At 48.3% G+C, this 143,823-nt stretch overlaps 3 protein-coding genes across 3 annotated transcripts; 1 reads left to right on the forward strand and 2 right to left on the reverse strand.

Annotated features, from left to right (window-relative positions):
- Positions 1-9,753: 9,753 nt before the first annotated feature.
- Positions 9,754-86,984, reverse strand: LOC311512929 (excitatory amino acid transporter 5-like; the record flags this gene model as incomplete). The annotated part of the gene is made up of 11 exons (XM_084614386.1): positions 9,754-10,015; positions 10,130-10,229; positions 31,549-31,683; positions 34,614-34,808; positions 35,923-36,156; positions 41,500-41,599; positions 48,959-49,181; positions 51,698-51,740; positions 61,345-61,557; positions 76,405-76,484; positions 86,808-86,984. 11 exons carry the CDS (start codon positions 86,982-86,984, stop codon positions 9,878-9,880), a joined length of 1,638 nt encoding a protein of 545 aa, XP_084470512.1. The 3' UTR covers positions 9,754-9,877.
- A 6,475-nt stretch (positions 86,985-93,459) lies between these two features.
- PRAM1 (PML-RARA regulated adaptor molecule 1) lies at positions 93,460-114,757 on the reverse strand (the record flags this gene model as incomplete). Its single annotated transcript, XM_084614896.1, has 9 exons — positions 93,460-94,748; positions 95,579-95,613; positions 100,882-100,915; positions 102,541-102,703; positions 108,845-108,944; positions 110,839-110,887; positions 112,513-112,625; positions 113,380-113,482; positions 114,751-114,757. 8 exons carry the CDS (start codon positions 114,755-114,757, stop codon positions 95,580-95,582), a joined length of 603 nt encoding a protein of 200 aa, XP_084471022.1. The 3' UTR covers positions 93,460-94,748; position 95,579.
- A 19,932-nt stretch (positions 114,758-134,689) lies between these two features.
- POLE4 (DNA polymerase epsilon 4, accessory subunit) lies at positions 134,690-143,217 on the forward strand. The gene is made up of 4 exons (XM_084614635.1): positions 134,690-134,920; positions 142,040-142,124; positions 142,452-142,493; positions 142,861-143,217. The coding sequence occupies exons 1-4, from the start codon at positions 134,729-134,731 to the stop codon at positions 142,872-142,874; spliced, it is 333 nt and encodes a 110-aa protein (XP_084470761.1). The 5' UTR covers positions 134,690-134,728; the 3' UTR covers positions 142,875-143,217.
- The last annotated feature ends 606 nt before the right edge of the window (positions 143,218-143,823 follow it).

Here is a 143,823-nt window from a genome sequence, read left to right on the forward strand (position 1 = left end):
CCCTCTCATATTCCCCAAAAGAGATGGACTGGTCAAGAAGCTTCTGTTGCGAGAACAGTGAGGAAGGAATATACATTTCAGCAGGGTTACCAAAGTAGACCAGGAAGGAAACCGGTATTGTGACCTGCAAAGGATGTAGAATCATAGAAAATCAGGGTTGGAAGGGACCTCAGGAGGTCATCTAGTCCAACCCCCTGCTCAAAGCAGGACCAATCCCCCAACTAAATCATCCCAGCCAGCGCTTCGTCAAGTCTGACCTTAAAAATATCTAAGGAAAGAGATTCCACCACCTCCCTAGGTAACGCATTCCAGTGTTTCACAATCATCCTAGTGAAAATTTTTTTCTTAATATCCAACCTAAACCTCCCCCACTGCAACTTGAGACCATTACTCCTTGTTCTGTCATCTGCTACCACTGAGAACGGTCTAGATCCATCCTCTTTGGAACCCCCTTTCAGGTAGTTGAAAGCAGCTATCAAATCCCCCCTCATTCTTCTCTTCCGCAGACTAAACAATCTCAGTTCCCTCAGCCTCTCCTCGTAAGTCATGTGTTCCAGTCCCCTAATAATTTTTGTTGCCCTCCGCTGGACGTTTTCCAATTTTTCCACATCCGTCTTGTAGTGTGAGGCCCAAATCTGGACACAATACTCCAGATGAGGCCTCACTAATGTCGAATTGAGGGGAATGATCCCTACTTATACAGCCCAAAATGCCATTGGTCGCCTTGGCAACAACGGCACACTGTTGACTCATATCCAGCTTCTCGTCCACCGTAACGCCTAGGTCCTTTTCTGCAGAACTGCTGCCAAGCCATTCGGTCCCTAGTCTGTAGCGGTGCATGGGATTCTTCTGTCCTAAGTGCAGGACTCTGCACTTGTCCTTGTTGAACCTCATCAGATTTCTTTTGGCCAAATTCTCTAATTTGTCTAGGTCCCTCTGTATCCTATCCCTACATTCCAGCGTATTTACTTCTCTTCCCAGTTTAGTGTCACCTGCAAACTTGCTGAGGGTGCAATCCACACCATCCTCCAGATCATTAATGAAGGTATTAAAGAAAACCGGCCCGAGGACCGACCCTTGGGGCACTCCACTTCATACCGGCTGCCATCTAGACATGGAGCCATTGATCACTACCTTTTGAGCCCGACAATCTAGCCAGCTTTCTATCCACCTTATCGTCCATTCATCCAGCCCATACCTCTTTAACTTACTGACAAGTATACTGTGGGAGACCGTGTCAAAAGCCTTGCTAAAGTCAAGGAACAAGGCATCCACTGCTTTCCCCTCATCCACAGAGCCAGTTTTCTCCTCATAGAAGGCAATTAGAGTAGTCAGGCATGACTTTCCCTTGGTGAATCCATGCTGACTGTTTCTGATCACTTTCCTCTCCACTAAGTGCTTCAGAATTGATTCCTTGAGGACCTGCTCCATGATTTTTCCAGGGACTGAGGTGAGGCTGACTGGCTTGTAGTTCCCAGGATCCTCCTTCTTCCCTTTTTTAAAGATGGGCACTACATTAGCCTTTATCCAGTCATCCGGGACCTCCCCCAATCGCCATGAGTTTTCAGAGATAATGGCCAATGGCTCTGCAATCACATCCGCCATCTCCTTTAGCACTCTCGGATGCAACGCATCCGGCCCCATGGACTTGTGCTCATCCAGCTTTTCTAAATAGTCCCGAACTACTTCTTTCCCCACAGAGGGCTGGTCACCTCCTCCACATGCTGTGCTGCCCAGTGTAGTAGTCTGGGAGCTGACCTTGTTCGTGAAGACAGAGGCAAAAAAAGCCCTTTTTATTGGATTTTTCCACATCCTCTGTCACTAGGTTGCCTCCCTCATTCAGTAAGGGGCCCACACTTTCCTTGACTTTCTTCTTGTTGCTAACATACCTGAAGAAACCCTTCTTGTTACTCTTAACATCTCTTGCTAGCTGCAACTCCAGGTGTGATTTGGCCTTCCTGATTTCACTCCTGCATGCCCGAGGAATATTTTTATACTCTTCCCTGGTCATTTATTCAATCTTCCACTTCTTGTAAGCTTCTTTTTTGTGTTTTAAGATCAGCAAGATTTCACAGTTAAGCCAAGCTGGTCGCCTGCCATATTTACTATTCTTTCTACACATCGGGATGGTTTGTCCCTGTAACCTCAGTAAGGCGTCTTTAAAATACAGCCAGCTCTCCTGGACTCCTTTCCCCCTCATATTGTTCTCCTAGGGGATCCTGCCCATCAGCTCCCTGAGGGAGTCAAAGTCTGCTTTTCTGAAGTCCAGGGTCCGTATTCTGCTGCTCTCCTTTCTTCCCTGTGTCAGGATCCTGAACTCGACCATCTGATGGTCGCTGCCTTCCAGGTTCCCATCCACTTTAGCTTCCCCTACTAATTCTTCCCGGTTTGTGAGCAGCAGGTCAAGAAGAGCTCTGTCCCTAGTTGGTTCCTCCAGCACTCGCACCAGGAAGTTGTCCCCTACGCTTTCCAAAAACTTCCTGGATTGTCTGTGCACCACTGTATTGCTCTCCCAGTAGATATCAGGCTGATTGAAATCTCCCATAGAAACCAGAGCCTGCGATCGAGTAACTTCCGTGAGTTGCCGGAAGAAAGCCTCGTCCAGTTCATCTCCCTCGTCCGGTGGTCTATAGCAGACTCCCACCACGACATCACTCTTCTTGCTCACACTTCTAAACTTAATCCAGAGACACTCAGGTTTTTCTGCAGTTTCATACAAGAGTTCTGAACAGTCATACTGCTCTCTTACATACAGTGCAACTCTGCCACCTTTTTTGCCCTGCCTTGTCCTTCCTGAACAGTTTATATCCATCCATGACAGTACTCCAGTCATGTGAGTTATCCCCCCAGGTCTCTGTTATTCCAGTCACATCATAATTCCTTGACTTTGCTGCACCGTGTGTTCTTTCCTGCCTGAAGGCAAGAGACTTTCTGAGTAAGACATGCAAGCTGATGCTGTATGGGAAGAAAAGAACAACTCTTAACCCTACATCAGAGAAACTTCAGGCATCACCACTGTAGATTCAACCAGGGAGCAAAAATCAGCTAAGAATGAGCAGGAGAGAGTAGAAAATAGAGATGATGATTGGCAGTTTGACTATGGGGAAAGGCGAACTAGGAGGAATTCTACATGACTAAAGCTATCTGATCAACATCAAGTGCTTGGTGTGACAACTGTAGAGAACGTCTCTGTGAAATCCGCTAGAGGAAAGGAAGAGAGTTGCAGGGGACATAACTGCAGGCAGCCACTTATCTCAAATGTTTGGATTGGGTTATGTCCAAGAGAAGCCATCCATAGGAAACACACCTTATTGGGGAATCCATGTTAGGAAGAGTCAACAAAACATTCTGAAGGGGACAGACACACAGCAGGATGGTGTGCTGTGCTGCTTGAGCTAAGGCAAGGCTGCAAGATTGGACAAGATTCTTAAGACAGCAGGCACGATGTCTGTTAAATTTTGGCACCGATGACTTGGTTTCACAGATAATTGAAGACTTCAGGGATCTTGGAGGGGAACTGGTGACAAGGAAAGTCCAGATGATCATCACAGAGATCTTTGTGGTTCCACAAGCAAGGGAACACAGGCAGAAGATTCTTGGGGTGAACTGATGGCTAGGTAAGTGACTGGAACATCACAGCCCCTCTTCCCATATAAGATGGCCTACAGTTCAGTTCCCCTTCCATTGTGAAGGACGCTGTCTAATCTTGGTTATCGACGGGCTAGACAAGTCAGGTAGGTGTTAAGCTGCGACAGAGGAGGGCATTAAGGGAGTAACCACCATTCATATGCTCAAATATGTAACTTGGTCTCGAGGTGTCATGGATGTAAATCAAAGTATCAAAAGACATAAAAGGAATAAATGTATTTAATTTCTTCTATGTCATTCCCAGGAACCTGTGTATTAAACAGGAGGGATTGGAATTTCTTTCATGTGTAAAAGAAAATTTGACGTTGGTAATAAAAACATGATGGGAAGATTCACATGACTGGAATATTAAAATCACTGGCTATAACCAGGAAGGGTAGAGGGAGCTGGACACATAATCAGAGGCTTTATCTGCACACAGACTTGCACCAGTTCAACTTAGTTTGTTTATAAACTAATGTAGTTAAATCAGTGCTAGTTTGCATGTAGACAAGTCCAAAGATGCGATTACCTGCTTTAGAATTATTGACAACTTGGAAGCACAAGATCTTAAGGAATATTTGGGGATCAATTATAAGGCACAAAAGAAGACATTGAAAGGAGTCTGTTATGGACTACCAAATAAGATTAGAGAACAGGGTAAACAGCTCATTAAGCACCTGTCTGTAATGAATAGAAAGAAAAAGTGCATTATCCAGGGAGGATTCCAACCTGAGAGATTTGATGGCATGAGACGTGTAATAATAGAAAATTATAATTTTGAAAAAAGAAAAGGAGTACTTGTGGCACCTTAGAGACTAACCAATTTATTTGAGCATAAGCTTTCATGAGCTACAGCTCACTTCATCGGATGCATACTGTGGAAAATACAGAAGATGTTTGTTTTTATGCACACAAATCATGAAAAAATGGATGTTTATCATTACAAAAGGTTTTCTCTCCCTCCACCCCACTCTCCTGCTGGTAATAGCCTATGTAAAGTGATCACTCTCCTTACAATAAGAAAAGGAGTATTTGTGGCACCTTAGAGACTAACCAATTTATTAGAGCATAAGCTTTCGTGAGCTACAGCTCACTTCATCAGATGCATATCGTGGAAACTGCAGCAGACTTTATATATACACAGAGAATATGAAACAATACCTCCTCCCACCCCACTGTCCTGCTGGTAATAGCTTATCTAAAGTGATCATCAGGTGGGCCATTTCCAGCACAAATCCAGGTTTTCTCACCCTCCACCCCCCCACACAAATTCACTCTCCTGCTGGTGATAGCCCATCCAAAGTGACAACTCTTTACACAATGTGCATGACAATCAAGATGGGCCATTTCCACCACAAATCCAGGTTTTCTCCCCCACCTCACCCCACCCCCACAAACAAACCCACTCTCCTGTTGGTAATAGCTTATCTAAAGTGATCACTCTCCTTACAATGTGTATGATAATCAAGGTGGGCCACTTCCAGCACAAATCCAGGTTTTCTCCCCACCCCCAACACACACACACAAACTCGCTCTCCTGTTGGTAATATTTATTTGAGCATAAGCTTTCGTGAGCTACAGCTACAGGTAATTACAAATGGATAGTCAGATACAGACTATCAGTCCTCATTCTCAAAGGCACCTGCACAACACTTTCAAAAGATGAGCTTTGGAGCTTAAATTCATAACTTTGCTAGACACTAAAAATCATGGTCTTAATAAAGACTGGATTTATGGCATTCTGTTTATGGCAGTCTGTAACTCACTAACATCCCTTTACTACAGGGCCCCTTTAGAATGTGATAATTACTGATGCTAAACTATCTGTTTGACCTTGTATTTAGCTGTGACTCTCTGAATACCTTTCCCAGACCTGAGGGAGAGCTCTATCGTTTGAAAGCTTGTTTCTCTCAGCAACAGAAGTTGGTCCAATAAAAGATACTACCTCACCGTCCATGTCTGTCTGGTTAGCCCGATGCCAGGCATAATAATGGAACTGATAATATATGCTTCTATCAATAAAGAATTTAAGGATGGAAATGCCAGTCAGAAGGGCTAGACAGAATATAGTTCTTGTAGTAAAAATAAAATTTATACTCTTGTAAAATAATTATATCAAGAACAAAGATAATTATGCTGATGTAATTTACTTGTATTTCCTAAAGGCATTTGCCTTCTTAGAACTGTACAATTTTTGATTTAAAAATAAATAAATAAAGCACTGAACCATATTAATGTGTGGTCCCTATTAAATGGATCAAAAATATTATTTAAGTGGGGGTTTTTGAATGGGGCTGTTTCTAGTATGGCCCTGTAGTGAAGAATTAGAGAAAGGATGACCCAGTGGTTAGGGCCCTAGCCTGCAACAATGGAGACCTGGGTTCAGTTCCCAGCTCTGTGTGACCTGGGGCAACTTACATGAGGCCCAGATCCACAAAGGTGTTTAGGCACTTAAATCCCAGTTTTGGCTCCATGGTGATCCACAAAACTCCTGCCAAACCCTATAGGTGTCTAAACTAACTCAGTGCCTACATTTCTGCCTCTGAACGTGCACACTGCCACCTCCTGCTAAGCCTCCAAGTGCCTATCTCCTGCCTGAGCCTCAGGACAGTTCACAAATCAGGGGAAAATAGAAATTTGCTAAAGTTGTGGAGGGGTCTCACCCATTGGATTGGATCCCATTTGAAATGTGGTAAAAAGTGTGCCACCAAATAACTTCTAGCCCAGTGGTTAAAGCACCCTCTTGAGAGGTGGGAGACCCCCTGTTCAAATTCTTTCTCCCCCTCCAGCAGAGAGAGGAATTGAACGTGGGTCTCCCACATCTCAAATGAGTGCTGTAACCACTGTGCTAAAAGTTATAGGGTGGCTAGCTTGAAGACTAATGTAGTTTTGAATAAACTATTGGTAAAACCCATTTGATCTAGAGGCTACCACCTCATTAGTTTTTGTGTCTCAGTTGCCTTCCTTGTGGCCATTGCTTTGGCAGAGACTGTTAATTGGCAAGAAATTCAGTTTACAAAGATGCTTTTTCTATCACTTTTCCTGATGAAATAGAACTCTGGGCAGCACCCAAGTTCCCTCCTGAAGTTGTTTCTCCCCTTCAGTTAGGATATTATTCCCCTAAATTAGAGAAATAAATTTAATGGCATCACCTAGAAGTCTGAGCCATTACATTTTATTAGGGTAAATAATTTTTCAGGAAAACAAATGCTTTACTTTTTAGGCCTGTATTCTTCCCATCCACCAGATCCTACTGTCATGTTAACAGATGCAGCAATCACCAGTTGTGATGCCCTCTAAGAGAAGAGCTCTGGAATACAAAATAAGCTTACATGTTTGTGTGTTAAAATTGAGAGCAATTTGATCACCGCTGATGGCCTTTTCCCCCCTTAGGTACCCAGAAGAGTTGTGTAAATATTAAGACAGTACCATCATGCATTCTATCAGCATTTAGTATGAAACTGGATCTGTCTGAGAGAAAATAGCATCAGTTTATCTTAAGGTCTGATTCTAAACTAATTTTGTTATACTTGTACAAAAGGGCTAGGGATATCCTTATTATGGTTTTAAACAAATTTCAGTTGAAATGGTGCAGCTTTCTCTGGGTATGTCTACACAGCAAAGAAAAACCTGCCAGCTGATTTGGGCTCATGGGGCTTGGGCTGCAGGGCTGTTTCACTGCTGTATAGACTGCCCAATTTGGCTGGAGCCCAGGCTCTAGGACCCTGTAACATGAGAGGGGCCCCAGTCTTGGGCTCCAGCCTGAGTCTGGAAATCTACTTAGCAATGAAACAACCCAAGTCGGCTGGCACGGTGGCTAGTTACTGTGTAGACCTATCCTCCGAGACAAGGCTTAGGACCAATGGACTCTGTCCCTCAACTGCACTGAAAGGGTTTATAAGACTAGTATTTTTTTTTAATTTCAAAGATTTTCATTCCATTTTGGATTTGAGAAAGAAATTTCTTAACAAATTCAAATTTTGTGTAGGAATATTAGCGGTCTTTATTCCTCCCTGCAATCTTCAGGAGGGAGTGGAATTCTTGATCTGAAGAGCAATTAATAGTATGTAGTATGTAGGTTGTTTGGATTAAGGTGGCTCTCAAAGGTCCCGGTGAATTTAGCGGCAGCCTCCATGACCCAAAAAGCTTTTCAGTCTAACTTGAAATGAAGCAACAAGTGTTTACAAACAGTGGCTTTATCCTTACTCCCTTTTCCTTCAAGGGTATGTAGGTTTTAGTTGTCTTGATTCTGAAAATATAAAAAGGTTTTTTTAATTAATGAAATCTGCTGTCCCCAACTGTCACAAACTGTCCGTTCCTGGCTGGCTGATTTCTGCTAGGTGCTGTGCACCTACAATGGTCGCTGAGGCCCTGCTTACACTTTCTTATTGCAGCCTTGCAGGGCCAACCATCATAAGGCCCAAAGCTGTCATTGACATTTTGATTAAATAAACATTAAAGGAAAATATGGGTTTGGGCAGCACACACCTATTTGCATAATTTTAATAGCATTTGCTTTTGTACTTGCCACATAGAAGATGCAGTTTATATTTTTCTTACAAAAACAGAAAAAAAATTAAGAACACCCCAGAAAATTACATTGAATCATACATAGAAATTTTAGATCCAGCTTATAAAATTTTTGTTCTTGAAATAATAGCCTCTGCACGGCACACTGTAGAATGCCCCTGAGGTATTTCATACATAGCACTGTAGTAAATGAAACCATGAATTCACACCATTGTCTCTCTTTTGGGGTAATGTTGATTGCTAATTCAGTAGAACCACTGAGGTCTAAGTATGACTGTTTTAAATTGTTATTATGTACTGCAAGGAACAGGCGCTTGCATGCATCCAAAACCCCCATGCATGTTAATGGGAGCCTTTCCACAGACTTCAAAGAGAGTCAGATCAGGCCCTTGTGGAATTCACTCAGTGTTTCCTTCTAGGGAATGCAAAATAAATTAATGGGTGTTTGGGAAAGGCAGAGCTTTGTTATATTGGAGTGGTAGCAATACACTGGGATGGGGGAGAATGTTATCTCCTGAAGGATGTAAACTCACTCATGATTCCCCTGTCCGTCCGTCCCCCCCACCCCCCAAAAAAACAGTCTTGATCTATTAAGGCTGCATTTGGAACAACATTCAAAACAGGGCCAGGTCCTCAGCTGGGAAATCAGCATAATTTTATTGGGATCTGGTCAACTCACTGATGGGGAAAAATTATGTGGGGAGGGTTGGTTCATATGACATGTTTTATACTTGAGGAGGAAGATTGATTCATAAATAAAATATATTCAAAAGCACTGTTTTAGTGCTTGATCATATTTTTAAAAAAACATTTAAAGCCAGATAAAATTGTATTTTCCATTTCCTTTTCATGCCTACATGCAGTTTCCAGTTGCTTGCATTTAGTTCAAATTTATCATGAAGAAACCAAAGATTATTTTGATTCTTGTATTCCACTCTCACCATGCAAATTTTGCCATTCATTCCCAAATCTTGTGTTTAGTACCTGCATCTTCACCATACTAGCTGGAGCAGTCATTGACAGAGCCACGAATGGTTGTTGGGAGCCTTATCAAGTGAAAAAATTGGAACATTTCCAAACAACTCTGCTCCTAAATTCTGTGTCCAAAGATGTCCAAACAGCCTGTTCCTTGAAGACAAAATTACATTTGGAATGACAGCAGAAAGTCTGCTTGAAATGTCCATTTTTAGAGAATATAAAATCTCTCTCTAAAAAAAGTTTACCAACCACAATTTTAAAATAAGATGGTCAAAAAATTATCTGCATAATAAACATAATGCAAACTGACAGCAATTGCGAACAGAGAATGGGTGAAGACCATTGCTGGACGGTGACAAAGCTCTGCCTTGTCTCAGCCCCTTTTTAAAACAACCAGCTAAGGTTCTTCTCTAATAACTATCTATTCCTCTGTCCTCGAAAAAGAAAATTGTGTTGAGAAAATAGTGGCATGAAACCTTTAAAAATCTGTTGCTCTGGACTGTCAAGACAACGACTTCATAGATGAGGCCTCGCAGGTTAAAGCCTCAAGCAGTTGGCGCTACTGCTTCCTGTTTAACTTCTGGCCAGTGCAGTTGTGCTGCTGTAGCTCTTCGAAGCCTCCCAAAAATGGATTTTTCTGCCTTTTTTGTGCACAGTAAGGCCCACATGTACACACAGAGTAGAGTGGCTACGTGTTAGCACCAAAATCCTCTTCCTGGGAATGAAAATGCTATGGCCATTACACCTGGCAGATATTGTAATTAACTCCTGTTCGTTCAGACAACGTTTCTACAATCATTTCCATCACGTGGTCTTTGGGCTGGAGAAGGGAGTTCTCGGCAGAAGAAAGCTTCTCTGTGTTGCTCACTGGATCTTGCTGCAAAAACAAGAAAGATCTACTCTTAATTCTGCTCCCTGACCTGCCCACAGTTTTTGTATTTGATTTTAGCTCCGGCACCCCTCTTTTTTTCTCCCAAATGGATATACGTACTTTTTCTGGCTTTGGTGCAAAATCTTTCTGGCAGACATGTGCTATGATGCCCGCAGCCAGTGCATCACCTAGGACGTTGGTCATTGTTCTAAGTCGATCTCTAGAAGAAAAGAGAGCAGTGAGAGCCAGTAGTTTTGGTGAAAGTGCTGATGGTGATCAATATTGGGAAGATTAATCTGATTTCCCCTGCAAGAACACCAGCAAAATAAATAATCTCTTGCATTTCCATACTACCTTTTATCCCAAAGAGATCCCAAAGTGCTTTAAATATATGCACGCACAGTACACTGATTTGTCTCACCTAACATTGCCAGGCGACTGCCTCTGGAGTAACATGCAACAGCTATTCAAAAGGACACTGCCAGGTCATAGAGCCCTACATTTTTGATTTATCAAAATGTGAATTAAAAGTTACAAAAATCTAAAAATTTATAGATATTTTTAAATAAGAATTTTACTTATATTAGTAGAAGTAGATATTACCTTAGCATATGTATTGATGGGACTACTACTGGAATACTGTATTCAATTTTGGTGTTCCTGCTTTTAAAGAGGATGTTGAAAACAGGATTTAGAGAAGAGCTACAAGATTTGAGGTCTCGAAAACACTTTACAATGCAAGAGTTGGGTAAAATCAATAAAGCTCCTTAAAATGCCTCAGGGAGTTTTAGGATTGCAATTCCCATTGAAAGATTTCTGGTCCTAAATCCTTTAAACTAAGGCCTGGTCTACACTTCATGGTTAGGTTGACGCAAGACAGTTTTTATGTAGACCTCCCTATGGATGTATCTACACTTAAATTTCGCTTCTTCTGCCGAAACTGCCCCACTACACCAACTGAATAGCACCACCTCCCCAAGCAGCATAGATTCAGGGTGGATGTAGTTAGGTCGATGAAGTATCAGCATAGATGCTACGATACTTACATCAACTGTTCTTGGCCTCCAGGAGCTGTCCCGCAATGCCCCACATGGCTGTTCTGGTTGCCATTGTGAATTAGTTGCCCAAGGGTCATGTGGACAATATGCTGCTCCTCCCTTTTAAAACCGTGCACATTTTTGAAATTCTTTTCCCTGATTGCTTGGCTTGACGAGCACACCTAGCCTCTCTTCACGGTTGAATGTAACTGCCCAGCTGACCACGCCGGCTACACGCTGCAGATGTGCTCCTGCCTGGGGTATACAGGAGGTTTTGCATCTCCTGGGCCTGGTGGGAGAAGAGGCTGTGCAAGCCCAGCTCCACTCCAGTCACAGAAATGTGGACATTATGAGCAGATTACTCAGGGACAGCAGGAGAGGAGCTACAAGAGGACCAGTGGCAGTGCCTCCTGAAAGCCAAGGAGCTGGGGCAGGCATACCAGAAGGCAAGAGAGGCCAACAATTGATATGGTGCGGAGCTGCAGACCTGCCACTTTTACAAAGAGCTGCATGCTATCTTTGGTGGAGATCTCAGTATGACCCCCAAGAGCCCTGTGGATACTTTAAGTGAGCCCAAGTCACAGACCCCTGCCATGAACAGTGAGGAGGAGGTGGAGGAGGAATATGGGAGCCAGGCGACCGGGGAAATCTAGCTGCCTGGTGAGCCAGGACATGTTTTTGACTCCACCACTCAGCCCCAACAGTCCTGCTGAGGGAAGCCTGATGCAGGGGAAGGAACCTCTAGTAAATATGCCATTTTCTTTGAAATTCCAGGGATGGAACCCCCAAAGTAACAGGACACATCTGTTGATTTACCCTTTTTTACTTGTGCTAGAAGAGGTAGTGAAACAGCCAAGAGAGGGGCCACGTGGAGCAGTTTATGTGCCCAGAATCCTTCGTAGAGATCTCAGTGGAACTTGGATGGAGGTACTCTGCAATCCTCTACTAAAGGTTTCTGGGGAGGGCCTTTAAAACCTCTAAGGATGGAAATTCCACCACCTCCCTAGGTAACCCATTCCAGTGCTTCACCACCCTCCTAGTGAAATATATTTCCTAATATCCAACCTAGACCTTCCCCACTGCAACTTGAGACCGTTGCTCCTTGTTCTGTCATCTGCCCCCACTGAGAACAGCCTAGCTCCATCATTTTTGAAACCCCCCTTCAGGTAGTTGAAGGCTGCTATCAAATCCCCCCTCACTCTTCTCTTCTGCAGACTAAATAAGCCCAGTTCCCTCAGCCTCTCCTCGTAAGTCATGGGCCCCAGCCCCCTGATCATTTTCATTGCCCTCTGCTGGATTCTCTCCAATTTGTCCACATTCTTTCCGTAGTGGGGGGCCCAAAACTGGACACAGTACTCCAGATGTGACGTCACCAGTGCCGAATAGAGGGGAATAATCACTTCCCTCAATCTGCTGGCAATGCTCCTACTAATGCAGCCCAATATGCCATAAGCCTTCACAACAAAGGCACACTGCTGACTCATATCCAGCTTCTTGTCCACTGTAATCCCCAGGTCCTTGTCTGCAGAACTGCCGCTTAGCCAGTCTGTCCCCAGCCTGTAGCAGTGCATGGGATTCTTCCATCCTAAGTGCAGGACTCTGCACTTCTCCTTGTTGAACCTCATCAGATTTCTTGTGGCCCAGTCCTCCAATTTGTTTAGGTCACTCTGGACCCTATCCCTACCCTCCAGCGTATCTACCTCTCCCCCCAGCTTGGTGTCATCTGCGAACTTGCTGAGGGTGTAATTAATCCCATCATCCAGATCATTAATAAAGACGTTGAGTAAAACCAGCTCCAGGACTGACTCCTGGGTCACTCTGCTTGATACCGGCTGCCAACTAGACATCGAGCTGTTGATCACTACCTGTTGAGCCAGCTTTCTATCTACCTTATAGTCCATTCATCCAATCCATACTTTTTTGACTTGCTGGGAAGAATACTGTGGGAGACCGTATCTCAAGCTTTGCTAAAGTCAAGATATATCATGTCCACTGCTTTCCCCATGTTCATAGGGCCAGTTATCTCATCATAGAAGGCAATCAGATTGGTCAGGCATGACTTGCCCTTGGTGAATCCATGTTGATTGTTCCTGATCACCATGATTTTTCCAGGGACTGAGGTGTGGCTGACCGATCTGTAGTTCCCCAGGTTCTCCTTCACTTTTTTAAGAAGGGCCTGGGTGGCTTCAGGATGCAAATAGCAGCTGTGCTGTCTGCCTTTGTCACTCTCAGGAGTGAGATACCAGCTAAAATCACCCCTGCCTGTGGAAAACGGTGCTAGTATTCAGTCTCATTGCCCCATACACATATACTCAGGCTTGTGAGCTATTCCCCCCTCATTTCCCCTACCTCCTCCCCCCCTGAGGGCCACATTCACAATGGCAGGATGCTGTGACTGGTGCTGTGGTCTGTCAAGCCTAAGCAGATGTGACAATGTACTGCTTACAACTTTTGGGAAGCAAGGGGAGTTCAGTATCCTAAGTTTTGATTTCCATTGTGAATACACTGACAATGGTACCTCTCTGTGTTGTATCTGCAGCTGCTGCCATTGTGGCCTTCAGGGTCTCCTCCACACCCGCAGAAAGCCTGAGCCAGATAAGGAAGAGAAAGAAGAGGACTTTTGCTGGCATGTTCCAGGAGATCATGCAAGCCTGTGCTGCATCAGAGAATGAGACCAGGGTCTGGAGGATGACCATTTCAGACAGCATGGAGAAGGAAGAGTTGAGAGGAGAAAGGCCTGGGAGTCCAAGCAGGAAAAGGAGAGGGAGATGCACTAGGACTTAATGGGGTTTCTCATGCAGCAGAGATGCTGCACTGACTCTGGTAGACCTGCAGGTATAAAAATCCTGTGCTCGCCTCCCTCTGCAGCCCATAGAGAACTCAATGTCTCCTACCTTCACCCCCCTCAACATTCCTCATGCCAGTGTTCACTCTAATTTTTCCCACCCATGTGCAGATTGAATTTTGTTGTGTGCACCACTATGGAGGTGATGTGTGACACATCACCTTCATATTGGTGCACGCAACAAAATTCATGTGGTGGGGGTAGGGCCGAGGGGTTCCTGTGGGAGGGGGCTCAAGGCTGGGGTAGAGGGTTGGGGTGCAGGGGGTGAGGGCTCCGGCTGGGGGGGCAGGCTCTGGGGCAGGGCTGGGGATGAGGGGCTCAGGGCTGGGGGCAGAGGGTTGAGTGCAGGGGGTGCAGGCTCTGGGGTGGAGCTGGGGATGAAGGATTTGGGGTGCAGGAGGGTGCTCCGGGGCTATGGCAGGGAGAGAGAACTCTTTCCCCCTCCTCCTCCCCCTCCCCCCGCCCCAGTGCTCTCTCCTTGCAGCAGCAACTGGGCTGGAGTGGAAGAGGCACCTGTCCCTGTCGCTCTAGGGCTGGGGCTGCAGGATAGGTGCCCCTCCCCTGGCCCCAGCAGGTCCGGGCCAGGGGAGGGCCCTGGCTGGGTCCGGTCCACAGGGTGAGTTTGGACGGGGGGGACCTCGCATGGCAGGTTGGGGGCAGGTCCCCAGCCGGGTTCCCTAAGCGCCTGCGCGGTGCTAAGTAGGCTGCTGTGCGTCCGCGCAGCTTACAGGGAACTTGGGTCACTGCACACCCCTACCACTCCACCCCAAGGGACGTTACAGACCATCAGCTACACATAGACTGACCTGTGAAAGCCATACTTGGTGTATGTGTACCTGAAATGAAAATGTTTTTTTCTTGCCCCTTCATAAGTTCTGTTCCCTTAATTTATTAAGTTTCAAAGGGTTTTGTAATTGCCTGGTTCATATTACAGAATAAAAATCCATTTTTTGGAACAAAATTCATCTTTATTGGTTCACAACATGTGCTGTCTGGTGCTGAGTACGTCTGATAAGCACCAATTTCCTGTTACTTCATTTTGTCACAGAAACCATAACCTCATTCAAGACTATATAATAATAGGTGCATTGGCAATGTTCTATTTCTACACACACAGAATCACCACAAGAATCGTAGCAGGCTGCAAAAGAGCAAGGCCAGGTAGAGCACACTGTTCTGGTTCACTTTTAAATGTTCTTTCAAAGCCTTCCTGAGCTACATCGCTCTGCACTGAACCCTTCTAATAGCCCTTGTATCTGGCTGTTCAAATTCAGTATACAGCAGCTCCAGCTCCATCACGGTAGAAACTTTCCCCCTTTGACTCTCAGATATTATGCAGAACACAGCAGGCAGCTATCACCATTGGGATTTTTTTTCACTGAGGTCCAATCTTGTAAGTAAACAATGACCCTTCAGACAACCAGAGGCACATTCAACTGTTATTCTTCACCTGCTGAGCTGATATTTGAAGCATTCCTTGGTGCTGTCAAGATGGCCAGTGTATAGTTTCATGAGCCATGGGAACAAGAGGTAGGCTGGGTCTCCCAGGATCACTATTGGCATTTCAACATTCCCCATGGTAATCTGCTGGTTGGGAAAGGAAGTCCCTGCTTGCAGCTTTTTGCACAGTCCTGTGTTCTTAAAGATGCCTGCGGCATGCACCTTCCCTGACCCACCCACATTGATGTCAGTAAAGCATCCCCGGTGATCCACCAGCAGTTGCATTACCATGATGTACTCTGTGGCAAGGTGGTCTGGTGTTAAAATAGAGATGTGTGTGCCATCTATTGATCCTCCAAAGTTCACGAAGCTTATTGCTGCGAACCATCCACTGTGTCCTGCGTAGCAGGAGGTGCATAATGGCCCTGCACACTTGCATGACAGTGGCCTCCATTGTGCATTTCCCAACTCCCAGATGGTTTCCCACTGACCCGTAGCAATTGGGCATTGCAAATTTCCACAGTGCAATTGCCCCTCACTTCTCTACTGTCAGTGCAGCTCTCATTTTGGTGTCCTTGCGCTGGCAGGCTGGGGCAAGTTCGGCACACAGATCCAGGAATGTGTCTTTGTGCATCTGAAAATTCTTCAGCTACTGCTAGTCATCCCAAACCTGCATGATAATGCAATTCCACCAGTCAGTGCTTGTTATTCAGGCCCAGAACTGGTGCTCCACCATCCGCAGCTTCTCCATGAATGCCACCAACAACCTTGAATTGTTTCTGTCTGTGTCCCACAGCGATCTAGTCTTCAAGGAAATGTCGTGTTCCCCGCAGCTCCTCTTCGGGCTCTGCAGATACTGCAAGATCAGGCACCCTGTGCTTGCAATGCTCATGACAATAATGCAGAGCTCTGCACACTCTGTGTGTCTGTCAGAGATGGTGGCCAGTAAGGAGGGATACATGGGTTTATGGGGATTTTGAAGAGGTGTGAAATACTATGGGATGCAGATGAAATTATGGGATGGAGAACACTTCATTATGGGAAGTTGACCCCATGCTCCCAGTCACACCTGTGCAACCCGTTTCTGCTTCATGAAGCATTGCAAAAACTTCCCAAAACATCCTGTGTTGCATGGTGGCAAGTTGCACAGTGAAATACCAAGCCACGGTGCACTGCACTATGCATCAATATGAGCGCTCCTGGTGAGGAGGTGTGTGCCGACACAAGGAGCATAGCGCGCACAAGCGATGTAATAACTGCGGCTGCTGTATGGCAATGTAACTTAAGTTGACATAATTTTTGTAGTGTGGGTATGGCCTAAGGAAGAGATAAGAACATAAGAATGGCCCTACTGGGTCAGACCGAAGGTCCATCTAGCCCAGTATCCTGACTTCTGACAGTGGCCAAAGCCAGGTGCCCCAGAAGGAATGAACAGAACAGGTAATCATCAAGTGATCCATCACCTGTCACTCATTCCCAGCTTCTGGCAAACAGAGGCGAGGGACACCATTCCTGCCCATCCTGGCTAATAGCTATTGCTGGACCTATCCTCCATGAATTTATCTAGTTCTTTTTTGAACCCTCTTATGGTCTTGGCCTTCACAACATCCCCTGGCAAGGAGTTCCACAGGTTGACTGTGCATTGTGTGAAGAAATACTTCCTTTTATTTGTTTTAAACCTGCTGCCTAGTAATTTCATTTGGTGACCCCTAGTTCTTGTGTAATGAGAAGGAGTAAATAACATTTCCTTATCTACTTTCTCTACACCAGTCATGATTTTATAGACCTCAATCATATCTTCCCTTATCCATCTCTTTTCCAAGCTGAAAAGTCCCAGTCTTATTAATCTCTCCTCATACGGAAGCTGTTCCATGCCCCTAATCATTTTAGTGGTGGGTAGAAAGTTGGCTAGATTGGGTAGATTGGGTTGGCAAGGTGGGTAGAAAGTTGGCTAGATTGTCGGGCTCAACAGGTAGTGATCAATGGCTCCATGTCTAGTTGGCAGCCGATGTCAAGTGGAGTGCCCCAAGGGTCGGTCCTGGGGCCGGTTTTGTTCAATATCTTCATAAATGATCTGGAGGATGGTGTGGATTGCACTCTCAGCAAGTTTGCGGATGATACTAAACTGGGAGGAGTGGTAGATACACTGGAGGGCAGGGATAGGATACAGAGGGATCTAGACAAATTGGAGGATTGGGCCAAAAGAAATCTGATGAGGTTCAATAAGGATAAGTGCAGGGTCCTGCACTTAGGACAGAAGAACCCAATGCACAGCTACAGACTAGGGCCCGAATGACTAGGCAGCAGTTCTGCGGAAAAGGACCTATGGGTGACAGTGGACGAGAAGCTGGATATGAGTCAGCAGCGTGCCCTTGTTGCCAAGAAGGCCAATGGCATTTTGGGATGTATAAGTAGGGGCATAGCGAGCAGATCGAGGGACGTGATCGTCCCCCTCTATTCCACATTGGTGAGGCCTCATCTGGAGTACTGTGTCCAGTTTTGGGCCCCACACTACAAGAAGGATGTGGATAAATTGGAGAGAGTCCAGCGAAGGGCAACAAAAATGATTAGGGGTCTGGAACACATGAGTTATGAGGAGAGGCTGAGGGAACTGGGATTGTTTAGTCTGCGGAAGAGAAGAATGAGGGGGGATTTGATAGCTGCTTTCAACTACCTGAGAGGTGGTTCCAGAGAGGATGGTTCTACACTATTCTCAGTGGTAGAAGAGGACAGGACAAGGAGTAATGGTCTCAAGTTGCAGTGGGGGAGGTTTAGGTTGGATATTAGGAAAAACTTTTTCACTAGGAGGGTGGTGAAACACTGGAATGCGTTACCTAGGGAGGTGGTAGAATCTCCTTCCTTAGAAGTTTTTAAGGTCAGGCTTGACAAAGCCCTGGCTGGGATGATTTAATTGGGGATTGGTCCTGCTTTGAGCAGGGGGTTGGACTAGATGACCTCCTGAGGTCCCTTCCAACCCTGATATTCTATGATTCTATGATTTTTGTTGCCCTTTTCTGAACCTTTTCCAATTCCAAAATGTCTTTTTTGAGATGGGGTGACCACATCTGCACACACTATTCAAGATGTGGGTGTACCATGGATTTATATAGAGGCAACATATTTTCAGTCCTATTATCTATCCCTTTGTTAATTATTCCCAGCATTCTATTCGCTTTTTTGACTGCCACTGCACATTGAGTGGATATTTTCAGTGAACTATCCACAATGACTCCAAGATCTCTCTCTTGAGTGGTAACAGCTAATTTTGACCCCATCATTTTATATGTATAATTGAGATTGTGCTTTCCAATGTTTATCAACATTAAATTTAACCTGTCATTTTGTTGCCCAGTCACCCAGTTTTGAGAGATCCTTTTGTAGCTCTTTGCAGTCTGCCTGGGTCTTAAATATCTTTAGTGATTTTGTATCATCTGCAAATTTTGCCACCTCACAGTTTACCCCTTTTTCCAGATCATTTATGAATATATTGAATATAACTGGTCCCAGAACAGACCCCTGGAGGACACCACTATTTACCTCTCTCAGTTCTGAAAACTGACCATTTATACCTACCCTTTGTTTCCTATCTAACCAGTTACCAATCCATGAGAGCACCTTCCCTCTTATCCTGTGGCAGCTTACTTTGCATAAGAGCCTTTGGTGAGGGACCTTGTCAAAGGTTTTCTGAAAATCTAAGTACACTATATCCACTGGATCTCCTTGGTCCACATGCTTGTTGACCCCCTCAAAGAATTCTAGTAGATTGATGAGGCATGATTTCCCTTTACTAAAACCATGTTGACTCTTCCCCAACAAATTATGTTCATCTCTGTCTGACAATATTGTTCTTTATTACAGTTTTTCAAGCAGTTTGCCCAGTAGTGAAGTCAGGCTTACAGGCCTGTAATTGCCGGGATCACCTCTGGAGCCCTTTTTAAAAATTGGTGTCACATTAGCCATCCTCCAGTCATCAGGTACAGAAGATGATTTAAATGATAGGTTACAGATTACAGTTTTCACAGTAGCAGACGTGTGTTCGTCTGTATCCACAAAAAGAAAAGGAGGACTTGTGGCACCTTAGAGACTAAGAAATTTATTTGAGCATAAGCTTTCGTGAGCTACAGCTCACTTCATCGGATGCATTCAGTGGAAAAATCTCCCCACTGTATTTTCCACTGAATGCATCCGATGAAGTGAGCTGTAGCTCACGAAAGCTTATGCTCAAATAAATTTGTTAGTCTCTAAGGTGCCACAAGGACTCCTTTTCTTTTTGAGGTTTCAGAGTGGTAGCCATGTTAGGCTGTATCGGCAAAAACAACCAGGAGTCCTTGTGGCACCTTAGAGACTAACACATTTATTTGGGCATAAGCTTTCATGGGCTAAAACCTACTTCATCAGATGCATGGAGTGAAAAATACAGTATTATAGCACCTAAAAAGATGGGAGTTGCCCTAGCAAGCGGGAGGGGAAGGGGGGTCAGTGCTAACGAGCAATTCAGTTAAGGAGGAAGTGGCCTATTCTCAATAGTTGACAAGAAGGGTTGAATACCAAGGGAGGGAAAATTACTTTTGTAGTACTAATGAGGCCAATGCAATCAAGGTGGCCCATTTCCAACAGTTGACAAGAAGGTGAGAGTATCAGCAGAGGGAAAATTACTTTTTGTAGTAACCCATCCATTCCCAGTCTTTATTCAGGCCTAATTTGATGGTGTCCAGTTTGTAAATTAATTCCAGCTCTGCAGTTTCTCGTTGGAGTCTGTTTCTGAAGTTTTTTTGTTGAAGAATTGCCACTTTTAAGTCTGTTGTTGAGTATCTAGGGAGATTGAAGTGTTCTCCTCCTGGTTTTTGAAGGTTAACAATTCTTGATGTCTGATTTGTGTCCATTTATTATTTTGTGTAGAGACTGTCCGTTTTGGCCAATGTACATGGAAGACTGGCATTGCTGGCACATGATGGCGTATATCACATTGGTAGATGTGCACGTGAATGAGCCCTTGATTGTGTGGCTGATGTGGTTAGGTCCTTTGTTGGTGTTCCTTGAATAGATATGCGGGCAGAGTTGGCAACATGGGTTGTTGCAAGGATTGGTTCTTGGGTTAGTGTTTTTGTTGTGTGGTGAGTATTTGCTTCAGGTTGGGGGGCTGTCTGTAAGCGAGGACTGGGCTGTCTCCCAAGGTCTGTGAGAGTGAAGGGTCGTCCTTCAGGATAGGTTGTAGATCCTTGATGATGCACTGGAGAGGTTTTACTTGGGGGCTGTAGGTGACGGTTTCAGGTAATTGAAGGCTGCTATCAAATTCCCCCCTCACTCTTCTCTTCTGCAGACTAAATAAGCCCAGTTCCCTCAGACTCTCCTTGTAAGTCATGGGCCCCAGCCCCCTGATCATTTTCGTTGCCCTCCGCTGGACTCTCTCCAATTTGTCCACATCCCTTCTGTAGTGGGGGGACCAAAACTGGACGCAATACTCCGGGTGTGGCCTCGCCAATGCTGAATAGAGGGGAATAATCTGCTGGCAATGCTCCTACTAATACAGCCCAATATGCCATTGGCCTTCTTGGCAACAAGGGCACACTGTTGACTCATATCCAGCTTCTTGTCCACTGTAATCCCCAGGTCCTTTTCTGCAGAAATGCTGCTTAGCCAGTCTGTCCCCAGCCTGTAGCGGTGCATGGGATTCTTCCGTCCTAAGTGCAGGACTCTGCGCTTGTCCTTGTTGAACCTCATCAGATTTCTTTTGGCCCAATCCTCTCATTTGTCTAGGTCACTCTGGACCCTATCCCTACCCTCCAGCGTACTCACATCTCCCCCATTTTAGTGTCATCTGCGAACTTGCTGAGGGTGCAATTAATTCCATCATCCAGATCATTTAATAAAGATGTTGAACAAAACCAGCCCCAGGACTGACCCCTGGGGCACTCCGCTTGATACCAGCTGCCAATTAGACATCGAGCCATTGATCACTACCTGTTGAGCCTGACAATTTAGCCAGCTTTCTATCCACCTTATAGTCCATTCGTCCAATCCATACTTCTTTAACTTGCTGGTAAGAATACTGTGGGAGACCATATCAAAAGCTTTGCTGAAGTCAAGATATATCACGTCCACCGCTTTCACCATATCCACAGAGCCAGTTATCTCATCATAGAAGGCAATCAGGTTGGTCAGGCATGACTTGCCCTTGGTGAATCCATGTTAACTGTTCCTTATTACCTTCCTCTCTTCCAAGTGCTACAAAATGGATTCCTTGAGGACCTGCTCCATGATTTTGCTGAGGACTGAAGTGAGGCTGACTGGTCTATAGTCCCCAGATTCTCCATCGTCCCCTTTTTAAAGATGGGCATTATATTTTCCTTTTTCCAATCGTCTGGGACCTCCCCCAATTGCCATGAATTTTCAAAGACAATGGCTCTGCAATCACATCTGCCAACTCCCTCCCTTCATTGCGTTGGCCTTGTTAGCGCTACAAAAGTAATTTTCCCTCCTTTGGTATTCACCCCTTCTTGTCAACTGCTGAGCACGGCTCCCAGTGCTGTTGTACTGTCTACACTGGCCTGTTATAGCGCTGAAACTTTCTGTGCTCATGGGGTGTTTTTTCACACCCCTGAGTGAGAAAGTTGCAGCGCTGCAAACTGCCAGTGTAGAAAAGCCCTAAGATATGATCTGGTCATGGTCTGTACATACTTGAACAAGGAGAAGACATCTAAGGTCTTGTTTACATAGGGACACTCGGGAAAATTGAGCTGAATTAACTAAAGGTGTGAGTTTAAAATGGATTAGTTAAACTGCATTAAACACCTGTGTGCATGTTCATATTCGGAAATAAAGTGGACTTAATTTGATTTAGGCCTGGTCTACATGAGGCAATTAGGTCTGTAGGATTTGTGAAAAATCCACAACCCCCTGAGTGATGCAGTTAAACTGACCAAACCCATGGTGTAGACAGCACTAGGTAAATGGGAAAATTCTCGACCCAGCTACTGCCTGTCGGGGTGGTGGGTTATCTACGCCGACAGGAGAACCCCTTCTGTTGGAGCAGGTAATTACAGCAGAGCAGCTGTGTTGCTGCAGCATTTTAAATGTAAACCAGCCCTTGGTTTAAGCAAATTAAGCTAAAGCCACTCTAATTCTGAACGAGAGTGTCCACCCAAGGGTTTAATGCCATTTAATCCACTTTAAAAGTTAATTTGAATTAACTTTTTTGATTGTCCCTGTCTAGACAAGCCTTGATTCTACAGTGCTCTTTAACAGAGTGGGGCACAACAAGATTCAATGGCTGAAAATTGGATTAAAAAAATTTAAACTGAAAACAGGATGCAAAATTTTGAGTGTAATTTACCCTAGGAACAGTTTATCAAGGGATATGGTGGTTTCTCAATCACTTAGTCATCCAACAGATATGTTCTAATTCACCCACAGGTTTTTGGTCTTGAAGCAGAAATTACTGAGTGAAAATCTATGGCTTGAGTTGTGCAGGAAATCAGACTGTGACCATAGTGGTCCCCCTTCTTTACTTAAAACCTATGAATAAGCATAATTTCTGCCCTCTATATCTCTGTCATGTCCCGTCTTATTTGTCTCTTCTCTAACATATGCAGTCCCATTCCTCTTCAAGTGATCATAGAATATCATAGAATATCAGGGTTGGAAGGGACCTCAGGAGGTCATCTAGTCCAACCCCCTGCTCAAAAGCAGGACCAATCCCCAATTAAATCATCCCAGCCAGGGCTTTGTCAAGCCTGACCTTAAAAACTTCTAAGGAAGGAGATTCCACCACCTCCCTAGGCAACGCATTCCAGTGTTTCACCACCCTCCTAGTGAAAAAGTTTTTCCTAATATCCAACCTAAACCTCCCCCACTGCAACTTGAGACCATTACTCCTTGTCCTGTCCTCTTCTACCACTGAGAATAGTGTAGAACCATCCTCTCTGGAACCACCTCTCAGGTAGTTGAAAGCAGCTATCAAATCCCCCCTCATTCTTCTCTTCCGCAGACTAAACAATCCCAGTTCCCTCAGCCTCTCCTCATAACTCATGTGTTCCAGTCCCCTAATCATTTTTGTTGCCCTTCGCTGGACTCTCTCCAATTTATCCACATCCTTCTTGAAGTGTGGGGCCCAAAACTGGACACAGTACTCCAGATGAGGCCTCACCAATGTCGAATAGAGGGGAACGATCACGTCCCTCGATCTGCTCGCTATGCCCCTACTTATACATCCCAAAATGCCATTGGCCTTCTTGGCAACAAGGGCACACTGCTGACTCATATCCAGCTTCTCGTCCACTGTCACCCCTAGGTCCTTTTCTGCAGAACTGCTGCCTAGCCATTCGGTCCCTAGTCTGTAGCTGTGCATTGGGTTCTTCCGTCCTAAGTGCAGGACCCTGCACTTATCCTTATTGAACCTCATCAGATTTCTTTTGGCCCAATCCTCCAATTTGTCTAGGTCCCTCTGTATCCTATCCCTGCCCTCCAGCGTATCTACCACTCCTCCCAGTTTAGTATCATCCGCAAATTTGCTGAGAGTGCAATCCACACCATCCTTCAGATCATTTATGAAGATATGATTGTCCATGTGTTTTCTAATCTTGATGCACATGTGTATGAGATCAGATTCTTTCAGCCAGCAGAGTCCATGGGGGCTCATGTCCTCTCTCATCCCCAGCTAACAGCATAAAGCAGGTCCAAGAGTCCCTCAGGTGCTTTGCCAATACAGAATGCCAGAGTCACTCTAGTCATGGGAAGGAGGGCAGACTGTGGAATCCATGTGGACAAAACATCTGGAAGAATCAGTTACTGTAAGGTAAGCAACCAGTCGTTCACGGTTGCCTGTTTGCTTGGAGGTGGATGCTCGGTTAAACAATGACTGTAGGACATCCATATCAAAGTGGTCATCTAATCTGAAAGTTTCACGCTGAGCAGAGATCTTCATTGAGCTGTCTTACAATGATGCCCAGGTTTTTTTCTTAAGTTATTATAGTTAATTGGGAGACTTACACAGGCAGTCCATGAGTCTGCAGTATTCAAATCACTGAGCATAATGGTAAATGACAAGATAATTACCCATTGCCCCTCACATGAACTAATCTGTATAGACTAGATACTGGTTGACAAAGCAGGATCCTACTATTGGAAGAAACACTTGGGAAGCTGGATCAGTCAGAGACCTCAGCTCTGCAAGCCCCATTGTGCCCACTGTGGTTTGTCCTCTCCCTTCTTGGCAGGATAGTTTTGTGCTCAGACTTTGTTATTGCGACACATATTCACACCCTACACATTATTGTAATAATCTTTGTACAAAATGTGCCTTGTGAGGTATCTTTGAAAACTAATAAGTCACTGGTCATTAATATTCTTGTGTGATCATAGAATCTCAGGGTTGGAAGGGACCTCAGGAGGTCATCTAGTCCAACCCCCCGCTCGAAGCAGGGCCAATTCCAATTTTTGCCCCAGATCCCTAAATGGCCCCCTCAAGGATTGAGCTCACAACCCTGGGTTTAGCAGGCCAATGCTCAAACCACTGAGCTGTCCCTCTCCCACATGTGATGTGTGTACATGATGGGTATTAAGAGTTAGAGACATGCTGGAATGATAACTGTTCAAACCAGGTGTGTCATGGGGAGTTGTTAAACAGGTCTGTCCTAAACAAAGGAATTTACATATAAGCAGTAAACTGACTCATCACACTAACAAGTGGGAGAGAAGACAGCATGGCAGCTACACCAGGCAGGAGAGAGATGCTTGGTCTGAGTTTTACTTTTCAGAATCCATTTAGAAGGTGGGCTGCTCTACGAAGATGGGGGAGGGAGGGCTGAATCTCAAGTGATAAGCAATTGAATCAACTGATTGTATGCTGCATTACTGTATTATACACATGTTTAGAGTGAAGTCTTTTCTGAAAGTTGTGACACACTGGTGATTAATAACATTATTAAATGTTTCAGAGTGGGAGCCATGCTAGGCTGTATCAGCAAAAACGAAGAGGAGTCCTTGTGGCACCTTAGAGACTAACAAATTTATTTGAGCATAAGCTTTCGTGGGCTAAAACCCACTTCATCAGATGCATGGAGTAGAAAATACAGTAAGCAGTGTATATATATTACAGCACATGAAAAGATGGGAGTTGCCTTACCAAGTGGGGGTCAGTGCTAACGAGGCCAATTCATTTAAGGTGGAAGTGGCCTATTCTCAACAGTTGACAAGAGGAGGTGAATATCAGGGAAAATTACTTTTGTAGTGTTCATGAGGCCAATGCAATCAGGGTGGACATCGCCCATTCCCAACAGTTGACAAGATGGTGTGAGTATCGGCAGAGGGAAAATTACTTTTTGTAGTGACCCATCCACTCCCAGTCTTTATTCAGGCTTAATTTGGGGGTGTCCAGTTTGCAAATGAATTCCAATTCTGCAGTTTCTCGTTCAAGTCTGTTTTTGAAGTTTTTTTGTTTAATTGCCACTTTTAAGTTTGAGTGATCAGAGAGATTGAAGTGTTCTCCTACTGGTTATTGAATGTTACAATGCATAGAAGCTCTCAACACCAACATTCCACACACAGATGGACTATATGCTGTCAGGAACAGTTTCCCCCAATAATGTCACAGCAAACCTGGTGGCTGAACTGTGTGACTTTGTCCTCACCCACAACTATTTCAGATTTGGGGACAATTTATACCTTCAAATCAGCTGCACTGCTATGGGTACCCGCATGGCCCCGCAGTATGCCAACATTTTTATGGCTGACTTAGAACAGCGCTTCCTCAGCTCTTGTCCCCTTACGCCCCTACTCAACTTGCGCTACATTGATGACATCTTCATCATCTGGACCCATGGGAAGGAGGCCCTTGAGGAATTCCACCAGGATTTCAACAGTTTCCACCCCACCATCAACCTCAGCCTGGACCAGTCCGCACAAGAGATCCACTTCCTGGACACTACAGTGCTAATAAGCAATGGTCACATAAAGACCACTCTATTCCAGAAACCTACTGACCACTATACTTACCTATATGCCTCCAGCTTTCATCCAGACCACGTCACACGATCCATCGTCTACAGCCAAGTTCTAAGATACAATCACGTTTGCGCCATTTACTCAGACACAGACAAACACCTACAGGATCTCTATCAAGTGTTCTTAAACCTACAATACGCACATGGTGAAGTGAAGGAACAGATTGACAGATCCAGAAGGGTACCAGGAAGTCACTTACTACAAGACAAGCCCAACAAAGAAAGTAACAGAACGCCACCAGCTGTCACCTATAGCCCCCAACTAAAACGTATCCAGCGCATCATCAAGGATCTACAACCTCTCCTGAAGGACAATCCCTCACTCTCACAGACCTTGGGAGACAGGCCAGTCCTTGCTTACAGACAGCCCCCCAACCTGAAGCAGCAAATACTTACCAGCAACCACACACCACACAACAAAAACACTAACCCAAGAACCAATCCCTGCAACAAACCCCGTTGCCAACTCTGTCCGCATATCTATTCAAGGGACACTATCATAGGACCTAACCACATCAGCCACACCATCAAGGGCTCGTTCACCTGCACATCTACCAATGTGATATATGGAGCAATGCCAGTCTTCCATGTACATTGGCCAAACCGGACAGTCTCTACACAAAATAATAAATGGACACAAATCAGACATCAAGAATTGTTAACCTTCAAAAACCAGGAGGAGAACACTTCAATCTCCCTAGATACTCAACAACAGACTTAAAAGTGGCAATTCTTCAACAAAAAAACTTCAAAAACAGACTCCAACAAGAAACTACAGAACTGGAATTAATTTGCAAATTGGACACCATCAAATTAGGCCTGAATAAAGACTGGGAGTGGATGGGTCACTACAAAGAGTAATTTTCCCTCTGTTGACACTCACCTTCTTGTCAACTGTTAGGAATGGGCGACATCCACCTTGATTGCATTGGCCTCGTTAGCACTGACCCCCCCCCCACTTGGTAAGGCAACTCCCATCTTTTTGTGTGCTGTAATATATACACTGCTTACTGTATTTTTCAATCCATACATTTGATGAAGTGGGTTTTAGCCCATGAAAACTTATGCCCAAATAGATTTAGTCTCTAAGGTTCCACAAGGACTCCTCGTTATTATGAAATGTATGTATTAACACTATATAAGGAATTATAGATACTCATTGATGTTAGGCTGTGCTGACTGCCCAGATAGGAGGAATTGTCACAGCTAACGACCTGTCTCCTATGTAAATTAAGCATGATAGAATCAAACAATGGAAGCCCCATTTACATAGAAATCATACAGGGGAATGGAAACCTCATAGGAAGGGCTACAGGGACTCTTTGGCATCTGTCACTAGACAAACAAATAGGCCAGAGTTCTTGCAAGCTGAGAAAGATGGGCCCTTCAGTGTGGGGGGACCTTGTCTCTGGAACTGAATATTGGTGAGAAACACACTTAGACAAAGGTCTTTCACATAAGAAGACAAGGGAAGCTAGCACCTTGTGCTTTTGTGGACAGTCCTGGCTGAGGGACAGTCAGCCATGACTGGGAAGAATGACTAGTGAGAGAAACCATCTTGAACAAGCTTGTATGTTGCTAGATTAAATTTTCATAGAATCATAGAATACCAGGGTTGGAAGGGACCTCAGGAGGTCATCTAGTCCAACCCCCTGCTCAAAGCAGGACCAATCCCCAACTAAATCATCCCAGCCAGGACTTTGTCAAGCCTGACCTTAAAAACTTCTAAGGAAGGAGATTCCATCACCTCCCTAGGTAACGCATTCCAATGTTTCACCACCCTCCTAGTGAAAAAGTTTTTCCTAATATCCAACCTAGACCTCCCCCACTGCAGCTTGAGACCATTACTCCTTGCTCTGTCATCTGCTACCACTAAGAATAGTCTAGATCCATCCTCTTTGGAACCCCCTTTCAGGTAGTTGAAAGCAGCTATCAAATCCCCCCTCATTCTTCTCTTCTGCATACTAAACAATCGCAGTTCCCTCAGCCTCTCCTCATAAGTCATGTGTTCCAGTCCCCTAATCATTTTTTGTTGCCCTCCGCCGGACGTTTTCCAATTTTTCCACATCCTTCTTGTAGTGTGGGGCCCAAAATTCCAGATGGAGCCTCACCAATGTCGAATAGAGGGGAACATCACGTCCCTCGATCTGCTGGCAATGCCCCTACTTATACATCCCAAAATGCCATTGGTCTTCTTGGCAACAAAGACACACTGTTGACTCATATCCAGCTTCTCGTACACTGTAACCCCTAGGTCCTTTTCTGCAGAACTGGTCCCCATTCGGTCCCTAGTCTGTAGCGGTGCATGGGATTCTTCCGTCCTAATTGCAGGACTCTGCACTTGTCCTTGTTGAACCTCATCAGATTTCTTTTGGCCCAATCCTCTAATTTGTCTAGGGCCCTCTGTATCCTATCCCTACCCTCCAGCGTATCTATTCTCCTCCCAGTTTAGTGTCATCTGCAAACTTGCTGAGGGTGCAACCCACACCATCCTCCAGATCATTTATGAAGATATTAAACAAAACAGGCCCCAGGACCGACCCTTGGGGCACTCCACTTGATACCGGCTGCCCTCTAGACATGGATCACTACCTGTTGAGCCTGACAATCTAGCCAGCTTTCTATCCACCTTATCATCCATTCATCCAGCACATACTTCTTTAACTTGCTGGCAAGAATACTGTGGGAGACTGTGTCAAAAGCTTTGCTAAAGTCAAGGAACAACACGTCCACTGCTTTCCCCTCATCCACAGAGCCAGTTACCTCATCATAGAAGGCAATTAGATTAGTCAGGCATGACTTGCCCTTGGTGAATCCATGCTGACTGTTCCTGATCACTTTTCTCTCCTCTAAGTGCTTCACAATTGATTCCTTGAGGACCTGCTCCATGATTTTTCCAGGGACTGAGGTGAGGCTGATTGGCCTGTAGTACCCCGGATCCTCCTTCTTCCCTTTTTTAAAGATGGGCACTACATTAGCCTTTTTCCAGTCGTCCGGGACCTCCCCCGATTGCCATGAGTTTTCAAAAATAATGGCCGATGGCTCTGCAATCACATCCGCCAACTCCTTTAGCACTCTCGGATGCAGTGCATCCAGCCCCATGGACTTAGAATCATAGAATATCAGGGTTGGAAGGGACCCCAGAAGGTCATCTAGTCCAACCCCCTGCTCAAAGCAGGACCAATTCCCAGTTAAATCATCCCAGCCAGGGCTTTGTCAAGCCTGACCTTAAAAACCTCTAAGGAAGGAGATTCTACCACCTCCCTAGGTAATGCATTCCAGTGTTTCACCACCCTCTTAGTGAAAAAGTTTTTCCTAATATCCAATCTAAACCTCCCCCACTGCAACTTGTGCTCATCCAGCTTTTCTAATTAGTCCCGAACCACTTCTTTCTCCACAGAGGGCTGGTCACCTCCTCCCCATGCTGTGCTGCCCAGTGCAGTAGTCTGGGAGCTGACCTTGTTCGTGAAGACAGAGGCAAAAAAAGCCTTTTTTATTAGCTTTTTCCACATCCTCTGTCACTAGGTTGCCTCCCTCATTCAGTAAGGGGCCCACACTTTCCTTGACTTTCTTCTTGTTGCTAACATACCTGAAGAAACCCTTCTTGTTACTCTTCACATCTCTTGCTAGCCGCAATTCCAGGTGTGATTTGGCCTTCCTGATTTCACTCCTGCATGCCCGAGCAATATTTTTATACTTTAGAAGTTTTAGACTTCTAGATGTGTGTGTTCTCTTTTATTTGCTTGTAACCCTTTCTGACTTCATTCCTTTTACTGAGCATCACTTAACCTATGTCCTATTGTTAATGAATTTGGTTTATTTTACTATAAGCCAGCTCAGTGCAGTGTTTAAAGAGAAGGGTGTATTTACCAGTTAAGTTAATAAGCTGTGATGTGTTTTTGTGTCTTTAGAGGGTCAAATGAACCTTATTGTTTCTCTGAGCTGTCCAGGAAAGGGCTGGCCATTTCAGGACACACAGTTTGGGGAAGATTCTGCACTGGGAGTGAGCTGGGGTCACCCTGCTAAGATTGTCCAGATGGGCTCAACACCCTCCGTCTACCTGCCTAGACCTTCAGAAACGGCTTGTGGTACACCCAGCCCTGGGAGCTCTAGGTGCCTCTGTATGTATGATCAGTAACAGAGCAGACCTGAAGGAGCTGAGCACCTCTGACTGGATGACTCAGACAATACCTCAATCTCATAAGAGTACCTCCTTTGCGTGCTACCAGGATGGTCCATCCCTGGCATGGTGTACTGGTAGAGGGACGTCAGCTAGGGGAGCCAAAATTTCATTGAGCATTTCTTACAGTCACAGTTTACTGAGGGGTTAGCACCTAGTTCCCTAAAAGTTCATGCCTCTGCTCTTAGTCGCTTATGGGCCTCATGTCCAACTTTCTTAGGATAGTCTCTTTCCTCCCTTCAGCCCCACCATCAGGTTTCTGGTGGCACTTTGAGGTTTTAACTTGGTATTCAAAAGTTAAGTGATCCCTCCTTCATACCCTTGTCCTGCTCTGACCTCCAGTTCCTCACACTTAGGAGGTATTTCTGGTGAATAAGGGAACTAGCAATCCTGCCCATCTGATGTTCCACAGCGACAAGTTCATGCTCTGTTCTCCTAGTTTTGTCCCTTCCACTCAAACCAAGGAATTTTCTCTCCCTAGTTCCTGTCCTCACACTAGGAAGAAGAGAATTTGGCATGTTCTCAACCTCAGGTGAGTCTTGAGAATGTACCTAAATGGGTCAGAATGTTTTAGGAAGGAAGAATTCCTCTTCGTTCTATTTGGGGGCTCTAGGAAAGCCCATGACACGCCATCACCAAATGGATCACAACCTGCATCAAAGAGATACATCGGCCACATTTTCAAAATTGGGCACTGAGCCTGGAGCCTGACCTTCATCAGGGCTGAACATGATTCCAGCCAAATGGAACGTCTAAAATCAGGCCCAAGCTGGGCATTCAAAAAGGTTGGCCCCATAAATTACCAGCCACTTAAGAAAATTGTGCTTCAGCGATTTCCTGAGGGTGTCACAAGGAGTCCGTGGCAAAGACAAGAACACAATGCAGAGTTCCTCGTTCCATGCCGTGTTCTATGTCCCCTAGACTCCAGCCACGTCCGTTAGAACTACTGTAGTTATATTTGCATAGTCAAAATACCTAGGGGTCACTGTCCTGAAGACTAAAAGCAGCAACACAGGATATGGGGAAAAAGTACTTACAAAGCCCAGTCAACTGCAATGATCAGTGTGATGTCATCCGTGGGCAGGCCAACAGAGGTTAGTACAATGACCATTGTAACGAGCCCTGATTGGGGGATTCCCGCTGCACCTATGCTTGCTGCTGTCGCTGTTATGCTGCAGAAATAGAAAGGCCACAGCACCTCAGTTACTTGGAAGGCTCTTCGTGATTTTGATTGTTTGGCAAGGTAAATGTCACCTCTTTCAATCAGCATTCATCACCCAGCCTCACCCCCTCCCAGGCTTTCACATCACCCTGGTGAGCTCCGTTGACTAGCTGGGGAACACTCACTCATAAGCTCCTCAGTATTAAGCCTCAGTGTCCCCCCAACCGACTTATCTGCCTGTCTCAACCAGTGAGCCACCATTGCAGATTACAGAAATATTTCAACATATGTCTGATGTTTCTGTGCACCTAGTGGCTTGTTCCGACCCCTGCAAACTTTTCATATAGCAAAGGCTCCTTGAAAATGTATGTGCAGGCTAGATTTGAAAAAGAATGCTTGTAATTAAGCAAAGTTTTAATACAGATTTTTGTGACAGATAGCTTTAGGCCTAGTCCTGCTTCTACTGAAGTCAACAGGAATTTCTTCCTATTGACTTCAGTGGCAGTGAGAAAGCGAGAGAGAGTGTGTCCATCTGTCCATACATAGGTGACAGCAAACAACGCTTTAGCTTCAGCTGAAGCAGCAGAGGCCTGCATTTGTGGAGCAGAAGGACATGTAATTATGGAGAGGTGACGGCCTCTGTACAGTTAAGGTTGCAACCATGGTCTCATTATAAAGCTGACTCTGAATCCCCCTTGTAAATAAAAGAGAAGTCTCCTCTCTTGCTGTCATGTTTCTCAGGTTGTCCGTTGCTAGCTAGCAGGGCTGGCCTTACCATGAGGTGAACTGAGGCAGCTGCCTCAGGTGCCAGACTGGGCGGGGGGTGCCACTAGGACCTAGAGTGTAGAAAATTGTGTCTGCTGCTGGCGCATATGTATTCTCTCTGCTCTAGATACACAGAGATGGGGGAGCGCTGTGCTGGAGGAAGGAGGGCACAAGAGACAGAACAGGCAGGCAGGAGAAAAGGTGAGAGGGAATAACAGAAAGCAGCAGGAGTTTCTGGGAGAGAGAGGAGGAGGAGGAGCCTCTTATGTACCTCTATTCGACACTGGTGAGGCCTCATCTGGAGTACTGTGTGCAGTTTTGGGCCCCACGCTACAAGAAGGATGTGAATAAATTGGAAAGAGTCCAGCGAAGGGCAACAAAAATGATTAGGGGTCTGGAACACATGACTTATGAGGAGAGGCTGAGGGAACTGGGATTGTTTAGTCTGCAGAAGAGAAGAATGAGGGGGGATTTGATAGCTGCTTTCAACTACCTGAGAGGTGGTTCCAGAGAGGATGGTTCTACACTATTCTCAGTGGTAGAAGAGGACAGGACAAGAAGTAATGGTCTCAAGTTGCAGTGGGGGAGGTTTAGATTGGGTATTAGGAAAAACTTTTTCACTAGGAGGGTGGTGAAACACTGGAATGCGTTACCTAGGGAGGTGGTAGAATCTCCTTCCTTAGAAGTTTTTAAGGTCAGGCTTGACAAAGCCCTGGCTGGGATGATTTAATTGGGGATTGGTCCTGCTTTGAGCAGGGGGTTGGACTAGATGACCTCCTGAGGTCCCTTCCAACCCTGATATTCTACTATTCTACCTTTATAGCACCTGCAGGAACCTGGACTGATTACACCAGCTTCTCAGGGAGCTTCCTGTTTCCTGCTGCTTCCCTGAACCCATTTGAGGAGAACAGGCAGTCAACTGTAGTAGTAGGAGCCAGTGAGGCCCTTAAGACGCTGATATCTTCCCTCACTCAGGCCCTGCTACCAGCCTGCTTATTTGTCCCCTTCAACTGAGTGTTGAGAGCCAGTATAGCTGGCACAGAACTGCAGTCATGAGTGCAAGAAGAAAACGCCCCTCTGGGGCAGCATTCAGAAAAAGAAAGAAAGCAAAGGATGCTCTCCTGAGAAGGAGCTCTGCTGAGATACATAGACACAAATGTTCATGGTGAGCCTTCTGGTCCCAGTGAGGATGTGAGTGGTGATGCCTGATCTTCCAGTTAGAGTGCAGGTGACCTTGTAGCTATTGCAGCATCCATATCTCCATCTCAAATGGATGTAACCATGCACATTCCTGAAAAAAAGTGTAGCTCAGAGAAGAGTGTGGTGGAGACGCAAGAAACAGCTGCTGCTGAGTTTAGTTCCTTAAATCTAGATGATCCAGGACACTTGAGCAGTAGCCTAAGGGACTTCCTTGTACTGCATTGGCCACAGCAAGTGAAAAACATCATGTTCCCCAAAGACAATGAAAATAGAAGTTTCCATCCAACACATTACTGGTGTGAAATCCCCAATGGTGACAAAGTGCAGAGGCCACGGCTTATGTACTCAAAAACCCAGAATGCTGCATACTTGTACAACCCCCATCATGCACGCAGCGATACTGGTACAGAGGTATCTTTTACCAGCCTGGCTTATTCCTCTTCCTGAATGGGAATGAACTGTACCAGTATAAGCACTTCTATACCAATATAACTGCATCCAGGCTCAGGGAATTGTACTGCTTTAGGCCTGATCTACACTTACATTTAGGTTGACATAACTATGGTGTTCAGGAGTGTGGAAAAAACCCCACCCTTGACCAACACAGCAATGCCAGCAAAACCCCTAGTATAGACACAGCTTCCTTGCACAGCATTTGTACACCAATAGAGAAACTCCTGTCGGTGCAGGCTGCATTCACATGGGCTATGCCATGGCTATGATGCTCTAGGATCTGTAGAGTTAACATGCCCTTAGAGTATATAGGACCTCAAAGGCACTGCAACAGGTAAAGAAGTAGTGAGATGCTTCTGTGCTTATGATATGCTACCGTCCAAACACGTCTACCTTAACATTGGTCATTCTGTTACATGTCTGAGTGGGAAATTTGGTAGCTGTTATGATACGCTGTCCTTAGATCTGGATAGGGAAGAAAGAGAACAGATTTAGTGTAAATAAAGGAAGAAATGTATTTACCTTATAGTTATAATTTGTCCCAAGTCCAAATCGTACTCATTGACCTGAGCAATAAAGATTGCAGCGACTGCCTCGTACAGTGCAGTCCCATCCATATTAATGGTTGCGCCAACAGGGAGAACAAATCGTGCCACCCGTCTGTCTATTCCATTGTTTTCCAGAAGACATTTCAGGGTGATGGGCAGGGTTGCTGAGCTGCATTGCAAAGAAATAACAATTTCCATTGCTGTTGGTGTCATTGAGGCAGTTAATAAGAAGGCTGCTGGAGGCACAAGGTCACCAGATCTGCTCAGTGAAAATTCTGTACATCAGCTTCCACCTCCCTCTTAAACAATGGTGAAAGGAAAGTGTCAGAACTCTTTGTCTCAATTGGGGTGAACAGTGAGGTGGCAAAGTTTGCAGACAACACAAAAGCTGACCACAAAGAGTTACAAAGGGATCTCACCAAACCAAGTGACTGGACAACAAAATGTCAGATGAAATTCAATGTTGATAGATGCAAAGTAATGCACGTTGGAAAACATAATCCTAACTATACATATAAAATGATGGGGTCTAAATTAGCTGTTACCCCTCAAGAAAGAGATCTTGCAGTAGTGGATAGTTCTCTGAAAACATCCACTCAATGTGCAGTGGCAGTCAAAAAAGTGAACAATGTTAAAAATCATTAGGAAAGGGATAGATAGAAAATATCATATTGCCTCTCTATAAATCCACAGTACCATCCCCATTTTGAATACTGTGGTTCTAGAGTGGTTCTAAAAACCCTTAGCACTGACTGAACATGCAGAAAGAGCAAGGCTTCCTTTAAATTTCTTACCACGCTGACTTATTCTCCCCCACACTGCTCAAACCAGGCAATGGCTCTAATTTTCATGGAGAACAAGGCCCAAGCCACATCTAAAGTTTCAAACTTCAGCTGTTTTTTTGCTGTAGCTTCATTCAAAGGACAGTTTTTGGAGAGGGGGAGGGGTTTAAACAATGAGTAAGTATCATAACTCTCCGATAGTTCAAATAGAATCATAGACTATCAGGATTGGAAGGGACCTCAGAAGGTTATCTAGTCCAACCCCCTTCTCAAAGCAGGACCAATCCCCAACTAGCTGGAAGGAGTTTGCTAAGGTATTTCCCTTGCAAGAATAGCACTTGAGGGACCAGTGATTAGTACATTACTCAGCAAACCCTTGTGTTAAACCAAGGATGAAAACATTTATACACACCCTAGACTTGAATAATGAAACCAGCTTCCCTCTCAGCTGGAACAATGGAATGTCTGTGACGAATGATGACCAGACCCACTTTGTCATACCTGGATGATGTCGCGAGGGCGATCAGCAGGGCTTGCAGTATTCCCTGGATGAAAGCGAAGGGGTTTTTCCTGGTAATGAGTGCAAAAAGCAAAGGCAATAGGATAAGTCCATGGATGACTAGCCCTGTCACCACCGTTATGGCATAGAGTCCCAATTTCTTTCCAATCACAGCTGGATCCTCCATTTCCAAAATCTTCCCAGCAATGAGAAACACAATGCCAAATGGGAAGTACCTACAATAAGAATAGTAAAAATTTGCTCATTGGGATAGGACCATAGAAAATGTCATAACAGAAAAGACCATCCTGTTCTGCTAGAGCAGTGGTGGGCAACCTGCATGCGGCCTATCAGCGTAACCGCTGGCAGGCCCCCAGACAGTTCATTTATATTTGCATGGCCACCTGCAGCTCCCAGTGGCTGTGGTTCGCCATTCCTGGCCAATGGGGCTGTGGGAAGCGGTGCGGGCTGCAGGACCGTGCTGGCCACCGCTTCCCGCAGGTCCCATTGGCCAGGAACGGCGAACCATGGCCACTGGGAGCTGTGGGTGGCTGTGCAAATGTAAACATTCTGGTGGCCTGCCAGCGATTACCCTGACAGGCTGCGTGTGGCCTGCGGGCCGCCGGTTGCCTACCCCTGTGCTAGAGTGTCTCCAGGTGTGGCCAAATGTTGTATAAACCAGAGAAAGGTATAAAATTCCACATGATGAATCCAACCGTTACGCTATGTGGTGAGATGGGATATTAGATGGGGAGGGCTCTGGGTTACTACAGAGAATTCTTTCCCAGGTGTCTGGCTGGTGGGTCTTGTCCATATGCTCAGGGTCCATATTTGGGGTCATGAAGGAATTTTCCCTCCCATCAGATTGGCAGAGACCCTGAGCATTTTTCTCCTTCATGTGCAGCATGGGGCACAGGTCGCTTGCAGGTTAAAACTAGTATAAATGGTGGATTCTCTGTAACTTGAAGTCTTTAAACTGCTTTGAGGACTTCAGGACTCAACCAGAGGTTAAGGGTCTATTTCAGGAGTGGGTGGGTGAGGTTCTGTTGCCTGTGATGTGCAGGAGGTCAGACTATATGATCACGATGGTTCCTTCTGACTAAAGTCTATGAGAGCTCCTCTTGACCCAAGCTCATTAACCTTTTATATCCTGAAGTATGAGAATTAGTTCTTATTTTTTCCTAGCTAATGTAACTGCTGAGGCTCTTCTTACTACAGAGAACCAGTAGCCTCATCTCTTTAGTTAATCTTCAAACAAACCTTCTATTGCTGGAAGCCAGATTTCCATCTCCTTTTTCTCTCTTCACCCAACTTTACCAAACTGAAACGAGTCCCTTGAAACTTCCCGGGGTGATATTTTACCAGAGTAGAGTTTTTCAGAAGAGTTTGAGGCAAAGTGGACAAGGCATTTGGGAGCTGTGGCTTTAAAATATATTCCAAAGAGTCTGGACAACATTCCAAACAGACTATGCTGACAGCTTGTACCACAGGCTCTCAAAGAAACTGCAGAACCACCTGATCAAAATCCTCTACAGCAAACCAGGAAAGATTAAGAATGAGCTCTCAAAACTGGATGCTCTCATAAAAAACCAACCTTCAACACAAACTTCCTCGTGGCTGGACTTTACAAAAACTAGACAAGCCATTTACAACACACACTTTGCTTCTCTACAAAAGAAAAAGGACACTAAACTATCTAAACTACTACATGCCTCAAGGGGCCACAACAGTGGTTCCCTTAACCCACCCAGCAATATTGTTAATCTATCCAACTATACTCTTAGCCCAGCAGAAGAATCTGTCCTATCTCAGGGCCTCTCCTTCTGCCCCTCCACCCCCATGAACATGATACAGTTCTGTGGTGACCTAGAATCCTATTTTCGGCATCTCCGACTCAAGGAATATTTCTAACAGACTTCTGAACAACATACTAACCCACAGAGACCTTCCTACCAAAACTGCAAAAAGAAGGATTCTAGGTGGACTCCTCCTGAAGGTCGAAACAACAGACTGGACTTCTACATAGAATGCTTCCGCCGACATGCACGGGCTGAAATTGTGGAAAAGTAGCCTCACTTGCCTCATAACTTCAGCCGTGCAGAACACAATGCCATCCACGGCCTCAGAAACAACTCTGACATCTTAATCAAAAAGGCTGACAAAGGAGGTGCTGTCGTCATCATGAATAGGTTGGAATATGAACAAGAGGCTGCTAGGCAGCTCTCCAACACCACTTTCTACAAGCCATTACCCTCTGATCCCACTGAGGGCTACCAAAAGAAACTACACCATTTGCTCAAGAAACTCCCTGAAAAAGCACAAGAACAAATCCGCTCAGACACACCCCTGGGACCCTGACCAGGGGTATTCTATCTGCTACCCAAGATCCATAAACCTGGAAATCCTGAACGCCCCATCATCTCAGGCATTGGCACCCTGACAGCAGGATTGTCTGGCTATGTAGACTCCCTCCTCAGGCCCTGCGCTACCAGCACTCCCAGCTATCTTCGAGATACCACTGACTTCCTGAGGAAACTACAATCCATCGGTGATCTTCCTGAAAACACCATCTTGGCCACTATGGATGTAGAAGCCCTCTACACCAACATTCCGCACAAAGATGGACTACAAGCCGTCAGGAACAGTATCCCCGACAATGTCACAGCAAACCTGGTGGCTGAACTTTGTGACTTTGTCCTCACCCATAACTATTTCACATTTGCGGACAATGTATACCTTCAAATCAGCGGCACTGCTATGGGTACCCGCATGGCCCCACAGTATGCCAACATTTTTATGGCTGGCTTAGCACAATGCTTCCTCAGCTCTTGTCCCCCTAATGCCCCTACTCTACTTGTGCTACATTGATGACATCATCATCTGGACCCATGGAAAAGAAGCCCTTGAGGAATTCCACCCATGGTTTCAACAATTTCCATCCCGCCATCAACCTCAGCCTGGACCAGTCCACACAAGAGATCTACTTCCTGGACACTACAGTGCTAATAAGCGATGGTCACATAAACACCACCCTATACTGGAAACCTACTGACCGCTATGCCTACCTACATGCCTCCAGCTTTCATCCAGACCACACCACATGATCCATTGTGTACAGCCAAGCTCTACGATACAACCGCATTTGCTCCAACCCCTCAGACAGAGACAAACACCTACAAGAACTCTATTGAGCATTCTTACAACTACAATACCCACCTGCTGAAGTGAAAAAACAGATTGACAGAGCCAGAAGAGTACCCAGAAGTTACCTACTACAGGACAGGCCCAACAAAGAAAATAACAGAACACCACTAGCCATCACCTTCAGCCCCCGGCTAAAACCTCTCCAACGCATCATCAAGGATCTACAACCTGTTCTGAAGGACAACCCATCACTCTCACAGATCTTGGGAGACAGGCCAGTCCTTGCTTACCAACAGCCCCCCAACCTGAAGCAAATACTCACCAGCAACCACACACCACACAACAGAACCACTAACCCAGGAACCTATCCTTGCAACAAAGCCCATTGCCAACTGTGTCCACATATCTATTCAGGGGACACCATCACAGGGCCTAATCACATCAGCCACACTATCAGAGGCTCATTCACCTGCACATCTACCAATGTGATATATGCCATCATGTGCCAGCAATGCCCCTCTGCCATGTACATTGGCCAAACTGGACAGTCTCTACGTAAAAGAATAAATGGACACAAATCAGATGTGAAGAATTATAACATTCAAAAACCAGTTGGAGAACACTTCAATCTCTCTGGTCACTCGATTACAGACCTAAAAGTGGCAATTCTTCGACAAAAAACTTCAAAAACAGACTCCAAGGAGAGACTGCTGAATTGGAATTAATTTGCAAACTGGATACAATTAACTTAGGCTTGAATAAAGACTGGGAGTGTATGGGTCATTACACAAAGTAAAACTATTTCCCCATGTTTATTCTCCTCCTCCCCCCCCTCCCCTCACTGTTCCTCAGACGTTCTTGTCAACTGCTGGAAATGGCCCACCTTGATTATCACTGCAAAAGGTTCCCCCTCCCTCCCCCCCCAAACCCCGTTCTCCTGCTGGTAATAGCTCACCTTACCTGATCACTCTGGTTACAGTGTGTATGGTAACACCCATTGTTTCATGTTCTCTGTGTATATAAATCTCCCCACTGTATTTTCCACTGAATGCATCCGATGAAGTGAGCTGTAGCTCACGAAAGCTCATGCTCAAATAAATTTGTTAGTCTCTAAGGTGCCACAAGTCCTCCTTTTCTTATTCCAAAAATGATGAGTGTCAAATGCTACAGCTTGTGCAGGCTAGTTTGGGGCTTTGGAATAGGGAGAATTAATTAGTTATTCAATGTCCTTTCGTATATTTATGATGTTTCACAGCATTTTAAACACTGCATGTCAGCACGGGCATGCTTTAGAAAGCATACATCTGCCCAATACAGTTGTTCTAAAACAAGTCCAGTGCTCAAGAGAGTTTACAAAGCTATATATCTATATAACATAAACACACAAACCCCTATGTTCAAAGACCATTAAGATTATGGAGGCTACATCTACACTACAGCCAGGATGGACACTCTGAGATCGATCCACCGGCGGTTGATTTAGCGGGTCCAAAGACTCACCAAATCAACAGCAGATCGCTCTCCAGTCAACCCCTGTACTCTATCCCTAACGAGATGAGTAAGGTGAGACAAGAGGAGAGTTTCTTCTGTCAACCCCCCGCAGTGTAAACCTTGTGGTAACTCGACCTAAGATATGTGAACATAGCTGGAGTTGCATAGCGTAAGTCTACTTACTGGGATAGTACAGACATAGCCAAAGTCAAGCACTCAAAAGTTAAGGTAATATCAGAATTAAGGTTGCCTATGCAACTTTAATTTGGCCCCCTTTGAGCATATGCACTATCAAGCACTCTTTGATTACATGCTTGCATACTACTTCCCCTTCCGCCCCACCCCCCCGACCCCTGTCTCATTCAGCACACAGGGTAGACACTCTGGTTTGCTGAATTCTAGTGCAAGAGCCCACATCAAGGTTTCATCTGAAAGTTTTCTAACCACAGTTAATGTGAACCAGTAACCTAGGTCATGTCTATACTCTTGTCACAGGCTGTGATTGCTTTGACCTAGCTAACTCGCATACTCGTAGCAGGGAAGTTATGGCAGCATGTGGGCTAGCCCCCTGAGTACTTACCCAGGATTCAGGGTGGCTTGTACAGCCCACATTGAACCAAACGCCTGCTACCAGCACTCAAGTGACCTAGATTAAAGCTGGCTCAGGAATGTTGACATGAACTGCCATTGCACCCCCAATAGAAATCAGAATGATTATAAAATGAGAACGATTAACTCTCAGACGTAAGGGTATGAATAGGTCCATTTGATGAGACTTTCCAAGTGCTTTGCTTTTATGTTGACTGCAGAAGAGGGAATATTTTAACATCCTGAACTTACAGTTCCTGAAATTTTTTTCTTTTTTGTAGCAATTTAACTGCAACTGGGCTTAACTGGGAGATATGAAAATACCCAAATCAAGTCAATCAGAATTATTTACTTACCAAACCGCCATTGAGACAATCTTCATAACTGCTTCATTCAGACACTGGCACACGTTGACTAAAGGAGTTCCACGCTCACCCATTTTCCCTAGAAGGAGGCCTGCAACCAGACATGTTAACTTGAGTTACTAAACAGCATTGATATGGAACATAGAATCAGAGGATTGGAAGGGACCTCGAGAGGTCATCTAATCCAGTCCCCTGCAATTATGGCAGGACTAATATCCAATCTAAACCTCCGTTGCTGCAATTTAAGTCTATTGTTTCTTGTCCTATCCTCAGAAGTTAAGAACAACAATTTTTCTCCCTTCTCCTTGTAACAACCTTTTATGTACTTGTAAACTTATGTCCCCGCTCAGTCTTCTCTTTTCCAGACTAAACAACCCAGTTTTTTCAATCTTCCCTCATAGGTCATGTTTTCTAGACATTTAATCATTTTGGTTGCTCTTCTCTGGACTTTCTCCAATTTGTCCACATCCTTCCTGAAATGTGGCATCCAGACCTGGACACAATACTCCAGTTGAGGCCTAATCAGCACAGAGTATAGCGGAAGAATTACTTCTCGTGTCTTGCTTACAACACTCCTGCTAATACATCCCAGAATGATGTTTCCTTTTCTTGCAACAGCATTACACAGTTGACTCATATTTAGTTTGTGATCCACTATGACCCCCAGATCCCTTTCCACAGTACTCCTTCCTAGGCAGTCATTTCCCATTTTGTATGTGGATTGTTCCTTCCTAAGTGGAATACTTTGCATTTGTCCTTATTGAATTTCATCCTATTTACTTCAGACCATTTCTCCAGTTTGTCCAGATCTTTTTGAATTATAATCATATCCTCCAAAGTACTTGCAGCCCCTCCCAGCTTGGTATCATTTACAAACTTTATAAGTGTACGCTCTATTCCATTATCTAAATCATTGATGAAGATATTGAACAGAATCGGACCCAGAACTGATCCCTGTGGGACCCCATTCATTATGTCCTTCCAGCATGACTGTGAACCACTAATAACTACTCTCTGGGAACGGTTTTCCAACCAGTTATGCACTCACCTTATAGTAACTCCATCTAGGTTGCATTTCCCTGGTTTGTTTAAGAGAAGCTCATGCAAGACAGTATCAAAAGCCTTACTAAAGTCAGGATATACCACGTCTACCACTTCCCCCATATCCACTAGGCTTGTTACTCTGTCAAAGAAAGCTATCAGGTTGGTTTGACAGGATTTGTGCTTGATAAATCCATGCTGACTCAGAGGTGAAAGTAAGCTGGTATGGTAGAGTACACCTTGCCACACTGGACCAGCTTCCCCGGTGGTGATTTAAAGGGCCCAGGGCTTGAGCCACTATGGGGAGCCCCAGGCCCTTTAAATCACCGCCAGAGCCCTGCCGCCGCTACCCCAGGGCTCCTGCAGGGGGGGTCTGGTGGTGATTTAAAGGGCCAGGGGCTCGGGCTGCTGCGGGGAGCCCCAGGCCCTTTAAAGCGCCACCCAAGCCCACTGCCAGAGCCCCAGGCTAGCAGCAGCAGGCTCTGTCGGTGATTTAAAGGGCCCAGAGATTTAAAGGCCACGCCTCTTCCGGTTGAGGCCATGCCCTCACTCAGGACTCCAGCGTACTGGTAGTCCTTTAAGTTACTTTCACCCCTGTGCTGACTGTTATTTATCACCTTATTATCTTCTAGATTTTGCAAATTGATTCTTAATTATTTGCTCCATTATCTTTCTGGAAGTTAAGCTGACTGTTCTGTAGTTCCCTGGGTTGTCCTTATTTCCCATTTTATAGATGGGCACGAGATTTGCCCTTTTCCATTCTTCTGGAATCTCTCCTGTCTTCCATGACTTTTCAAAGATAATTGCTAATGGCTCAGCTATCTCAGTCAGCTCCTTGAGTATTCTAGGATGTATTTCATCACGCCCTGGTGACTTGAAGTTAAGTAATTCTTAACTTGTTCCTTTAACATGCAAAGACCTTCAGTCGCTGGTGGCTGCAATATAGGGTCAATTGACAGACTCCCAAAAGAGCAAATTTCTATTCAAGATAAACATCCTTGCAATTTATATTATATTATTATTATTATTCATGTTTATTACAGTAGGACCTAGGGACCAGTCAAGAACAGGGCCCCAGTGTGCTAAATACTGCACAAACACAGAGTCAAGGACAGTTCCCTACATCAAGGAGCTGGCAATCCAAGGCTGTCTTTACTGCAAAGTTAGCTCGAGTTATCTATACTCGAGTTACCTCCGCTCCAGTTAGCCTCGCTTGAGGGAGAGTGGACACACTGCAAAATAACACTCAAGCTGCACAGAGTAATTGGATCAGCAGCACAGAGCAGCTGCATCCCCACTGCATTATTTGCTCCAGCATAAGCAGCACTGAAGTGTCATTCCCCTACAAACTTCTGGGAATCAGTTTAGGAACAATATTTGAGTTATACCTTGAGCTGCTACTGCAGTGAAGACAAACCCAAAGTAGAAAGTCAAACGCTGGGCAGGGAAGAGGGATATAACAAGCTTTGGACCTCTGTAAAATTTATCTGAATTTATTTAGCCCCATATCCTGACCCCACCCTCTCTGAAGTCATGTTATCTTTCCCTAACAACCTAGGCTTATGATAGACTCATAGACTTTAAGGTCAGAAGGGATCATCGTGATCATCTAGTCTGACCTCCTGCACATTGCAGGCCACAGAACCTCACTCACCCACTCCTGTGATAGATCCCTAACCTCTGGCTGAATGACTGAAGTCCTCAAAGCACAGTTCAAAGACTTCAAGTTACAGAGAAGTCTGATCTGGCCCCTTCTTTTGGGCAGGGAGCTGGTAGGCCTACTTCACCACCACCAAGCAGTAACTTCTAGAGGCAGGTGGACTATTTTTCCTGCTCCTATTTGGTAGTAACAGAATAATCCATTTCCTGTGGCACTGACCCTCCAAAAGTTAGTTTTGTGAGATTAATACAGCCCATAATGCAACAGACTAAACTACCCCTCTTCTTGAATGACAGGGATTGCACCTTATTTCTACTATAGTACTGTATTCACCTAATAGCATGTGACTTTGCCTATTCTTGTTTGATTCCATAATGACAAATCTTACTGTGTTGGTCATACTCAGGAGTCAAGACTGCTGGGGAAGCCATAACTCTCAATTTCCTAGCTTTTAACAAAATAAAAGTAGTTCTTCAAGTATCTGCCAACATGGTTCCCATGGCATGTGAGATCAAATTTACTGGGAAGCAGTGTCTGCTAGGGCCACCCTGCACCCTTGATGTCCTTGTGTCCCTCCATCCCCACACAGAGTAAGGCCATCTGACTTTCAGTTTCTTCTTACCGCCTATATGTGAGACAGAATGCCTTCAGTGCCAGCCTGCTTCTCAGTGATCCTACTGCAGTTAGTTGCTGGTGACTGGTTAGTGCAGTTCTTAGGTAGTCAGCCCTTTTCGTTTACCCATTGGCTTTACCAACGTTTTTTTAAAAATTTCCTAGATAGCTAGATGGCTTGGAGCCCCCTTGGAGTTGAGCTGTTACAGCAGAAGCTACATCCACAGGTTTAAGACATGCCCCTCCTTCGATGCTTCTATGCCACTCAATGATGGGCGCGCTTAAATGCTTTTCTTGTTTTGGCAAAGGGCATATCCCTGGCTATTGCTCCCTGTGCTGCTCTTTTCCAAGCGACACAGCAGGCTTGGGGTGCCTGCCTCAAGTTATTTTTCTGGAGTGCTCTGTGAAGGCTTCTCCCACATGACGAAGAACGATATATCTAAGGCTCAGGCCTCCATCCAGTCCCTCTCAGCTAGCACCCCAGTGAGATTCCACCCTGAGCACCAAGGCTGAGACACCCAAAAGACCCCAGGTATCAAGTTTGATCCATGTGCCAATTGTCTCAAGAAGGGGTAGCAATGAGCATCACTCCAGAGACGAGAGAGAGAGGTCTCCTTCTCCAGGGCCTTCAGAATCACACAAGAGACTCGTCTCAAGCTCTGCAGCTGAGGGGCAGCTAATGATCTAAGATTCCTTTGGTGCCCTGATACCAGTATGAACAGAGTGCTTGTGGTACCAGCTAAATCCAGTAAGCGCCTTTCCTCTGGCTTTCTGGGCACCCAGCCCATCGATACTGTCCTCCTTGGCATCCGCGGCCTGTCGAGCACAGAGTGACGTGTCTGTGGGCCTACTACTGCAGTCGCACTTGCTGGCTCGTATGACACCAGGAGTGCTAACTAGACCTTTGGCCACCAAATCCATAGCCACACATGTAGCAACTGGGCCACCAGTCCTGTCTACACCCCTCGCAGGTAGAAGGAATGCAGAAGCACCCTAGTACACCAGAAAGGGTAGCCCTACACTGGCAGAGGTGTATTCCTTGGTCTTCTCCCTCGGGACATAGTAAAGACTCATCGACTCATCCCCCTTCCCCTCCATGGGCACCACACTGGGAGTAAGGGAGGGCAAGGGGTAGGACTGCTGTGTGTTGAGCATCTATTCAACCTACCCTTTGAAAGATGGCCCAGGAGGATCTAAATATTTATTATAGTTGCTTTAATTCATAAGTTACACTGAGTCATTGACGTGAAACTCCAGAGAACCCCTAGATAAGCCACAGAGGAGTAGGAAATTATAGTCAGTATGGGCTTAACTGAGATCCTTGCACTCAGCCCAGAGTAAGGGTTGGCATGTAACAGTGGCACTTTCTGTTGTCCCCTTGCTCGGAGAGGGGAGGACAGGGGAGTTAGCTATTCCCCTGCTGTGCTGGCGGGAGGGAGGAAGTTACTCTTCCTTCCCACCCAGCCAGCAGCTCTAGCTGGAGGTGGGGGCTGTGGAGCCAAGGTTTCTCCATCTTCACCTCCTCTCTGCCACTTGCTCATGGGGGAGGGGTGTGCACTGGGTTAGCTGCCCTCATGTGCCAAGAAAGGCTAGTCCAGTGGTTTTCAAACGTTTTGTATTGGTGACCCCTTCCACACAGCAAGCCTCTGAGTGTGACCCCTCTCATAAATTAAAAATGAGGGGGGTTAATTTAATTTAACAGAGCTGACAGCTCATGACCCCCATGCACCCACCTTGTGACCCTGAGGGGTCATGACCCCCAGTTTGAGAACCCCTAGGCTACTGTCTGTCTAGCCCTAGAGAGAGAGCAGTTAGATCCCTTTCTGTCAGTCACACCCTGGGAGAATGTCTGTGCAGTGAATGTTGGACCCGCGGAGAGAATTCCCTCATATGGCCAGCTAGAAAACAGCAACCGCTGTCCTGTTCTAGGAGCCTGTGATGACTTCAGAATGGCATGGGATGGGCTGAGATACTGGCCCAAATGAGCGTCATTAGAATTCTGTTCATAATCTTCAAGTTTAATGTTGGTATTTTTAGAAACAGCAACCCCCAGGCTGAAGCTCTGGACAGCCAGAGGCAAGGCAATGTCCGTTGAAGAGGCTACCTGAAGAACCACAGGGGGAAACTACCTGAAGCCAATGCATGTTCAGGTTACGTGGCAAATCCCACCTGCTTGCAGAAGGCTTCGCTCAGTATCTGAAGACAAGGAATTACAATAAAAAAAAACACACAGTGAGCAAATGTTGCTGACCCTGGGGAGAACTGAGTCCACGATGGACGTCTCCTCAAATCTTGAAGGAATGTCTGTGTGGAGCACCTGCCTCTATTTCTAGTCTGCCATCTGCCATCTCCTTTCAGAGGTCCAGTTGCCACATCACAATCATTCCATTCCAACACTGAAGTGACCTTCCTTCCTGCCGGTCCCACTCTGCTACCTCCCTTCTCTACCACTAATGACAATTCCTCCCTCCTTCCCCCTCCCAGTTTCATGGCCTTGGTGTAATCTTCATCTCTTTTGTCTACTGCTCCTGCCTTCACCCCCATATGCAGTCTCTAGGCCACATCCTGTCAGTTCTTCCCCTTTATTATAACCAGATACACCATTTCCTCTATCCCCCCGCCCCTGGTCCATGATCTCACCCGGATCACTGCTACCTTCTCTTCTCACCTCTCTTCCTTCAGTCTATTCAAAACATCCCTGTGCATCAGTCACCTTTCTCTCCCACTGCGCTGACCACATCACCTCCATCCCTTTAAGTCTCTTAATTGGCTTTGTGCACCTTACCACAGTAGTTCTCAAACAGGGGTACATGTACCCCTGGGGGTGTGCAGAGCTCTTCCAGGGGTAATCAACTCATCTAGAGATTTGCCTAGTTTTACAACAGGTGATGTAAAAAGCCCTAGTGATGTCAGTAGAAACTAAAATTTCATACAGTGACTAGTTTATACTGCTTTGTATGCTACACACTGAAATGCAAGCACTCAATATTTATATTCCGATTGATTTATTTTATAATTATATGGTAAAAACAAGGAAGCTAGCACTTTTTCATTAACAGTGTGGCTGTGACACTTTTGTATTTTTACGTGTGATTTTATAAGAAAGTAGTTTTTAAGTGAGATGAAACTTGGGGTACACAAGACAAATCAGCCTCGTGAAAGGGATGCCGTGGTCTGGAGGGGTTGAGAACCATTGCCTTACCACATCAAGTTCCCTCCCCTTCAGAGCCTTACCTAGTCTTGCCCCTGACTTACATCTCTGATCTCATGCCCTCCTGTTCTGTTCTCTCCTTACTCCTCCACTCATCTGCTTTTCATTTTCAGCTTCATCTTCGACCATGTCATCCCCAGTGCTTGGAACAATCTCCAATTTCTTGCTGCCAGCAACTCATCTTTCCTTCCTCACCTCCCCCACTTAAAATCCAGAATCTTTCCTTTCTTGTTCACCCATCATCTAGCCTCAATTTCCCTTCCCTCATTTGCTGTTCTACGATGGCTTGGTTCTGTTAGGTTACAAACACAGAATACAGAGTAGCAGCCGTGTTAGTCTGTATCCGCAAAAAGAAAAGGAGTACTTGTGGTCCCTTAGAAACTAACAAATTTATTTGAGTATAAGCTTTTGTGAGCTACAGCTCACTTCATGGGATGCAACATCTGATGAAGTGAGCTGTAGCTCACGAAAACTTATGTTCAGATAAATTGGTTAGTCTCTAAGGTGCCACAAGTCCTCCTTTTCTTTTTGCAAAATTATTTAAAACACTTAATAAAGAGCCTATTTTCAATAATTATTACCCATATTAATAGAATTACTTGTAAATTCTCATAAACTGCATCTTGTACTGGGAATACACGGAGAACAAGCCCTGCCTTGTTAAGTTTCAGAGTAGCAGCCGTGTTAGTCTGTATTCGCAAAAAGAAAAGGAGTACTTGTGGCACCTTAGAAACTAACCAATTTATTTGAGCATGAGCTTTCGTGAGCTACAGCTCACTTCATCGGCTGCAACACAGTATGAACACAGAGGTTTAATCAACGCAATCTTAACTATGGAGCTGCTATGATGCCTCTATAATTAAAAGCCTCCAAATAACGCTTGATCAGTGGGTAGCATGAAATCTGACTCTGTATTTGGCAAATACCTATTGTAGCAGAAAAGATAACAATCCCCAAGACATTCATTTCACTGCTGGCCCCAGGCAGGGTCCGGTAGGTCATTTCCGGAGAGGGGGTGATCTCAAGAAGCACAGGCCTTTGAATTTCGGGATTTTCATCGTCAGGTGCAAAGTAAATGAAGCTGAGAGGTTTCCCTGGGATCTTTGGAAAGCCTGAAGATTTTACGACTGGGACGAGAACTGTTCGATACTGCAACAAAATCGAAGAAATTAAAAGATAATGGCCTACTAGCAAAGGGCTGGATTGTGCGCCACTACCATTGACTGGTGCCAGTTCAAGCCCAAAAACTGCAAGGGGGGAGCTTGTTCTGCATGAGGGAGAGTGATATAAAGATCAGCTTGAACTACCTCTGAAAATAAAAGAGACGAGCTGTGACCTGAGCAAGAAACCAGGATGGGAAAGTGTTTTTGTTTCCTTCAGATCACAGCCCAAGCATCCCTGTGTGCAGTCTACAGGATGCACTTGATGGTACATGCACAGGTCACTTACCTGCATGATAGACAGGGTGACATATGTCCTGTTTTGGCTGGGACAGTCCATTTTAAGCCCTGTCCCTGGTGTCCCGATTTTTGTGTGTGTGCAAAACTGGGCATTTGTCCCATTTGCTCTTGTCAACTGAGCGTCAGCAAAAGCAAATGGGACAAATGCCCGGTTTTGCAAAAAAATGGGGCTTGCCCCCTCCTGGGGCACGGAGGAATGTTCGGGGGGAGTGAGCGGCAGTGCGAGCCTCACTCGGAGGGCAGGGCCGTCCCTATCCATACGCAAAGTACGCAGCTGCGTAGGGCACCAGGAAATTTGGGGCACCACATTTCCTGGTGCCCTGCACAGCTGTCTGCTGCTCCAGGGCCCCCACCTCTGCCTCTTCCCACCCCTGCTCTGCCCCCACCTCGCCCCTCTCCCCTGAGGACTCCAGAAGCAGTCCTGCCTGTCCTCACTGGTGGCGGTAAATAGAGCCACCCGGTCCCAGCCTGCTCCGTTCCCCTGGCTCCCAGCAGTGCCGCCGGCGAGTGCTGGGGGGGCGGTTCCCCCTCCCCCCAAGCCTGGGAGCCAGGGGAGCGGAGCAGGCTGGGGCCAGGTCACTCCACTTCCCGCAGGAAGTGGCCAGCCCCTCCTCCCCCACACCGCGGAGGCCTGGGGCAGGGCCCCACACAGTCCCCTTGTGCGGGGAGGCTAAGTAGGGCACCAAAATAGCTAGGGACAGTCCTGCCAGAGGGGCTTGTTCAAGCAGTGACACCAGGGCCCAGGTCAGTCCTGCGTGTGGGGTGCATCCCCTAAGGCTCAAGCCAGCTCTGCACGGGGGCGGGGGGCAGGTCAGATGAACAGCTCGGGCTGTGGTGACAACTGCCCCCAGCTAGGAGGGGTCGGCCTTGCTTTGCAGTCACCAGGACGGCGTTTCCTATGTCTCCCTCGCATTTCTCTCTCTTGCCTTTTTGCTTCACTCTCTTTTTTCCTTTCCTTGCTCATTGACCTTATGATCTTTCCCCCTGACTTTTTCAGTCTATTTCTTGCTCTATGCAACTTTTCTCGGTTGTGGAACAGTTCTTCTCTTTTCCTTCTCTCTTCCTCTTCAGATGTCTCCCCCTCTCGTGTTCCACATTCCAACCGCCCTGGGCTCTCCCCACCTTCACCGTCTCTCCCATGCTTTCTTCTGCCTCACCCCCCCCCCAAAATCACTCTCTTCCCTTCACCCTGCAATTACTGCCTCCCTAGGAAAACCCAGCAACTACCAACCACAGGTGCACGTTCGCCTGGAATAGGCTGGTACCTGCCGCAGGCTCCCTCTACCCAATCCACACAGTCTTTGTGACACAGCCTCCACCCTGCAAAATCCACACGTGCCAGTCTGCCTCCCCTCTCCATCCCCACCACACATGCAGCCTCCTTCCCCTAGGCCGCCTCCCTGCACCCACAGAGAGGCTCATTCTCCCTCCCCGCTCCAGTCCCCATCCATTCTCCCTTTCTGGCTCCTCACTCTTCATTTCTTGCCCTCCTCCCAGCTCTCTACCCTTCCTGCCCCTACCTCCTGGTGATTCCCCACCCGTACCCCAACATGCCCCTCGGGGTGGGGATGGCGCATCTGCACAGGAGGCAGAAGCTCTGCTGTTCGCCCTTTCCCTGCAGGCTCTGCCATCTGGTACCAACAAGAGCTCGGGCCAGAGATAAAGCGAACGGCTCGGTTTAGAGCAGCATTAATGGCCAGATTTCCAAAGGAGTTGAGCCCTGCGGGTCTTTGGGAAATCTGGCCCTAGGCAATGAGAACGGGGAGTGGCTCGTTCTAGTGGAGAGCAGAAGACCCTTTTCATTTTTAACTCCCCATGTGTACGGAGGCTGAGTCTGGGGAGGATGGGACATATCACCAGCGAGGAAACCCCCACCCACCAACTGTGCAGCCTCCCAGCCAGGAGGGCTCAAAGCCTGGCCAGGGAACATGTGCTGCCCCAGCACACACGGCTGGGTTGAAGCTTCCAATCATGCGCCACGAGACGGGATCCACCCTTGTGATGAGCCACAGTCACTGTGGGTGAGTGTGGAAGGGGGGATGCTTCTTCCCAGCCAGGCTCCTATGGCAAAAGGTGCTAATCACTGATATTGAGAGAGCCACCCAAGCCCACAGGGTTGCCCATGTGACCCATCCCCATGAGGCTGTTTTGATTGTTCTCAGGAGCCTAGAGGTGACTTAGGAGCTCAGAATCAAGGGAACTCACCTGCTGGAATGAAGCTTCAATCAGGTTAGAAGGAAACATATTTCTGTAAGAGATGAATGAGACAGGAATGAATCAGCCGCATGAGCTTGAAAAGAAACTGGAGAACCTCTTTGCAGGATTAACATTTGTAGAATTAAGGCGAGTAAAGTACATTATGGCTTATGCTCATTCAGTTCTACTGTCCCTGTTCCAAGTTTAAATCAGGAGCAGAAATGGGATTGAAAAATCAAGTGATAACATGGCCTTTGAGCCAAATATGTAAACCCAGAGGCTAATGTTGTATTTCTGAGAACCCATTTGTCATAGAATTAACTAGGTGTTTTCATTGGCTATTGAGCCAAATCCTGCCATCTTTACCTAGGGAAAACTCCAGGTAACATGGATGGGAGATTTACAGTAGTAGGGACTGAAGGATTTGGCCCACAGATGTGCTCAACATTGTAAATTCAGCAGGGGGAAGGCAGCAGTGGTATGAGTTTTGTGAAACTTCTCAAAAAATTGGCTGCAAAATCCTTAACATCACATCCACCATATTCTCTCCACTGCCAAGAGGACAGCTGTACAGTCCCTGAAATCTAACCACCAGATAGGGATCGAACCAGCAAAAGGGTCCTCAACCATAATGATTACGTTAATGAGGCCAGCTGACAACTCTCTGACACCAACTACTATAAAGAACCCAAAAATGACCCTATACCACAATTCACCCAGGAATTTAAGGACATAATCAAATCCTTCCCCAAACAACTCCAAGAAAAATTCTACAAACTCATCCCCATGAACACACCCTAGGGACCTTCTTTTCCTCCAGAAACTCCACAACATTAACAGCCTCCCTCAGAACACCATCTTTGCCCCAATCGATGTCACTTCCCTGTACCCCAACGTCCCTCACAATGATGGCATCACTGCCAGCCTCAAATAGCTACACGACAATGGACAACACTCAGAGATCCACCCCAAACACCTCACCAAACTCCTCCATTTCCGCCTCTCCCAATTTTACATTCAACAACAAACACTTTGTCCAGACCATGGGAGCAACCCTGGGTACTAGGATGGCTCCCCAATGTGCCAACCTCTTCATGGGCCACCTTGAAGAACAATTTCTGGACAAATGCACCAGGAAACCAGTGAACTACCTGAGACATCAATGATACTTTCGTCCTCTGGACAGACGACTTAAACTCCCTCACAGATTTTCACAACAACTTCAACCACCGCCACACGTCCACTAAACTCTCTCTGGGACAGTCCCACGCCAGCATCAACTTCCCGGCCACCACAATCAGCTTCAACAAAGGAATCCTACAGACAACTATATACAAGAAACACACAATCACCACACCTACCTTCACATGTCCAGTAACCATCCCAAACACACCAAGAAATCTGTTCGCTGCAGCCAGGCATTCACATACCACAGAATATGCTCAGAGGAGAAAGTCCGGGATATAGACCTTAACACGCTTGAAACCGCCTTCGCCAAACAAGGGCACCCCACCAGAGAAGTAGATTGGATCATGGACTGGGCCACCCAAGTGCCCTGAGAGAACCTGCTTCAATACAGAAATAAAACCCCTTCTGACCCCACACCCCTAGTTGTCACCTACCACCCCAGTCTGGAACCCATATAGGGTATCATCAAACAACTACAACCCATATTTGATGGGGACCCCATCCTGAAAGAAATTTTTCCTGAACCCCCACTTCTGACCTTCAAACACCCTGTAACCTCTCCAAGCTCAGCATCAGAAGTAAGCTCTCCATTGATCAGGACCCACCAACTCAAAGCAGCACCAGACCCTGCCAGAACAACAGATGCAAAACCTGCAGCCATATCTCCACTGCTATGATGATCAACACCCCCCACAACACACCTTTCAGGATCTATGGATCCTACACACGCCTATCACAACATCTCCTGTACCTCGTCCAGTGCACTAACAATGCCCACAAAACAGCTGTGTGGGTGAAATGACGTGATTGGAATAACAGAGACTTGGTGGGATAACTCACATGACTGGAGTACTGTCATGGATGGTTATAAACTGTTCAGGAAGGACAGGCAGGGCAGAAAAGGTGGGGGAGTAGCACTGTATGTAAGGGAGCAGTATGACTGCTCAGAGCTCCGGTACGATACTGCAGAAAAACCTGAGTGTCTCTGGATTAAGTTTAGAAGTGTGAGCAACAGGAGTGATGTAGTGGTGGGAGTCTGCTATAGACCACCGGACCAGGGGGATGAGGTGGATGAGGCTTTCTTCCGGCAGCTCGCGGAAGCTACTAGATCTCATGCCCTGGTTCTCATGGGTGACTTTAATTTTCCTGATATCTGCTGGGAGAGCAGTACAGCAGTGCATAGACAATCCAGGAAGTTTTTGGAAAGCGTAGGGGACAATTTCCTGGTGCAAGTGCTAGAGGAGCCAACTAGGGGGGGAGCTTTTCTTGACCTGCTGCTCACAAACCGGGAAGAATTAGTAGGGGAAGCAAAAGTGAATGGGAATCTGGGAGGCAGTGACCATGAGTTGGTTGAGTTCAGGATCCTGATACAGGGAAGAAAGCTAAGCAGCAGGATATGGACCCTGGACTTCAGGAAAGCAGACTTCGACTCCCTCAGGGAACGGATGGGTAGGATCCCCTGGGGGGACTAACATGAAGGGGAAAGGAGTCCAGGAGAGCTGGCTGTATTTCAAGGAATCCCTGTTGAGGTTACAGGGACAAACCATCCCGATGTGTCGAAAGAATAGTAAATATGGCAGGCGACCAGCTTGGCTTAACGGTGAAATCCTAGCGGATCTTAAGCATAAAAAAGAAGCTTACAAGAAGTGGAAGGTTGGACATATGACCAGGGAAGAGTATAAAAATATTGCTCGGGCATGTAGGAATGAAATTAGGAGGGCCAAATCGCACCTGGAGCTGCAGCTAGCAAGAGATGTTAAGAGTAACAAGAAGGGTTTCTTCAGGTATGTTGGCAACAAGAAGAAAGCCAAGGAAAGTGTGGGCCCCTTAATGAATGAGGGAGGCAACCTAGTGACGGAGGATGTGGAAAAAGCTAACGTACTCAATGATTGTTTTGCCTCTGTCTTCGCGAACAAGGTCAGCTCCCAGACTGCTGTGCTGGGCATCACAACATGGGGAATAGATGGCCAGCCCTCTGTGGAGATAGAGGTGGTTAGGGACTATTTAGAAAAGCTGGACGTGCACAAGTCCATGGGGCTGGACGAGTTGCATCCGAGAGTGCTAAAGGAACTGGCGGCTGTGATTGCAGAGCCATTGGCCATTATCTTTGAAAACTCGTGGCGAACGGGGGAAGTCCCGGATGACTGGAAAAAGGCTAATGTAGTGCCAATCTTTAAAAAAGGGAAGAAGGAGGATCCTGGGAACTACAGGCCAGTCAGCCTCACTTCAGTCCCCGGAAAAATCATGGAGCAGGTCCTCAAAGAATCAATACTGAAGCACTTACATGAGAGGAAAGTGATCAGGAACAGTCAGCATGGATTCACCAAGGGAAGGCCATGCCTGACTAATCTAATCGCCTTCTATGATGAGATTACTGGTTCTGTGGATGAAGGGAAAGCAGTGGATGTATTGTATCTTGACTTTAGCAAAGCTTTTGACACGGTCTCCCACAGTATTCTTGTCAGCAAGTTAAGGAAGTATGGGCTGGATGAATGCACCATAAGGTGGGTAGAAAGTTGGCTAGATTGTTGGGCTCAACGGGTAGTGATCAATGGCTCCATGTCTAGTTGGCAGCCGGTGTCAAGTGGAGTGCCCCAGGGGTCAGTCCTGGGGCCGGTTTTGTTCAATATCTTCATAAATGATCTGGAGGATGGTGTGGATTGCACTCTCAGCAAATTTGCGGATGATACTAAACTGGGAGGAGCGGTAGATACGCTGGAGGGCAGGGATAGGATACAGAGGGACCTAGACAAATTGGAGGATTGGGCCAAAAGAAATCTGATGAGGTTCAATAAGGATAAGTGCAGGGTCCTGCACTTAGGACGGAAGAACCCAATGCACAGCTGCAGACTAGGAACCGAATGGCTAGGCAGCAGTTCTGCGGAAAAGGACCTAGGAGTTACAGTGGACAAGAAGCTGGATATGAGCCAGCAGTGTGCCCTTGTTGCCAAGAAGGCCAATGGCATTTTGGGATGTATAAGTAGGGGCATAGTGAGCAGATCGAGGGACATGATCGTCCCCCTCTATTCGACATTGCTGAGGCCTCATCTGGAGTACTGTGTCCAGTTTTGGGCCCCACACTACAAGAAGGATGTGGATAAATTGGAGAGAGTCCAGCGAAGGGCAACAAAAATGATTAGGGGTCTGGAACACATGAGTTATGAGGAGAGGCTGAGGGAACTGGGATTGTTTAGTCTGCAGAAGAGAAGAATGAGGGGCGATTTGATAGCTGCTTTCAACTACCTGAGAGGTAGTTCCAGAGAGGATGGTTCTAGACTATTCTCAGTGGTGGAAGAGGACAGGACAAGGTGTAATGGTCTCAAGTTGCAGTGGGGGAGGTTTAGGTTGGATATTAGGAAAAACTTTTTCACTAGGAGGGTGGTGAAACACTGGAATGCATTACCTAGGGAGGTGGTGGAATCTCCTTCCTTAGAAGTTTTTAAGGTCAGGCTTGACAAAGCCCTGGCTGGGATGATTTAATTGGGTATGGGTCCTGCTTTTGAGCAGGGGGTTGGACTAGATGACCTCCTGAGGTCCCTTCCAACCCTGATATTCTATGATTCTATGATTCTATGAAATCAGACAATCACTACACTCTCAAATGCACTTACACAGGAAAATGACAAAAGACAAAAACACCCCATCCCCTGGGAGTTTAAATTACTCTACTAGACACTAAAAATCACGGACTGACAAGAGACACTGGATTTAGGCCCTGTCTACACTGGCAAGTCTCTGCGCAGTAAAGCAGCTGTGAGCGCGGTAACTCCCGAGGTGAGCACACAGCCAAGCCCCTGAGTGCGCAGAAACTGCGCAGTTGCAGCGCTCTAAAAAACCCACCCCGATGAGAGGCGTCGAGCTCCCTGCGCCGGGGGTACAGCGCTGCAAAGCAACAGACGATGATGTTAAATCTTCATATTGCATCGTCTGCACCGATCACAATCACCTCCTAGCATTATGAGCATTGCACTCCCAAGCATAGCAACAAATAATAGTGGCTTTCAGCTTCAAATTGCTGCCTCAAGGCATCCCTGATCCTTATGGCCTCGTGCTGTGCCCCTCTAATAGCCCTGATCTCTGGCTGTTTAAACTCAGCCTCCAGGCGCTGAGCCTCTGCGATCCAGCCCTGAGTGAAGCTTTCACCCTTCCCTGCACAAATGTTACGGAGCGTCCAGCACGTGGCTATAAGCCTAGGATTATTGTCATCGGCCAGGTCCAGCCTCCCACAGCGGCAGCACCAGCAGGCCTTTAAAAGGCCAAAAGCGCACTCCACAGTCATTCTGCACTTGCTCAGCTTGTTGTTGAACTGCTCCTGGCTGCTGTCCCATGTATGGCTTCATAAGCCATGGCCTTAAGGGGTAGGCAGGGTCTCTCAGGATCACAATGGGCATTTTGACTTCCTCTATGGTGATTTTCTGGTGCAGGAAGAAAGTCCCTGCTTGCAGCTTCCTGAATAGGCCAGTGTTCCAAAAGATGTGTGCGTCATGCACCTTTCCAGGCCAGCCTGCGTTAATGTCTGTGAAATGCCCCCAGTGATCTACAAGCACCCGGAAAACCATAGAGAAATACCCCTTCCAATTAACGTACTCGGTGGCTAGGTGATCTGGTGCCAGAATTGGAATATGCTTGCCATTGATCACCCCTCCGCAGTTAGGGAAGCCCATTTGTGCAAAGCCATCCACAATGTCACGCACATTGCCCACAGTCACGGTCTTCTGGAGCAGGATGCGATTAATGGCCCGGCACACTTCAGTCAACACAAGTCCAATGGTCAACTTTCCCACTCCGAACTGGTTAGCAACCAATCGGTAGCAGTCTGGAGTAGCCAGCTTCCACAGTGCAATCGCCATGTGCTTCTCCGGCAACAGGGCAGCTCTCATTCTCGTGTCCTTGTGCTGCAAGGCTGGGGCGAGCTCATCACACAGTCCCATGAATGTGGCTTTCCTCATCCAAAAGTTCTGCAGCCACTGCTCATCATCCCAGATGTACATGACGATGTGATCCCTCCACTCAGTGCTTGTTTCCTGAGCCCAAAAGCGGCATTCCACGGTGGTCAGCACCTCCATGAATGCCACAAGCAATCTCGTGTCGTAGCTACTACGTGTGGCAAGATCAATGTCACATTCCTCTTGCCTCTGTAGTTTAAGGAATAACTCCACTGCCACTCATGATGTGCTGGTCAGAGCAAGCAGCATACTGGTCAGCAGTGCGGGATCCATTCCTGCAGCCCGAAGAGACAGAGCACGCAGCGCACAAACCATTGATGATTTAGTTGGAGATCGGTCCTGCTTTGAGCAGGGGGTTGGACTAGATACCTCCTGAGGTCCCTTCCAACCCTGATATTCTATGATTCTATGAAAGATGGCACCAAATGCGGACGGAAGCCCAGGGAGCACTGGGATGCGAAGCAATGCATCATGGGTCACTGGGACAGAACCCAGGATGCCCCATGACCCCCTCCGCCTTCCCACAACTCTTAGCGGCAGAAGAGGAAGAGATGCTCGGTGGGACAGCTGCCCAGAGTGCACTGCTCCGAATACCGCTGCAAGTGCCACAAGGGTGAACACGCTATTGCGCAGGCAGCTGACAGTGTGAACACACCACAGCGGCTTCCCTTCAGCGCGCTCTGAGCGGCGCTGGAACTCCCGGCGCTCCCACTCTGCCCGTGTAGACACACCCTTATTGTTCATTGCAACAGTCTGTAACCCACGAACCCCCTCTTTTTGTCCTCTGACTGCAGAGGTGTTAACGGGCCACCGTACCTTGAATGGTCCCTTACAATATGTGCTAACTGCTTATGCTAAACAAGCTGTTCCCCCTTGCATTTTCCTGTGAGTTTTGATGTAGTTCCTTTCCCAGGCCAGAAGAAGAGCTCTGTGTGTCTCAAAAGTGTGTCTCTCTCACCACCAGAAGTTGATTCAATAAAAGATATTCCCTCACCCACCGAGTCTCTCTAATATCCTGGGCTACAACTACATGGCACACAAACTATTTCTCTACATTTCAGAATTCATTGAGCTCTTAATAACCTGCTCCCTTCATGTCACTGGCTGTGCTCTGGTCACTCCTGCCAAAGCCTGGCTGCCAGACACAAGCCACTCAGAGCCCTTGCTAGAGGCCTGCAGCCGGCTGGCTGAAGTGGGAGAGTGGAAGGAAGATGGTGGCCAGGGTGCCCAAGAGCTGCACTCATCATGACTCCATCCATGAACATAAGAACAGCCGCACTGGGTCAGACAAAAGGTCCATCTAGCTCAGTCTCCTGTCTTCTGACTGTGGCCAATGCCAGGTGCCACAGAGGGAATGAACAGAACAGGGAATCATCAAGTGATCCATCCCCTGTTGCTCATTTCCAGCCTCTGGCAAACAGAGGCTAGGGACACCATCCCTGCTTATCTTGGCTAATAGCCATTGATGGACCTATCCTCCATGAACTTATCTAGTTCTTTTTTTAACTCTGTTATAGTCTTGGCCTTCACAACATCCTTTGGCAAGGAGTTCCACAGGTTGACTGTGTGTTGTGTGAATACTTCCTTTTATTTTTTTTTAACCTGCTGCCTATTAATTTCCTTCGGTGACCCCTGGTTCTTATGTTATGAGGAGTAAATAACATGGGCAGTTTCTGCCAGTGGGGCTCCTGTGGAGGCCAGGCTGGAACTCAAAGCTGCCCTCCCTGAGCATATGCCCCAGGGCGAGTGGCTGTGGGGCTATCACCTGCCCCCCACTGGGGTATCTCTCAGGAGAGGGAGGGCAGCTGACTCAGTGCATGCACGTGGGGGAGATGATGAGTTGATGGGGGGTGTTGTGGGGGGAAGAAAAGAATTAACTGACTTTGTTGGGGCTCATGATGAGTGCATTCATCGCAGGGCCCCCTGCCCGTGGGGAGAAAGGAGAAAGCAGAAGGCTGCAGCTGAGGGAGTGACTTCTCGGTGGCAGCTGGGCAAGAGCAGCGCCCCCTCACTGCACTGACCGTAGACACCTGGGGTGGGATCCACGGAAGGCTGTGGGCTTTGCAGTGCCCAGTGTCACAGCACCTAACTTTTGGGCACCTAGAAAATCACAGGAACAACACTGAGTTAGGTGCCTCGGCTCCTACACGATGACCCCGGCCCACACTGAACAGCCAGCAGAGGAGCAGTGGTGACGGCCACCTTAACTTTTAGCCCAGTGGTTGCAGCACTCACCTGGGATGTGTGATGTCCAGGTTCAGCTCCCCCATCTCTGCCAGAGGGGAACCAGGATCCAGAGGTGGATTACGGATGTGTAGGGTGCTGGGCCAGAGCAAGAGGGTGCCCCCCTCCCCCTGCTCCTGCTGGGGAAATGGGGTCAGGGCACAGGGGCTTCCCCCACTCCCTGGCATGAGCGCCAGGGATGGTGGAGCAGGTCAGGGCACAGGGGTGCCCATTTTTCCAGAGTCCCCCCAATTGGCCAGGGTCCTGGGGGCCAATCCTCCACTGCCAGGATCTGAACAGGCGTCTCCGCCATCCCGGATGGGTGCCCAACCACTGGACTACAGAGTGCCTCTCTTGCACTCACTCCCACCTTCCTCTCCACGATAACTAAGTGTTTATCCACAGTGGAATGGCCACGGGGCCGGAGAGACTCAAAATCACTCTGTGGCCTGGTGGTTCAGGCCCTGAGGTGGGAGACCCCGGGGGCCCAGTCCCCTTCCTCCAGTCACTTTTTTGTAATTGAGCCACAGTAGACCAGCTTCAGGGACCCAACATCCCCAGCTCAGTGGGTAGCACGCTCTCCTAAGAGGTGGGAGGCCCCTCTTCAAACCCTTTCACTACCCTGGCAGAGAGGGGGATTGAACCTGGTGTTGCTACACCCCAGGTGAGTGTGCTAACCACTGGGCTAAAGGTTGTAAGGTGGGTGGGTACTAGTGCCGCCTCCTCCTCCAGCCAGGTTTTGAGTGGGGCCCGATCTAGCAGGGCTGCTCAGAGACCACATACAGATTGGGCTCTGCGCACAACTTAGGGAGCCGAATGCCGGTCTCCCCCCAGTTCATGACTTGTTCTGGGGCTTAACGCAGGAGATTGGTGTCTGGATGCCTAGAGAGGCGGCAGCATGCTCGCCCCACAGTCTAAAATTTGGGTATCTACTGTCTAGGGAACTTTTACTGCAGAGAGTGAGGTGCTGAGGCAGTTTAGGTGCCCACAGGGTTAGGCAGCAGCTGAATGGGAGTTCTGGGGGTCGTTATGGTGCTGCGCAGAGGGGTTTAGGCATCGATGTTGCTGCATGGATTGCAGTCAGAGTCAATTGTAGTGTGAACAAGTGCCCGCTGGTGAAATGCCTGGAGTTGTACCCACTTACTCCAGGGCTGAATTTGGCCAATTTCTTCTTAAATGTTCTTTGAGCCATTAGTCTTGTTAAAAGCTTATTTACCGTGTGAAGATCTTGGCTGTAAACAATAAAACAGGACCCGTATTTATAAAATCAGGGCTATTCCAGAAGGTGCTAGAGAGTACCTGATTAAATCCAGTAAGGCGTCTGCAGAGCTTAACACCACGTTGCCCACGGTATACTCCTCCTTTTGGGCAGCAGCGCCCGGATGAATGTTGATCACAAGCACAATCCCAACAGTCACAGCCATGAATGTAGTCCAAAGATAATAGGTGAGTGTGATCAACCCCATCTTCCCACAGGCCTTGGAGTCTATGGTGGCCAAGCTGGACATCAGACTGAAAGAGAAAAGAACATGCTCAGCGAACTCTCACAACTGAACTGCACAAGACATGTCTCTGGCAAAGACCGCCCGAGTCACCAGCTCCATGCAGTGCTTGCTCCGGCAGAGCCCCCACTGGCCATGAGATCTGCAGGGTGCTTGCCACCCCGCCAAGGTCCTGAACTCCAATCCACTTAAGCTCATTGAGCTCAATCATCTGCTCAGTGCACAGGGCTGGACAAGGAGCAAACAACATGTTCTCTTCCATTATGACAGGAACGGAGAACAATGCTGAAAATAGGGTCGTGTCAGCCATTATATCAATCACTGGGCGTCTTCCGCCTGGGATTCCATGTCCAATGCTGGTCATGCCATTTGAAATGGGCAACAGAAATGGTTAGAGGCCTGGAGAGACTTCATGTGAGGCCTCAGAGACAAGAGAAATAAGCAGTGACATGACAGAGGGTTAGATAAGGTGACCCAGGAGTTCTCAGATTCTCCGGACCATGTCAGGCAGGAAGTCAGATCATAATGGTCTATGACTCATAAATGAGACAGTCAGTGAAACTGAAAGGCAACAAATTTTAAGGAATCTGGTGGCACCTTAAAGACGAACAGATTTATTAGGGCATAAGCTTTTGTGGGTAAAACCCACTTCTTCAGATGCATGGAGTGAAAATTACAGATGCAGGCATTATATACTGACACATGAAGGGAAGGGAGTTACCTCACAAGCAGAGAGCTAGTGTTGGCCTGGGGAAGGATAGCTCAGTGGTTTGAGTATTGGCCTGCTAAACCTAGGCTTGTGAGTTCAATCCTTGAGGGGGCCATTTAGGGATCTGGGTCAAAATTTGGGGATTGGTCCTGCTTTGAGCAGGGGGGTTGGACTAGATGACCTCCTGAGGTCCTCTCCAACCCTGAGATTCTATGAATTCAATCAGGGTGGATGTAATCCACACCCAATAATAGATGAGGAGGTGTTAATTCCAGGAGTGGCAAAGCTGCTTTTGTAATGGGACAGCCACTCCCAGTCCCTATTCAAGCCCAAATTAATGGTGTTAAATTTGCAAATGAATTTTAGTTCTGCTGTTTCTCTTTGAAGTCAATTTCTGAAGTTTTTTTGTTCAAGTATAGCTACTTTCAAATCTGTTATAGAATGTCCAGGAAGATTGAAGTGTTCGCCTACTGGCTTTTGTATGTTACCATTCCTGATGTCCGATTTGTGTCCATTTATTCTTTTACATAGGGACTGTCCGGTCTGGCCAATGTCCATGGCAGAGGGGCACTGCTGGCGCATGACGGCACAGATCACATTGGTGGACGTGCAGGTGAACGAGCCCCTGATGGTGTGGCGGATGTGGTTGGGTCCTCTGATAGTGTTGCTCATTCACCTGCATGTCTACATCCAGCCTGATCGAATTGGCCCTGTCAACACTGGTTCTCCACTTGTGAGGTCACTCCCTTCCCCACTCCCTGGCAGGAGTGCCAGGGAGGGTGGAGCAGGTCAGGGCACAGGGGTGCCCATTTTTCCAGAGCCCCCCCAATTGGCCAGGGTCCTGGGGGCCACTCTGCCACTGCCAGGATCTGAACAGGCGTCATTATAGAGAAGCTGCATTTTCTCTCCCAGCTGTTCTTTTCTCTCCCCGTTGGGGTCTGGTTTGTTTTATTTTCTGGGAAACAGGATCGGACTTTAACAGCAACAGCTCCAGCTCATCTCCCTTTTTTCTGTCTCACGCGTCCCAAACCAGGAAAGTTCTTCCCACTTTTAATCCATCTAAGGGCTAGAGAGCTAAGGGGGGTGCAGTTCACCTTGTCTCACTAATCTCCTGGGACTTATACAGCTACAGCTACACTGCATATGTCGAAGAGACTGCCAGACAGGGGGGTTTTCCTTCTAAAAGCTCTCGACAGTTAAGGGAAAGGAAGAAGGGATGCTGTTCAAAGCCTTACTTAACACTTTTCATTTTTAAGGCTTTAGCTGTTTTTCCTTCTTTTTCTCGATCTTTAATAAAAGGCCAGAGAGATTTGTAGTTTTGTGTTCCATGTGACTAAGCCAGCTGGGGTCTCTGTACTCAGAACCCCACATTCGGTTTAAAACTCAGTGTTGTACAGTGACAGGGTCAGGTGAGCATCTTTGACTGGCTGTGTCCATTTATTTCACTGAAATTAATACAACAGGTTTCTTGCACCTTCTTCTGAGGCAGCTGGTCCTGATTATCATCCAACAAGCATCCGAGCCGGGGGATCCCATTGCCTGGTGTCTCGAGGGACACAAAGGGGCGGACACGTGACCTCCCCACATGACTCCTCCCCTCCTGCCCCCAGCTCGGGGCCCCTGTGCTCTCCCCGTCCCCTCCCAATCCCACGTTACCTGGGGGGGGCTCTGTCCTCCTGCTGCGCTGGCTCCCCCCGGCTCTTCCTGGCAGCCAGGTCCTGGAGCCACTGCCTGGGAGAGCGCCGGGCTGCCTCCCTCCAGGCTTGGTCCCCAGGACAGCGGCTGAGCGAGTCGGACTCCCCCCATGCCCCCCAAGGCATGCTCAGACGCTGAGTCTGGGTGGGGTGCAGCCTGCTGCTGCCACAGCCAGGCACTCTCCCAGGCAGTGGGGTTGGAAGAGGAGAGGCTCTGGCCCTGCCCCTGCTCCTTCCTCTCCCCACCCAGGCTGGCTGCTGGGGGCACTTGACCTTGCTAGAGGGGCACTTGGCCCTCTGGGCACCTACCACAAGTCACCCATCAGAGGCAGTCTGGAATGTCCATGGTCCTGAGCTCTTCCTGAGTTACAGGAAAATGGAATGTTTCTGAATTTTGCAAAAGCCTTTGTTGAGCTCTCCCAATGGGCTTGTTTTTACACATCCAAACTCCTTGTACATGCAGGGCTGGTCTACACCACACCATTACATCTGCATAGCGACATTTCACACCCCTGAGAGACTGTTAAACCAACTAACCCCAGTGTAGACCATGGTAGGTTGAGAAGACTTCTTCCATCGACCGAGCTGCCGCCTCTCAGGGAGGTGGACGACCGCCAACGCCAGGAGAGCTTCTCTCATTGCTGTAGGAAGTGGCTGCACTTACTGAAGCACTATAGTGGTGTAGACAGAGCCTCAGGCCATGTCTACACTGCCACGTATGTCAGCAAAACGTATGTCGCTCAGGGGTGTGGAAACCCCCCGCCCCAAGTGACATACGTTTCACCGGCATAAGGGCTCACGTGCACAGCACTGTGCTGGTGGGAGAGCTGCTCCTGCTGCTCCTTGCGGTGGTTTTATGATGTTCACAGAAGCTCGTTTTCTCTCTCTCTCTCTCTTGGCAGAACAGAGCAGCTCCAGCTCACAGCTATACAGCTGTACGTCCGCTGGCATAGACGTGGCCTTTCGGAAGGACTAGACCATGGGCTGTTTTAAACAAACCTGGTCTATAAAGGTCTCAACATCCTGCTAATGTGAACCGTTGCTCTGGTTATTTGTCAGCAGCTCCAGCATGAAATTACAGTACTCTGAACCAGCACATTGTCAAACAGCTGCATTTGCTCCAGTGAACAAGGCAGTTAAGTAAATTTCTGCCAGCCATCTCTGGCCAAAGGGCTCTGACTTGGAGAGTGTGCAGAGAGATGGCTGCCCTGCAATGCGTTAGGCCCAGATCATGCTTGCTCCAAGTTTGGAAGGCCAAGTTTGGAAGGTCATCTTTCTGGACCACCATTCCTTGCTGCAAAAGTCTGAAGCCTAGGGATGCATGCAGGGGAGCAGGATAAAATCTGGGAGGGCCAGATAGGAGGAGTGGGCAGACCAGGGATGGTCAGGGGGCTGCATATTGCCCTTCCTTCGGCCCAGCTCTGAGTATATGCCCCAGAGATTAAAACACAGCCCCAGCCTGTATTATCTTTTCTCTAGAACCCACCTTTTTTCTAAAGTCTGCAGGACTGTCTCCTGTGGACTCTAGCAGAGTCCACATTGGGCCTATGGCTTCTGATGGCCTGCTAAGTTCTACAGCAGACCCCGTGAACTTCAGAAAGTCCACAGGAACTCAGAGGTGGGAAGTGGAGCAGGAATTGAGGTGGGGAGGTTGCAGAAGCACAGGAGTGGAAAGTTGATTCACAGAAAGCGGATAGGGAGCTCGTGGATCTAGGATCCCACAGAGTTCCTAAGCTCTGCGGAGATCTTTGACCCCTTGTTTCCCTAGTTCCCAGAGTCCTGCAGAGCTCCCTGGCTAAGCTCAGTCCATTGCCCTCCAGAGACTTGGACTGCACAGGGGTACTGCACTCTGTCCACCATGATCCCTATATGTGTCAAAAACATTTCAGACTTGTCATTAAGCTTGGCGAGCACATGGAGGGAGACATGAGAGTGTAGAACCCCCTAAACAACAACACCACAAATCAGGCCAAGGAGTTTGAAACAATAAAAGGAAGAGGGGGGTTGGACTAGGTGACCTCCTGAGGTCCCTTCCAACCCTGATATTTTATGATTCTATGATTCTAAGAGGAAAGCAATTTTAGAAGCGCTGATTCAAAAAAATATAAACTTCCCAGATGTGGCCATAATGTAGAACACAGTCTATAAAAAAATGTTTTTTAAAAAACCCTAATATATATAACTGAAAGGAAAAATAGAAATCAGACTCTGATGTGAAACATTAGATGATGAAAAATATTGTGAAAGAATTAATTATGAACAAATTCCTGGAACATTTTCTAATGACCTCTCTAGAATCAGGAATCAATTTTTCAGAGTGTTCAACAAAGCTAAATATTGGTGATTAGAGGCACTAATTTCTCAAATTTAATCTTAAATTTAAATATTTTATGTGGATGTCATTATTTATATCCATAATTCTACAGGGTGACACTTTTTTTAAAAAAAGGAAATTACAAACACAAACCACGAAGCTGAATGCCAGGTAAGGTAGTTCAGATAGCACCAGCGCCAAGCCAGGAAAGAATAAAGAAATCCAGTGGTTAGTTTCTGGAAACACATTACACAGGAACCAATTGACAACAGTTCATAGAAAGGACAACACTTGTGCATCGAACGGGCAAGTAAAATATCCAGCCAAAACAAAGCTCCGAAGCTCCATCTTCAGCCAGGTGCAATGCATGGAGCTGTAACTGACAGTGCCTGTACTATGTTGACAACGTTATTGGTAGCAAATGATCAGGTGGGCTTCCTGCAGGGAAGTCACTGGAGCGGGCTGGAAATGGAAATGAGAGGAGGCTAATGCTGTGAGGGGCACGTGTCACTGCTCATAGGCACATGCCAGAGACAATTTGGACTCACGGTGTATAGGTGTAAAAGCTGCTGATTGGATCTGCCAGGGCAGTCAGTGCTGGATGATCAAACGGGATCACACAGCAATACTGACAAAAGACAGTGTGTGTTGTGCAGTCTCTTTTGCTTTTGGCAGTGGGATTACACCGTGGGTATCCTCATTCCAGAGTAAAGGGGATTGTGTCAGTGTAAAGGGCAGTGGGGGCAGCCGGGAATGGGATAGAACTAGAGCGATTCTACCTGGGGGGTTGTATGGGCATTCCTATAAAACATCAACGTAAGGAATTTGTGCACTTAATTCAGATTCCCCACTCCAAAATGACCATCCTCCTCATTCTCTGCTGCCCAGCTACATGTATCCCTCTACACCGTGATTACCCTCAGCTGTCTGACTGCAATCCCAGAAGGGCTGAAGAAGCGATTCGTATGCAAATAATCCTGGTTTGGGATGAGTGAATTAGTTTGCCAATCAGGTTATCAAGCGGGTGGGGGAAAATGGAGAGAAGACTTGATTCCCATCCATTCATTCAGTCTCCTGCAGGTAGAGTGTAGCATGTACATTTTGGATCAGGTCTTCTGGCGATGTTGCAGACTGCTGTATGTTAAGGCTGAGGCGGGTGAGGTTGGAAGCCAGGATATCCCTACAGCATGTACGAGGCCATTCGCGGGGGTCTTTTCCATGCAGCTTTTGTTGGTTCAGACGCATAAAGCTAGTGGGCTGGTCTGAACTCCGGCATACTGGGGTGGGAGGTGGGGGACACAAGGAGGGCTGCCCGCACCACAGCAGGTAACCTGGGGGGGGGCAGGGGAACTGCTCCCCACCCCAGCTCCCCTCCACCTCCCTGGGCCTGAGTGTGAAGCCGCCGCCTGCTTCTCAGCCCTCCCCAGCTTCCAGCATGAACAGCTGATTTGTGGGAAGCGGGGTGGGGGGAGAAGCAGAGCAGGGCAGCGCGTTCAGGGGAGGAGCCGGAGAGGAGGTGAGCTGGAGCCGGGCGCGGGGCGGGGAGCTGCCGGGGGCTCTGCACCCACCAAATTCTCCCCCTGGGGCCTCCAGCCCCGGAGCTCCCACGGAGTCGGCGCCTAAGGCGCCACTTTTGATGTGATCAGTGGGGGCAGCAGCCGCTCCCCCTGCTCCCCCCCCAGCTACGCTCCCCCGCCTCTAGGAGCCAGAGGGACCTGCCAGATGCTTCCTGGGAGCTGCCCTAGGTAAGCACCACCAGGACTCCCCACCTCGCCCCCGGCAGGTCCCTCTGGCTCTTAGGGGCAGGGTGGGCACCCACTACGGTGGCCCACGAGACCCTCCTGCCCAGTTCTGGGGGCAGTCAGGGGACAGGGGAGGGGGGTGGATGGGGCAGGAGTCCCTGGGGGCGGGGGTGAGCCATGACACCCTCATGTGGGGAGGAGGGAACCAGTTGTTAAGATTTTGGCAGCTTATCGCTGCAGCCAGGCCAAATCTGAATAAGTGGCACTGTAACCTGGCACATGGGGTCACAACCCCACTCAAATCTGGGGCAGCCGGGCAGGTAACCTGGGTCCCTGAGCAAAATTCTGTCTGGGCCCCAGGAATAATCTGGCTCCCAGTGCTCAGGAGTGTGGGGGGCAGAGGCACCAGAGGGAGCATTTCTGAGTGGGAGGGAGGTCATACTGGGATGGCTGCACTGGCTACACCTGTTGCTTATGTAGGACATGGTGTCTCTTCCCGGCTTCTGAAGGTGATATGTCTTTCACGGGCATGTTGTAAAAGCAATCACCAGCTGGTGCTATTCTACATAGTTTTACTAGTTCTAAATGCTGCATTGTTGTTACTTTTATGATGTAGTTTCTATTTTGAGAAGCTGTTGCAAACAGTAGTCAGTTTGCTCCCTGTAACTCACGTAAATTCTTAGAGCAGAATTATGCCCTAGGAACTTGGCATTGGTGTTTTGGCTGAGACTCCTGAAAAGGGGAATTTCCCTGCATGCTGTTTGACTATGTCTGTTCCAGGACTGGCGTTTAGGTATAAATAAAACAGGTTACGCTAAGAAAATAACCAGACTCTGTGTCACAGGTTTGTCTTCCAACAGAAATCCCCTGAAGTCTGCTACTGCCCAGGAAAGAGGCAACAGGCATAATACCCAGGGCTATTTGTAATGCCGTATTTTCTGCAAAAGCCACCTCTTGACACAAAATGTGATCCCGGACTAGGCCTCATGGTTGTGATATAACCTTGAAACTCTGAACTGAGCATTACCCGAGTGAAGCTGTCTGCCTGAGTCTGAAGACTGCCTGAAACAGTAGCTCAGAGCAGTGCCCTGTTTCCTCTCCTCTCAGTGGGGCTTAATTCTGAAACCCAATTCCCCTCCCCTGCCGTCTGATGTGCCAAAAGCCCCAATTGCTCCCCACCTAGCTGTCAAAACCCACAGCTGTCCCCTTAAGACCTGTGCAATGCAATTATGTGCTGTCAGTACAAACATCTGTGCCACATTAAAAACCTCAGAGCCACGTCTCAATGAGTGTGCTACCCACTGGGTGGCAAAGCTAGATCTTTATGCTCTGATCCAATAGATATTTAATTCTCTTTACAAAGTGGAACAGCTCCACCAGGACACATTAAGAAAGCATTACAGAGCCTGACTATAACCCGCTGATGGGACCTACGTTCACGGCTCAGCTCTGAATCAGGAAACTTTCTCTGTTTTTTGTCATGAACAATTTCAAAAGGTCTTGTTGTGTTCATTCTGCATCAAACCTTCACATTTTTGGTGAAATGTAATTCTTGTTTTCCAGCCAGCCCGATTCACTTCAAGACATTCTAACATTTGGGTATTTTAAAAAGATGATGAATTTTTGTAAAATAAGCATTCTCTTGGTTTTTGGTACTAGTCGGGCTCCATTCAAACACTTTCAACCTTTCCTCATCTTTAACTGAGTTTTGGCTTGCAAAAGTAGCTTAAGTGAATCCCCTGGTGCATATATGCTATTACTTTAAAAAAAAAACTGTTAAAAGAACATTATGATTGTCAAGTCAAGCTCTCAAAAGTTAGGAAATAACAGAAGTATGGTTTCCTGTGTAGCCTTAATTCTGTTTCCTTGTGTATATGAATTATGATGAGTTTTTAATTACATGATCACATACTATTTCCCCCAACTATTTTAGCTGCAAGCCTGGAGCAAACTCTACTAAGGAAAACACAGATGGGAAACAGCGATTTTGGTAGTTTATAATTTGACCAAATGTGGGTGGATTTTTCTTGGGAAGAGCAAAAGACCCCAAGACTAACTCCCTGTCTAATTTCAAGCTCCTGATGTAAACCATGGAGACATCAGTTCTTTTAAAAAAATAGTAAGAACAAAATGTTTATAATGGAAAATGATAAGGAATCTAAAAACCTGGTGTCTGAACTGTGTGACTTTGTCCTCACCCACGACTATTTCACATTTGCAGACAATGTATACCTTCAAATCAGCGGCACTGCCATGGGTACCCGCATGGCCCCACAGTATGCCAACATTTTTATGGCTGACTTAGAACAATGCTTCCTCAGCTCTCTTCCCCTAACGCCTCTACTCTACTTGTGCTACATTGATGACATCATCATCTGGACCCATGGAAAAGAAGCCCTTGAGGAATTCCATCATGATTTCAACAATTTCCATCCCGCCAGCAACCTCAGCCTGGACCAATCCACACAAGAGATCTACTTCCTGGACACTATGGTGCTAATAAGCGATGGTCACATAAACACCACCCTATACCGGAAACCTACTGACCGCTATTCCTACCTACATGCCTCCAGCTTTCATTCAGACCACACCACATGATCCATCGTCTACAGCCAAGCTCTAAGATACAACCGCATTTGCTCCAACCCCTCAGACAGAGACAAACACCTACAAGATCTCTATCAAATATTCTTACAACTACAATACCCACCTGCTGAAGTGAAGAAACAGATTGACAGAGCCAGAAGAGTACCCAGAAGTCACCTACTACAGGACAGGCCCAACAAAGAAAGTAACAGAACGCCACTAGCTGTCATCATCAGCCTCCAACTAAAACCTCTCCAAAGCATCTACAAGGATCTACAACCTATCTTGAAGGACGACACATCACTCTCACAGACCTTGGGAGACAGGCGAGTCCTCGCTTACAGACAGCCCCTCAACCTGAAGCAAATACTCACCAGCAACTACACACCACACAACAAAAACACTAATCTAGGAACCTATCCTTGCAACAAAGCCCGTTGCCACTCTGTCCACATATGTATTCAAGGGACACCATCATAGGACCTAACCACATCAGCTACACCATCAGGGGCTCGTTCACCTGCACATCTACCAATGTGATATATGCCATCATGTGCTAGCAATGCCCCTCTGCCATGTACGTTGGCCAAACCGGACAAATGGAATAAATGGACACAAATCAGATGTCAAGAATTATAACATTCAAAAACCAGTCGGAGAACACTTCAACCTCCCTGGACACTCAATTACAGACCTAAAAGTGGCAATTCTTCAACAAAAAAACTTCAAAACCAGACTCCAACGAGAAACTGCAGAACTGGCATTAATTTGCAAACTGGACACCATCAAATTGGGCTTGAATAAAGACTGGGAGTGGATGGGTCATTACACAAACTAAAAACTATTTCCCCATGCTAATTTTTCTCCTACTGTTACTCACATCTTCTTGTCAACTGTTTAAAATGGGCCATCCTGATTATCACTACAAAAGTTTTTTTTCTCCTGCTGATAATAGCCCACCTTAATTGATTAGTCTCATTAGACTTAGTCCTGGTCTACACTACGAGTTTAGGTCGGATTTAACAGCGTTAGATCTGTTTAGCCCTGCACCCGTCCGCACTACGAAGCCATTTTTTCTGACTTTTAGGGCTCTTAAAACCAGTTTCTGTACTCCTTCCTAATGAGGAGATTAGTGCTGAAATTGAACTCGCTGGGTCAAATTTGGGGTAGTGTGGACGCAATTCAATGGTATTGGCCTCCGGGAGCTATCCCAGAGTGCTCAATTGTGACCACTCTGGACAGCACTCTCAACTCAGATCATAGAATCATAGAATCATAGAATATCAGGGTTGGAAGGGACCCCAGAAGGTCATCTAGTCCATCCCCCTGCTCGAAGCAGGACCAATTCCCAGTTAAATCATCCCAGCCAGGGCTTTGTCAAGCCTGACCTTAAAAACCTCTAAGGAAGAAGATTCTACCACCTCCCTAGGTAACGCATTCCAGTGTTTCACCACCCTCTTAGTGAAAAAGTTTTTCCTAATATCCAATCTAAACCTCCTCCACTGCAACTTGAGACCATTACTCCTCGTTCTGTCATCTGCTACCATTGAGAACAGTCTAGAGCTATCCTCTTTGGAACCCCCTTTCAGGTAGTTGAAAGCAGCTATCAAATCCCCCCTCATTCTTTTCTTCTGCAGGCTAAACAATCCCAGCTCCCTCAGCCTCTCTTCATAACTCATGTGTTCCAGTCCCCTAATCATTTTTGTTGCCCTTCGCTGGACTCTCTCCAATTTATCCACATCCTTCTTGAAGTGTGGGGTCCAAAACTGGACACAGTACTCCAGATGAGGCCTCACCAATGTCGAATAGAGGGGAACGATCACGTCCCTCGATCTGCTCGCTATGCCCCTACTTATACATCCCAAAATGCCATTGGCCTTCTTGGCAACAAGGGCACGCTGCTGACTCATATCCAGCTTCTCGTCCACTGTCACCCCTAGGTCCTTTTCCGCAGAACTGCTGCCTAGCCATTCGGTCCCTAGTCTGTAGCTGTGCATTGGGTTCTTCCGTCCTAAGTGCAGGACCCTGCACTTAACCTTATTGAACCTCATCAGATTTCTTTTGGCCCAATCCTCCAATTTGTCTAGGTCCTTCTGTATCCTATCCCTCCCCTCCAGCGTATCTACCACTCCTCCCAGTTTAGTATCATCCGCAAATTTGCTGAGAGTGCAATCCACACCATCCTCCAGATCATTTATGAAGATATTGAACAAAACCGGCCCCAGGACCGACCCTTGGGGCACTCCACTTGATACAGATGCACTGACTCGGTAGACAGGAAAAGCCCCGTGAACTTTTGAATTTCATTTCCTGTTTGGCTAGTGTGGTGAGCTCATCAGCAGAGGTGACCATGCAGAGCTCTTCAGCACAGGTGACAATGGAGTCCCAGAATCACAAAAGAGCTCCAGCATGGACCGAAGGGAGGTACTGGATCTGATTGCTGTATGGGGAAACGAATCCATGCTATTAGAACTCCGTTCCAAAAGATGAAATGCCAAAATATTTGAAAAAATCTCCAAGGCATGAAGGACAGAGGCTATCACAGGGACCTGCAGCAGTGCCGTGTGAAACTTAAGGAGCTTAGGCAAGCCTACCAAAAAATCCAAGAGGCAAATGCCCGCTTGGGGTCAGAGCCCCAGACATGCCGCTTCTATGATGAGCTGCATGCAATTCTAGGGGGCACCCCTACCACTGCCCCACCCCTGTACGTGGACTCCTGCAAGGCGGGAGTCTCACGCAATAGGGATGAAGATTTTGGGGATGAGGAAGATGATGAGGAGGGGGAGGTTGAAGATAGTGCACACCAGGCAAGCGGAGAAACCGTTCTCCCCGACAGCCAGGAACTGTTTATCACCTTAGAGCCAATACCCTGCCAACACTCCCAACCCGGGCTCCCGGACCTCGAAGGCAGAGAAGGCAGCTCTAGTGAGTGTATCTTTGTAAATATAATACACGGTTTAAAAGCAAGCATGTTTAATGATTAATTTGCCCTGAAGACTTGGGATGCATTCACGGCCAGTACAACTACTGGAAAAGTCTGTTAATGTGTCTGGGGATGGAGCGGAAATCCTCCAGGGACATCTCAGTGAAGCTCTCCTTGATGTACTCCCAAAGCCTTTGCAAAAGGTTTCTGGGGAGGGCAGCCTTATTCCGTCCTCCGTGGTAGGTCACTTTACCATGGCAGGCCAGTAGCATGTAGTCTGCAATCATTGCATAACAAAGTATGGCAGTGTATGGTCCCAGTGTTTGCTGACATTCAAGCAACATCTGTTCTTTATCTCTCTGTGTTATCCTCAGGAGAGTGATATCATTCATGGTCACCTGGTTGAAATAGGGGAATTTTATTTAGGGGACATTCAGAGGTGGCTGTTCCTGCTGGGCTGTTTGCCTGTGGCTGAACAGAAATCATCCCCGCTGTTACCCATGCGTTGGGGGGAGGGATAAAGTGATCATCCCAGAGAATTGTGTGTGGGGGGAGGGGGGGTTAGTTGGGTTTGTGCTGCATGTTAACCCGAAAACCGCAGCCCCTCCTTTTAAATGGCCAATCCAACGGGTGCTTGGTATGGGAAATGGGGGCGCTGCTGTTTGAAACCATTCCCACATGGTAGGAAGGTTAAAGAAGCCAAAAGACTGTGGCTTACCATGGCTGTCTGCAAGCCGAATTCTGTTGCCCGCCGGCCCTGCATGTGTGATCTCTCACACTATACCGGCAGGCCCTTGATATAAGAGGCAAAATGCGACCTTGTAAAGAAACCACACGTGCTATGTAATGTTAACAGCTTGGCTCACCATCAAAGAGTCTACCCATTGTTCTCTAAAATGTCTCTTTTTAAAGACTAATCTCCCTTTTTTCCCTCCTGCAGTGGCAAATGTTTCAATGCTCCCCCTATCATCTCGGTCCCAGAGGCTATCAAAGATTAGAAGCCGAAAAAAACGCACTCACAATGAAATGTTCTCTGAACTCATGCAGTCCTCCCATGCTGAAAGAGCCCAGCACAATGCATGGAGGGAGACAATGTCAGAGTCCAGGAAAACACAAAATGAAGGTGAGGAGAGGAGGGACGAGCGAGAGGAGAGGAGGGACGAGTGACAGGAGAGGTGGCATCAGCATGATGAGAGGAGGCAGGATGCAATGCTGTGGCTACTGGAGAATCAAACTGATATGCTCCAGCGTATGGTTGAGCTACAGGAAAGGCAGCAGGAGCACAGACCGCCACTGCAGCCCCTGTGTAACCAATCGCCCTCCTCCCCAAGTTCCATAGCCTCCTCACTCAGACGCCCAAGAATGCGGTGGGGGGACCTCCTGGCACCCAACCACTCCACCACAGAGGACTATCCAACAACAGAAAGCTGGCATTCAATAAGTTTTGAAATGCAGTGTGGCCTTGTCCTTCCATCCTCCCCTCCTCCTCCACCCCACCCAGTGCTTCCCTCCTCCCTCACCCCTCCCGGGCTACCTTGGCAGTTATCCCCCCATTTGTGTGACAAATTAATAAAGAATGCATGATTTTGAAACAACAATGACTTTATTGCCTCTGCAAGCGGTGATCAAAGGGAGGCGGGGAGGGCGGTTTGCTTACAGGGAAGTAGAGTGAACCACGGGGGCGGGTTTTCATCAAGAAACAAACAGAACTGTCACACCGTAGCCTGGCCAGTCATGAAACTGGTTTTCAAAGCTTCTCTGATGCGCCGTGCGCCCTGCTGTGCTCTTCTAACTGCCCTGGTGTCTGGCTGTGCATAATCAGCGGCCAGGCGATTTGCCTCAACTTCCCACCCTGCCATAAATGTCTCCCCCTTACTGTCACAGATATTGTGGAGCACACAGCAAGCAGTAATAACAATGGGAATATTGGTTTCGCTGAGGTCTAACTGAGTCGGTCAACTGCGCCAGCGTGCTTTTAAAAGTCCAGATGCACATTCTACCACCATTCTGCACTTCATCGGATGCATAGAATGGAACATACAGTAAGAAGCTATATATATATATATATATATATATACAGAGAACATGAAACGGTGGAAGTAGCCATACCAACTGTAAGAGGCTAATTAATTAAGACGAGCTATTATAAGCAGGAGAAAAAAACTTTTGTAGCGACTTACCTAGCTGTGAGGATGGCAGTGAGTCGACCGCTGCCGCTCCCCCATTGACTCTGCTTCCGCCTCTCGTGAGCTGGAGTTCCAGAGTCGACTGGGAATGCATTCAGGGATCGATTTATCGTGTCTAAACGAGACACGATAAATCGATCCCCAATAGAGTAAACTCTGTTCTGTTGCACGAAAAGGAGAAGGAAAGAAACCTGCATCTTCTGGATTCCTACTTTTCCGGTATCAACTTTAAAGTATCACCATCACAGAGCTGTTGAAACTGTTTTTACATTTCTGCATTTCCTTTTCACATGTTGATGATTTATTAAGTGACAATTAATTTGAGGATGTTACTACTTGTTCCCCATCTTCTCAGGACTTATCACCATGAAAAAAAGAATAGGAGCAGTGAGATTGGAAAGGCGGCAGAGAAGTACTTTCAGTAAGTAAACTCCATGTTGGAGTTTGTTACAGCATACTTAAAAATGGGCACAAATATGCTTCTGATAAGTCATGCCTGAATTAATATAAATATATATATTACAATGTCAATGCATGCAAATGTGCAACCTACTGATCCTTGGTTAGAGGATGGTTTCAGGATCTGAGTGTCTCCCTCTATCCGGCTTTGTAAAGAGGATGGGTTGGCTCCTGTAAATACATTTGCTCAGCACAATTTAATAAAAGTGACTTTTTATTCTTAAAGTAAGAGAATTGTTCTTACCTAGAAGTAATGAGGGGTAGAATCAGCATTTTTAACATCCTCATAAGGAGCTCTCCAGGAAAAGAAAAGTATTGCTTCTCCTGTGTAAAGAACAAAGATTGATCAGGCAGGAGAATCAGCTGGCAAGATGTAAATAATGGAAATATACACATTGTTCAAAGATAGAAAAATTACAGATTCTCATTCTTGCAACAGATCCCTAATTCCAACTTTGTATCTTTTTTAAAATCTGTTCTCTCCCCCCCACCCACCCCCATTGTCCAGAAATGAATCTTTTGGGCTTATCTGGTTTTATGCTATATAGGGGAAATATACTGGGACTGGCAATATGGACAACAAATAGAGTGTAATAAAATGAAGGCAAAGATGGAAAAGGATGTTAGACTACTGCACTTGAAGGAGTCATTGGAAGTACACTGTCCCCATGGTCCTGTAGCAATAATCAGAATCACTTTCTCAACAACTATTAGTAATATTAATTCCTGGACATTGTTGGTTATAGATGTAAGCAGGGTCTGAATGAATTCTTCCTTGACATCTAGCTGAGAGGGGGAGAGACTTCAAGAACAAACTGTATTTACATGTTTCAGAGTAGCAACCGTGTTAGTCTGTATCCGCAAAAAGAAAAGGAGGACTTATGGCACCTTAGAGACTAACAAATTTATTTGAGCATAAGCTTTTGTGAACTACAGCTCACTTCATTGGACGCATGAACATGAACACACCTACTCCGCTGAGATATCCAGCAGATAGAGTGGTGTAATCAACTTTGTTTGGTGTTGGCTTACAAATCACTTTAGTACTGAATGCAGGGGTAGTGAAATGCTGTTACCAGTGTTATTATTGTATGGATAAAGGGGAGTAGAACTGTGCTTAAGGTGTCCCAAATGAGGGGGGGTCACCCTCAGCTGAAAGGACCTCATTAAGCCAGGGGCTCGAATGCCAGAGCCCTGGGAAGGTAAGAAGGGTGGGGACAGGTATCCTAGCTAAAAGGATTGTACACCCTCCCCAAGGGTTCCCCTGGTCTGGTTTAACCTGTTCCTTCCCACTGTTCAAAGAAAGAGCTAAATAGGCTTCATGAGGAGCCTCTTTTGTTATTTTAAATGCTCCATCACTGAGAGCTGAAATCAGTTGAGATGGGGCAGTGTCTCTGCCCAGCCTTCAAAGAGCTGAAAATCACTAAGAGAGGGATGTGCAGAGGTCACAGCAGAGAGGCAGGTGGTAGCAGAAGGCGACTAACAGTGGGCTGGGGAATGAGTGGCTGGAGAGGTGGTTAGAAGAACGAGCAGCTAGTGAGGTTGCTGCTGGCTCCACCTGGCAGAAGGGTTACATGCTCTCAAGAAGTTGGGCCTTATTTGCATATGTAAAACAGGCAATTGCAAGTGACATCAAGTGCAATTGGGTGCAACCTTTTCACTAGTTGCCCAATGCACAAAATAAATTGTAGATCCACATGAGGGAGCAAAAGTAATCTGGTAAGCATATTGGTCTGGTCATCTATGTATTCAAAACTTTGAGACGCAACATAGGTGTCAGTCAGTGTTCTGGGTACCAACCCCATGCATTAAAAATCATAACATGAACGTGACTAAAGGACTGCCTGTAAATAGATCTGCCTAAGTGCCCCTCCCCCAGCATCCTTAATGAAGGAGGAACTATGGGCTTTGCAGCATGCCTGGAAGAGTAACAAAACTGGGATCTGGTAGACAAAGGCAGGGAGCAAGTTCCAAAAGCAAGAACCCTGCATGGATGACATCCTGCCAGTGGCTACGTCTCCTGTGTATCGAGGGTGTTCCAGTGCCTTTGGTGACCTCAACTGTGGCAGCGTGTCCTGGGGAGAAAGGCAGTTTCTCAGGTAATCAGGTTCCATTTAGGGTTTTATAGGTTAAAATCAACACCTTTAATTCTACTCTGAAGCTTATTGCACACCAGTGAATATCGCGGAGCACTGGTCTTATGAGTTCCCAGCATGCAATTCCACTTGAGTGGGCTGCAGCATTTTTCACTAGCTTCAGTTTCTGAATAGTTCCAAGGAAAAGCCCCATGTACAGCATTTTACAGCAATCTAATTTTGAGATGACAAAGATCGGGATAACTGTGGCATGGTCACTATTGGAGAAAAGGTCACATTCGTCTTACCAGGTGCAGATGAAGTGCTCTTCGCGATGGCCATTAGTGTCCTGCAGGTGCAACTCAGGATCTAACACACAGAATCATCATAGAATCATCAAATATCAGGGTTGGAAGGGACCTCAGGAGGTCATCTAGTCCCACCCCCTGCTCAAAGCAGGACCAATCCCCAATTAAATCATCCCAGCCAGGGCTTATTTAAGCACCTCTTCACATTTTAATCTAGGTGACAAACCGTGACACTAAACTGAATCACTGGGTTTATGTGTCTGAAGGCTGATTGAAAAGCTCGGTGTTCTGGTCTAATGCTATGTTCTCTTTTGGGTAAAAATAAATAAAATCCAAACAAAGCAGAAACATTTTGTTCTGGCATTTTTGAAATACAACAGTGACTTTTAGACTTGAAATAACTTTTCATTTAGAATTTTATTTGATTTTTCATTTAGTAGCTTTAAAAAGCCAAAAAAAAAAAAAAAAAAGCACAACCCTTGAGAATGAAACAAAGCATTTGGTTTAACCCAAAACATTTTTTCCTCAATTTTTTGTTTTGCCTCCAAACCAAAAAAGTTGATTATTTGCACAGCTCTACCCTGGAAATAGAGGTGCCTAAGGCAGGCCAGGCCTTTCTCACAAAAAATGGGGGGAGAGGTTCCCCCTGCACTCAATAGCCTAGTGATTAAAGCATTTACCTGGTACGTAGGAGGCCCAGGTTCAAATTCCTCCTCTGCCTGACTTATAGCAGGGAATTAAATGCAGGTCCCCCACCTCCCAGGTGAGTGTCCTACTCACTGGGCATTTTGGGCCTGGGCCTCTCTCAATCGCTCCTGTTAGAGCTGTTCCACTTTGCATCAAATACTTGAATCATAGAAGATTAGGGTTGGAAGAGACCTCAGGAGGTATCTAGTCCAATCCCCTGCTCAAAGCAGGACCAACACCAAATAAATCATCCCAGCCAGGGCTTTGTCAAGCCTGCCCTTAAAAACCTCTAAGGAAGGAGATTCCACCACCTCCCTAGGTAATCCATTCCAGTGCTTCACCACCCTCCTAGTGAAATAGTGTTTCCTAATATTCAATCTAAGCCTCCCCCACTGCAACTTGAGACCATTACTCCTCGTTCTGTCATCCGCTACCATTGAGAACAGCCAAGCTCCATCCTCTTTGGAACCCCCTTTCAGGTAGTTGAAAGCAGCTATCAAATTCCCCCCCATTCTTCTCTTCTAAATAATCCCAGTTCCCTCAGCCTCTCCTCATAATTCAAATGTTCCAGCCCCCTAATCATTTTTCAGAGTAACAGCCGTGTTAGTCTGTATTCGCAAAAAGAAAAGGAGTACTTGTGGCACCTTAGAGACTATTATGCTCTAATAAATTGGTTAGTCTCTAAGGTGCCACAAGTACTCCTTTTCTTTTTGCTAATCATTTTTGTTGCCCTCCACTGGACTCTTTCCAATTTTTCCACATCCTTCTTGTAGTGTGGGGCCCAAAACTGGAGACTATACTCCAAATGAGGCCTCACCAATGAGGAATAGAGGGGAATGATCACGTCCCTCAATCTGCTGACAATGCTCCTACTAATGCAGCCCAAAATGCTGTTAGCCTTCTTGGCAACAAGGGCACACTGTTGACTCATATCCAGCTTCTCATCCACTGTAACCCCTAGGTTCTTTTCTGCAGAACTGCTGCCTAGCCACTTGGTCCCTAGCCTGTAGCGGTGCATGGGATTCTTCCATCCTAAGTGCAGGACTCTGCACTTGTCCTTGTTGAAACTCATCAGGTATTTTTTGACCCAATCCTCTAATTTGTCTAGGTCCCTCTGTATCCTATCCCTCCCCTCCAGCGTATCTACCACTCCTCCCAGTTTAGTTTAGTGTCATCTGCAAACTTGCTGAGGGTGCAATCCATGCCATCCTCCAGATTATTAATGATTATTAATGCTCAGTCACTTCAATTATACATTTGACCTACTGGCTTTATGGCTTCAGCCTTAAATTTCTCTTTTCATTTTAGTTTTTGTTACACTAAAGTGCAGGGAACAAACAATAACTAATGTATATTTGCTAAGGATTTCTGGAACAATGTAAGTCATAAGATATTTTTGCAGCAGTACAGAAAAAGAATTAAATCACTAGGCCAATTTTACCCCTGGTGTAATTTCACTGGAGTCAATGGAATTACAACAGATTAATTATACCCCTAGCTTTCGAAGTGCAACAATATGCTATACCTTTCAATACCACACTATATACAATACAGTATAGCATACCTTCCAATACCCCACTGTACACAATATGCCAAAACTTTCCAGCCCACCACTGTCTACACTACAGCATACCTTCTAATACCCCACTCTGTATGCAGTATTTTCAGAGCTTGTAATTTATAAGCCCCTATTAGGTATCCACATATTGTAAGAGAAATAATATTGAAGTATGTATCCATGTAACATGCAGCCACAGCAGTCATGGGTGCAATAAGGTGACACTCAGGATCACTGCACGGCTGTTGTGTATTTGCACCTGGTGGGAGACAGCAGCTAACAACACTTTGTCCTTATCATTTCTTGGCAAACGCTTTGCAGTGGAAACATTGCCATCAATGCTACTTTCTGTATTTCCAATGTGAGCATGAAGTGGCTCTCTTGTTGCATAGCAAGCCCACCACAATGTTACTCTGGGAATAGGGCGAATACGCTGTAGCCCTACAGCAAACCAATTGAATGAGGTGTGTCATAAATAAAAAGGGAAGGGTCACCACCTTTCTGTGTACAGTGCTATAAAATCCCTCCTGGCCAGAAGCAACATCTTGTTACCTGTAAAGGGTTAAGAAGCTCAGCTAACCTGGCTGGCACCTGACCCAAAGGACCAATAAGGGAACAAGATACTTTCAAATCTTGAGGGGGGAAAGGCTTTTGTTTGTGCTCTTTGTTTACATGGTTGTTCTCTCTTGGGACTGAGAGAGGCCAGACAGGAATCCATCTTCTCCAACCCATCCTAATCTAAGTCTCCAATATTGCAACCAGTATAGGTAAGCCAGGCAAGGCGGGTTGGTTTATCTTTTGTTTTATGTGAATTTTCCCTGTGTTAAGAGGGAGGTTTCTTCCTGTTTTCTGTAACTTTAAGGTTTTGCCCAGAGGGGGATCCTCTGTGTTTTGAATCGGGATACCCTGTAAAGTATTTTCCATCTTGATTTTACAGAGATGATTCTTTTACCTTTTCTTTAATTAAAATTCTTCTTTTAAGAACCTGATTACTTTTTCATTGTTCTTAAGATCCAAGGGTTTGGGTCTGTGTTCACCTATACAAATTGGTGAGGATTCTTATCAAGCCTTCCCCAGGAAAGGGGGTGTAGGGCTTGGGGGGATATTTTGGGGGAAGACATCTCCAAGTGGGCTCTTTCCCTGTTCTTTGTTTAAAACGATGGTGGCAGCATACGGTTCAAGGACAAGGCAAAGTTTGTACCTTGGGGAAGTTTTTAATCTAAGCTGGTAAGAATAAGCTTAGGGGGTCTTTCATGCCGGTCCCCACATCTGTACCCTAGAGTTCAGAGTGGGGAAGGAACCCTGACATGGTGGCAGAGCGGTGGGATCATTTTTAGATCATTTTGAACCAGAAGCACAGCAGGATTTTAAAAGGTTTTGTAAAAGGTGATTGCAGCTGCAGAGTCTGTCTCTCTGCCTGGGGGACAGAGCAGCAGGCATAACAAAAGGATTTTTCTGTAGCCTGAGACCAGCTATCAGAAAAAAAAAAAGGTATCAGGTTACAGCACAGCAAAATTTTACAAGCCAGGTTGCTTTTTTCTTTCTAACTCTCGGGTATAGCTAGGTTAAACACAGAGAGGTTAGAATGACAGAAAGCAATACCCAACAGAAACTGGAATTAGCCAGATCTGGGGCTGAGGAAAGACAAAAGGAACATAAAAGATGAGTAGAACTCAGACAGATGGAGATGGATGCACAAGCAGCCAAAGAAAATGAAAGGGAAGCTGCCCACAGGAGAGCTATGGAGGCAAAGGCTAAAAAAATGGAGGAGAAGAAAAAAGAGAGGAAGCATGAACTGGAGTTGGAGAAGGTAAGGGCTGAGCGGAATCTACTGGATAACCCAAACAATCCTTCCCCAACAATCCACAAATGGGAGCAACTATGTCCACAGTATGATGAATCCAGTGATATTGCTGAATATTTTCTCACCTTTGAGAGACTGTGCACACTCCATCAAATTCCTGAAACTCACAAGGTGACCACATTGGTCACAAAATTGACTGGAAGAGCACAGTACATATTCAATAAGATGCCTATTGAGGAGGCTTCTGACTATAATAAATTCAAGGATTTGGTTTTAAAACAATTTCAAGTTACACCTAAAACTTACAGAGTAAAATTTAGAGCCCTTAAGAAAGGACCTGGACTAAGTAATGTGGCTTATATAAACCAGATGAAGGATCTGTTAGATAAATGGGTCAAAGGAAGGGGGTAACTAGCATTGAAGGAATGTGTGATTTGATGACTCAGGAGCAATTCCTGAATATGTCCAAGGAGGATATAAAACAGTGTTTATGGGGTAAGAAAATGGACTCAGCAGAAAGTCTTGCTTCTTATGCTGATCAATACGAGCAGTCCCAGACCACCAGAGAGGCGGGGCAAACTGGAACAAAACAAGTGGAGGGAGGAGAGAGAAACAACCCTGGTTGCAGTTGAAACGGATACCAGAAGGGACACCCCCAGACCACACCCTACTACTGGGGGCAGCCCAAGGTCCCAACTACACCCCAAGGAACACTCCAGACACCTTATCATCCTGCCACACCGTTCTCCAGCAACCCACTTCGCCCCAGTGACCCATCAGCTCAACAATGTTTTAAATGTAACAAGCCGGGGCATGTAAAGGCCAACTGCCCCAAGAACTCCAACAGATTACAGTTCATTGCACCAGAATCACACCAGAGGTCCTCAGGCCCAGATACCTCCCAGATACCCTCAGAGCAGAGGGAAGCTGTGAGTGTGGGCAGGAAGAAGGTCACAGGGTGTAGGGACACCGGAGCACAAATGTCGGCTATCCATGCTTCCTTAATGGACCCCAATTTAGTCAACCCAGAGGTCCAAGTGATGATTCAACCTTTCAAGTCAAGTCCAGTTTGGCTAATGTACATGGCAGAGGGGCATTGCTGGCACCTGATGGCATATATCACATTGGTAGATGTGCGGGTGATCGAGCCTCTGATAGTGTGGCTGATGTGATTAGGCCCTATGATGGTGTCCCCTGAATAGATATGTGGACACAGTTTGCAACGGGTTTTGTTGCAAGGATAGGTTCCTGGGTTAGTGTTTTTGTTGTGTGGTGTGTGGTTGCTGGTGAGTATTTGCTTCAGGTTGGGGGGCTGTCTGTAAGCAAGGACTGGCCTGTCTCCCAAGATCTGTGAGAGTGATGGGTCGTCCTTCAGGACAAGTCATAGATCCTTGATGATGCTTTGGAGAGGTTTTAGTTGAGGGCCGAAGGTGATGTTTAGAGACTAACAAATTTATTTGAGCGTAAGCTTCACCCCCAACTAAAACCTCTCCAACGCATCATCAGGGATCTACAACCTGTCCTGAAGGACGACCCATCACTCTCACAGATCTTGGGAGACAGGCCAGTCCCCCAGTACTGTTCCTCACATGTTCTTGTCAACTGCTGGAAATGGCCCACCTTGATTATCACAACAAAAGGTGGGGGTTTTTTTCCCCTCTCTCTCCTGCTGGTAATAGCTCACCTTACCTGATCATCTTGTCACAGTGTGTATGGTAACATCCATTGTTTCATGTTCTCTATGTATATAAATCTCCCCACTGTATTTTCCACTGAATGCATCCGATGAAGTGAGCTGTAGCTCACAAAAGCTTATACTCAAATAAATTTGTTAGTTTCTAAGGTGCCACAAGTCCTCCTTTTCTTTTTGGGGAGGGGCATGTGACCATTCCTGCCCCTCCCTAGCATCACCTTTTATGGTAGCAATACCGCAACCCCCTCACGATAACCTTGTGACCCCCCCCCCCCAACTCCTTTTTGGGTCAAGGCCCCTACAGTTACAACACCGTGAAATTTCAGATTTAAATAGCTGAAATCATGAAATGCATGATTTTTTAAATCCTTGACTGTGAAATTGTCCAAAATGGAACATGAATTTGATAGGGCCCTAGCCCTGGGGCACATGGGCTCATTGGGCACGGGAACACAGCAAACTGAACCTCAGTGGGTCATTGGGCACAGACGCTCAGCAGGCAGGGAGACTCCCTCCAAAGCTCAGCAGATGTGTCAGATGGGGTGTCACTGGGCCCTGAGAATCACCAGGCTTGGGGCTTGCTCCACTTAAGTAACCAGCTTATCTCTGCTATGGGCAGCATGCTGGGAGACATAATTGAAGTGACAGACATTTCTAAATCCTGCCAGATTAAATAAGGTTGTTCCAGAATGAGCGGAGCTCTGAGAGGTAACAACCAAACAAAGGCGCCTCTCAGCTACCTAGCATCAGAGCCAGCTAAAATAATGCCTTTGTCAAAAATCGGGAGAGAGTTGTTGTATATTCTAAGAGAACCAATGAATCTAACACATATTTTTAACTTTATGTTATTCATTAGCACTGCATCAGAGCCAGATTCCTTGTCCATGGTCCAAAGGGTCCTGGGAAATGCTGAAAGATCGGATTAGTACATTACATTTTGGCTCAGTTAATTCCTCTACAAGAAGCTCACAGACAAGAGGCAGCATGATGGCAGGTATCAGAAATTGCTAAATTCTAATCCCACCTCTGCCACTGACTAGTGGTGTGGCTTTGGGCAAATCTCTTCATCTCAGTTGCCAGATCCCTATAATGGGGCTCACTATTTATTGACACACTTCCCAGAGCTGGTGGGAGGATTCCTCAGACTTTGGACAGAGATGTAAAGCGCTATGCATGTGCTAAGTACTATGACAACAGAACCTGGCTCATTTGCACAGTGGAGAAAATCCTGCCCCCAGCAGCGAGCCTGAGTAACTGAACCAGGAACAGGGCAGATGTGTGGAGAGGGGGTGGTGAAATGAACTATTCCCCAAGGCTGCTGTAGCTCCTTGGTGGAGTAACTTGGCGTAGCCTCTCCCAGGGAAAGACCAGACAGCACTGGGTAAGCTAGCCCTGCCTCTCCCCTTACCTACCCATGTCATAGAATCATAGAATCATAGAATATCAGGGTTGGAAGGGACCTCAGGAGGTCATCTAGTCCAACCCCTTGCTCAAAGCAGGACCAATCCTCAACTAAATCATCCCCCAGCCAGGGCTTTGTCAAGCCTGACCTTAAAAACCTCTAAGGAAGGAGATTCTACCACCTCCCTAGGGAATCCATTCCAGTGCTTCACCACCCTCCTAGTGAAAAAGTTTTTCCTAATATCCAACCTAAACCTCCCCCACTGCAACTTGAGACCATTACTCCTTGTTCTGTCATCTGCCACCACTGAGAACAGTCTAGATCCATCCTCTTTGGAACCCCCTTTCAGGTAGTTGAAAGCAGCTATCAAATTCTCCCCCCCCCCCATTCTTCTCTTCTGCAGACTAAATAAGCCCAGTTCCTTCAGTCTCTCCTCATAAGTCATGTGCTCCAGCCCCCTAATCATTTTTGTTGCCCTCCGCTGGACTCTTTCCAATTTTTCCACATCCTTCTTGTAGTGTGGGGCCCAAAACTGGACACAGTGTCCTACACCTATCTGCACACTGCCAGACAAGGAGCCCTTGCAGAACTGGGCTGCATACCATGCTGGCTTGCCCTGTCCCCACCTTGTGCAATGGAACTGCACTGGTTCCTCAGACAGGGACACCGCCCTAGCAGAGGGAGGGGCAGGGTTTGCCCCACTGTGAGTGAATGATTTCTGTAGATCAGTAAGTGGAGAAACGTTGAGACTGCATGGAGGATTCCCCACCAAAGGGGCCTTTAGTCTGGCAGTTGCAGTTTAGGTTGGATTCCTATGCAAACCTTCAGGCTGTGCCAATCAGTACCTTTTGTGAAAATAAATAAGCATTAGTTCTAAGAGAGCCTGCTAATGGGCTGGCTCTGCGGCTACAGCTCTGCTGGGGAGCAGGGATGAGATGAGCGGGTGTTTTCCTCTGCACAATTCATAGTGGGAGGTTTAATTTAGTGCGGCTTAACACATTTCTACACAAAAGAAGTGTTATAGCAACAGCTCCTTTACACCGAGGAGTTTGAAACATCCCCCCCCGCCTGTGATCCCACCCCAATTTTTTTGCCCATACAACGTGTTTCTGCCACTTACCAGCTCTGTCAGCTCCAGAACGCTTAGCGAAAATCCGAGCAGGCATCCAGTTACAACAGAGAGCATCGAAAGAGTCAAGAGGCCATTCTTTCTCCAGAAAGCTCGGATCCAGTTCCAGATGGCCGAGCAGCTAACGGAAAGTGAGTTTAACAAGGCTTTTTTAATACGTTCCCACATGATCCTCTTCAGAGGTCCAGAAAGTTCCACTCCGAGCAAAATGTCTCTTTGATGCTGCTAATATTCCCAAGGTTGCTAGCAGTCATCATTAGTGATCTTTCTTGTTCTGCAGAATCATTTCCCTTTGCCAGGTTCAGAACCCACCAGAAACCAGATCAGAATCAGAGAACTCTCTCTCACATAATACCAAAGGGAGAACCAGTGTTATACTGCTATTTGGGACCCATTCGCCTTAATGGAAAGTGACATGTTAGATTAGTTAATCCAAGCTTTCTAGCTGGCTGGAAGAAAGGTTGATGACAAAAACATGCATAGGTTAACCCCTTCATTGCTATGTGGTTGCACCAGGTACACTCTCCGCAGCGCTCCCCGTGGACATGGAATCAGAGAGGTTAGAGGACGTTCACACTGCCCAGGAAGCTAGTCCTGGATGGTCGATCCTACAGAGCTTTCACTGGGGTGTACGAGCTTTGCACAGGGTCACAGGTTGAGCGTCCCTGCGGTGGGTCACACACTGGGGCTTTAGTAGGCTGACAGCAGTGACTGGAACTTGGATCATGAGAACCGAGATCTGCACATTTCCTTCTTGGTCCCTAATATAACAAGGCCTGTCTGGGGCCTCTGGGTGCCCCTGCAATATCCTTGTTTCATCATAATTAGATCCTGCAGCTTTTGTTCTTACTGTAGCCCCAAAGTCCCACTGATGGATCAATATAAGGGTCTCTGCAGCATAAGAGAGATTTGCAAAACTAAGAATATTCACTATGATCATTAATAAGGCAAATCAAAGAATTAGAGTAGTACCAAGATCCCAACCTATACAACACCTAAGGGTGATGTGAAAGATACAGTCACCTGAGATATTACAAGATTTTCTAAAGCTATAATGCAAAGATAGGTTTCAGAGTAGCAGCCGTGTTAGTCTGTATTCACAAAAAGAAAAGGAGGACTTGTGGCACCTTAGAGACTAACCAATGTATTTGAGCATAAGCATCCAATGAAGTGAGCTGTAGCTCATGAAAGCTTATGCTCAAATAAACTGGTTAGTCTCTAAGGTGCCACAAGTCCTCCTTTTCTTAATGCAAAGATAAGTTTTCTTTAGGTAAAACACGGTATTGTCAGAAATGTGTGAACAGAGAGCTAAAACTGTGCAACTGTTAAGCTTAGCAAAGCCTGTTACAAGACAGATGGAAAATACCGAGGTCCACAGGAGGTCTTGTTAGGAGCAGTGTCCCTTGATGTAATCATATCTTAGGGCTTGCCTTCACTACAAAGTTAACTCAAGTCAACTTGAATCCTGTCCCCATGCTAAACCTCTTTGCTTGAGTAAGCTGGCTCACCAGGGGCATAGCCCAAGTGAGCATAATTTGTCGGCTGCTAACACAACCATTACGCAGCGTGAGCACAGGCTTGCTCCATGCCAGTGGTGCTCGTCCTTGAGTGCCTTCCAATAATCCCCCGTGTGCCCAGAAGGGTCAGAAAAGATCTGTCAGGGCTCATACATGATAAAAAGCCCAGAGAAGAGTTGTTGCAGGATAAGTATACAATTAAAGAATTAAAGTTAATTTAGCTTTGGTTAAGGAAATATATCTGTGCTCCAAAGAAAGACCCTGACTCAAGTAGAAGGAAGGCCTTGGGGAGAAAGGCAGTTGTAAATCTTATCTGGATTAAGACTGGAAATAAGGGGGAACTATCTCAGATTGGTTTTTAGACGGTCAATCATTGGCAATAACATCACTTTGTTGCCGGCACCCAGTTCCAAGAGGCTAAACAACAGCTAAAGTTGGTTCGTTACCCGGTGTGCTACACCCAATAATCACAACAGGGTGGAGAAGCAGAAAAGTTTATTTGCAGCTTCAAAAAGGTACAGGGAGATTTGAATCTCAAATCCTGTACACAGAGCAGGAAGTTACACAGGCTTTTATACATCCTTTTTCCCAGCATACTTATCCAACAGCAAGCTGCCCCAAGTATCCATATAGCCAGCCAATCCAGTTCCCAGCTAGTTCCCTGGTTCTCTGTATCATTTGTTAAACTATACATAAAGCTGCTTTATTCAGCATTGTTCTTCCATATCTGCCATGTGTGGCCTTGTTTAGTTTCAGGCAGTCTGACTCTGGAACATATTGTTGCAGATTCTCAGCATAACTGCTGTGTGTGCCTCCAGGCCGGGGGGCCAAGGACACTTGGGCCTAGTACGCAGAGCTGCTGCGAGTGCCTCAAGGCGGGAGGGGGGGCCAAGGACACCTGGGCCTAGTGCGAGGGGGCTTCATCGACACTCGTGGTCTTCCATCCCCTCGAGTTACCTAGTGGCCATGCCCCAGTGTCCCCAACAACTTGTTTGTTAAAGGGTATAAAGAGTAATTTCTGAAAGGGTTCATTGCTAATACCTGCCTGACCATGCTGGAGCTGACCAATAAGGGTCTAAGCACCTCTGGGGTTCGCCCATTTGTGAGTATCTTGGACAAATTCTTAGAAAATTTTTGTTACTGTTTGAGTGTAGTAAATTACTTATTAGTTAGGCTTTTTAGGCATGTTTAGAGCAGCTGCTCAAAGTACCATTTGGCCTTTGGATTTAATAAAGGAATTTACAGTTAAATTGGTGTTTTCCCATATTAATAGTGATTTCAAATATTATTAATAATTCCAACAGCCATGGTCTTGGGCCAGAATCACACACAGGGTCAAAGCAGTATCACAGGGAGAAGCCACGCCCAGGGTCAAAGCCAGAGTCGTGACTGGGGTTAGGACAAGGGAGCAGGAACTTGGTCTCGGGGGTCTGGCCAACAGGTGTTTGACAGGAACAGGAAGCTTTATGTTAAGAACTACTCAGCTGATCCCACTGAGTCAGCAGTAGCCTCTGTCGTGGGGCATCAGCGACAGTTTCCCGCAGTGGCCTTGCAGCCTGGTGGTGTAGTGAGTAAGGCTCCTACTTACTAAACCCACCAGCCTGGGGTCGAGACCTCTAGTGACTGTCACCTGCCCTCCCCCTGGAGAGGTACCTTCGGGTGAAGCTTTTTTCAGGGCGGCCCATGGTTTTGCAGGGGCATGAACATGATGGGCTGGCTCCAAGGACGTTCTTCAGGCCCCTAACCTCCGCAGTGAAGCAAACGGTGCGGCGCTTTCTGCGTCTGGGAACCCAGCACGTTCCGAAGTGCATAGTCCTTGTGGGCCTGGACGCGAATGGGGGGCAGCGGTAGTGGAACCAGATCATCCAGGAACAGCTTCAGGAGGCATCCATGAAATGCTGGATGGACCTTTCAGAATCGAGGGATCAATTCAAATGCCACCAGATTGATTTGCCGAAGAATGGGGTAAGGGCCTGTGTTTCAGTTGCCCAATTTGTGTGCAGATTGGCCAATCTAGACATTTAGTGGACAGCCGTACTTTTTGACCATCCTTCCGAGGTGGGGCCTCTTGGCAGTTTTTGGCAGTGTGACATTTGTAGGCTATTTTGGCAGCTTCTACATCAGGGGTGGGCAAACTTTTTGGACCAAGGGCCACACTTGGGAATAGAAACTGTATGACAGGCCATGAATGCTCACAGAATTGGGGTTGGGGTTTGGGAGAGGGTGAGGGCTCTGGTTGGGGATGTGGGCTCCAGGGTGGGGCCAGAAATGTGGAGTTCAGGAGGGGACTCGGGGCTGGGGTGGGGGAGTAGGGTGCAGGGTTGGGGGTGGGGCTGGGCATGAGGAGTTTGGGGTGTAGGAGGGTGCTCTGGGCTGGGACCGAGGGGTTCAGAGGGTGGGAGGGGGATCAGGGCTGGGGCAGGGGGTTGGGATGTGGGAAAGGGTTGATGCCCCGGCTGGGGGTATGGGTTCTGGGGTGAGGCTGGGGATGAGGGGTTTGGGGTGCAGGAGGGTGCTCTGGGCTGGGATCAAGGGGTTTGGAGGGCGGGAGAGGGGTCAGGGCTGGGGCAGGAGTTGGGCCATGGGGAGGCTCAGGGGTGCAGGGTCTGGGCGGTGCTTACCTCATGCGGCTCCCGGAAGCAGCGGCCATGTCCCCTCTCCGGCTCCTCCACGGAACCAAGGCCAGGTGGCTCTGCGTGCTGCCCTGTCTGCAGGCACTGCCCCTGCAGCTCCCATTGGCCGCAGTTCCTGGCCAATGGGAGCTCTGGGGGTGGCGCTTGTGGTGGGGGCAGCATACAGAGTGAAGCCCCGTGACTGCCCCTACACATAGGAGCTGGAGTGGGGCCATGCCGCTGCTTCCGGGGGCAGCATGAAGTGGTCCCTGACCCTGCTCCCTGGCTGGAGCGCCAGAGTGCCGGAGCAGGGCAAGCCCCTGACCCCGCTCCCCAGCGGGAGCTCGAGGGCCGGCTTAAAACGGCTGGCGGGCCGGATCTGGCCCACAGGCCATAGTTTGCCCACCCCTGCTCTACGTGCTCCTTTAGGTTAGGATCTTATGAATAGACTGTACCGGATCTGAGGCAGCAGAAACTGCCACAGGTGGTGGGGGACAGAGGGATGGAGCCATGGATGAAAACCATACTTGGAGTAAAAAGGACTGAATTTGGTAGAAGCATGTTTTGCATTATTATAAGTAAATTCGGCTAATGGGAGTAATGCAATGTAGTGATTTTGGCATTGGTTCAGCAAACTGTGTAGCTACTGCTCAAGTACCTGGTTGACTTGTTTTGATTGGCCAGCTGTCTGGGGCTGATGGGAGGTGGATGTATGAGAACGGACATCCAGGAGGTGAAACGTTTCCTTCCAAAACCTGGATGTCAACTGAGAGCCCCAATCTGCGGTAAGATGATTGGGGAGACTATGGAGTTGAAAAGCATGCATAATTAGGAGTTGTGGGTAGTATCTGTGTTCGAGAGGTGTACACGTGGAAGAAGATGCACCATTTTGGTGAGCTGATCGAATATGGCTAATATGATATTGTGTTGTTCTGCTTCTGTACGACTAAGAAATCAAGAGTTATATCTGACCATGGTCAGGAAGAGGTTTTGGATGGTATCAGGCTGAAAGACTTGCTTTTGGAGGTCTTAGAGTGCAGGTGTCATAGGACCTCACATCATCCTGCATCTGCAGCCACCAGAATGAGCGAGCTACTGCACGCCAAGTCTAGGACTGTCCAAACTGACCCACCCAAGGGGTGGCATGGTGAATGTGCAGTACCTCGAGTCACAGGGGACCCTCGGGGATATACAGGTGGTCATTAACATAGAAGAGCTTGTCGGACCAGAAGTAATGGTGTAGGGTGGTTCCAAGGAGGCCCTCCTTGGATAATGTTACGAGCTTTACAAAAGGACCATGAGGAAGAGCTACTTGACGTGAGGTAAAGAAGCCCGATGACAGTTCCACAAAGGCAAAGGTGTGGTTTTACTATGTTGGGTGGTGGTTCTTCGGGATTCACAGGTTCCATATAGTTATCTCCCTTCCGTGAAAGGGCATCTGCCTTACCCTTTTTGTGGCCTGGGCAGTAAGCGATTGTGAAGTCAAACCTTGAAAAGAACAAGGCCCAGCATAACAGCTGCTGATTCACAGCCTTGATGGATCATATATATTCCAGGTTTTTGTGATCTGTTAAGACTAGTATGGGGTGTTTTGCCCCTTTGAGGTAGAGTTGCCATGTCTTGAGCCCTGCCTTGATTGTGAGTAATTCCTTGTCAGCTATTTCATAATTGCATTCAGCTGAAGTAAGTTTTTTGGGGGGTGGGGGGAAGGACAGGGATGCATCTCCTGTTGGGACCCCGTTCTTTGGGACAGTACCGCCCCAATGTCTACATCAGAGGCATCAGTTTTAAGGATAAAAGATTGGTTGGGGTCAGAGTGGGCTAGCACTGGGGCTGAGGTGAAGTCTACCTTCACAAGTTCAAAAGCTCGACAGGCCTCAGGAAGTCAGTGAAATTTAGCAGGTTTATGAAGGATGGTGGTTATGGGAAATGTGACGTTTGAAAAGTCTGAGATAAATCTATAGAAGTTGGCAAATCCCATGAATTTCTGAATGTGTCAAATAATCCAGAGCTCTGCCCAGTCCTGAGCCGCTGACACCTTCTGAGGATCCATCCATAGCCCTCCTGCTGATGGATGAACCCCAAAAATGTGAGGATCACTTATTGAATTGCTCTTTTCCAGCTTTGCGCACAACTCATGCTGGTGTAATCTTGTGAGAACTTTGCAGACATGTTGGTCATGGCTTGCTTGGTCACTGGAGTATATTACGGCAGGTTTCAGAGTAGCAGCCGTGTTAGTCTGTATTCGCAAAAAGAAAAGGAGTACTTGTGGCACCTTAGAGACTAACCAATTTATTTTGTGCTCATGAAAGCTCATGCTCAAATAAATTGGTTAGTCTCTAAGGTGCCACAAGTACTCCTTTTCTTTTTGGAGTACATTAGAATATCATCCAGATATGCAACCACATTTTGGTCTAGGATGCCTCAAAGAATGTTGTTAATTAGGTACTGAAAGGCGGCAGGGTATTAGTATCTTTATTTGTCTTGCAGTGGTGCCTAGAGGCCCCAGCCAAGTTCAGGCCCCACAGTGCTAGGCGCTGTACATATACATAGTAAGGGACAGTCCCTGCCCCGAAGGGTTCACAATCAAACAGGAGAGACAGAAGAAGAACCAGTTTCCCCATTTCACAAATGGGAAACAAGGCAGAGCACAGTACAAAGATTGTACAGGGAGTCTGTGGCAGAGCCAAGAACTGAAACCAAATCTCCCAAATCCCAGGACAGGGCTTTAATCACAAGATCAACCTCTATCTCTCTGTGGCCAGCTGCCAGGGGAAGACTCAACTGGATTGTCACTAGCTCACTTGCAAAGAACAAGAAATTGGGCTTGTCCCTTTTTATTCCATTCTGAGCTATCAAGGCCTAAATGGTTTTTGAAAACTCCCCTTGTCTTTCCCCTCAAGCTATCAGGACTATCCTGTTTGGCCTTTCCTAGTTTTGCTACATGCCACCTTAGCGGGTGGCAGAAATGGAGCAGGAGCCTTCTCAGATCTCAGTTCAAGGGATGGGGCTTTGAATCATTAACAAAGATATCCTTCCTCCCAACTGGGTTTTGTATTTGCACCTGTGTAACTCAGTGTTACTGGACTCTCCGCCCCTTCTCAGGGCCAGTCTCCGCTGGCGGTGCTTTAGCGTGGTTTGTGTGGTCGCGGCGCAGCGCTGGGAGAGAGCTCTCCGAGAGCTCTAGGACAACTACCTCCACGAGGGGCGTAGCTACCAGTAGTGGGGCACTGTCTACACTAGCGCTGAAACTTGCTGCACTCAGAGGGGGTGTTTTTTCAATTGCCAGTGTAGACAATTACAGTAAATTGCCAGTGTAGACAAGCCCTAAGTTGCTGAGGCTTCACATACTTGGAAGCAGAGATATCAGATTCTTCTCAGGAAAAACAAGACAGACGAGATCTGGATTTCTAAGCTAAACAACCAGCAAAATTAAAAAAACCCAAAAAACTCTCAGGTCATCACCATACTTTACATAGACAAAAACAAGACACACAGCAGATTCTTTATTTGCAGCTCACTTGTAACCTGTTTCTCTGAACACTATTGTGGTTCCTGTCCTACTTTTGAGTAGTTTTGCTGAATGCGGGGCAAAATCCTTCCAGAAGCCCAACATATTAAAAAATTAACCACCCTGCCATGTTACAAAGGACACGTTGCTTTTGGAACACTAACTGTGGAGAAGGCAACTCCCATTTCGAAGAAGGAAACTTGCATTTAATGTTTTCATGTTTCTGTCCTCACAGCCTCCCCCCTCTGCTGGTGAAATCACTTGCTGACTTTGGTGGAAGAATTAATTTCATCTGAGGAAGATAAGCAGAGAATATATGTATCCATTAGAGAGCTAATAACTAAAGATCTGCTGTACAGAGCAGATCTGCACCCACCCATCCGTGTAGGTATGCAGAGCTTTTCTCCCCAGTTCCCACTCTACATGTCTGCCGGGGAGCAGTCAGAGTTAGCGAACTCACTGAACAACTGGCCAGGAAAAGGTGAAATGGCTCAGCCAGCCCAACCAGTAACATCTGCTCTCATAAAAGCGGCAAAGAGTGGATCTGCTCTCATGTGGTTCTTTGTGGATTCAAGGGAGGTGGGCACAGGGGGTGAGCTGAAGAGACAGTGGGGGAAAGCCATATGAGAAGGGAAACAAAGCAGGTCAAACTTGCCAGGAGCTCAGAAACCTCTGGGGAGGAGAGAGAGAGATGGGGTCTCTCAGGGAAGAGAGACTGGGGAGAAGGAAACCCCAAAGAAGGGAGAAGGGGAGTGAGATCCTGGAGAGAGCAAGGGTGAGCCTGCTGTCTGGTTCCTGGAGACTGGGCAATGTAATATACTCAAATTCCTATCTACTATTAATAAGCAAATAGTACGCATATTTGGCGGCCCAACATGGGCAGGTCTGGTAGGACCCTCCACAGAGCAGTCTCTGCATTGCAAAGGATCTGCTCTACTCCCCTGCAGATGAAATTAATGCCACTAGCCATGATGGGAGGTGGGCAGGAGGCATCATGTCCAGACTCAAATATCTCCAGTGAGCTAGGCTACTTGTCTCACTGTAAATTACAAGCGCTTAGCCCTGTAGTCACCTCTGAATCTGGGGTGGGGAAGGGGAAGTGGGGTTAATTTGGATACCTACCTCAAAAGGCAACGTCATCGTAAATGTCAGTGTCCCTACGATTGAAAAGAACAAGGTACTGTGAGATTTATGGCCTTTGGACAGCTGTTTCGCTTCTCTCATGTGTCTCTGGGAAGCCATGGACAGGTAGAGGCAGAGTCACACGGGCATGTAACAAGTTAAAAAAGCTTTAAATACAGAGCATAGGAACATGGGAATAACAAGACCAGATCAGACCCAAGGTCCTTCTAGCCCAGTGTCCTGTCATAGAATCATAGAATATCAGGGTTGGAAGGGACCTCAGGAGGTCATCTAGTCCAACCCCCTGCTCAAAGCAGGACCAATCCCCAACTAAATCATCCCAGCCAGGGTTTTGTCAAGCCTGACCTTAAAAACCTCTAAGGAAGGAAATTCCACCACCTCCCCAGGTAACGCATTCCAGTGTTTCACCACCCTCCTAGTGAAAAAGTTTTTCCTAATATCCAACCTAAACCTCCCCCACTGCAACTTGAGACCATTACGCCTTGTTCTGTCATCAGCTCCCACTGAGAACAGTCTAGATCCATCCTCTTTGGAACCCCCTTTCAGGTAGTTGAAAGCAGCTATCAAATCCCCCCTCATTCTTCTCTTCCGCAGACTAAACAATCCCAATTCCCTCAGCCTCTCCTCATAAGTCATGTGCTCCAGTCCCCTAATCATTTTTGTTGTCTTCCGCTGGACATTTTCCAATTTTTCCACATCCTTCTTGTAGCGTGGGGCCCAAAACTGGACACATACTCCAGATGAGGCCTGACACAGGTGGTATACGTTTCTAATGTCACAATGGTGTTCTCATTATCCATAGTAAAGGTCCAGTCCTTTTGTGAATCCTCCAGGGCTCTTGGACTCAGTGGTATGTAGTGGCAGCTAGTTCTATGGGTTAATTTTGCATCATGTACTTCCTTTTATCATTTTCCAATGTCTTACTTTTTGATTTCTTGCATTATAAGAAAGGGCAAATAGGAATGGGTGTCTGACTTTCTCTAAGCCAGGTTTCAGAGTAGCAGCCGTGTTAGTCTGTATTCGCAAAAAGAAAAGGAGGACTTGTGGCACCTTAGAGACTAACCAATTTATTTGAGCATAAGCTTTTGTGAGCTACAGCTCACTTCATCGATGTGAACTGTAGCTCACGAAAGCTTATGCTCAAATAAATTGGTTAGTCTCTAAGGTGCCACTAGTACTCCTTTTCTTTTCCCTAAGCCATTTGTTATTTTCTGTTCCTCTCTCATGTCCCTTCTGGATTTGTCTCCTGTCTGGATTTAACTGTCGCTATATTTTCAATCTTGTTTCACAGGAGAGGTTTCCAGGCCTCTAAATCAATTTTGTGGCCTGTCTCTGAACCTCTCTCTATTTTCTCGGCAGCCTTTGGAGATGGATATGAAACATCAGAACTGAACGCAGCTCTCTGAGGCGGGGAGGGGTACTGATTTACATAGACTCATGGGCTTTAAGTCCTGAAAGTACCATTGTGAACATCTAGTCTGACCTCCTGCACATCACAAGCGACGGAACCTCACCCAGCCACTCCTGCAATGGGCCCAGAACCTCCGGCTGAGTTACTGACATCCTCAAATCATGATTTAAAGACTTCAAGTTACAGAGAATCCACCATTTACACTAGTTTAAACCAGCAAGTGCCCCGTGCCCAATGCTGCCGAGGAAGGCAAAAAACCCCAGGGTCTCTGCCAATTTGACTGGGGGGGAAATTCCCTCCTGACCCCAAATATGGTGATCAGTTAGATCCTCAGCATGTCGGGAAGACCTACGAACCAGACACATGGAAAGAATTCACTGTAGTAACTCAGAGCCTTCCCTTTTTTATATACTGGCATTATAGCATTTTCAGCATTATCTTCAGTCACATTCCTTATGCAAGCTAATATTGCGTTAGAACCTGTCAGTATGTAGGATCTAGCAGACCTGTGTACCATCTGTATTGCTATATGAGTCAGAGACCTGGACCCTCTTATAGGCAGACTTGGAACAGCTAGAGGCAGTCCATATGCACTGTCAGCACCAAATCCTGAGCATCAAGTGGTTTGACTGTGCAAAATGTCACAGTCTCGCAAAGACTTGGCCTTCCTTCAGCTGCTCATTATATTCAGCAGTGGTGTTGCATGTTCTTCAGCTGTGTGGCCAGGATGGACAAAAACATCCCTGCACCCTGAGCTCTCAAAATCTGCACTGACACGCAAAGGGGTGTGCGCTCTGACCCTACCCGGTGCCAGGCCACCCCAGAGATTCGTGGATTCACGGGATTGAACCACATCTGGGAACTTCACTACGCAAAGCCAAGTGCAACACCATCACCCTTGGTCACTTTGGCTGGCGCAATGGTCCATCGTAGACTACGTGTGATTGATGATGAATGTGTATGAGTCATCTAATCGTCCCCTCCAATGTCCACTACGGTGCCTTTGTCAATGGTGAATTCCATCTGCCATTGTGCTATCCATTCACCTACCTTTGTTGGCTCCCTCTAAAGTTCCTCACATTTTTCTCGAGTCTTGAGTAACCTATTTCATGTTGTGTCATCTATAAATGGCATTCGCCCTCTTTTCAAGACCACTACTAAGGCTATGAAATACCACTGGTCCATTTACAGGACTTTGGGACATCCCCCTGTTGAACCTTTCCTGTGCTGAAAACTAACCACTGATTCCTCCTCTTTGTTTTTGTCTCAGACAGCTTTAGATCCATGATAATACATCACCTCTCGGACCGCAACTACTTCCCTTCCCTTCCCTTCCTTTCCCTTCCCTTCCCTTCTTTTGTAGCCTCATTGGAGAGACTTTGTCAGAGGCTTCAAAATTACGTCATCTAAAAGTCTCCTTTATCCATTTTTCTCACTCACAGAAGGAATCCTCCAGGCTGGAGAGTAACAGGTGGACTAAGCCTGCTCACAAGTCACAGGAGGAGCTGATAGGCTAAAGATATTGAGCACAAATCCTCCAAAATTTCAGACCTTTGAGATCTGGGTCTTGGTGCCTTCCAGGCTCTGCCCCTATAACCCAAGGGACTGTAGAACCCCACAGTCTGCTGCATGACAGGGAGGGTCCCTTCCAAGTTGCTGAGTGAATGGGCTGATGTGGGCTACTCTTGGTGTGTTGCCATCAGTGTCAGACCATTCCAGTCACTGGACAGAGCTAGGCAGTGTCCAGAACTCACAGATAGACCAACCCGTCGTGAGGATTTGCTGATCTCTAATGTATCAGTTTGATCCAGTATGCTCCCTTGTGACACCTTAAATACCTGACAGCATCTCAGCTTTGTACCTGAAAAGACTAAGTGCAGGATGGTCTCTCCCAGACATCCTTAGACTAATGCAGATTAAAGAGTTTTTCAGATGATTTCTTTGTGGTAACGCGCTACTCTCCCACCTCCACAACCTGACCTATTCTCCTGGGGTAGTCGGCCCGTGTTCCAGTGAGCTGTGTCATTCCACTATGTTTCAGTGATGCCTAATATATCAAGGTCATAAGAACATAAGAATGGCCATAGTAAGTCAGATCAATGGTCCATCTAGCCCATTATCCTGTCTTCCAACAGTGGCCAGGGCCAGATGCTTCAGAGGGAATGAACGGGGCAATTATTGAGTGATCCATCCCATCATCTGGATATTAGGAAAAACTTTTTCACTAGGAGGGTGGTGAAACACTGGAATGCGTTACCTAGGGAGGTGGTGGAATCCCCTTCCTTAGAAGTTTTTAAGGTCAGGCTTGACAAAGCCCTAGCTGGGATGATTTCGTTGGGATTGGTCCTGCTCTAGGCAGGGGGTTGGACTAGATGACCTCCTGAGGTCCCTTCCAACTCTGATATTCTATCATTCTATGATTGAGTGGATGTTTTCAGAGAACTATCCACAATGACTCCAAGATCTTTCTTGAGTGGTAACAGCTAATTTAGACCCCATCATTTTATATGTGTACTTGGGATTATGTTTTCAATGTGCATTACTTTGCATTTATCAACAATGAATTTCATCTGCCATTTTGTTGCCCAGTCACCCCATTTTGTGAGATCCCTTTGTAAGTCTTTGCAGTCTGCTTTGGACTTAACTATCTCGAGTAGTTTTGTATCATCTGCAAATTTTGCCACCTCACTGTTTACCCCTTTTTCCAGATCATTTATGACTATGTTGAACAGGACTGGTCCCAGTACAAATCCTTGGGGCACACCACTATTTACCTCTCTCCATTCTGAAAACTATTTATTCCGACGCTTTGTTTCCTATCTTTTAACCATTTGCTGATCCAGGAGAGGCACTTCCCTCTTATCCCATGACAGCTTACTTTGCTAAAGAGCCTTTGGTGAGGGACCTTGTCCAAGGCTTTTTGAAAATCTAAGTATACTATATCCACTGGATCCCCCTTGTCCACATGCTTCTTGACTGCCTCAGAGAATTCTAGTAGATTGATGAGGCATGGTTTCCCTTTACAAAAACCATGTTGACTCTTCCCCAACAAATCATGTTCATCTATGTGTCTGATAATTCTCTTTTTTACTATAGTTTTAACAAATTTGCTGGTACTGAAGTTAGGCTTACCAGCCTGTAATTGCCAGGATTGCCTCTGGAGCCTTTTTAAAAAATCAGCATTGCATTATTTATCCTCCAGTCATCTGGTACAGAGTCTGATTTAAATGATAGGTTGCAGAACACAGTTCTGCAATTTCACATTTGTGTTCCTTCATAACTCTTGGGTGAATACCATCTGGTCCTGGTGACTTATTACTGTTTATCAATTTGTTCCAAAATCTCCTCTATTGACAGGTCAATCTGGGACAGTTCCTCAGAATTGTTATCTAGAAGGAATGGCTCAGGTTTGGGACTTTCCCTCACATCCTCTCCAGTGAAGACTGATGCAAAGAATTCATTTCACTTCTCTGCAACAGCCTTGTCTTCCCTGAATGCTTCTTTAGCACCTGGATTGTCCCGTGGCCCCACTGATTGTGTGGCAGACTTCCTGCTTCTGATGTACTTAAAAATAATTTTGCTGTCAGTTTTTGTGTCTTTTTGTAGTTGCTCTTAAAATTCTTTTCTGTCCTGCCTGATTATACTTTTACACTTGACATGCTAGAGTTTACGTTCTTTTCTATTTTCCTCACTAGGATTTGACTTCCAATTTTTAAAGGATGCCTTTTTGCCTCTAATTTCCTGTTTTACTCTGTCGTTTAGCCATGGTGGCATTTTTTGGTTCTGTTATTGTCCATTGTCAGCTAGTCTGGTTGATCTTTAGAGCTTGAAAATAAATGTCTAACCAAGAGAGAAAGGTATCTGTACTCACAGCTGCAGCAGCGTCACCCTGGGGACGTAGCCATCTGGAACAGACAGCAGAAGGAACACATTTAATGGAAATATAAATTCTCACCCAGGCAGTGAAGGAATCAGGCAAGCAGACCTAGAGGGCCACAACCTCAGCAGAATGTCCACTCTCAGAGGGGGCAGCAGAGCAGGGCAGGAGACGGATGCACAGAAAGTCAGTGCTGGGACTGGAGACTGACGCAGGCTGTATGGGGCTGGTGTAAGTGCCAGGCCCTAGATCTGGGTGTGCAAGAGAGAACAGTAACAACCCTGCAAGCCTGCACCAAAAGCAAGACTGGCCTGGAGAAGCTAAGCTGGATCCTCTGTTGAGCAGCCAGTGTGGTCTCTGGCAGTGGCCAAAGGGGGCAGCAAAGTGAGAGACACTTTGATCTAGGGAAGCTCCACCCAGCCTGCCCTATTGGCTGGAATCTCACTTGCAAAGTCTGGCAGTCTAGAAAAGGACACCCCATGCTGAAAGAGACGGGAAGAGTCTACCTGCTATGAAGGTTGAAGGGCTGGGAAGAGTCTGCCTCTGCTGGGGGTAGCCACAGGACCAAGAAGAAGGTCCAGTGTGTGGCAGGGCCCTGACGTCTGGTGGCTCCAAGGCCCATTTAATCAGAACGTGCATGAGTGGAAATAGGGCTATTTTGAGTCTTGTGACTGGAGCAACGAGAACTCCAACAGGCTGGAGTTTTGGAGAAGCCCCCAGGATTCAAATCCTCCTGAGCATCCCTTCGCCATCCTCCTCCAACCCCCTCATCCCCTTCCCATCCTCCTCCAAGCCACTCAACCCTTTCCCATCCTCCTCCAACCCACTCATCCATTTCCTTTGTCCTTTCCCCAGGCTCCATCTCTCCATTCCCAGGAGCCCCAGCCCGCCAGCAGCCCCACTCTTAATGACACGTTGGGCACAGCACGGACAGTTTGGCTCTGGCTCTTGGCTGTGACAGGAATGAGATGAAAGAGGCCCTCCCCCTCACTCGGGCACACACACATCCCACCAGGAAGCCCTGGAGCTCTTACGATGTGCAGGCTGCAGCTGGCCCAGGAGAGATGCCAGACTGTCAGCAGCCAAGGCCGCCAGCTGGTTTTCAGCAAATGCTGGGGCTGTGGGGAAGGAAAAGCAGGACACTGAACTGAGCTTTTTGGCCCCTAAACTTGGAAATGTTTGAGATCTAGGATAAAACTTGGGTCTGTTCTCCCCAGTGGCAGATTTCACAGTCTCCTGGCGTAGATTTTCCTTCAGTTCAAAATGCAGGTATGAAGCCAGGTGTTTTACTGTCCGGGGTTGCTGAAAGAGCCATTAACAGCCTGTCTCCATATCTGCCTAGCTGGCATGCATACCACGTCCACATAACCCACCCCCGCTCCGCGGGGTACTGTCTCAGCAGGGTACTGTCTCAGCGGGGTACTGTCTCAGCGGGGTACTGTCTCAGGGGTACTGTCTCCCTCCAGTGGTGGCTGGGTCACAGGGAGAGGCTGATGAGCTCCTACGGCCAGGGCTGACAGAGCTGGGTGTGTCAGTTCAGGTGCTGGCGGTGTGGGCTTTTCAGAGCCCTATATCCCCGGTTCGATCCCTGGTACCAGCAACCCACCCGAGAAGCAAGGCATTACACTGGCCACCGGAACGCCTCAGACTTACACTTCCACTGGTTGTTCCGGCAGAGTAGTCTCTCGGGACTCGTAAACTGAATGACATCCAGAATCTCTCCTCGTTTGAGCGGCAGATTCTTCCCTCCCCCTTTCTTCTCAGCAACGTTGGGATCGACCATCATTCGGGTCAGAGCACGGATTTCCCCTTCGAACTGTAATGCGAGCAGAAAGGAGACACACTGCAAATGGCTCCATCACTGACGATGGCTCAAGATGCCTGTCCGAGGGCTGGCCAAGCAGTTCTGGTGTGGCCGTGTCTTTCCTCGGCGGGGTCACTCCCAGGAGGCCAGTGGACTAGGAACTGTTTCCCCAGCCGTGGTGACCTAGTTTAACATACTTTCCCTATAGGTGGATGGAGTTGGGGGCACAGCAGCCCTGAAGATGCCTCCATGCTTAGGCCAGGCTCCTTTTTACAGGTCTTCGTTTCTCACAACTGGTGCTAACCGTCATACCTGACAGCACTGTGCCCATCACTAGCATGTCACTCTCCGAACGCTCTGCAGGGGCTGCCGACAGCCACAGGGAGCAGTCAGGGACGACACTCCTGGACGTTGGGTCTGGGGTAGCCACGAATGGCACTGAACAGGGACTGTGGTTGGGAGCTGAGTCCCCCACAAGTCCAGCTGGCATGGTCAGAGTACCAGAATGGACAAGCAGACTTCACATCAGTCATCACCTCATTGGAGAATGGGAGGGAATCCACGGAGAGGCTGACAGAGAAACTGCTTGGGCCCTGCAGCTACTGGTGCTCCAGACCTACTGGGGTGCAGCGGGGAGGGTCTTTCCTCCGGGAGAATGGGCTGGAGCTAAAAGTGCAGAACTAAGCGTCAGGCAAGAGGGGTTGTAATCCTTGCTCTGCCAGGCTTGTTCCGTCAGCCTGTCTGTGCCTTGTTCCCCCGGGGTGAAAGGAGTGAGCATTGGAGCTGGTCAGGCTGCTTCTCCTTTGGATTCATCCAAATCCAAACGTGTCACAGGAATGTGGCGAGTGGGAATGGAGGTGGGTTTCTGAGGGAAGCCAGCCTGGTTTCCTGTCCGCTCTCTCATCTTCCCAGCCCCCTGCCTGGGGGGCAGCTGTGGAGCTGGGACCCTGGAAGCCTCTGCTTGAGCTGGGATTCTTGGGGCTTCTAGGATGGGAGCTGGGGAAATATTTTGAAAAGGTTGGAACATAATCTTGTTTTGATTTTTCTGAACAGTGTTGAAAATTCCAGTCCGTGGGAAACTGACATTTCAAGATATTGTTCTGATGCGGAGCAATTCCCTTCCTAATTGTGGAATTTTCCTTGGCAGAGAATTCTGGGTTCTGACCCCGCTACAGATAACACTGCCCTACCTCATTGGGTAAATTCCTGAACGCGAAGCGTGGTCTCTGTTAAGGGAATTTGCCCTTGTGCAACTGCATCAATGTACTCTCTGGTCCAAACCCCTAATATAGACGTCCTTCACTGGCACAAAGTGGGGTGTAATTTGGAAACTTGCTTAATACCTGTCTTTGTGCTGATCTGATGCATCCATATTAGGGGTTTGCACACAGCCCCGCTCACCCCTTCCCCATATCACCGCTTACCCCCATCGTCCCCTCCCACATCCCTGCTCACCCCCGTCATCCCCTCCCACATCCCTGCTCACCCCCGTCGTCCCCTCCCACATCCCTGCTTGCCCCTATCATCCCCTCCCCCCACTTGCCCACATCTTCCCCTCAGATGTTCCCACTTACCCTGTCATCCCCTCCCTATGTCTCCACTCACCCCATGATCCCCTCCCCATGTCCCCGCTCACCCCGGTTCTCCCCTCACACGTCCCTGCTCACCCTCATCATTCCCTCCCATGTCCCCGCTCACCCCTGTTGTTCCCTCCCATGTCCACACTCACCCCCCATCATCCCTTCCCACGTCCCCATTCACCCCGTCATCCCCTCCCCATGTCCCCGCTCACCCCCGTTGTCCCTTCACACGCCACCCTCAGTCCCGTCATTCCCTCCCAGATCCCTGCTCACCCCCGTCGTCCCCTCCCACATCCCTGCTCACCCCCGTCGTCCCCTCCCACATCCCTGCTTGCCCCTATCGTCCCCTCCCCCCACTTGCCCACATCTTCCCCTCAGATGTTCCCACTTACCCCGTCATCCCCTCCCTATGTCTCCACTCACCCCATGATCCCCTCCCCATGTCCCCGCTCACCCCGGTTCTCCCCTCACACGTCCCCGCTCACCCCCATCATTCCCTCCCATGTCCCCGCTCACCCCTGTTGTTCCCTCCCATGTCCACACTCACCCCCCATCATCCCTTCCCACGTCCCCATTCACCCCGTCATCCCCTCCCCATGTCCCCGCTCACCCCCGTTGTCCCTTCACACGCCACCCTCAGTCCCGTCATTCCCTCCCAGATCCCTGCTCACCCCTGTTGTTCCCTCCCATGTCCCCGCTCACCCACATAAGAACATAAGAATGGCCATACTGAGTCAGACCAAAGCTCCATCTAGCCCAGTATCCTGTCTTCCGACAGTGGCCAGTGCCAGGTGCCCCAGAGAGAATGAACAGAACAGGTAATTATCAAGTGATCCATCCCCTGTCCCTCATTCCCAGCTTCTGGCAAACAGTGGCTAGGGACACCATTCCTGCCCATCCTGGCTAATAGCCATGAATTTATCTACTTTTTTTTTTTAACCCTCTTATGGTCTTGGCCTTCACAACATCCTCTGGCAAGGAGTTCCACAGGTTGACTGCATTATATGAAGAAATACTTCCTTTTATTTTTTTTAAACCTGCTGCCTATTAATTTCATTTGGTGACCCCTAGTTCTTGTGTTATGAGAAGGAGTAAACAACACTTCCATATCTGCTTTCTCTACACCAGTCATGATTTTATAGACCTCAATCATATCCCCCCTTAGCCATCTCTTTTCCAAGCTGAAAAGTACCAGTCTTGTTAATCTCTCCTTATACGGAAGCTGTTCCATACCCCTAATCATTTTTGTTGCCCTTTTCTGAACCTTTTCCAAAATCAATATATCTTTTTGTAGATGGGCCGACCACATCTGCACACAGTATTCAAGATATGGGTGTACCATGGATTTATATAGAGGCAACATGATATTTTCTGTCTTATTATCTATCCTTTTCTTAATGATTCCCAACATTCTGTTTGCTTTTTTGACTGCTGCTGCACATTGAGTGGATGTTTTCAGAGAACTATCCACAATGACTCCAAGAGCTCTTCCTTGAGTGGTAACAGCTAATTTAGACCCCATGATTTTATATGTATAGTTGGGATTATACTTTCCAAGGTGCATTACTTTGCATTTATCAACGTTAAATTTCATCTGCCATTTTGTTGCCCAGTCACCCAGGTTTGAGAGATCCTTTTGTAGTTCTTCGCAGTCTGCCTAGGTCTTAACTATCTTTAGTGATTTTGTATCATCTACAAATTTTGCCATCTCACCTTTTACCAGATCATTTATGAATATGTTGAATAGGACTGGGCCCAGAATAGACTCCTTGGGGACATTGCTATTTACCTCTCTCCATTCTGAAAACTGACCATTTATACCTACCCTTTGTTTCCTATCTTTTAACCAGTTATCAATCCAGAAGTGCACCTTCCCTCTTATCCTGTGGCAGCTTACTTTGCATAAGAGCCTTTGCTGACGGACATTGTCAAAGGCTTTCTGAAAATCTAAGGATACTTTATCCACTGGATGCAATAAAGTGGTGAGGTATGATTTCCCTTTACTAAAACCACGTTGACTCTGCCTCAAGAAATTATGTTCATCTATATGTCTGACAATATTGTTCTTTATTACAGTTTCAACCAGTTTGCCTGGTACTGAAGTCAGGCTTACCGGCCTGTAATTGCCGGGATCACCTCTGGAGCCCTTTTTAAAAATTGGCGTCACATTAGCCATCCTCCAGTCATCTGATACAGAAGCTGATTTAAATGGTAGATCACAGACTACAGTTAGTAGTTCTGCAATTTCACATTTGAGTTCCTTCAGAACTCTTGGATGAATATCATCTGGTCTTATTGACTTATTGCTGTTTAATTTATCAATTTTTTCCAAAACCTCCTCTAATGATACCTCAATCTGGGACAGTTCCTCAGATCTGTCACCTAAAAAGAATTGCTTGGGTTTGGGAATCTCCCTCACATCCTCAGCTGTGAAGACTGATGCAAATATTCATTTAGTTTCTCCTCAATGGCCTTATCATCCTTGAGTGCTCCTTTAGCATCTCGATCGTCCAGTGCCCCCACTGGTTGTTTAACAGGCTTCCTGCTTCTGATGTACTTAAAAAAATTTGCTATTAGTTTTTGAGTCTTTGGCTAACTGTTCTTCAAATTCTTTTTTGGCCTTCCTAATTATATTTTTACACTTTGCTTGCCAGCCTTTATGCGCCTTCCTATTTTCCTCACTAGGATTTAACTTCCACTTTTTAAAGGATGCCTTTTTGCCTCTCACTGCTTCTCTTACTTTGTTGTTTAGCCACAGTGGCCCTTTTTTGGTTCTCTCACTATGTTTTTTAATTTGGGGTATACATTTAAGTTGAGCCTCTATTATGGTGTATTTAAAAAGTTTCCACACAGCTTGCAGAGATTTCACTTTTGGCACTGTACCCACATCCATACCCATTGCTCACCCCCGTCATCCCCACCCACGTTCCCGCTCGCCCCGTCATTTCCTCCCACGTCCCTGCTCGCCCAGGTCCTCGGTCACCCAGTCATCCCCTTCCGTGTACATGTTCACCCACCGTCTTCCCCTCCTATGTCCCCGCTCACCCATGTCCTCACTCACCCCTGTCATCCCCTTCTGTGTCCCTGTTCACCCACCGTCTTCCCTTCCCACATACCCGCTCGCTCCCATCATTCCCTCCCCATGTTCCCGCTTGCCCCCATCATTCCCTCCCCATGTTCCCGCTCGCCCACCATCATTCCCTCCCCATGTTCCCGCTCACCCCCCATTATCCCGTCCCATGTCCCCACTCACCCTCATCATTCCCTCCCCATGTTTCCGCTCCCCTCCGTCATCCCCTCCCACGTCCCCGCTCGCCCCCCCTCCCCACCAGGCGGCAGCTTCACATGACCCAGTGTGAATGAGGGAGCTGGCGAGGGCAGACAGAGCAGTTCTGTGGAGGCAGCATGGGGGAGACCTGGGAAGTGAGCTGGGCGGTGAGACTGGGGTAGAAGAAGTGGAGAAGAGACGAGCTCTCTCTTCATCTCCCTTCCCCCAGCCCCCAGATAGTGGCCCATTTCTCCATATGCCCCCATTACCATGCACTCTCCACAGCCCCATACCCCTGCTCACAGCCGTGCTTCCCCTTGCACCCTGACACAGCCTCATTCCCCAGCAACTCCTCCCCCCCACCACGGCCCACTGTCCCAGTCCGCTCTCACCCGTAGGCCACATCTCAGGAAGCAGACAGTGGATGTGGGAGGGAAGTGGTGTCGCATGGTGCGAGGGCATGTTGAAGAATGTGGGATGGGAGGAGGCTGGGGGCAGAGCGCCTGTGGGGATGAAGACAGCTCTGCGGGGGATGCGGTGGAGGAAGGGCTGCATTGACAGGAAAAGCGCCCAAATCAGCCATGGCTCTGACAGAGTGACAGGATGGCCCAGTGCTTTGGGCACTAGCTTGGGAGGCAGGAGGCCTCGCTGCAATTCCTGTTGGCCTACAGACGTCCTGGGGGACCTTGGCCAAGCCTCTCTGTGCCTCAGCTCCCCATCGGCAACCTGAGGCTAGCAGCACTGCGTGTGCGGGGAAGTTATGGGGATACACATGTTAAAGACTGAGAGGTGCTCATATGCCACCAGAGACTGTAAGGCCAGGCCGGATCTCTAAGATCATCCCTCACCTCCTGCACGGCAATGGCTGGACGGCACTGGCCAGAGAACGGCTGTGCTGGATGGGGCCGGATCACACCGGAATGGCGGACCGGCACTTTGGCTGCAGAACGTGACCTTGCAAATATGGGGTGTGTGAGGTCACGCTGGTGGGGTGTTCTGGCAGGTGGCCATTCAGGACTTCACCGCTGGGAACCTGACACTGTTATTTCTTCACTGAGCCCATCATTTCTACTTGAGCTAGGGCAGATCTTGTAGTGGGGGACCTAAGACTGTTAAGTCTAAGCTAACAAAGATTTTGGTCTGGGTTCCTATTAAGAGTTGTTTTATAGAGGAGATCTCTCTCTAGCTTTGTGCGAAATCCCTGTCACATAGGGCACCACCTTCACTGTGGCTGCAGGAGGGGAATGACTGACTGACTGCACCTCATGGGGGGATTGCTGTGAAGAAGGGCCCATTGCTGCTCACCTTGAATTTCTTCCGAAATTCCTTGTCCGTCTGCTCTTCTTTCTTGCACTGTTTGAGATTCTTCACATGTTTCCCGCTTAGCTCTGAAATCTGGGCTTTTCTGCAGAGCCAGGAAAAGTCACAGTGATCTTCCGGAATGTTCAGGAGAGGCAGCCCGCCCCCCCAATCCTCCCTTGACCAGTTCATAATAAATCATCCATGGCAATAACACCGCAGCCTGCTTCCACTGCTGGGGATGCCCCACTACAGCCCAAGGTCTCCATCTGTCCAGGGCTTTGGGGCTGCGTTCCAAACTAGCAGAGAAGTTAAACTGTTCGGGCCAGATTCTCCACTTGGTTCTGTGTCAGCTTTACGCCAGTGAACTGGAGCACAGAATCCGTGCCTTTGTGTTTAACTTTATCAGGCCTGACTCACAGCCCTGCAGTGTGTTCAGGTATTTACTCCGGCACAGAGCCAGAGTGAAACATCCCTGGCCTGTTTTGCACTCCCATGTCTGGTGTAAATGACTGCGCAAGAGGCGGGTCTATAGTGAATCGAGCCCATAGATGACCTGGAGAATCAATCTGCACCAATCCATTTGCTAAGCTAAGGTATATTCCATGCAAACCACCACAGCAAGCCCTGGCTTTAATGCAGTGTGAAGATAAAGAAACTACAACTTGAAATTTTAAAGGTGAAGGCTCAGTTCCTTTCTTTAACGCCACCCATGTGGGGGCCTCTTATTCAAAGATGAACTGCAAAGCCAAACATGGGGTTATAACCATCAGGCTTCTTTATGATACAGACTGTTTTAAATAGGCTTTTAAAATTGTTTTCTTATATTATAGCTCCCGGGCTCTCACTTCCGTCTGGATAACAAGGACTCGGAGAACCAATGCCCCACAGAGCCCTGAGGCCCAGACTGAGCTGGCAACCCCATGGAGAGAGCGAGTCAGGAATTTTTCATCCAAATAGTGGAAAATGCAGCTTTTTGATCATTCAAAATTTTCAGTGGGAAAATTTTAATTTTGCTGAATCCTTAATTTTCCATCAGAAAAAGTAAAACAAAGTATTTCATTCAGGTAGGGTTGAAACATTTGGGTTTGTTGAATTTTAATACAGCCAAATGCACAGTTATACAGAGGGCTCTACCGAATTCATGGCTGAGTTTCCCAAGCAAAAATCATGTCACATCTACACAGTTACCTTTATCAACCAAACAGTGCTTCCCTTCCACCTGCCCAGCTTGGCCCAGGGGACTGGGAACGGCACCAACACACACATAAGCATTTGGATAGGGACTGAGCCCAGGGCCCCTAGAGACACACAGGGCATTTAGCACAGAGCCCTAGTAAGAGAAGTTTGTGCTGATCCCATGAGTGGGGAGCTCAGTCTTCTGTCCTGTTTTGGCCCAGCTGGAAATCTCTGCCCAGAGCCACGCGTGCTCTGCAGTTCCGCAGCTGTGCAGTTTAGGCTTGGTCTACATCCAAAAACGAGACCGACCTAGCCACATTGCTCAGGGCTGTGAAAAATTTCAAACCCTGTGAGACGTGGGCGGATCAAGCTAACCCCAGCTATAGACACAGCTAGGTCAACAGAAGTGTCTGTCAACCCCACTGCTGCCCCTTGGAGAGGAGGGTGAACTGCACTGACAGGAAAACCCCTTCCGCTGGTGTGGGACGTGGCGCTGTCCCGCTGTAGTCTGGCCCTGGCCATAGGGTGAGATCCATGCTGGAAAAGAGAGAACTTTGGAAATGTGACCTGACCGTGCTGGCTGCCTGAGGCTCTTACGGGGCCTCTCTGCAGATCCCCAGAGCAGAGGACGCTGTTGGAGCCCTGGCTAGGCAGCTGTGGCTCATGCTATAGCCGCACGCTTATAGCTCTTGTGGTTGCCCGGTTCAGTCCCGCAGGGCTCAGCTAAAACAGCGGCCCTTGCAGAAGCACAGCAAATGCGCTAGGTGATGCCCAATGTTTCGGCATGTGAGCAGCATTGAATAAATAAATCCATTGATTACCTGGGCTCAGTGGGCGGTGGGGGAAATCTGTCAAGGGTCAGCTTGGCACCTGTACAAACAAACGGTGCATGGAGAGGAGTCAGTGAGGCTGGTGTGGCAAAGCTGCGTGCTGAGACAAGCTCAAAGGGGTGGCTGGCGGGAATGCTTTGCCGGCATCGGAGGTGGAGGCTGGGTCCCATCCAGCCCTAGAGCCTGGCCCCCAGGGTTTTACCCTGTCTTCTCTGTGCCAAATGATGGGGCTTCCTGTGTGGAGATGACTCCACAGCTAGAGCCCTCTCTCTGTCAGGAAGGCTTACATTTTACCCTGCCCCTCTCCCCCTTGAAGGGGGCATCCTGGACTGGCAGGAGGGCACTGAATGCCCTAGTAGTTTCTTTCTTCTATGATGTTGTCCTCTGCAAATACCTGGAGACCATTCTCAGGTCCCTCCTTTGCTGTTGCTTAGCCAGTCTTTAGGAAGGGTCAGTAATCGGTCTCTCCAGCCCCTTCACTTTGGCTCTGACTTCCCCGCCCCCGAATTGATGCACATCTTTCTGATACTGATGTGGCTGGAACTCAGAACTCCAGCCATCGCTTCCCCAGAATCCCACCACATCACCATAATAACACGGTACCCTGCTCGACAGCACTGTCGGTCATCTGCACACTGACTGCGCATTCACTCATGCTCCTGCCTCTGCCCAGCAGGAAACAGAGACCGAGGACTTTACCTTGGGGCTCTGCAAAGGATTTTGGGTGTTCAGCCAAGAAGGGGAACTTTCAAAGCAGAGGTGGATTGTGCTTTGTCTTTGAAAATCTGCTCTTAGCACTGGGTGCCCAAGCTGACTCGCGACTCAGCTAGGCCCCTGGCCCTTGAGGTTTCCAAACCCCACTGCTAGAGGGTGCTGTGCTCTCCAGGTGCAGCTGTTATCCTTGGGTACAAGGGGAAGGATTTGGGGTCTAACCCAAGGTGTGTATCTTAGACTGCTCTATCCCTGCATGTGGACATTCTGACTCTGGTATGAGCAGTCCTGTTTATGTCTCTTGGGACGGGATTAAGGTAAACAGAAAATGCCAGTGTTATAAGGGAACAGGAGGGTTCCCTTGTGGATTACACTGTATGATAAAACTTTGCCACATAGCCAAGGCCCAGATGCCATTGCCTTCCGCATCCACCCCATGGCCTCAAGACCCTTCAGCCAGCTGCTCCTGGGCACCTGTGGCTGCTTGGACAATACAACGACCCCTCTGGTGTCTGAACTCCTGGGGCAGTGGATGGGGGAGGGCACCTTGGTGCCAGGCTCTGACAGTGCTAATACAGCCCCTTTCCCCCATGCTGCGCTAGCAGGCTGCAGAAGCACAAGACACAGTTTCTATTCGCTCTGACTTGAGTTCTCAAAAGCTCAGCCAGGTGCTATTCGGGCCCCCACTGAGGGACTCGGGCAGTGTATGGCATCTGCCCTGGTCCGAGCTGATCAGAAATGTCTCTGATGCACACAGGGAGCAGGGGAGGAGGGGGGGTTCAGGTTTGCACACTCACTTTTCAGAGTGGAGCTGCACACTACACTTGTAGTGGATGGTGAGCTCCTCGCGAGCTGTGCTCTGAACAGTGTCTAGTGGGCAGTGGCCACCTTTTTATTTGCAGTGCTGGCTACATACCCCCTGCCATAACCCCTGCTCCAGTCTGGGGTACGTACCTGTTCCAGAGCGGGGACTTGCTGGGAGCCGGGAAGCAGACGATAACGGACGTCCTTTCCCTATGCCAATTGGCCCAACTGCTTCCACATCATCATATATCTGCTCTTGGTGACTGGGGCAGCAGAAAGAATGGGATTAGGGAGCTGAGCTGTGGTGGGTGTGATTGCAGTGCAAGAGCCGAGTTTAACAGACTGTCACAAACATCAGCACTGCAAGAGGGTGGATGGCAAGGGGCAGGAGGCCAAAATGTCCCTGGGGCTGGCAGTGGGCTGCAGCAAGGACAGGACCATGCGACACTGTAAGGCACCACAAGGAGTGTGGTTTGGGGCTGCAGGCTGTGCCGTCATTTTGCAGAGTGCTGCGCCTCCCTTGTAGCAATGAACCACAACAGGGTGTGAGCTAGATGGTGATCGGTACCTGAGCTACAGAGGGAGACCAGCGCCAGAGGTTTCAAAATTATCTGGTCCCCCAGTGACTAGGTCTCCCACATGAGACACCTCGGGCTGCTACTGCTTTCTGGACGCTCCCATTGATTTCATTTGGAGATCACGGTCCTCAGCATCACGGAAGAATCACACCCCGGAGGTCTGATTCTCCTCTGCCCTGCAGCTTGTGCCATTTAGTCTCGTGCACCGTGGGTACGAAACACCCCCATAGCAGAATGGCGGCACTGAGCTCTGGTCTGAATGACTGTCCAACAGGGAATCCAACCTGAGGTGTCTCATATGTGGCACCCAGAAACTGCAGCATCCAGAACCTCAGGGGCCACTTCTGAAAATGCTGGACTGTATCCGCAGCTCTGGCCTTCGGTCAGCAGCAGCCCATCCTGCAGCTGGGGGTGCAAAGCAAGAATAAGAAAGATTTACCATCTCAGTACTTCCGCCGCTGACCTCAGGACACGAGGAGATGAAGCAGCTTGAGGTGCAAGTCGGACTGGGGAAGACCCAGCAGAATTTGGCTTCAGGTGACCTATGGCAAAGGTTGTGGGGACGGGGAGGGGTAGAGGGGAAAGCCAGTTCACTGATGGCTTCAAGCCAGTTTCCTGGGTTTGTCAGGGCAATGCAAACCTCCACCCCCACCAAGAAACTCGTATTTAGATTCCAGATCTGCCCCCGACCATTCTATATGCAGGGTCGTCCTGCCTTCCCCACTGGAGAGGGCCATGAAAGCAGGGGAGGAAAAGAAGGGAGATGTGGTCTGTGCCCAAACCAGCCCGCTAGGCAAGGCACAGTCATGGACTCCTCCACAGTCTCCTGGCCAGGGCAGTTCTCTGGTCTCTTAATCATGCTGCCTCACCGTTCACCTTGCTGTTCAAAAAGTCTCCCATTAAAAGGCTGCTCCCACCCATCACTGCTCCCAGGAATTCTATTCAGCCAAGCCCGCCCCTGGGATGAACTACAGGGCCTTTCACTGGCTTGGAACAATACATACAAATCTCCTTAGCACAGTGAGGGGCTCCCAAGTAAAAAGCTACTCCCAGCCCACTCGTTCCATCTTGGGTTCAGTAGCCAACTAATTGCAACTGCAGCCACTGACCAATGACATGTCTCTATACAGCATCGTCAACCCCAAGCAATGAAAAACCATGACTCAGGCCCCCCAAAATCTCGAGATTGGCTTAAAAATCACAAGAGGATTTTTTAATCCTAATAAATCTGGGGTTCTTTTTGCTCTTTTAAGGCACTCTCTGGCCATGTTTTCAAGCTTTCCTCAAAAAACATTGGGGCTAGAAAGCTACTTTTCTTTTTAAATGCAAGCTGATTGCATGACCCATGAGCTGGGGCTTTACGAAGTGCACTAAATATCACCTCATTTGTGAGATAAAATTGTGACCATTTACAACACTGTGTGCCAGTCCTTCAAGGTGCAGTAACCACAAACCCCCCCCCCCATGCTTCACACTCCATCCATCACAAGCTTCCATCAGCCCTGGGAAGAGGGGAGGGAGAGGCCAGGCTTCAGGGCATGTGGGAACAGAGCAGAACTGACCCCTAATAGCCCCTCTCCATTGGCCCTGGGAGAAGGAGAGAAAAGGCAGCGAGAAAGCCCTTGTCTATGCTAGGAAGGGTTTGCTGGAATAGCTATGCCGGCAAGCCCGCCTAGTGGAGATGCAGCTGAGACTGGTAAAAGAGTGGGTTTCCACTTTTTGCAAAAACACTTTTATGCCACTCTAACTGCATAACATGTCTACATGAAGGCTTTTGCTGGCATAGAAATGTAGCAAAAAAATCACATACCTGGCATTGCTCTACCGGCAAAAGTGTCTCATGTAGACCTGGCCACAGTCAATGCAGAAAGGCGCTGGGGGAGTTCACTGGACGTACAGCTTGTATGGTGCATTGCAGTGAATGAGTCGGGTGCTGTGTCGTCTGTTGGTGTAATAACACTGCCTCTGCGGGCAGCAGGAGAAGCTCTCCCATGGACAGCACTGCCCACGCCGGCGTGTCTGTGGGTGTAACCTATGTCACTCGGGGGCGTGGTTTATTTACACCCCTGAGCCACATAAGTTATTCTGACATAAGCTGTAGTGTAGACACTACCCTTAGACAGGGCTGTCTGGTGACTGCTAATGATGCAATTACCCCGCTGATAGCCTCTGAGGAAGGAAGGCCAAGCAGGCTGGCTGAGGCAGTCTGACTTGCTGGGGAGCTCACAGTGTAGGCAGGGAAGTGTGCAGCTTGGAACAACCCTGGTCAGGAGGGCAAGAGACTTGGTCTCCACCCAAGAGAGGTGATGGCTGAGGGGCTGGAGCCTAGAGTGGGTGCCCTGGCTGGACCCCGGAGCAGAACATACCGGGGGCAGTTGCCCAAACTAGGACATCATCACAATGGTTTCAGAGCTGGTCACACAGAAGTGTAGCTACCCCACACAACCCGAGTTCTCCCTATGGACCAAAGGAAAAGCGGTACTGGCCTAGAGGCAGGTCTAGTGGCCAGAGTGATCAATGGTGTCCAAGCAGCACAGTCCCTACTTTTTAAGGTCGGGGGTTCCTGCCCCTTGCACAGCTCCCAAGTGCTATTAAACCAGAACCCTGAAGACTGCATCACTGGCAGCGATTAAGTCTTACAGTTCTCAGAAGAAAGTGAAAGAGGCTTGCCTTCCCTGATGACCCCACTGCCAGCCCTCCACAGGCCATTCGTCACCGTACACCGGAATCCAAGATCGTATTGACTTGCATTGCAAAAATCCCAGAAAGTCTGCAGGAAGGCGCAGCCTCCCCCCGCCCCCGATGGGTGAAAGAGCCTACAACAGTGAGCGCCACAATGACAACGCACATCACACTCAGCCCATCTCATTCTAGAGGGGGTTTCTATTATAGCTTCATTCCAGCTCTCTCCCTTCCATTGTCCAGAAATGGATCCTCCCCAGGCCCGGCTCCCTAACACCCTTGGACTGCCCGCCTTCCTATATCCAGCGCTCCCCTGGACTGACTCCCTCCCCCCGCCAGACCCTGCACACACCTGGGTCCCCAGCTACCAGACTGGGCATTGAGTACCAGTGTCTGGCACCCCCTAGTGGCTGTCCAGGACAGTAGCACTGCTGTTTGAAATGCCTTTGCTGAAATGTGGGACGATTTGAGTGTTTTTAGACCCCCAAGTAAAGAACAAATCAGCTTCCAGCCCAAAGACAGCATTGTCCAGAAATGGATCCTCCCCAGGCCCGGCTCCCTAACACCCTTGGACTGCCCGCCTTCCTATATCCAGTGCATATCCAGCAAATAGCATTGGTGGTTCAGTGGTAGAATTCTCGCCTGCCATGTGGGAGACCCGGGTTCGATTCCCGGCCAATGCACTGTTGTGGCTTTTTGGGGGGGAAGGATAGCTCAGTGGTTTGAGCATTTGCCTGCTAAACACAGGGTTGCGAGTTCAATCCTTGAGGGGGCCATTTAGGGATCTGGGGCAAAAATTGGGGATTGGTCCTGCTTTGAGCAGGGGGTTGGACTAGATGACCTCCTGAGGTCCCTTCCAACCTTGATATTCTATGATTCTATGAAGGCAGAGAGGGCTGGACTTGCTGTGAGGAAGCTTGAGTGTTCGGAAATAAATCCAGTTGCCTTAGAGGGCAAGCCAGGCATTTCTTCAGCCATAATGGGAAGCCTGTGAAGTTGCAAGTGAACTGGACAAGGGAGCTCCTTCGGTAAGGCTTGCTGTGAACAGCCTGCTCCCATATTTACCAGCTTCCCATGCTGCCTGGAGCGCAGCAGCAGGCTGTTACAGAGCCCCTGGCAGCGCAGGAGAAGCTCTTCCAGCCATCCAGGAACATACTGTATGAATGCACTTAACCCAACCGGCCAGGGACATTCCAAAGCCAGGAATCAGCTGGCAGGCATGTCTGGTCATTGCATGGTAAACTGATACAAGACGACATGGCACTGGACACAAGAGATGCAGATGCCAGGGCTCAGATGTGAGGAGAGGCCAAGCTAGATTCGCTACATTATAAATTTGTGCCTGAAAAATGAATTCAGCCCAACCCAGGCAAAACCAGTAATGTAGTGGGGGGACACCTGCACAGAAAAGACAAACAGCAGGAAAAGAGGACAATGCAGAAACTATTGTGCATTGAAATTACTGTGCATCATTATTGTGTGATAGTCAGTGGGTGAGGGCAGAGAGACATGTCCAGAGACGGAGATAAACCTTTTTACGAAAGCCTACTGACTGCACAGGTAGCAAAACAAGGTCCATTTGGATGAAGGCAAAAGAGGCCAGCACACCTGATGTATCCATAGTCTTTATTATAGGTGCAGATAGAACACCAGGAAAACCCTGACGTGTGCACCCTGGCAAACAGCCAGGTAAGGAAATTCTGTCTCAGAAAGGACTGTCATGTGACCTAATAACTGCACCAATTACTGACAAGAAGGAAACCCAGCTTTGCAACAGTGTGAAATCAAACTAAGGTTATGTGATTATTCTTATCACTGAGCTGTACATGTAAGAATTACACTTTGAAGTGGTAAAAGAGTTACAGAAACCATTTGTTTCGGCTGAAACCTGTAAGGAAAAGATTCTAATTATAGAGAATGAGGAACCTGTCTGCAAGACATCTCAGAGTGAAAATGCACCAGGGATGCAGGAGAAGAGCGTGGCTGACACAAGGATTATGGTATGGATTTAGGCTCCTGATTATGGTATGGATTTAGGCTCAGTGTTTAGGGGCACCCCTTAACACTCATAAGAACAGGGTTTGATTCCCTGCTTCCCCCACATAGGGTCTGTGTGACCTTACACAAGTCACTCACTCTCTCTTTGCTTGCCTTCCCCACCTGTACAAGGGCCATAACAGTACTGCACTACCCCAGGGGATGTAGCGAGGATAAATATATGAATGACTGTGATGTGCTCAGATGTTACAGCAATGGAGGCCGGAAGTACCTGAGACCAGCAGAGTGCAGTTCAGAGGAGGGCCCCAAGTCAGGGGTGCCAGAATCGGGAGGTTGCAGGGCCATGCCTGTCCACTTTTTAACATGGGTGTAGCTGCCTTGGGCAGGCGCAGAGTGGCAGCAGGGGCTGCTGTGCTTCATGGTAGGAAAGCTGAGAAGCTGGGCGGCACACCTTTGGGAGTGGAGACACGGGTCGGGGTCTGCTCTCAGGCACCCCAGTGCCCAGCGCAGGTCGAGGGTTCAGGGCTCCGCACAGCAGCTCTGGTTCCCTGGGTGGCTCTTGCCATGGCCAGCCTCTGGCTTCCGGCCTGGCCAAGGGGCAGGGCCCTGGGGGAAGAGGGGGAGCAGGGGGCAAGGCCACAGCTCGGGCACCCGTGGTACCACCACTTCTACACAGGCTCCAGCGTCCCGGCCCCAAGTGTAAGACACGGAGCACGAACTGGCTAAAGGGCCCAACGTCCATCCTTCAGAGCAGTGCGAAGGAGAGCAAAGCCCCCAGCAAGCTTGTGGAATGAGGGGGTTGTGAAAAGAGCTAAGATCAGCAGGGCAGTGATCTTATGCAAGTTGCTTAGTCCCTGAGGACCTCAGCAGAGCACTGTTCCCTGCCTACGTGGGGAGGAGTGTTGCCAGACTGAGCCAACACAAAAGTCTTTGCAGTCATTAATACCAAAGGTGGCTTCTGGCAATTCAGGCTGGACACAAAAAGCAGGAACATGACAACTGTCTGGGCCCCACTCGGATGCTCCTGCTGGCTCAGAGTACCCTTCCCAATTCTACCCGCTACACAAAAGTATCAGAGAGCATGCAGGGCTGTCTGGGGGGGGAGATTGTTCCTGGTGAGTTACTGCCAGCTACAGAGAAGTTCATTAGTTTCCTAAGCTCGGGTTACCATATTTGAACATTCAAAAAGGAGGACACTCCATGGGGCGGGGGAAGAGGGATTTGCTCGCACCCTCTCCTGCCCCTGCCCCAACTCCACCCTTTTCCTGCCCCCATTCCAACCCCTTCCCCAAAGTCCCCGCCCCAACTCTGACCCCTCCCTGCCCCATTGGACCCCTTCCCCAAATCCCCGCCCTGGCCCCGCCTCCTCCCCTGAGCACACCGCATTCTCCCTTCTCCCCTCTCCCTCCCAGCCACACAAAACAGCTGTTCTGTGGCGCAAGCACTGGGAGCTAGGGGGAAAAAACGGGCACTCTCTTGAGTAATCAACATTCACTCTCTTTCTTGAATGATCAACTCTTCTTTGGGGAAAAATAATAATGGCAAAATCCCGGATGTTTTTAGATATTTAAAAATTCCTCCTGGATGGTGATTTAAGAACCAAAAAGCCAGACATGTCCGGGAAAATACCAGTGTATGGTAACCCTACCTAAGCCAACCAGTGTGTAAGCAGCTCTCTCCAGCTCACTTCCTAACTAGGCACCATTCTGGTCTTTCTTTTGCTACAGGCAAAAACAAGCACAGCATCTCAGTAATTTCTGAGTCCTCATTAATTTCCTCCATCTTCTCATTTATTAATGGATCGACTTCCTCTCTAGTTCTTCCCCCATCCTGTTATGTTTATAAAACCTGCCTCTTCTTTCCCAGAACCGCATCTTTCCCTTCCACTCAAAGGAATTCCAGATCCTAATTCAGCAGCTTTTCCTTCCTGCACTAGTGACTCCCCATCCTGCAGGGCCGCTCTCCTCTAGCTGCCTGGAGGTTCGCATGTAACCAAAGTACTCTTGTACATACCATGCCTCATGCCTCTCCCTGGCTCTGGTGCAGGATAAGCATGTGTTCTGATAGCAGCAGCCTTCCAGAACCCCTCTAGATCCACCTCAGGAGGGCGCTGGGGTTTCATTGGCTTGACTCCCAGTGCTGTTGCATGTGGCAGCGGCTTTCTCTTAGGAACCTTAGGTGGCCATTTCTCTGGTATGCTTCTTGGAGAGTCCAGTAGGGATGGGACAGCTGTCCCTTTGGCAGGAACCAGGGGGGCACCAGCATTTACCCCTTGATTCCTAGCATGTTTGATCAGTGGCCAGGTCTGCTGAGTCCGGCTTCTCTCAGGAAGGTTTGAATTCCACCTTGTGCCCTTTTGTTCAGGGGGTGCCTCTCGTATTCCTGTTTGCAGAACGGCTGCGTGGAGGCTGGATTCCATAGCATTTCCATCCTTGGAGTTAGCCACCCATGCTGGGTCTTCACAAAGGGGCCCCAAGCCTGGAACGTCATCCTGACACAAAGGAGCATTTTTCAAACCCATCCTCCTGGTTTTGGGTAATTTAGTAGATTGGTCCCTCTCAGATCCAGGTTTAAGTGCGTGTGTCTCCTCCTTTGCAAGTGAGGCTGCAAGCTGACTCCCTGGCCTGTTGCTCATTTCAGAGAATTTTTGCCTGTTCCCTTGGAACTTGGCCCGTAGGTGCTTAACACGTTCTCCTTCCTAGGACAGAATAGACAACGTTCATTTCCACATGTGTCTGAGGATCATTAAGGACAGTTCTAGGCAATCACCCTGACAATGTCCATGGAGTAAAATTAATTGAAACCACAAACATTTCACATCCCACCTGGCAAACGATCATTCTTTGTATTATAGTAACAACTAGAGGTCCCATTACGTAAGGATCGGCACAAAACTGGAGAGAAAGAGCCTACAGTCCAAACAGCCAACGGGGCCCTGGCGCAGCTGCGGAGCCACGGGGCCTCGATGCTGATGGCAGTGGCTGAATAATCTCAGGGTTGAACCTCCTGCTTGTTCTGCGGATGGGGGCAAAGATAAACACCCAGCCCCCAACAGAACAACCTGGAGAAGCTCCAGGGGTCACTCTCGGGGAGTTTTTCTCCTCTGTTCCTTCTCCCGCGGTGCCCTCCGAAGGGGTTCCAATGGGAGGGGCACTCTGACCCCGTGGGGTTACTTCACGCTGACACCAACAGAGCGAAGAGTAGAATTTAGTATCCAGACACTGCACAGGGTTTGGAAGGGAGCAAAGGGCCCAGTCCTGCTCCCAACCCCAATCGAAGTCAATGGCAAAATGAGGGGAGTCAGGAGACAGCCACATTCCCTCTCCATCCTGCTCCTGGTCCCTCTGGGACCATCTTGCTGCAAAGCGATTCCCAGGGAACCTGTCAGCCTGGCTGCCGTGTGAACCGAGAGCCCGCTGCTGCCTGGAGACGTTGGCTGCTGCGTGACTGGGCCTCTCTGGACAGGTAATGCAGAGTTGCTGGTGTCGGCTGCACCCTATTACAAGTGCAATTTCCAGTGCAAAGTATTTGTGCCCTAAAACCCGCTTGCTCTTAGGTGCATCCCTTGGGTCACACAGCCCTTTGAAAAATTCCCTCCTGGGTGCAGCTGACTGGCCATGGCTCTAGCAGGCAGCTCACTTGTACCCCAGTTGCATTTTTCTTTGCAAAGCCTGGCAGGTGCAATAGCCTGACTCAAGGGTGTCAGCTTAGGCTGCCATTTGGGAACCATGGCCTCACTAGTGACCGCTGCAGCTGTAGGCAGAGGCAGTCCCAGTTGCATGCCTCTGCTCGTCACCTTGCCCTCGCTGTCACCGCCATCTGGGAGAGCGAGTCCTGTGTTTGTGTGGGAGGAGCTCCCCACGCTTTTCAGAGCAGTGCCTGGTGAGTTTCCTGTGCGGTTAGTATTGTGCTGAGCTCACACTGTGAAGTGAGGCAGGCTAGTAACTGCACCAGCGAGGGGCTGGCCTCTACAACAGCATTTCAGAGCTGCCCAAATGGCCTAGAAACCTCTGTGTTGGAAATCCCCGGGGAATGGCTGCCTTGATTGCTTTTGGGGTAGCACTGCCAAACTAGTGCATGCCAGAGAAAAGCAGGTGTAATGTAGTTGGAATTTTGTAAAGCTTGTATTGTAAATTTTGTATAGCATGGACCGCATCCCCACAAAGGGGTCATCCCGTGAGCCGCCCACCAGTCATTTCCCAGCCCGTGCAATACCTATTTTGTCCCTTTACAAAACAGCTAATCAGCACGTTTGGATTTGCTCTCCCAAAGCTCTTTGCTCTTCCCCCTGCTACTCCCAGACTTAAATTGTACTTTGTACTTGTACATGATTTAGTTTTACAGATGGGGGATTGGACACAAAGAAGATAAAGGCAAAATTTTAAAACTTGAGTGCTTAAATGTAGGCACCTAAATGAGTTGCCTGATCTCTAAAGCCGGGAGCACTCCCAGCTTTCTTTGGCATCAAGGGGAGCAGGCACGGAAGTAGCCACTATCCCCAGCAGTTGCAAGATGAGTATTGTTACGGGCCAGCAGTAGCACAGATGGAGACAGAACGTGGCATCTGTCCTCCAAGTCTTTACTTCCCCCACAGGCCAGGTGGCTTCTGAAGAAGCAACTGTATAAACCAGCTTTTTCAAGATTCACAAGTGCGAATATTTGACCCAGAATTGCTTTTTGAACCACGCCAATGTCCATTTTGCAGCCATTTCATGAATTCCAAAAAAAAAAAAAAAAGGATGGAAAAAAGTCCAGTTATGAACTAAAGCTGCTGATACCCCCATATCCCGATCAAATTCCAACTCAGGTTGTTGTATTCTACCTCCCTAAATGCCTCTTTGGTGTCACTCGTGTACAGTAATCTTCTCTGCTTTCATAGATTTTAAAGCAAGAAGGGACCCAATCTTCTAGTCCAGTGGCTCTCAAACTTTTTTACTGGTGACCCCTTTCACCTAGCAAGCCTCTGAGTGCAACCCCCCCCCATAAATTAAAAACACTTTTTTATGTATTTAACACCATTATAAATGGTGGAGGCAAAGCAGGATTTGGGGTGGAGGTTGACAGCTCGCGACCCCCCATGTAATAACCTTGCGATTCCCTGAGGGGTCCCGACCCCCGGTTTGAGAACCCCTGTACTAGTCTGATGCCCTGCACAAGCCAGTTTTGCCCTGTGATTCCTGCATCGAGCCCAACAGCTTGTGATTGAACTAGAGTGTAGCTTTGAAAAAGACATCACATCTTGACCTAGTTTGTTTAGTGTCGCTGTGTGCCTCTATCCAGCTTCTGGGTTTGACCAGAAGGCGGCTGCATTTCAGTGCTGAGTGAAGTGATCCCCATCTGGTTTACATCTCACACTGCAAAGCAATCTGATATCCTCTGGTGGTTCTTTGTGCACCACATTGGACAAATGCAAAAGTCCTACTGTCCACGGGGATGTGTTGCACAATGCTTTTTGCTGCTCCTCTGACCTGGAGCAAGGCTCACCCTGTGTTGCTCTTGCTGTGTCTGGCTGGCAATAAGACACTCCATCTTTCCTACTGCTATGGAGGAATGGCTGTGTCCTGTTCTCCTGCCCTTGTGTTCCTCACAGACCAGGTGTGAACAACTCAGACACAGTAAATTACTCACCATTTTCTGTCACCACGCGCTTGCTTCTCTCCCTCTCTCCATGTAGATTCAAATGTCCTCACGCAGAATTGCCCGTGGGAGGTTGGGATCCAGCATTTGTATGTAGCCTGATCACCCTCTGCCTTCACTGCATCTTGAAACCAAAGGCTTTTGCCAGGTGCGTGACAAGCGACTGTCTAACTTCAGGAAGTAGTTGTGGTCTGTATGAAAAGCAGCGAGGGGCGGGGGAGCAGCTCTTTCTGACCTAGCTTCAGTCGGTGCCAGAGTGGTAGCACCGGGTCCTGCTGACACTGAGCTGGGCGTAGCTACACAGCCTTGGTTCTTTGGAGTAGAGTTGGACAATTGTTTTCTGGCAAATAGAAATTTCACTCCAAAAAATGCATCTTTCAGGGTCCAAAATTATTGGCAAATTTGGGTCAACTTTGGCAAATAGTTCATCTGAAAAAAAACCCCCAAACCAAAATTGCAAATGTCAGGATGCTTTGTGTTGACATTTTCAAAACAAACCACTTTGAAACTTTTGTAGAAAATGTTGGCATTTCATTTCAAGACAACATTCACAGTGTTTCCTTTGACCTGAATTATTTCATTTTGTCAAGAAAAAATTTAAAAATTCCATTTTGTTTTGTGACTAACCAAATTTTTTCTCGATTTTTCAGTTCAGCCATCAAACCAAACCCTCAGTTCTTCCCTTAGCTCTCCTTTGGATGTAAGAACTTTATATTGATTTGAAGTTGAAGTATGTGTTATCAGTTGTTGGCTGCGTGTGTTCTCTCCATGTGCTGCACCAGCTCTGCGCAGACAGCCCGTACAGCTGATCTTGATTGAACTGCCCAAGAAGGCCACAGACTTGGTTTAGTAGCGAAGGTGCTCAGCCAGGTTTATTGCTGAGAAAGCACAGTACTAGTACCTGGCAGACTCTATGGGGCCACTAATACGTGTATGCCCGTGACAATGGACTCCGCTCAGTGAGCGACAGGATCTTCTGCTCCCCACTAGGCCAGACAAAGACACCCCCTCTGTGGCCCCTTTTTATGCTGATACAACCAAGTTACATATTGCCCCTCTGATGTGGTTAGTTCCCACCCTTTACCTTGTGCATGTTGGCTCGATCAAAACATCTCCAGCCATCACCCTGTCATCCTACTATCTCTTTAGGAGGGGTCAGTGTGTCCTGTATTATCTTTGGGGAGTGTGTTTATACCATAACCTTGTATCAGGGTGTCCTGGTACCACCCTTCTGGAATGTGTTTATGTAAATATCTAGTGTGGTTTTGGAACGAAGCCATGTTGTTGCCAAGTTCCTGTGCCAGACAGTGCACCTGTAAACAGGCATCTGTTTTATAACAGGGCCTGACTCTTGCTAACTTTGCTTTATATCAGCAGGGCCTGACTTTAGTTCAGGCCTTAGGCGTCACTTCAGGCCCCTTATACCATGCCTCATGTCTCAGGTTCTCTCTTTATACTACAGGGAGATGGTTACACTCCTGTGGGTGACTATCTGGACAAATTTTGTTAGTGAGTCATATAGTATTACAATGACCAAACTGAATGCACTGCTCCTGCTCCTCAGAGCATCATGAGATTTGCAGAGAGCACAAGGCATTCGCGATCAGCAACTGTGTTGCCAGGGCAGGGAGTTGTTCCTGAGGGGATGGTAACACAGCATTTTCCAAAGGAGGCCAGTATCAATGCCCCTGTTTTACAGATAGAGAAACATTAAGTGACTTTGCAGTGTCACAACCAGGGAAAGAACTCAGGTATCTGGAGTCCCAGCCTAGCACACGCACTGCTGGACCATGCTGCCTCCCCTAATGCTGTCATGTAATGATAATGTGAGCTCACACTCATCTATTGTTATCGCGCTGCCTTAGGGTCCTCCGTTATCCTTTCCCCCATTTTAGAGCAGTTGCCGAAAGTCACTGTTGGTAGAGCTGGAAGGTCTTAAATATGGCAGACTCCAGTCTCCTCCGCATAGCTACACTGCCTTTTGAAATGAATGTGCTAGGCCTTGTTTTCATTCTCTGTTCTAAACACCAGACCTCATTCTCCTCCCATAGCCAGGAGCAGAACCCAGGAATCCTGATTCCAACCCCTTTTTACTGCTGTTGAGCAAATAATCGCTTAGCTCACGAGCAAAGTGTATGCCAGCTCGAAGGGTACCTGTCTGCGATGTAAATCTGAGGGCCTCTATTTAAACCCTGCTGCTGATCCATGAGGGGACAGTATGGTTCCACATCAGGACTTTTTTTTTGTCAATTCTGTTAAAGCAGATTTTGCTTAAAAGCGGATTTGCAGATTTGCATCTTCTAAAACCTACCCAAAAAGTCAGATCGTTCTGTGAACAGGTAGGGCAAGTACCTGACAGCTTGAAGCAGAATCAAGGACTCGCCCAGAGCAAAATAACTCTTCCCACAGGCCACCTTGTGTGCACAGTAGAGCAACCCGGCATACTCACTTCTCTGAAGCACCGAGACACACTGCAGATAGCAAATAGCTACCTATGAATAACGTCAGTGCAATGACCAAGGAAAAGGCCTATAGGAAGGAAAGGGATGATCTTGTTTGTGATCAAGGAAGTAGCTTCATACACCTGCTCCCCTTGAGATCTGGGCTCTGTCCCTGGCTTACCAGAGACTTCCTATGGGATATTGGTTGAAACAGTTAAAACAGATCAGCTGCAACTGTCACCTGCTTCTGATCTTAATCTCACTGAGCCTCAGTTCTCTGTGCAAAATGGGGGGTAACAGTACTGCCCTGCCTCTGTGGGGTCGGACACATTAACTGACATTTGGGAAACAAATAATACGTGCTGTGTGAGTGACCTAGCACTGGACTGGGGGTTCTAGCAACAGTGAGAGGTTGGAATGTGCCAAAAGTGGGGGATGGGAAGGCTTATGGAGAGTTGTGGAGCAGGGCAGTTGCCAGCTGGCTGGTGGCTATACCACCTTGCTGGTTAAAAGATTTAAAGTGCCCGCTTTTTTTTCACTTGAGCACATTTAAGCTCTCGACAGTGTACAGGCCTGTAGTCTGGATGGCGGTGCCATGTTAGGATAAGCTAAGAAAAATGATAAAACAACAGCAAAATACACCAATTGAGTGTAAAAAGAAAAGGAGTACTCGTGGCACCTTAGAGACTAACCAATTTATTTGAGCATAAGCTTTTGTGAGCTACAGCTCACTTCATCGGATGCATTCAGTGGAAAATAAAGTGAGGCCCTTCCCCAAATACTGGAAATACTTTCCTTCCCCCGCCCTCCAAGGGGCTTTACTATGAAATATTGCTGGTTTTCATATGCTTATTCCTGTTCCCTGAGGTTTATATTTTAATGAATTACTGGAAAGAAAGGATCTGAGAAGTTGCAATTGGAAAATCGCTGTAACTAGGGCCCAAGGTAATTCTGGCATCTGTAGTCCAGTCCGGAGATGAAAACTCTGAGGAGACGGGCAGATTTTTAAAGCGCCATGTGGGATGCCTAGCTGCTTTTGAAAACCCCATTGAGCACCAATCTGCATCTTTAGCTCCCTAAATATCTGACCCATGGTGCTCAACAGCATTAAGATCACAATTTAACAAAGCACTGAACATGTGCTTTAAGTATTGCCTCAGCTCCAGAAAACATCTCAAATGGCCTTTCTCCACCAAGATAGAGCCCTGGGCACTAGTTTATTATTGCACAATGCCAAGCATTGGAAACACCCCAAGGAGCAGCACAAGAACAACAAGAGACCCACAGAAAACAAAGTTACCCTAAAATGAAGAACTGTTATACCCTCCTCTTGTAGCCCTGACCATTAGGAACCTGAATGCATCCGATGAAGTGAGCTCTAGTCCACAAAAGCTTATGCTCAAATATGTAACCCTTCTGCCCGTCAGAGTTGGCAGCAACAAAGGCCGGGTTCAGTATCTAGGGGATCCATTCCAATAACACAATACAAACCGGCTTGAGCCCCCACCCAGTGACCTGGGACAAATATATACCACCCCCGCTGGGCGCCTCCAAGAGGCAATACTTCCCCTCTCGCAAGCACAGAGTCTGAGTGTAGCAAAAAGCCTTTTAATAAGAGAGAGAAACAATGTGGCATTATGTTGGGGAAACACCACCAACAGGATTCATAACACAAACCATGAGCAAAAAAACGCACCTCAAGCAAACTGGGGCGTGTCCTTTCCCTTTGGTTCTTGAGTCCAGCAACCCCAAATCCCCCAAAGTGCCAAAAGTCCAGTGGCCCAAAAGTCTCTGTCCCTGGTCAGGGCAGCCCCAGAGTTCGAAAGTTTATCTGCAGAGCTTTACCTCCCAACTGGGGGGCAGGGGGAGAGAGAGAGAGGTAAGGGGCACCTTACATGATCTGAAACTGACCGCCCCACAGCTCCATAGGCCTTCGCTCCGCTCCGCCCCGCCCCGCCAGCTGCCCCACAAACTGCTTCGCTCCGCTCGGCTCTGCTCCCCACAAGCAGCTCCCGCCGTCCCACGAACTGCTCCGCTCCGCATCCCACCAGCAGCTCCCACTGTCCTACAAACTGCTCCCCCAGCCTGTCCACAAGGCACTCCAGCACTCCTTGCAAACTCCTCCACCATATCTCTTCAGGCTCCCCCGCCTACTTAACACAACGCTCAGGGATTTCAGCTCTTAGGTGAATTCAGCTTGTAGTAGGGGAGCCCCAGTGCTGGTGCACCGTCAGCCCAAAGTGAATTCAGCTCAGCAGCCTGTAACTAGACTCCTCATGGAATCAACATTAGCTCTGATATTCCACAGTGGAGAGAGGAGGAAGTGCAATTAGCATGCAAGAACCTCACCAAGAGGCCCATACCACCAAGTATTAATACTTATCCCCAACCTCTCTCTATTCACAGAGTTTTGGAACCCATGTCTCTTGCCTAGCGAGTGCTGCTTAGTTGATGGTGAGTCCCTCCATCATAACAAAAGGCCCAGTACAGTTCCAAGCACAGTTCCCATAGTCAGGGTAATAACAATTTATTCTTCCTGACCCAATAACAGAGACACTGGGGATCCCACAACAGCCAAAGTGACCATTTGGGCAGCTATGGGCTCATTCTAGGCAGGGTGGGTGTGCCTATGCAAATGAGATCAGCCCCTGAAGTTCTTTTCCACAACTTGCCACACCTCACCACCAGATGTCAGGGTGGAGCTCATCCTGACTCTGCTTACAAATACATTGGTTAGTCTCTAAGGTGCCACAAGTCCTCCTTTTCTTTTTGCGAATACAGACTAACACGGCTGCGACTCTGAAACCTGTGTGTAAACTGGCTCTCTAAACATGTTAGTAATAATTCGCTATGGTCAGCACTAAGACCATTCTTCTTGTTGCGGGGTGGCCAGTGGCCAGTTTTGCTGTCTCAGAGGCGGCAGCTGTACACGAGGTCCAAGAGGGCAGGGAACGAATGGGCTTCCGAAGCAGGAGGCAAGCCCTGGTCTGCCATCTGAGCTCTATGCAGAGAACACCCCATGAACTTTAGGAAGAGGGTGGCCTTGGGGTTAAGGGTATGTCTACACTTTGGAGCAAGCAGACACAAGCCTCCCCATCTGGGTCAACAGACAGGTTCGTGGGGCTCACACTAGCATTCTAGAAATAGCTGAAGTTGCACCTCAGGCTGGAGCTCGGGCTCTGAAACCCACCCCAGCCCCTAAGTGTCAGAGCAGCTGTTTTTAGAGTGTCAACAGCACTAGCCCTGCTAGCTCGAGTTTGTCAAACCCCGGCTAGTAGGCTCACTCCCACTCACTCCAAACTGCTGTGTAGACAGACCCAGAGACTTTAGGACTCGGGAGCTCAGGGTGCAACTCCCTGCTCTACCACAGATTTCCTATATGAGCTTGGCCAAGTCACTTAATCCATCTATGCTTCAGTTTCCCCATCTGTAAAATGCAGAAAATACTACCCTACCTAGCCCAGCATCCTTTGATCCCTATTCCCTTTAGGAACCCTTGAGGAGGGGTGGGGCTAACTCAGGAAGAAGAGGGGTTTAAAAAGTCAGCTCCTAAGTGACCAGTGGAGCAGCAAATGGGAATTTTGCAAGGGAATTTTGAGGGTGCATGAGAGCCAGATACACCTAACAAACATATGCTAAACTTAGCCCAATATCCCCCTTAAAAACAAAGAACAAAGAAACGAACAAAAACCCTGCACGAGTCAAAATAATATAAGCAGATGGCCAGCAACAGGGTGGGGGATATGCACTGAATGCAGCATATACAAGTGCCTGCCTTGTGGGCAGGTGGTCTATGTGTGCATTTGATGCACGCAGCTCCTGGCCCTCAGAGGCTGAATATGGGCTGAACCAGAGGAGCTCAGGGAGACAGACCAGACTTTCCAGGACACAGCAGAGCGGGCCCAGTCCCAGTCTGGCAGCCTCTGTGCTGTTGGGGAGGATGAAAGCCTCAGGGAAGGAGAACATCAAGCTGGAACAGAGGGAACTGATCTCACAGTTGGGACCCTTCTTCCTAATGTTGTCATGGTATCCTTGCTCACTGAGGACACCCCTCTGGGGGAGGGGATCCTGTTGTTAGGAAAAAGAAAAGGAGGAGTTGTGGCACCTTAGAGACTAACAAATTTATCTAAGCATCAGCTTTCGTGAGCTACAGCTCACTTCATCGGATGCATTCAGTGGAAAATATAGTGGGGAGATTTTATATACACAGAGAACATGAAATAATGGGTGTTTCCATACAGACTGTAACAAGAGTGATCAGGAAAGGTGAGCTATTACCAGCAGGAGAGTGGTGGGGGGGAACCTTTTGTGGTGATAATCAAGGTGGGCCATTTCCAGCACTTTACAAGAACAGTAGGAGGGGAAATAAAGAAGGGGAAATAGGTTTCAGAGTAGCAGCCCTGTTAGTCTGTATTCGCAAAAAGAACAGGAGTACTTGTGGCACCTTAGAGACTAACCAATTTATTTGAGCATAAGCTTTCGTGAGCTACAGCTCACTTCATCGGATGCTTATGCTCAAATAAATTGGTTAGTCTCTAAGGTGCCACAAGTACTCCTTTTCAAGGGGAAATAGCTTTACTTTGTGTAATGACCCATCCACTCCCAGTCTTTATTCAAGCCTAAGTTAATTGTATCCAGTTTGCAAATTAATTCCAATTCAGCAGTCTCTCGTTGGAATCTGTTTTTGAAGTTTTTTGTTGAAGAATTGCCACTTTTAGGTCTGTAATCGAGTGACCAGAGATTGAAGTGTTCTCTGACTGGTTTATGAATGTTATAATTCTTGACATCTGATTCGTGTCCATTTACTCTTTTACATAGAGACTGTCCAGTTTGACCAATGTACATGGCAGAGGGGCATTGCTGGCACATGATGGCATAGATCACATTGGTGGATGCACAGGTAAACAAGCCTCTGATAGTGTGGCTGATGTGATTAGGCCCTGTGATGGTGTCCCCTGAATAGATATGTGGACACAGTTGGCAACGGGCTTTGTTGCAAGGATAGGAAGAAACAGGAGACAGTAATGCAGGATTCACTTATTAGAACTTGAAGTCTAGAGAGTTGGGTTGTGATGACTGGGAGGGACTCCAGCCATGGGGGAGAAGGGGGGTCTCGAGGCTTCAGCCATGGAGGGGTTCTCGGGGCTCCAGCTGCAGAGGAGGGTCTCAGGGCTGTGCTCCAGCCGCAGAGCGGGGAGAGGGTCTTGGAGCTTGGGCTATGGGGGTGTGGGCGTCTTGGGGCTCTGGCTGCAGGAGGCAGGGCAGGGAGTCTCAGGGCTCCAGCTGTGGGGGAGGAGCAGGGGGTCTTGGGGCTCCAGCCCTGGAGATGGGCTCAGGCTTCGGGGGGCCAGGGGGCTCTGGCAACAGAGGGAGGTCAGGGGGGTTCAGGGCTCTGGCTGCGGGGGGGCGGGGAGGAGGTCTCGGGGCTTGGGCTGTGGCAGGGCAGTCTTCGGCCACAGAGGGAGGGGGTCTCGGGGTCTGGCCACAGAGGGGAGTCTCGGGCTGAGGAGGGGGTCTCAGGGAGAGGGATGTGGGGCAGGCAGGGGTATCGGGGCTCCGGCTGCAGGGGAGGGGGGCGCAAGGGGTGGAGCCAGAGGCTAGCCTCCCTGAAGTGGGGCTCCATCCGCTACCCTTGAGGAAAGGGCTAAATAAGAAAACAAAAAAAATCATAATGCTACTGCATAAATCCACGGTATGCCCACACTTCGAACACTGTGGGCAGTTCTGGTCGCCCCATCTAAAAAATAATTAGAATTAACAAATGTAAAGAGAAGGGCAACAAAAAGGATCGGATAGCTGGAACAGCTTCCCTATGACAACTGGGATTCTTCATCTTAGAAACAGACGACCTGGGGGCACTATGAAAGGGGTCTATGAAATCATGACTGGGGTGGAGGAAGTGACTAGAGAAGTGTTATTTACTCCTTCTCATAACACAAGAACTAGGGGTCACCCAATGACATGAATCGGCAGCAGGTTTAAAGCAAACCTCAGGAAGTGCTTCACACAAGGCACAGACATCCTGAGGAACCCCTTGGCTGGGGATGTTGTGAAGGCTAAAAGCAGGGGGGGGCCGGGTATCACAGGCCAGGGAAGGCTAAGCCTTCCCTAACCTAGGCTGTGGCCCCTTCCAGGCTGTGCCCCCCTCCTCTGAGGCAAGCCGGGGTTCAGCTCCCCCGTTCCGCTCTGGAGCTTGGGGTGTGGCCGGGGCGGTGCTCAGGCCAGCCCAGGGGTGGGGCCAGCGGGCACGGCTGGGGCAGGCCAGCGGGGGCTCCTTCTGCCCTGTGGGGTGGGGGCACTTGGGGCTCCGGCCGCAGGAGGCTTGGGGGGCGGGGGACTCAGGGGTGCTCGGGGAGGGGGCAGGGGGCTCGGGGGCGGAGGCGCTTGGGGGCACTCGGGGCTCCGGCCGCAGAGGGCTCGGGGGCACTTGGGGAGGGGGCAGGGGGCTCGGGGACGGAGGCGCTTGGGGGTTCGGGGGCACTTGGGGCTCCGGCCGCAGGGGTCTCAGGGGCGGGGGCGCTCGGGGGCACTGGGGGTGCGGGGGGCTCAGGGGCACTGGGGTCTCGGGGGCGGGGGGCCCGGGGGCACTCGGGGAGGGGGCGGGGGGGCTCGGGGCACTCGGGGCTCCAGCCGCAGAGGGCTCAGGGGTGCTCAGGGGCACTGGGGGCTCGGGGAGGAGGCAGGGGGCTCGGGGGCACTCGGGGCTCCGGCCACAGAGGGCTCGGGGGCACGTGGGGCTCGGGGGCACTCGGGGAAGGGGGCAGGGGTCTCGGGGACATTGGGGTCTCGGGGGCACTCGGGGAGGGGGCAGGGGGGCTTGGGGGCACTCGGGGCTCCAGCCGCAGAGGGCTCGGGGGCGGGGGCGCTCAGGGCCGCTCGGGGAGGGGGCAGGAGGCTCGGGGGTGGAGGCGCTTGGGGGCACTCGGGGCTCCGGCCGCAGAGGGCTCGGGGAGGGGGCAGGGAGCTCGGGGGGGGCTCGGGGACACTCGGGGCTCTGGCCACAGAGGGCTTGGGGGCACTCGGGGAGGGGGCAGGGGGGGCTCAGGGGCACTGGGGTCTCAGGGGCACTCAGGGCTCAGGCACTCGGCGAGGGGGCAGGGGGCTCGGGGGTACTCGGGGAGAGGGCGGGGGGGCTCGGGGGCACTCGGGGCTCCAGCCACAGAGGGCTCGGGGGTCACTGGGGGCTTGGGGGCGCTCGGGTAGGGGGCTCGGGGGCAGGGGGGGCTCAGGGGCACTGGGGTCTCGGGGGCGCTTGGGGAGGGGGCAGAGGGCTCGGGGGCGCTCGGAGCTTCGATCGTAGAGGGCTCGGGAGCGGGGGCGCTCGGGGAGAGGGCGGGGGGCTCGGGGGTGGGGGCGCTTGGGGGCACTGGGGTCTCGGGGGCGGGGGCGCTGGGGCAGGGGGCTCGGGGGCACTCGGGGAGAGGGCGGGGGGCTCGGGGGCGGGGGCATTCGGGGGCACTCGGGGCTCGGGGGTGCTCGGGGGCAGGGGGCTAGGGGGCACTCGGGGAGAGGGCGAGGGGCTCGGGTGCTCGGGGAGAGGGCGGGGGGCTCGGGGGCATTCGGGGGCACTCAGGGCTCGGGGAGCTCGGAGGCAGGGGGGCTCGGGGAGGGGGCGGGGGGCTCGGGGAGGGGGAGCTTGGGGGCAGGGGGCTAGGGCTCGGGGGCACTCGGGGAGAGGGCGGGGGGCTCGGGCATTCGGGGGCACTTGGGGAGCTCCGAGGTGGGGGGGCTCGGGGGTGCTCGGGGAGGGGGCTGGGGGCTCGGAGGCAGGGGGGCTCGGGGGCACTCGGGGTCAGGGAGGGGGCGGGGGGCTCGGAGGCGGGGGGGCTTGGGGGCGCTTGGGGAGAGGGTGGGGGACTCGGGGGCGCTCGGGGGGCTCGGGGGGAGGGCGGGGGGCTCAGGGCGCTCTGAGGCGGGGGGCTCGGGGAGGGGGCGCTCGGGGAGGGGGCGGGGGGCTCAGGGGCGCTCGGGGAGAGGGCGGGGGGCTTGGGGGGCTCAGGGGCGGGGGGCTCGGGGAGGGGGCGCTCGGGGAGAGGGCGGGGGGCTCGGGGAAGGGGGGCTCGGGGCTCAGGGAGGGGGCGGGGGGCTCGGGGGCGCTTGGGGAGAGGGTGGGGGGCTCGGGGGCGGTCGGGGAGAGGGCGGGGGGCTCTGGGAGGGGGCGGGGGCGCTCGGGGGGGCTCGGGGGGAGGGCGGGGGGCTCAGGGGCGGGGGGCTCGGGGCGCTCGGAGGCGGGGGGCTCGGGGAGGGGGGCTCATGGGCGCTCGGGGAGGGGGCGGGGGGCTCAGGGGCGGGGCGCTCGGGGGGAGGGGGGGGCTCGGGGCGCTCGGGGGCAGTCGGGGGGAGGGCGGGGGGCTCAGGGGCGCTCGGGGGGAGGGCGGAGGGCTCGGGAGTGGTCGGGGGCACACGGGGCTCGGGGGCGGGGAGGCGGGGGGCTCGGGGAGAGGGCGGGGGGCTCAGGGGCGCTCGGGCTCGGGGGCGCTCGGGGAGGGGGCGGGGGGCTCAGGGGCGGGGCGCTCGGGGGGAGGGGGGGGCTCGGGGCGCTCGGGGGCAGTCGGGGGGAGGGCGGGGGGCTCGGGGGGCTCAGGGGCGCTCGGGGGGAGGGGGGGCTCGGGGCGAGGGCGGGGGGCTCGGGGGGAACGCGAGAGGGCCCCGGCCTGTCATGGCTGTTAGCCGGCCACAAGCCCCCGCCCCCGGTGCCCCGGGAGCCCCCGCTGCCCGCCCCGCCCCGCTCCGGTCACTCCCCCTCCAGCTCCCGGCCCGGCCGCCCCTTGCTCTGGCCCCGCCGGCCGCTCTGGGGAGGCCGGACAGCGCAGCCCCCGGGGGCCCCCCCGAGCGGGCCGGGCTGCGCGCGCCACCTTCCCGCGGGAGAGACACGTGGGCCCGGAGTCACGAGGGGGAGGGGCCTGGGCTGAAGGGGCGCGCGGGGGACCCTGGGGGAAGCGCGCGCGCTCCCGGGGAGGTCACGCGCGGTCTCGTCGGTGGGGCGCGCGGGCGGCCGGTGCGCAGGCGCGCTGGGCGCCCGTGTCCAGCATGGCGGCGGCGGCAGCGGAGGCGGGAGCCGGGGCCGCGCCCCCCGCGGAGGAGCCGGGCTCGGGGTCGCTGTGCGCGGCCCCGCTGCGCCTGGCGCGGCTGCCCCTGGCCCGGGTGAAGGCTCTGGTCAAAGCCGACCCTGACGTGAGCCTGGCCAGCCAGGAGGCCGTGTTCGTCCTGGCCCGGGCCACGGTGAGGGGCGTCCGGGGCCGATTGCCCGGGCGCTGGGGGGGGCGCACATCCGCCGTCCCCTTCTCCCTCGGCCCGGCAGCCCGGGGGGTGCCCATAGGTGGGGGAGCGGGGTGCCTGTGGGGGGGCACCCAGAGGTGGGGGTGGGGTGCCTGTGGGGGGAGCACCCAGAGGTGGGGTGGGGTGCGTGTGGGGGGAGTGGGGTGCCTGTGGGGGGAGCACCCAGAGGTGGGGTGGGGTGTGTGTGGGGGGAGTGGGGTGCCTGTGGGGGGGCACCCAGAGGTGGGGTGGGGTGTGTGTGGGGGGAGTGGGGTGCCTGTGGGGGGAGCACCCAGAGGTGGGGTGGGGGGAGCGGGGTGCCTGTGGGGGGAGCACCCAGAGGTGGGGGTGGGGTGTGTGTGGGGGGAGTGGGGTGCCTGTGGGGGGGCACCCAGAGGTGGGGTGGGGTGTGTGTGGGGGGAGTGGGGTGCCTGTGGGGGGAGCACCCAGAGGTGGGGTGGGGGGAGCGGGGTGCCTGTGGGGGGAGCACCCAGAGGTGGGGTGGGGGGAGCGGGGTGCCTGTGGGGGGAGCACCCAGAGGTGGGGGTGGGGTGCCTGTGGGGGGAGCACCCAGAGGTGGGGTGGGGTGCCTGTGGGGGGAGTGGGGTGCCTGTGGGGGGGCACCCAGAGGTGGGGGTGGGGTGCCTGTGGGGGGGCACCCAGAGGTGGGGTGGGGTGCGTGTGGGGGGAGTGGGGTGCCTGTGGGGGGAGCACCCAGAGGTGGGGTGGGGTGCTCATGGGGGAAGTGGGGTGCCTGTGGGGGGAGCACACACGGGTGGGGTGGGGTGTGTGTGGGGGGAGTGGGGTGCCTGTGGGGGGAGCACCCAGAGGTGGGGTGGAGTGCTCATGGGGGAAGTGGGGTGCCTGTGGGGGGAGCACACACGGGTGGGGGTAGGGTGCCTGTGGGGGGAGCACCCAGAAGTGGGGGTGGGGTGCTCATGGGGGAAGTGGGGTGCCCATGGGGGGAGCACCCAGAGCTGGGGGTGGGTGCCCACGGGGAGGCTGTGGGTCTGTCCTATTTCTGAACTTTGCTTTTCCTCTTGCGTTACACTCTGACTCTCTTCCGCTATTTCTTCTGTTTGCGGCTTTCCTCTCCTCCCTCTCTCCCTTTCTGAACTGCCTGCCCCAGGCAGCTTTTAGCTTTTTTCAGTGAAGCTGTGCTGGTCACCGCTGCCCTTGGATACACGTTGATTTATATTGTATTTGGCATCAGGTCAGTTACTTGCACTGGTCACCGGCAATAGGTCCTGCTGTCATTTAGGCAACACATGTTCCCGCCCCAATGTGAAACTGACTGGCGTGCTCTTTGGTGGCTGAAGTACTCTGTGCTTCAAAGCCTGAAGAATTTAGAATCACAGAAACGTAGGTGGTTAAGTTCAGTCCCCTGCACTGAGCAGGGCAAGTAAACCTAGGCCATCCCTGACAGGTGTCTATCCAGCCTGTCCTTAAAAACCTCCAGTGACGGGGATTGCACAGTTTCTCTTGGAAGCCTATTCCACTTCTTACTATCCGTATGTTTAGAAAGTTTTCCCTAGTACCTACCTAAATCTTTCTTGCTGCAGATTAAGCCCATTACTTCTTGTCTTACCTTCAGGTTTCAGAGTAGCAGCTATGTTAGTCTGTATCCGCAAAAAGAACAGGAGTACTTGTGGCACCTTAGAGACTAACCAATTTATTAGAGCATAAGCTTTCGTGGTCTACAGCTCACTTCATCGGATGCATAGAATGTTAAATAAATTTGTTAGTCTCCAGCGTGCCACAAGTCCTCCTGTTCTTTTTGTCCTACCTTCAGTGGACGTGGAGAACCAGTGATCACGATCTTCTTTATAACAGCCCTTATGTTTGAAGACTCTTGTCGGGTCCCCGCTCCGCTTTTTCTCACATGCCCAGTTTTTTTAATCTTTCCTCATAGGACAAATTTGCTAAACCATTTATCATTTTTGTAGCTCTCCTCTAGACTTGCTCCAATTTGTCCATGTCTTTCCTAACATGTGGTGCCCAAAACTGGACGTATTACTCTGGCTGAGGCCTCACCAGTGCAGAGTAGAGAGGGACAGTTACCTCCTGTGTCTGACATACCTCGCTCCTGTTAATATACCCCAGAGTGATATTCACCTTTCTCACAACTGCATCATGACATTGGCTCATATTCAATTTGTGACCCACTGTAACCCACAGATCCTTGTCCATTTCAGATTATTGCTTATTTTCATGCACAAGCAACAAAGAGCCAGGCCATCATAATCTCAGTGTATAGCCCAGTGGACAGACCACTGGGCTCCAGCTCAGCCTCTGCCTTGCTGTATGATCTTGAGCAAATCACTTCACTTCTCTGTGACTCAGTTTCTCCATCTGTAAAATGGGGATAATGACACTGATCTCATTTGTAAAGTGCTTTGAGGCATACTGACAAAAAGTGCTAGATAAAAGCTAGGTAGTGTTATTAATCTGCACTCTATAATTCACACATAAAACTGTCACTTCCACATATGATTTACCTATAGGGCAGCAGTGAGATCTCTTACTATTGAAACTTTTTTACTTTTACAAAACGTTACAGATCACTTACTAGCATATACCCAAGATTGTAAAAACCCTCTCAAAATAAGTAGAGAGAAATGCGCTTTAAGGTACAGAATCTGCTTTTTCAATTGAGATTGGTCAGTGTCATCAATTTGCAAAATCAGTTATTTGCAGCAAGTCTTTCCAGTTATTGGCATAAATTAGCACAGTTCTCTCCACTGTCTCCGCATAAACAAGACCAAATAAGAGATGCCAGACTGTTTTGAAACCCTTGAGTATTCAAGCGGCAAAGAGTCCTGTGGCACCTTAGAGACTAATACCCACTTCGTTGGATGTAACATGTATTCACCCACGAAAGCTCATGCTCCAATATGTCTGTTAGTCTATAAGGTGCCACAGGATTCTTTGCTGCTTTTACAAATCCAAACTAACACGGCTACCCCTCTGATACTTGAGTGTTCAAGAGATTCTTAGTCAGATCAGATCAGAGCCTGATCCTGCTAACACATTTAGCTGCATTTCAGGGAAACATTGTCCCCTGGAAGAACTTTTCATATATAATTTGAAACTAAAGTAAACTTCTCTGGTTGCAATGTAAAATAAGACTCTCTTAAAAAAATCTCCCTCTTCTCTTCTGGCCTCTACCCCACAACAGCCTCCTAGAGTTTGGATGGTGTCACAACATGGGCTGTGTCCATGCCTCTCTTATGGCAAAGCAAAACTGAAAATAACCTGTTTAGGTTGTACAGCTTCCCCTGTCACTGTTTGCCTGTTACTAGCAGCAATATTGGGTCCCAGAGGAACATGACTTTGAGATGATAGATGCAGTGGAGGATTAAGATTTGAAGTTAATTCTGGACTTGATCCAGTGGGGAGGCTGTCATCCTACAAGAAGCAGGAGAAGGGACTTTCAGTGCCCCAGGTACGGACTTGTGATGTTCGTTAATCTGATAAGAAGCCTGTGGCTGTAGGCTATGGCAGTGGTCCCCAACCTTTCTGTGGGAATAGCATATTCCTATTCCCAGAAGACTGTGGCGGGCGCCAGACACCCCGCCGCCAAAATGCTGCCGAGAAGCAGCAGTGGCAAGAAGCATTTCGGCAGCATTTCGGCAGGCGGTTCTTCTGCAGCTGCGCTCAGCGGCGGCATTTCGGCGGCACGGTATCCTGCGGGCACGCACAACTGCCCCAGCGGGTGCCATTGCGCCCGCAGGCACCGCATTGGGGACCCCTGGGCTATGGCATATTTATTATTATTTAACTGCTGACTGTGTGCTCAACACTTTATGGAACACCGAGCTCATACAGTCTCTACTTCAGGGAGATTACTGTTTAAACAAGAGACACAGAGAAGATAGGATGCTTTGGGAACAACAGAAGAGGGAATGACTAGGATTTTTTTAAAAAAGTGATAATGTTGTTAATTTCCTTCTTGGGCATTGTGGAAGAAGTGAGCCATTAGGATGGATTTGAATGGCAAGAGAATGGTAGCTTGACAGACCAGAATAGGGAGGTTATTCCATGCATAGCAGGAGCATTAAAGGCAGGAGGCAGTTGTCAGAGACGTGGCTAGGAATTGTTAGGGAGCAGAGCAGTAAGAGACCAGTTTGGAAATGTAGGCAAGAGCTAAGATAACTTACTTCTTAGCATCCCCTAGGAGGCAAACTAACCCAACAGGTGATGAAGAGTAGGCAGGGCGTGACTCAGTGACTCCTGCAGCTGCCATTAGAACTCTCTGGACACAGAGCGGGGAAGCATACTGCACCATCCCACGGAGCGGTCCAGTGTGCACGCCTCTGTCCTGGAGAATTCCAGGAGCAATTCTGCTTGAGTGGGGCAGCTCTATGCCACCTCCAAAATGAGCATGTGAATGAATTGCCTTGTAGGACCCTTAGAATGTTTCGTTCAGTCACTTGCTCCCATTGGAGAGCAATATCTCCGGCAGCCCTTTTGCAGAGATTTTGGCTGTATAATCCAGCTTCCGCTTTCATTCAATAGTCAGTCCATTTTCTGTCTTGGTTGTGAGACTTTTTCATTTAGATTGGTGCTGAGGCTTGTGTGGCTTTATTATGGTCTCTTTCAGGGCTCTTCCAGCTCTCTTTCAGTTACCCTCACTAATTATCCTGTTTAACTCATCTATTAGCTTCCTTCATTTTATTAATGTCACTTATTCTTCCTGGCTGACAGAGTAGCCTGCACTTTTCTCCCTTCCTGGATTTTTGTTGCAGGTTACCATGGTTTAGGGCAGATAATTTGACTTGAAGGCCTGTGATGATCAGCTTGCTCTGAATCTGACTGTAGCATATAAAAATTCTGCATTCCTGTGCCGTGGAAAAAGTGGCAGAAGAGAATAGAAATCTCTTTACATGTACCCATAAAGGTGCAATCATTTAAGGGCTTGTTTTATGAGAAGTTACATTTGCTGATTGGATCAGAAGACCTGAAGCAGATTTGCCAGGTTACACATTTGCAGCATTGAAGCTGAATGTCACCGGTCCTGCTCAACAAGTGCCTGTGCGTGCTGCAGGACGGTGTATGACAGCCTGTCAGATGGACTCTTGCCAGCCAGCAGGGAGCTGGCCAATCTAATACTGAATGGGATAGTGGGTGCCTCTTCTCAGGGAGCAAGATAAATCTCTCCTTAACAAGCAGTGCTTATAACCTTGCTCAGAAAATCACCACTTGCTATTATTTGCCTTGTCAGTTACAACCTGGTCTCAAACTTTCTCTTTTTAGAGCACAACAGTCTTGCTGTTTAGTTTCAGAGTAGCAGACGTGTTAGTCTGTATCCGCAAAAAGAACAGGAGTACTTGTGGCACCTTAGAGACTAACAAATTTATTTGAGCATAAGCTTTCGTGGGCTACAGCCTACTTCATTGGATATATAGAATGGAACATATAGTAAGAAAATAAATATATATATATATATACACACACACACACACAGAACATGAAAAGGTGGAAGTAGCCATACCAACTGTAAGAGGCTAATTAATTAAGATGGTCTCTAAGGTGCCACAAGTACTCCTGTTCCTTTAGCTGTTTAGTGTTTGTGAAACCATTAAGGGAAATTGTAGAAGCCCAGAATGCTTCAGCAGTTCAGTTGCTGAAGGTCCTGTCTGTCATCTCCCTATAGCAGGTTATGCTACCTCTGCATTGCCTTGTTTGGCCAAGATAGGGACCTGGATGATCATGAGCTGGGTAAGGCTCAGCCTGAACTCGAGGATGCTGGAAGGGAGAAGAGTCTGGAGAGTTGGTAGGAGGTTGTTTACTCCCTCTGTTAAAGGTGCATGTCTGCCCTTTGTCAAAGAATTCCACAACCTCAGGCTCTCCTAATTTGAGATAATAGTGGTGGCTATAAGTGCTGTCTAGGAGGTTGCAGACTTTGCTGCAGAAATCCGTTGTCACTTGCATGCAGAATTGCTATAATGTTCTCAAGGCTATCCTGGAAGAGCACTTGGGAGCTTTAGCTAGTGCAGAATGTGGCAACCCACTTTCTTAGTGCACCAGGCTGACGTGAGCACTGTACACCTCTGCTCTGCACTCGATTCCAGCTTGCTTCTGGTTGCAGTTCCAAGTGTTATGATTGATAAGCTGTAAATGGTCTCTCTGTGCCCTGATGAGATCAGCTGAGCTACTCTTGCTCTCCGTTCCAGTGATTGTGCTCTTGTAGTCTGGTGTCTGGGCAGTGGAGAGTGTCTAGCTGTGGAATTTGTTCCCTCTTCTGATCAGTCAGAGCCTGGGTTCCATGTACTTCAGGGCACAGTACAAGATGTATTTATTTGCTGCAACTAAGAAGCTCATTTGGTGGTAGGTGGAGGTACTTATAGATAGGTTATTCTACATTGTCCATTGAAAGTTGTGCAGATATGACTGGCTCTCAGAAGGTGCAGTGATGGGCAGTTGGTAGCTGGTATCCCTGACAAATACTTACTTTGGATAGCAAAGCCTGCTAAGCTCAAATCATCAAATGTCATAATTTTGCAAGTTGCAGGTCCTGGGGTAGGAATATTAACCATGGGCCTCAGTAATCCATGAAAGTGGATAACTGTTTCACAGAATCAGAAAAGTATGTTGCATGTTCAAGTGTGATGTTTTGAGAGAGAAGAAAAGCAAGACTCACACTCCTTTCCCTAGAGACTAACCAATTTATTTGAGCATGAGCTTTCATGCTCAAATAAATTTCGCGAAAGCTCATGCTCAAATAAATTGGTTAGTCTCTAAGGTGCCACAAGTACTCCTTTTCTTTTTGCGAATACAGACTAACACGGCTGTTACTCTGAAACTCCTTTCCCTCATCTCCAGATATACACAGGGACCTCTAAAGACAACCCTTCCCCCCGCCCCTGGCACCATAATAACACTTGTCCCTGATATGCAGTAATTGTCTAGTTTAAAGGTTTCATTGAATATTCTTAGAGCTGATCAATAGAAAGGGAGCATCTAGAGGGGGAGAGGGTGTAATTTTGTCCTTTAATCCTTCAGAGCTCAACTGTGCTTGTAACAACAGGTTGCAGTCACACCTTTCACTTGTTGTAACAATCTGTCTCTTCCATCCTGTAGGAGTTGTTTGTTGAAACCATAGCTAAAGATGCTTATGTGTATGCTCAACAAGGAAAAAGGAAAACTCTGCAAAGGAAAGACTTGGGTAAGAAGACCATTTTTGTTATGCTAACCTTTGTCAATAATATTATTTGACTGAAGGCTCTTTCCAGACGATTCCATGTGTTTTGTGGCATTGTGGGTACAGATTTAAAACCGTATTATCTTGTTCCCAGAAATGAAAAGAAAAAAGTTCTCTTCTGCCAAATATTACACTGTAAAATATTCCCCTTCCCCTCCCCATAGTCTCCAAACTGAATAAACCTATTTTTAAAAAGTCATTGTTAAAATCATATACTGATGTGTATAAAATATCTCTGCACTTGAATTGGTTTATCTATGCCAATTGTTTTCAATTCACTTTGTTTTACAGATAATGCCATTGAAGTTATTGATGAGTTTGCTTTTCTGGAAGGTGAGTTTCTGGTTGGTTTAATTTTGGTTTAATTTTTTGCATACATTGTCTCCATATTGACAGAGGGAGAGCAGATATTTGCAGATCTTTCTGTTTTGACTTCAGTTTAGTAATAGCTAGTGGCCCAACTAGAAATGTGCCACTTGTCTTGGTAACATTTGAAATTCAGCATTCAAAACATTGAATTGAGGTGTGAAGTGGAACACCAGCAATGAAATACCTTTCAGGGAGATTTGTTCTTAGAATTTTGTGATCTGGTTAAGCTTTGATAAGTTACAGCATCTTCCCTTGGCTGCTTGTAAAGTAGTTTCCACTGTTCGTTCATGTCTATCTGTGCTGTCTGCCTTTGCCCCTTTTGAATTTCTAGGTACTTTGGACTGACCTCACCAGGAAGAAAGGAGTTTCCTGAAGAAGGAGTCAGCGGAGTGGGGTGGCCCTTGGAAGACATGGCATGAAATTTTCAAATTAATCTAGACAAATTTTCGTGGAAGATGTCTCTGTTCCTAGACTACTTTGGAAATCTCAGCAAGAATGTATTGTAAAAAGTTCAAGTTGTGATAATTCTTTATTTAAAATCCATATTTTTTCATACATTTTTGTATGTAATATGACCTCCAGCTCACATTTCAGACTTTCACTGTGTAACACAGCAATAGCTCGGAATAGCCATGCTGTACTAGTATCTCCTTAGAACTCGGTGGTAATAAACAGCATTGTGATCCTGCCTCTGAAGTCCGAGGGTAGTTACTTTTTTATGGAAATGTATTTCTTGTTTTTGTTACTCTCTTGGCCAAATAGAGTTAAATGTTTCTTGACCAATGTGTGTAATAGTTTATCTTCAATGTGTCTATGTGAAGGGACTGGGGTGGGGTGCGCACATTCATGCATACGTTATGGGAAATGTTGGCCTCATAGTGGGTTAGATAATATAACTTGGCATCTCAGTTGAACTAGGCAGTGTTCTGCAGGCAACAGTTGCAGATCCTCATTGAGTTGAATTTTGCACTTAAAAGAGGGCTTCAGTCTCTTTGTTATGTAAGGAAAATAGAGCATTATCTTTCCCAAAATTACAGCTCGTACTCTTTGAGCATAGAATGAATTTTCTGAGAATTTACAAGTAAATCCATTGATTAGTATAGCAATTAAAATTATTTTTAAAATGGGTCTTTAAAAAAATGTAGAATATGTCAGATCTCCTTCCCCCCTGCCCCTCCCATGGCCATAAGGAATGAAACAGATGTCTGAAACTTCCCATGTAGTTAAAACTCACTAATCTTGTCTGTAAGTGGCATATGAAGAATTTTTCGTTTAGAATTAGTAGTCATTTTTC

The sequence above is a fragment of the Lepidochelys olivacea genome, assembly GCF_965140295.1.
Source record: "Lepidochelys olivacea isolate rLepOli2 genome assembly, chromosome: 25".
Taxonomy (NCBI): domain Eukaryota; kingdom Metazoa; phylum Chordata; order Testudines; family Cheloniidae; genus Lepidochelys; species Lepidochelys olivacea.

Excerpts from the sequence above, each read along its gene's own strand:
- POLE4 (XM_084614635.1), top strand. The coding sequence starts at position 134,729 with ATGGCGGCGGCGGCAGCGGAGGCGGGAGCCGGGGCCGCGCCCCCCGCG. Across the intron at positions 134,921-142,039 it reads TCGTCCTGGCCCGGGCCACG|GAGTTGTTTGTTGAAACCAT; the intron begins GTGAGGGGCGTC and ends TCCATCCTGTAG. Across the intron at positions 142,125-142,451 it reads TCTGCAAAGGAAAGACTTGG|ATAATGCCATTGAAGTTATT; the intron begins GTAAGAAGACCA and ends TTTGTTTTACAG.